This window comes from Sceloporus undulatus, chromosome 1, assembly GCF_019175285.1.
Source record: "Sceloporus undulatus isolate JIND9_A2432 ecotype Alabama chromosome 1, SceUnd_v1.1, whole genome shotgun sequence".
Lineage (NCBI taxonomy): Eukaryota > Metazoa > Chordata > Lepidosauria > Squamata > Phrynosomatidae > Sceloporus > Sceloporus undulatus.
Window position 1 is genome coordinate 20,800,791 of NC_056522.1, and position 128,034 is coordinate 20,928,824.

A 128,034-nucleotide genomic window follows, 5' to 3' on the forward strand; every position below is an offset into this window, starting at 1 on the left:
CTGACAAATGTAAACAAGCTCTATAATGACACTTGTTCTACATTCCTCAGCTGAAAATACAGATAACTGTCAGCTCTAACCAGAACTCAGATTCTTTGGCCTGTTACAGACAGGCCAAAATAAAGCTGCTTCGAGTCACTTTGGAGGTATGGTATTTCAATGATGCGTGAGTCCTAAGAGTCCAAAAGCCGCACCAAAGCCATGCTCCAGTCCTAAGGACTGGAATGCAGCTTTGGTGTGGCTTTTGGACTCTTAGGACTCACGCATCATTGAAATACCATACCTCCAAAGTGACTCGAAGCAGCTTTATTTTGGCCTGTCTGTAACAGGCCTTTGCCACAAACATTGAAAAACCACTTGTTTTCTGTAATAAAGCCATGTTATAGAAACCAAAACAGGTCCTTAGGACATATAAGACTATGTAATAATCTTCTCTCTTTTTCTTTTACGCATATATTTAGGAACAGTACTTTGCACTTCTGTCTAAGATTGTCAAGTTGGATCTGGGCCAGGACTCCTGTAACCTTAATCTTTAGGAGATCCTGAAGCAGGATGAGGAACTGTAAAGCCCCATCAACCTGGGTGAAGGTACCTGTCCTCTCCCACCTTCCAAGCTCCAACAATCAACTGCACCTCCCAATACAGCTATTGCTTCATTAGAGGGGAAGGAAACACACACACACAGGAATGCCCAGCTCTGTTCTTGTTGAATGCACACACCCCACCCCACCTCATCCTCCACTGACAAAAGAATAGCCAGCTGGGAGCTGCAGTTGACAGTTGGGGTTTGGATGATGAGGGAGGACAGGAACTCTAATCCTGCTTGATAGAGCTATAATATTTCCAATTTCTATGTATGGTTGTGAAAACCAGAATGTAAATAAAGCTGACAGGAAGAGAATTAATATATTTTAAATGTGGTGATGCAGAAGAATTCTACAGATACCCTAGACTGCTAAAAAGACAACTGAATTAGTCTTACTTCAAATGAAGCCCGAACAGTTATTAGAAGCCAGGATGACTAAACTGACGCTGTTGTAATTTGGATGTGTAAGACAACATGACTCACTGGAAAAAAGACAAGGCTTGGTAATGTAAAAGACAGTAGGAAATGAAGGAGACCACACTACAGGTGAACTGATTCAATCCAGGAAACCACAGCCTTGAGTGCGTAAGTACAGTCGGCCCTTCTTATACACGGATTTTTTATACACGGATTTAAGCATACACGGTTTGAAAATGTTCCAAAAAAGTATAAATTTACCTTGATGTTCCATTTTTTATTAGGGACACCATTTTGCTATGTCATTATACTTAATGGGACTTGAGCATACACGGATTTTGTTATACACGGGGGGATCTTGGAACCAAACCCCAGCGTGTAACAAGGATCCACTGTATTAAGCAGAGTAGCTGGTGACTTGGTATAGATCAGCCATTAAGGCCAGCCGAGGTGGAGTCAGGGTGTGGCGTCCACATGACACGTATCCCGACTCTGCCCCCAGGCCGGCCTGACTCTGCACACCGCACCGCACGGTGGGTGGCATCATGGTGCTCCTCTGGCACTGCATCTAGATGACACAGAGCCAAAGGAGTGCCAAAAAGCCATGGCTGCAGAAAGGCGAAATCAGGGCTACAGCATGAGGTTGTCATGGCACCAATTTGGCCTAAAAGGGGCAGGTGCAGGTCACCCCTTGGTCTCTTGAAGAACTCTCATAGAATTCCTGTAAGTTCCCATTTTCTAACAGGAAGTATATCTTTACACTCATCGTGTTCATGTCAAAGCCTCTCAGCATTTGAAAAAAGAGGTCTTCCTTTTTCTTGATAGGAGATGATACTAGCAGAATCGGCAGTTATACAGTGCTCCCGCATCATATGTGGGTGCCCTATACGCAGCTTTCAGCTTACGCTGAAAGTCGCATGACAAGGAGGAAATGGCGTGCAAACCCATGGCACGCATGTACTGCTGCACCCAAACCCCATCAGTTTCAATGGGGCTCAAGTATACAACGGCTTGAACTATTCTAACTTTAGCGCTCAGTTATGTATCATTACACTTTAGAATACACTGCTCCCTCGGGTTACGAAATTAATTCGTTCCGCGGCCGCTTTCGTAACCCGAAAAGCCTTCGTAAGCCGAATTGCCATAGGCGCTAATGGGGAAAAGCCGCGTTTCGTGCGAAAAAGCGCCGAAAAGCACCAAAAAATTTTTTCGTAACCCGAAATAAATTCGTAACCTGGAACAATTATTTCCAATGGGATTTTTTCGTATCCCGGAAATTTCGTAACCTGGGTATTTCGTATCCCGAGGTACCACTGTATTGTCTAGTTCTTTCAAAGTTGCCTTTCCCATTCCTATTCTTCTTCCGATTTCTTGACTGCAGTCTTCATTATTATTATTATTATTATTAACCTTTATTTATGAAGCGCTGTAAATTTACACAGCGCTGTTCTGATTAATGTTTTCCCACACACTGTTCCAAACTGATACAGTTTTCTGACTGAGGCCACAAAAGTGTATGCTAAAATTTTCTTTCTCCCTGTTAGTCTCAAGGATGGAGTCTTATTTGTGTCGATTTATGCTAAAACATTGCTATCTCTTTTAATGCCACCACTTACAAACAGTTACTGTTACTGGATTGGGAGAGGAAAAAAGCCCTCCCCATTCAGCTCATATGACATCATTGGGTCAGTTCTGGGAGAAAGGCGGCATACAAATGAAATGAAATCAAATAAATAAATAAAGCCATGAAAGCAAGACAATCTGACTTCTCTTTTGTCTTACGGGAGGCGTTTCCTCCCAGAAACTGCAAAAGTAGTCAAGGCTGACAACTTTTGTATTTACACAGACCAATTCTGTTGTCTGTAATGTGCAGGGGAAGGAAGAAAGTTAAGTGAAGCAATTTTTAATGGTGCAGCCACAACTTCTGTCCTTTATTACACAACATTCCAGAATCATTGCTTCAAGGAAGTGTCGCCTCATCAGCTATATTTTAAAGCCACTTCCTCTTGGGGCACGACAGGAGGAGCCTCCTAACCTCAACCTTTGCAATCGGGAGAAAAAGTCCCTTTCAAGAAAGAGGATCTTGGGAAAGAAAAAATCCAAAGGCTCTTTATTCAGTCAACCAAAACAGGACAAAAATATGCACAGAATGCCTCTACCTGGATCTGAATGTGAAAGTCAGAAAATGTCAGCACAAAGAATTTCATAGGTTAGGGTGAAAGAGAAGCATTCTGGGCAACTACCTTCACATTTGCTGTTCCTATACCTACAAAGCACAAAATGGTTCGAAATTGCTTCCTGAGTGAAAAAAAGGAAGAGGTCCTGTCTGATCTTGGAAGCTAAACAGGGACAGCCCTGGTTACTACTTGGATGGAAGTCTGCCAACGAAGACCCTGCGTTGTAGGCTATATAAGAAAACCCTATGAAATTCATGGGGTCGCCATAAGTCAACAGGCAACTTGAAGGCACAATGCACACATACCCTCACAAAACAGATCCTATAGTGATCCTATAGACCAGGGATTCTCAACCATGATTCCCTGGAAGCTATACAATGAATCTAAGTTGCTTTCTGTGTAAAATGGTCCTGTCAGGGTCAGCCCTGGTTACTACATGGATGAGGAACTGCCAATGAATGTCAGGTGATGCTGCAGGCTATACAGGGTGATTCAAAAATAATGGTGCAAAACTGCATAAAAACAGCTTTACTTCTGCACCATTCTTTCTGAATCACCTAGAGAAGCGACCTCTGAATATTTATTGCCTATGAAAACCCTGTGAACATAGGTAGTCATAGCTCGTGACTTGAAAGCACAATACACACATAAACACACAAGATAGCTCTTTAGCTGGTTATCCTATAGACCAAGGTTTCTCAGCCAGGGTCCCCTGAAAGATAAATATCCAGCAAGAGGTTGCTAGGGATTCCACACACAGATTGTGAGTGAAAACATAAAAATGTTTAGAGCTGTAGGGATAATAATCTTTATGCAGCAATTCCCAAAGACCTGCAAATTATTTCAAAAGTTCCTTCATGCTAAAGAAAATGCAGATGTACTATCAATATCTGCACATGTCCGAGAAGACCCAGCAACCCATATGATGACCCAACCAATGTGTACGCAGATGTATATCACCCCCCTGGAGAGAATACTTTGTTGTTGTTGTTACGTGTCTTTAACTCGTTCCGACTTATGGCAACCCTAAGGCAAACCTGATTTTGTTGGCAAGTTTCTTCAGAGGGGGTTTACCATTGCCATCCTCTGAGGTTGAGAGAGTGTGACTTGGCTAGGATCACCAAGTGGGATTCATGGCCAAGCAGGGATTTGAACCCCGTTTCCCAGAATCATAGTCCAACGCTCAAACCATTACAACACTCTGGCTCCCACCCCCAAGTATTGGTATCCTTTTATTACACAGCAGCCCATTAACTTTGAGAGCTTGGTGTAGTGCTTTGAGCAGTGGACTATGACCTTGGGCAAGTCACACTCTCTCAGCCTCAGGGGAGGGCAATGGCAAACCCCCTCTGAAGAAACCTTGCCAAGAAAACCCTGTTACAGGGTCGCCATACTGGGTGGCCTTGGCAAGTCACACTTTCTCAGCCTCAGTGGAAGGCAATGGCAAATCTTCTCTGAACAACTCTTGCCAAGAAACCCTCATGACAGGGTTTTCCTAGGGTTGCCATGAGTCCAAAACAACCTGAAGGCACACAAGAACAACAACAACAAGTTGCCATAAATCTGAAACAACTTGAAGGCCCATAATACACACGCACACACCATAAGGCTTATTATCCAAAGAAATCTTGTAGCACCTTTGAAATTAAAACTAAGGGCCAAAACACACTGCAGAAATAATTGGGTTTGACACCACTTTAACTGCCCTGGTTCAATGCTAGGGAATTCTGGGAACTGTAATTCTCATCCATTAGCTCAGTGGGTCTTATTTTGGAATAAATATTTAAGAGGATTGCTAAATAATATGAACGCAAAAGCGAACAAACACTCACATATTCCTATCTGATTTACACATTTTTAAAATAAGAGCAGCTGAAATTGCCTCACTTTGGGGCTACATTTCTGGGTTAGGTCCTAAACACACAGCAGAAATAATCCAGTTCAAGACCAACTGCCCTGGCAAAATTGTAGGGAATTTTGGCAACTGTAGTTTTGTGAGACATTTAGCCTTCTCTGTCAGTGTTGCAACAAACTACAACTCCCAGGATTCCCTAGCCCTGAGCCAGAGCAGTTAAAATGGTGTCAAGCTGGATTTTTGCAGTGTGGATGCTGCCCCAGTGGTGTTTGGAGCATGGAAGGCAACCCTGTGGAGAAAAGGAATAGTGAGGGAAGGCCTTTGAGGCGAGTTGTTTGCCTTTCCCTCAGAAGCAGCCTCCTTGGCTCTCCAGGGCATTGTCATAAACAAAGCACTCTCCTGTAGCCCTTTCCCTGACCAGGCGCCATTTTGTGAGCATCCCTGACTTTGGTCCAAAACACACTGCAGAAATAATCCAGTTTGAGACCACTTTAACCGCCCTGGTTCAATGCTAGGGGGTTCTGGGAATTGTAGTTTTGGCAAACATTTAGCCTTCTCTGTCAGAGAGAGCTCTGGTGCCACAATAAACTACAATTCTCATGATTCCTTAGCATTGAGCCTGGGCAGTTAAGATGGTCTCAAACTGGATTATTTCTGTAGTGTGTTTTGGGCCTCTCTCTTTCCCATTTCTATGGCTCGAAGGAAAACGTAGACATCGTTCTTGTTTTTGTGGTAGTGTGCCTAAAATTCAAGTCGTTTCTGACTTACGGCAACCCTATCCTGGGGCTTTCTTGGCAAGATTTGTTTAGAGAGGAGTTTGTGCCATTGCCTTTCCCTGAGGCTGAGAGACTGTGACTCACCCAAGTGGGTTTCCACAGTCGAGCCAGGATTCGAACCCTGGTCTCCAGAGTCATGGTAGTCCAACACCCAAACCACTACACTCACTCTTTCTTTAAAAAGGGATTTTTTAGGGCGAAGCACCATTTGAGTTGGGTGGGGACCCCCTTTTCATAGAATCACAGAGTTGGAAGAGACCACAAGGGCCATCCAATCCAAACTCCCTGCCATGCAGGAACTCAAAATGCACACGCAGAAAGTTGTTGTTGTTGTGTGCCTTCACACAACCCTGCTCCCATCCTCACACTCTCTCAGCCTCAGAGAATGGCAAGGTCAAACCCCCTCTGAAGAAAACCCCATAAGTTGGAAAACAACTTGAAAGCACCCAACAACAACAAAAGGCAGCCCTTTCTCAAGAATGGGTTTGCCCTTGCCATCCTCTGAGGCTGAGAGACTGTGAGGGAAGGAGCAAGGTAACCAGGCGTCTCCCTTTCCCAGGACTTGTCTTCCATTTCAACCCAATTCCAAAAGGTGCCCCATTTTGAGCATGCCTAAACAGCTTGAATTTACACTTCTTCTAGGAGAGTTTTAAGCTTTCCATTTGGCTCAGATCCTTCCTTTTTTTTTCCTGGAGGGCCCTCCATTTCATGGTGTCCTGTCCTCCTTTGAGGCGAGGACGACATTTGGTCACCCTGAGAAGGAGTCCCCTCCCAAAAAGGTGGAGAATTGGGGAAGGGGGTCCAGAAAAGGTGGGGAAAGGTGCACTTACCTTGGCCAGGTACTGTGGCAAAGAGCACATGTCCTCTATTTCAACCTTCTGGCTAGGAAGAATTCCAAAATGGGGGACATTCCCAAAGACCCAAAATGGAGGGCATTCCCAGGGTCCCAAAATGGGGGACATTCTCAAAATGGGGGGCATTCCCAAAAGCCCAAAATCAGGGACATTCTCAAAATGGAGGCCATTCCCAAAGTCCCCAAACGGGAGGCATTCCCAAACACCCCCCCATTTTGAGCACGACCAAAAGAAGCACGCATTTACCATTTCCATAAGAGCGTGTTTAGCTTTCCCTTTTGGCCAGGTCCTCCATTTCCCTGGAGGACATCTGGTCACCCTGGGGAGGAAGAGCCCCCCCCCCAAAAAAAAAAAGGGGGGGAATTGGGGGGGGTGTCCAGAACAAGCAGGCAAAGGCGCCCTTACCTTGTCCCAGTGCTGTGGCAAGGAGAACCGAGAAGAGCGTGGCCAGGAGCAAGGCAGCCCCCCGGGGCGACTCCATGGCAGGTAAAGGGAGAGCCAGGTAAAGAGGAGGCAGCAGGTGGAAGGAGATGGAGGAGGAGAAGAAGCCCAAGAGGAGCAAGCCTCCAGGTGTGTCCCTTGGTGCCTCTGCTGCGCCCTTTCTGCCTCCTCCTTCCCTAGTCTCTGGACTCTGGAGCTGCTCAACAGGTTCCGCAGGTAAGCCTCCTCCTGGCTCACCTGGCCGCGCCCTCCTTCCTTCCTTCTCAGGTTACAACAAGGCGAGGAGGAGGCTGCCCTTTCCCCGCTTTCTCTCTCCTCCTCCCGGCCTCCCAGCGCTTATAGCCGGCCTCAGAGTGAAACTGGGAGCGGCCCAAGAGGCGGAGCTGCTGAGCCTTGGGCGCCTCACCTGCCTGCCTGCCTGCCTTCTCACCTGCCCGCCCAGCTGGCCAAATAGGGCCCTTCCGGGGGAGAAAAGCCGCCCTTGCCTCTTGGGGCCACCAGCCTCCTGACTCCGGAGGGTTGCCAAGGTGTCTGTTTTTGTTTGTTTCTTTCCTTAACTTAGATTTTACTATATAGCATTTTAATCTTTTTAAACTTGATTTTAGCATTAAATTTGTAGAGGGTTTTTTTTTTGTAATTTCCTTTAATTTTCATTTTTTTAAAAAAATTCAATATTTCAACATTTTTTTCCACAATTATACTCAACAAACAAAACCATCACATATTCCAAACTAATAATAATAATAATAATAATAATAATAATAATAATAATAATTTATTTATAGCCCACCCAATCACAAGGAATCATCCAGGCGGGTTACAACAGTAAAAATAAAGATAATAAAATAAAATACAATAAATAAATAAATAAAATAAAATAAAATTAAAGAGAGCGAAGTGAGTACATTCACAGTTAGGCCTGATGGAAGTTGGGCCTCTCTTTTTCACTCCCTCCCAGGTCTGATGATGATGTCATGGAGGGAGGGCTCTTCTTCTTGAGGCAAGGATTTTATTTTAATTAATTTTAATTTAATTCTTCTCATTAAATTTAAGAGAAGAATTGGTGGACAGAGTGACATAAGTCACAGTAAATGGGGAGTAGAACTAGGTAGGGAAGGCCTGCCGGAAGAGATCCGTCTTAAGAGCCTTCTTAAAGGCTGTAAGAGTAGAAATGTCACGGATCTCCTTCGGCAGGTCATTCCATAGCTTCGGAGCTGCGATGGAAAAGGCCCTCTGGGTAAATGAGGTTAGCCTAGATTTTATTGGCTGAAGTAGATTCTTCCCCGAGGACCTTAGAGTGCGGGACGGACAGTATGGAAGTAGGCGATCTCTTAAGTATTCTGGACCCAAGCCATGTAGGGCTTTGAAGGTAATCACCAACACCTTGTACCTTGCCCGGAAACTAATTGGCAGCCAGTGAAGGGATTTCAAAACCGGTGTTATGTGATCGGTACGACGAGTACCTGTAATTAACCTGGCTGCCATATTTTGTACAAGTTGAAGTTTCTGAACTTGGCACAAGGGTAGCCCCATGTAGAGCGCATTACAGAAGTCCAATCGAGAGGTTGGATTATTTCGTGATTACACTCATCCTTCCATATTGGCAGCTTTGACACTTGCAGCTTTGATTGTTCACAGCTTTGATTAATATGTTCTCTCTAGCAATATCTAGGTCCTCCTCCAGTGCAACTCTATGGTCAACTTGAACTAAAAGTCACACTGGAGGACCTAGAGATTCCTAGAGAGAACACTCTACTAGGCCTTTGTAGCTCCTCCAGCACAGTTCTATGGCCAGTGTCTGTCGGACGTTGACCACAGAGTTGCACTAGAGCTTCCTAGAGAGGTGTCTTCTCAGCTAAAAATATGGCGTTTTTGCATATTCATGAGGGTCTTGTGCCCCTAACCCTAGTGAATATGGAGGAGCGAGTGTACTACTATATAAGTCTAGAAATATACCTGAGTCAACTTATCCTTGAGTCAATGTAAGTATAGTACTCCTGCATCATTCACGACTTTCAGCATATGCTGAAAGCCGCGCCGGAAGAAGCAATGGTGCACGGCAGAAGAAGTAATGGTTTGTGCAATGCACTGTGCTGTGAGCATGAGCTCCATTGTTTTTAATGGGGCTCCACCATATACAGTATTTCCCTTATGCAGGCGGCCCAGAATAGATCCCCCCACATAAGGGAAGGGCCCACTGTACTATATCTTAACTCTTATTTAAAAGAAAGAACTATCCCCTGGTGAAAGGCAAGAGTATAATCTGTCCTGGAAGCACCAATCGCCTCTACTTTCTCATCCATCCAGCCTTAAGAATGAGCACAAAGAGCAACTGTATGTCTGCTGGAATTTTGTAAGTTCTTTGACATGTTTTGTTTTGCTTCGTAATTTAGATCCTTTGCTATATGCTCCTAAGTTTTACCCTCAATTTATCCATGGGTCATATCAAAATCCATAATTTCAGCCCCAAAACTTGTCCTCGGCTTATACATGAGGTTGACTTATAGTTGAATATATACGGTATTTTGGTATGTTTTTAACTGTATGGCGTTTTTTAATGTTATATGTTGCCCTGAGCCCCAGCCTTGGAAGAAGGGCAGGATAATAATAATAATAATAATAATAATAATAATAATAATAATAAAAAATTTACAGCGCTTTATAAATAAAAGTTAATAATAATAATAATAATAATATAGTATACTAGACTTTGTGCAATTCACACACTCTCAGCCTCAGGGGAAGGCAAAAGCCAACCTCCTTCTCAACCCTGCAATCCAGGGTTCAATTCCCAGCTTTGCCATGAAACCCACAGGGTTATTTTGGGCAAATCACATCTCTCAATCCCAAATGAAGGCAATAGCAAACATCCTCTGAACAAATCTTGCCAAGATTGACTTGAAGACACACAACACACACACACACACACACAATTTCTCCTTAGCTCTTGTTTCTTAGGCCAGAGACAAAGAACAGGAAGGAATTCCTTTCACTCTTTCCTACAGTTCCACAAAAGAAAACACTGTAATTTCCTTCTTATCTCTACAACCTGATGATGACAAATACTTATTCTCGTCTAGATACATAAAAATTAGTGAGGCACCTATTACACTGAAAAATGTGATAAAATAAGAGTAGCACTAATAATGTATGATTTCATCATTGTGGATTGTCCCTCCCTTTATGCCACTCAACTATTTCACAGCACACCATGGAATGAAAATGATATTTCAAGCACATAAAACTCCTGGTAGGGAAGGATGTTCCCACAAGCATGATGACACAATTCTGTAAACGTATACAAAAACACACCCTTTTATTCAGATTAATTAATCCAAAATAGCTACCTCCCACGGAGTCAGCATTCACAAGCACTAACAGACTGGAATTGCTATTCTAGCCATAACTCTCATAACAGTGAAAAAGTGGATGAGAAAAATCAATTTTATTAAGGTGTATCCTACCAAATTACCCACATTTAACTTATTTTTTTTGAGAAATAGAACCTAAAGATACACCAGCAGATGCTACTTATCAACAGTCATTTCCTCTTTCCCCTTTTATCAGTTTGGTTTCGTTACTTTTTCTTCTCGTGTTATTTCTTGTTTGTACATGTAAGTATTGCTGTGTAAGAATGTGAAAGGTTAGAAAGAATTCTGGTGGTGCAGCAGAAGGTTAATTGTGTTGCTGAGAGAAAAGTAACAAAACCAATAAGCTTTTTAAAATATATATTTTATTGATTTTCAAATCTTTATAAAACAGTCAAATATTACAATGCAATTAAGGAAGTAATAATGGGAAAAGGGAAGTTACAAGAACAATAACCACAGGATGTGATGTTGCTCAATGATCATTCGTCTGCAGGGTTTCATGAACGCGACCCATCGAATGCATCAAGTTGTAAAGTGTCTTTCCAGAAGTTGTTGTGAGAGTCTGGAGGTTGGAGGTGGTGTGAAGGATCATCTACATAGTCAATGAAAAGCATCTAGTCCTCATAAAACGTGTCATGCTTTGAATGACCATTACAAAGTCTCATTGTGTTGGAAAGTTTTCCCAATAACCACACATTCCATACCTTTTCCCACCAACCTTCAATAGACAAATTCTCATGCTTCCAACATTTGGCCATTTCTAATCTTGCAGCGTGATTTAAAAAAAGTAATCAGCTTTCTATGTTTAAGTGTGGCATTTCTGTTGACAAATACTGAAAGTAGAATCAATGTAGGACAAAAATATAAAGCCCGGTGTGTGATACAGGAGATCTGATGCAGAACAAGGTGCCAGAACTCCTGTACCTTCTGGCATTCAACCCACTGTGAATATAGGAGCCTAGTTCCTTGCACCTTCTCCAGCTGCCTTTTGGGAGGCTCCGTATCATTTTTGACAACAGAATGGGAGTTAGGTGCTATCTATGTACAGTTTTTAGAAAGATTTCCTTTGTGAATTTAAATGGGGGCAAGGACCAAATACGTGTCCATGTTAATTCTAGAATTAATAACCTCAATTCCGATTGCCAGAACAAATGGACAGACTGACCCTTTCCATATGTGAATTCCAGCAAGTGCCTGTACTGTATATACATAAATAATAATAATAAAAGTTTTATTTTTATACCGCCCTTCTTGCAATCAGGGTGGTGTACAGCAATAAAAAACACATACACATAATCAAAAAACAATTACAGTTAAAATCACATTAAAACAGTTCTGGCCAGCTTGCCAGTGCTATCAGAGGGAGGGAAGGCTAACTGGAGCCTGTGTCCGGGAATGCTTTTCTGAACAAGAAGTTTTTTACTCCCGTCTTGAACTGGGCCAGGGAGGTAGCTGAGCGGAGCTCTCCGGGCAGCGAATTCCAGAGGGTCGGGGCCGAGGTGGTAAAGGTCCTCCTAGAAGTGGAGGCCAATCTTGCCCCTGGGACCTTCAATAGTTACTGCCCAGATGTTCTGAGTGTGCGGGGCGGATTGTATGGGGAGAGGCGGTCCTCTAGGTATCCTGGGCCCAAGCCATTTAGGGCTTTATAGGTTATAACCAACACCTTGTATTGCGCCCGGAAACGAATAGGCAGCCAGTGCAGATCTTTCAGCACTGGTGTAATATGACTGGCCCTGGATATGCCAGTGACCAGTCTGGCTGCCATATTCTGTACCAATTGTAGCTTCCGGGTTTGGTACAAGGGTTGCTCCATGTAGAGCGCGTTGCAGAAATCCAATCGAGAGGTTACCAGAGCATGTACTACCGTTTCAAGGTCCCTCTGGCCTAGGTAGGGACGCAGCTGGCGGATCAGCCGAAGCTGATAGCAGGTGCTCCTGACCGTCGCATCCACCTGAGATGTAAGGTGGAGCGACGAGTCAAGGAGCACCCCCAGACTGCGTACCGAGTCCTTCACGGGAAGCATGACCCCATTCAGGACAGGTGGAACCACCGCCATTCCTGGGCCAGGGGAACCTATCACGAGTACCTCCGTTTTCTCTGGATTCAAACTGAGTCGGTTTTCCCTCATCCAGCCCATTACTGACTCCAGACAGGCCACGAGAGGAGAGAGGCCATCCTCAGTCACTGCATCAGTCGGAGACATAGAGAAGATTATTTGGGTGTCATCAGCGTACTGATAACCCCGCGCTCCATGTCTCCGGATGATCTCTCCCAGCGGTTTCATGTAAATGTTGAAAAGCATGGGAGACAGAATGGCTCCTTGAGGGACCCCAGATGTAAGGGCCCTCCTATCGGAGCACACGTCTCCCAGCTGCACCATCTGGAACCTCCCAGAGAGGTAGGACCGGAACCACTGGAGCGCAGTGCCCCCGATTCCCACCTCTGCCAGGCCCTCCAGAAGGATACCATGGTCTATGGTATCGAAAGCCGCTGAGATGTCCAAGAGCACCAACAGGGACACGCTTCCCCTGTCAATGCCCAGACGGAGATCATCGACCAAGGCGACCATGGCCGTCTCAACCCCGTAACCCGCCCGAAAGCCGGTTTGAAATGGGTCCAGATAATCCGTTTCATCCAAGATCGATTGAAGCTGGATTGCAACCACCCTCTCGATCACCTTCCCCAAAAATGGCAGTAGCGAAACTGGCCGATAATTATTATGCATCAGGGGGTCGAGGGAGGGCTTTTTTAACAGCGGTTTTACAATGGCCAATTTTAAGCTGGATGGAAATTGCCCGTCCCTCAAAGATGTATTTATAATCCGGTGTAACAACGAGGTTACCACCGGTCCCCCGTGAGCCGCTAGCCATGAGGGACAGGGATCGAGAGAGCAGGTTGTCTTCCGAACGCTTCTAAGGATCTTGTCCACATCATCGGTATTAACCAACTCAAACTGATCCAGTTTAATGGAGTCCACGGAGGCTCTGGATGCCTCTACCCTTGGTTCTGCCCTAATGTCGGTGTTAAGACCTTCGCTTATCCGAGAGGTTTTATCCGCGAAGAAGTTGTTAAATTGGTCACAGCAGGCCTTAGAAGGTTCAAGGATCTGGTTCAGGGTAGAGGGAGCTGGGTTAGCTCCCTGACCACCCTGAACAACTCTGCTGGACGCGACTCCGCGGACGCGACACAAGCACCATAGAACAAATTCTTAGCTGCTCGTATCGCCTCTCCATAGTCCTCCAAAAGGTGGTCTAGGAGAGTCTTGTTGGCTAAGCGTAGGTGTTTCCGCCAGCGATGCTCTAGCTGTCGCAGAACCCGCTTCCTCGCCCGGAGATCTTCCGTATACCAGGGCTTACGTTTGGAAGCAGGCCTGAGAGGGCGCTTAGGAGCGATCCTGTGTATAGCCCTAGAGCAGGGGTAGGCAACCTGCGGCCCGTGGGCCAGATGCGGCCCGGCGAGGCCTTGGGACTGGCCCTAGCCTGGTCCTGCTGCCAATTGCCGCCGGGGCCTTTGGGGGGCAATTGTCTATAGAAGCCTCAGAAACATGCATTTATATTAACATTTTTTTAAAAATCAGCAAATTTTTTCACGTGTCCTCCATTTTTTTAAAAAAAGTGTCTTCCATTTGAAAATTTTGTCCTACATTTGTCCTGGTTTATTTATTTATTTAATTTTTTAAAAAATTATTTATTTTTTGGCTTCGGCCCCCCAGTTGTCTGAGGGACAGCAACCCGGCCCCTGGCTCAAAAAGGTTGCCTACCCCTGCCCTAGAGAGACCGGTATCCCAGATACCAGTCAGGGCATCAACAGAGTCACCGTCATCTCCAACCATGTACCCCTCTAAGGCTTCTTGGAACCTTCTGGGTTCCATCAGCCTTCGAGGGTGGACCATCCTAATAGGTCCACCACCCCCGGGAGGGATCTGGGTAGAAGCCTTGACTTTTGCCTCCACGAGGAAATGATCCGTCCATGACAGGGGGGAAATATTAGTTATTTCCGCCCACGGATTTTCCACATCCGTACAAAAGACCAAATCCAGTGTATTACCCTCAAAATGCGTTGGACCCGAGATCAGCTGGGACAGGCCCATGGCCGCCATGGTATCCATGAATTCCCGAGCCGCACCAGATGGAACATAGTTGGCCGCGAAGGGGATGTTGAAATCACCCAGGACAAGTAGCCTGGGTGTTTCCAGCATCAGCTCCGAGACCAACTGTGTCAGCTCGTTAAGGGAGTCTGTTAGCGCACGGGGTGGCCGATACACCAACAGGATCCTTAGACTGTCCCTAGCCCTCAGGGTCAAGTAAATACACTCGATAAAGGAAGTTTGACGGATGTGGTTCCTGGTGAGAGACAAGGTGTTCTTATGTACCAAGGCAACCCCCCCCCACCCACCTAACCTGGACTGGTCCTTCACCGAAAACCCGGCAGGGAGGGCCTGCGCCCACACGGCATCTCCCTCAGGCCCAAGCCAGGTTTCGGTAATGCAAGCCAGGTCGCAATTACTGTCCTCCAACAGATCGTGGATAACGTGGGTCTTGTTAATAGACCTGGCATTGCACAGGAACAGAGACAGGGTTTGTGGCACAGTTGGAGTGACCCTCAGGTCCTTTTGGTTAGGAGGGGGACAGGAAGGAGAGATAGATATGACGCATCGATCTCGCCTTCCTCTGTAATTCAAGTCCGCTCTCCTACCGCCATACCTCCCCCTGCCCCACACTACCTCAATGGGAGCTCCGCTTGCACAGTTATTACCCTCTCCCTCCCCAGCCGAAGCATTCCCCGCATCCATATCCTCCCCCTCCCCCTACCAAGCAACAGAAAGAACAGAGGTAAGGCACCGCAAACATCCTCTGTTCATAGGCTGGCATGGACACAACACAACCCTCCTGCCAAAGATGTGCAGTTGCGGAGCTGCGGAGTCCCAAATAAGCAGTCCGTGGGCGGCCTCCCCGGGCCGGTGCGCAGCTGTGCACCTCCGACAACCCGGGAAGAGCCACCCGGCAGCAAACGCAGCTCTCGGTGGAGTCCGGTGGCAAGGGGAGGCGTGACGGAGGAGGAGACCAGGCAAGCTGGCTTTAAGCGTGCCGCTGCCCCGACACGCCTCTCTCTCCGCCTTCCCCCCAGGTGTCCCAAATTTGGCTCACCAGAGCCGCCGCCGAGATGCAGGAGGAAAAGGGAGTCCCAAATAAGCAGTCCGTGGGCGGCCTCCCTGGGCCAGTGCGCAGCTGCGCACCTCCGACAACCCGGGAAGAGCCGCCCGGCAGCAAACGCAGCTCTCGGTGGAGTCCAGTGGCAAGGGAGGCGTGACCACATGCCACAATTCCCTTAGTCTGGGCTGTAGTTTCCCCCAGAAAGTCTCATATTGGGTGAGTGGTCATAAAAATTCCCCTGTTGAGCCTAAGCTCGACATGAAGAAGGTGAGTTGGTGCATTTGGAACCAGGTTGGGTCCCAAGATTGGAAGGACATCTTTAACATATCACGAGGTTTAGGTTTTCCATCTGCAAATAAATCAACAATATAATAAATGCCCCCCTGCTTCCATGTTTTATCAGGGAGGAACTGACCAGCTCTTGGAAAGATGGGTGTAAGAAAAACAGTTTCAAAGGGCAAGAATCAGAAGCAAGGACATGCCTCCATTTATGAGAGAATTATGAAGAAAGGAATTGGCAACTGCTTTGAGCTTGTGTTCTGTAGTCTGATTGTGGAGGAAAAAGTGTCATTTTTAATACTTTGTAGAAAAACTTTTTTTAACCATTATTTAATTATATTGATTTTGAATACAGGGATGGGTTTAACAGCGAATCTTTATTCAGTGACATTTGTTTATATGCTCCATATCTGCAGTTTGATTTTTTTAAAAAGTGTACAGAAATATATACTCGTATAGTATACAGTCCACATTTGCAGCTTTGACTTTTGTGGATTTGATTATTCACGGATTTGAGTAATCTGATCTCTCTAGGAGTCTTGGAGTATGATGTGAGAGCTGGACAGTTATGAAAGAAGATAGGAAGATAATCAGTTCATTTGCAATGTGGTGCTGGAGAAGAGCACTGAGATTCCCATAGACAGCCAGAAAACATACAGATGGGTTCTAGAGCAGATCAAGCCAGAAATCTCCCTGGAAGCCAAGATGACAAAACTCCCTGGAATTACTAGGGATTTCTTGAGAAAACACTTCTGAAGGCATTTTTAGATCCTCCAGTGTGACTGCATGGTCAGCTTCTGGCAGGTGTTGACCACTGAGTTGTGCTGGAGGACCTAGAAATTCCAAGAGAGGTGTTCTCTCATATTTAAAAAATGTGTTTTTTATTTGTGTTTTTTTCCACTTTCATGGGGGTCCTGTGCCCTTAACCCCAGTGAACGTGGAGGGCCATCTGTGGTCATGCAAAGTAGAGCTAACAAAAGTAGCCAGGTGCTCAGAATTTTTTTCTGAGTTCAGCAAGCTGTTTTCATACAAGGCCTAAGGGCATTCTTAACAGGAAAGAGAGGAGGAGTAAGAGGCAGAAAGAGAGATCCAGAAGATTAAAAACAGGGATGAGGTAAAGAAGCAGAAAAGTGAAACAAAAGGTGAGGGTGGATCCTGGGAGTGTAGAAATTACCAAGACAAGCAGCACATGATGTGTCTTTGCTAGACAGAGGAAACTGTTACTCATTGGTTTTCTATGTCGTTGCTGGTAGAAAGACCACTCGCCTTTTTATGACACATTTTCTCAGAGAGTTTGGTAATCTCTTTTTTGTACAGGACACAGTGCTTAGTTTCTTCATTACCTCTAGTGCTATGATCTAAATTGGCCAGCCTGATCTGAACAATGGTACATGAACAGACCCTAACTATGCTAAAGGTATATAAAGGCCAAAATCATGGATACATTAACTTGTTTCACTGATCAACTGAGAATCTAACCCCACTTCTGTTACTGATCATTTCCACCATTCACAAACTGTCAAATATGTCTTAGTTTAGGATTTTTTCAAAGCAGATATTCTGTAAATTGCAGAAGTCTGTTAACTTTAATTTCTGGCAACCTTATGCATGCTTATTTCTGTTGTGTACCTGCTTCAAGTCATTTCTGACTTATGGCAACATAAGACTAAATGTGGCTTAGTGGTGTAAGTGTTGGACTAGGGCCCTGGAGACCATGGTTCAAATCCCTGCTTGGCCAAGGAAACCCAGTGGTTGACTTTAGGCAAGTCAGATTCTCTCTGCCTCAGCCTGAATTGCCACAGACAGACCTGACTACATTTTGTTTGAAATACACCTTTAAAAAACAGCAACATCTTATTTCAAATATCTAGAAGATCTAAAGCAGGTGTAGGCAAAGTGTGGGTCTCCAAGGCAATTTTTGAGCCCTCCAGAGGCTGCCAGGACCATCAAAACATCCTCCCCCCAAAAAGCTCACTAAAACTGACCCTCCCCCATGTCTCCTAGAAGACAAGTTTATCACCTTGAGACTATTTTAAATCCAGGAAAGGTGGGTTGTAAAAAGGAAAGTTATGGTTTAGTTCCTGGTTGAAAAATAAAAGTTCTTTCTTATGCTTAACATAGCTTAGGGAACCATCAAAACATGAGAAAATTGATCCTCATAGCCCTAGAGAGAGAGGGGGAGCTATTTAGTATAAACTCTTTAAAAAGTTTTAAAATTGAGGTGCACAGTAGGAGAATTTTGTATCCCTCCATTATCCCATGGGAGGGCAGTTCAACCATGCCAACCCTTGTTTGCTACCCATATTATGAGGGGAACATCCCTAATTGAAAATAGCCTCTCCCCACTTTGCCTAAGTAGATTCCAAGATGCAGCCCTAGTCTGGAGATCTGGCAGCTCATGGGCCATAAGAACCAGTGGAAGCACCGCTACACCAGTGGAATAGTTGGTCTGCTGCTGCCATAAAAGATACACTAATAGACCATATTGCCAACCCAGCTGTTCTTCTGGCACAGATTTCCAAGTGCAACAGGAAAAACAAAGCACAGTTGGGTGTGGGACATGGCTGGCAGAGGTGCAACCATTTCACGATCTCCTCCATGCCAGATGCAGTTCCGGAAAGACTTTGATGCTGTCACATGATTTAGTTATTTATTTGGCTGCTAGGGAATGGGTGATAAACAGTGCTTCCTTCCTACATACCTGTAATAAGAACTGGCTACCATTGTAAGCATCATGAGTAAAGAGCCACTTCCTTTGTTATCAGAGCAGTCTTTGTATGGACAGGTTGCTTATCTGTAACTATAGTTCTTCAAGTGGTCATCTGTGAATTCACACAAATGGGTTTTTTCTGTGTAGGCGCAGGAAAACCCATTTGTGTGATTCACAGAGACCACGACGAAGAACTACTAATTCCTACGGTCTCAAAGGACATGGCCCCACTTCTCTGAGCTGTAAAGGGCATATCTGTCATGATACAAAAGCAAAAAGGGTGCTATCACCATCTTCTGTGAGGGAATCAGTGGGGAGTGGAAGTGGGGTAATGAACCCTGTTGCAAGGCCATCCTGTCAGACTTGGGCCGTGATAAACACAAGAGATGCTGGGGAAAGAGACAAAGAGACTAGTTGGCTGTGGAACATTCCTGCTACTTGGCTTTTTGTGCCTGGTCACAGTGATCCACTCTCATTCACTATGGATTTGCCACTAGATTCAAACTAGTGGATCTCCAGCATGCTTCAGTTCCACCTACATCCCCTGTGTTCCTGTTGTCTGTGACTGGGTTGCAGGGCAGTGTGGATTTGGATTCTGGGAGGTTGTTCTGCCATTTAAACCACATACCTTTTGGCCCAGGCATGTCAAAGTTGAGGGTGGCCATATGGGCCCCCCAATCCTTCCCTAATGTGCTCCAAGTCCTGTCTCCTGCTTCCCAACACCCTGCTTGTAACATAAGCTACTGGTTGCTTGTTGCTTATCAAAACAAAAAAATTCCCCTTTCAGATCAAGTCTTCAGCCTTCATCTCAAGGAGAACTGGAGTTTCTGCAGTTCTGTCCAAGAGCCATGTGGTGTGGCTTCTTCCTTTCACCTGTTAAGATTGTGAGGAGTAAAGCATGCCTAGAGGGATGCTTGGAGTCTGGCATTGCTAGCTTGCAGCTGAGGTAAGTGTTAATTGTGTGAGTGGTGGTTGGATGTGTGCAGTGCCTTGATCATCATGAGCACATGGGCTGCCTGTCTGTATGGCATGTGGGTGTTGTGCCCACTGTTCTCAACTGGTGCATGCTTCCACCAATAATATCATTCCAGTTGTCCCATCTGTTAGTGTTTCTTTTTGTAGAAATGTCTCCTTGAGAATTACCAAGTCAGACTCTCTCAAGCCTCAGAGGATGGCAATGGCAAGTTCCCCAATGAAAAAAAACTTGCCAAGAAAACTTGATGATAGAATCGCCTTAGGTTTGTACTGTAAGTCAGAAATGACTTGTAGGTACACAAGAAGAACTTTCAGATAACCAGTTTCTCATTAAGCCCCTGCAACCTTGATCCCTGCCTTGTATCTTATTCAGATAGTATGTGTGTGGTCGAGGGATAGTCTATTCTGAATCTAGATTTTATCATCCAACCACCCATTATGCATGATTCTGAATTCAAGATTCTAGATTAGTTGATGCTTTACTTACCTGCTTGTCACTTGTTTCAACCAGTCTGTAAAGATCCTCAAGATTTTATATTTCAAATTAGTGAAAGATAAGGCTATCAGTGGCTAGTACACATGACTAATCACCAGATGCATCTGAGGAAGTAGACTGAAGTCTATAAAAGTTCATGCTGCCAATTTCTCTCTTTCAGTTAATCTCAAAGGTGCTACAAGATCTCTTTACATAATGACTAATTACTGTTAACTTCTATCAGAGGCAATACATTTCTCAGGACCAGTTAATGGGAAATAAGAGAAGAATGGAGATGTTGATTACCAGCTACTCCTGAGTGTGAGTAGCTGGTAATATCGGAGGAACAGAAAGATAGATAGGCTTCAGTCTGACTTTTCTTATCTTTTAATCTGGATGCCACCTGTCCTCTTAGTATTGCCATGGACCTGCTGTTGCTTCATGGTACAGTTAAGTAGGAACTTTTCCTTCCCGTATTCTGTTGAAATGTTTAGAAGCAACTACATGTGCAAGACTACAGTTGTCTACCCATTCATCATAATACAGTTTGCCAGAACAACTTCCCTAAATCTGTGCATGGATATGAGCCAGAAAGGCCCATAAACACATATTCCCATGACAACTGTTTATGCATTATTTAATGATTTAGCATTGAAATGAAAAAACTAAGAAAACTAGTCTGTCTTTCTTCTTTTCATATTGTTAGGAAGAAGGAACCATCCAGAGTAATGTGTTGCATTTCAACACTTTAGATTAGCAAGTTGAAGCACAGCAACTACAGTGGTACCTCGGGATACGAAATACCCACGTTACGAAATTTCCGGGATACGAAAAAATCCCATAGGAAATAACTGTTCCGGGTTACGAATGTTTTTTCGGGTTACGAAAAAAATTTTGGTGCTTTTCGGCGCTATTTCACACGAAATCGCAGCTTTTCCCCATTAGCGCCTATGGCATTTCGGCTTACGAAGGCTTTTCGGGTTACGAAAGCGGCCGCAGAACGAATTAATTTCGTAACCCGAGGCACCACTGTAGCTCTGTTTACCTTCTGTGCATACAGGACTATTGTGGTATTAATCTTCTCTGTTTCCTTCTGTAAGAGACATTAAATTCCTTTGTAACCTGTCAAGACATGTACAACTACTGTTTCCTAATATGTCCATCTGAAAGGTTCATGGGGAGGACTTTGGCTACATTCTAAAAAGGGCGGAAAGAACATTTTAATTAAGATAAAACATTCCATAAAAGGGGCTGCAGAGGTCATACTTCTGTGTCAATCACTACCTTTAAAGTTGCATCTTCCCACAAAAACATACAGTTGTGCAGCTTTAATGCTATTATATGCAGCACATAAATGTAGGACCCATCTGTATATAGGTTTTCCATAGTCACCTGGGTTGGTATGTTAAGAAGCAGGATAAGGACCTCTTAATACAGATTCTAGTTTGCAAGTGGCCATCATGCTTTTTTAAAAACTGACTGATAGAGGCTTGTGAATTTTCCTTACAGAGGAAGAAGCCCTCATCCTTTAAGGGCTCCTTCTTTTCAATTAATTAAGGAGAGAAATCCCTTCCATGCATTAAGGAGAGAAAACTTAAATACCTTAAGAAATTGTTCCTAAAATAACCTCATAATCATGTTCAGTAAAGAAATAGAGACATCATGAGATAACTCATATCTTGATGGTTTACTACTTTGCGGCTGTTACTGAAAGATTTGTACAACGTTATTGTGCCAAAGCAAAGATTTATATCACCTCTTATATATTTATAATCATCTGGACAATTGCAGAAAATAACACTGAAATATAATAAATTTGTACTATAATTTACAAATGTGAGTGATACATTTCAACATAAATTTATACCATAAATACATGTACATACTTGAACAGCTTTGAACCAGCATTTTCATCCTACAGACATTCCTTGAGGATTATTGCAAACCACCATTTAGGAACATACACTGTTGGGTGGTACATGATCCCTCTCATTATCAGATTAAGGCACTACTGCCCCTATGCTGGAATTGCACAAGACCCAAGAAATAAAAACAATTTAAAAATGCCATAAGGCATCACTCACTATGCTGTTTATGTGGAAAGTCGTGTTGTGCATGAAAAGACAGAGCTCACAAAGTGACCTAGTCTGCTTGTCCCTCTTCACTGTACTGTGAAGCAGTTGTAGCTGTTTCAAAACATTTAATAATACAAGAGTGAAGGCCAGCTATGAAAATGATCTGTAAGGTAGAGCTGCTCAAGCAAATTGATGTGGCAGAAACACAATCTGTTTCTTCCCAGCGTGACAGGGATCGGTGCCATATTTGTCCTGATGGGCTGCAACTGTTTCTTTCTTTCCTGGAAATTTATCACAGACTAGCACTTGGAGTAGCACTACTATTCTCTGTATTAGTGCACTTTAGAATGAGAAGTCATGGAACTGGGCCTAATTGTATTGTCCCACAGATCTAGGGATCCAGGCATGAGTATGTCAAAACAACTACCATTCTAGAGACCCAGGTCAGACACACCTTTTATTTTATCTGTGCATTCTCAAAAGGCAAAGGGTCATTACCAGGCTGCCTGTTGGGGTAAATGTTTATCTCATGAGGCAACTCATTCTTCCCTAACTGAAGGGAAGTTTGATAACAGAGTTTTGACATTACAGTACCTACTCAACTATAAGTCAGCCTCATGTGTAAGTTGAGGGCAGGTTTGGGAGCCAAAATTAAGAATTTTAATATGACCCATGGAAACGCCGAGAGTAAAACTTAAGGGCACGTAACAAAGGATCTAAAGAATGAATCAAAGGCCAAAGAACCTAAAAATTTCAGCAAGCATAACTGTGCTCACCCTAAAGGTTGGATGGATGAGAGAGTAGAGGGCGGGCCAGTTCTTTCAGGACAGATTACATACACTCTTGTCTTTCACCAGGGGATGGTCCTTTTAAAATAATTGTTAAAGTACATTACTTAGAGTGACCCGTGCATAAGTTGACTTAGGTTTTTGAGGACCAAAATTTCTAGACTTATACATGAGTATATACAGTAAATTGTTCTTTTGGAACTATATTTTATTGAAACTATTTCAGTTAAATGCTCAGTTGCACCACTGCATAGCACATGTTACTGTACCAGCTAAGAATTCCCCACATGTATGTAGCGAGTTAAGACTTGATTCATATTTCAGAACAAGGTGAGAGAATCCTTTCAAAACAAAAAAATCCACGCCTTTCTGATTCACAAGAATAAGTGGGTTTACGACTGCAAGCTTAGTTTGTCTATCGGTCTGGAGAAACCGAAGCCTTACCTGTATAGAAGAGGAACTGCACTCCACATGATCACAAAAGAAAAGATGCTCCCTTGTTCTCTTATACGTTGGCAATGATCAGATCCTATCTGAGCTTGGAGGCTAAGCAGAGTTAGCGCTGGTTAGTATTTGGATAGGAGACCACCAATGAATATTAGGTGCTGTAGGCTATATTTCAGAGTAAGTAACTGACAAAACCACATCTAAGTATTCTTTGCCTAAGAAAATTCTATGAAATTCATGGGATCACCATAGGTCGACAGACAACTTGAAGGCACACACACACATGCACAGGGAGTAAATAAAACAAAAACCAGTTTCATTGCATACTTTAGGAGAGAAGCCACAGTAGCTCAGTGACAGAGCACTTTGCATGTGGAATATCCAAATGAAATCCCTAACATCTCCAGGAAAGATCTCTGAGATTCCAGAAAGCTGCTGCTAGTCACTGTAGGCCTGGATAGGTGGTAACTTGTAGCCTTCCGGATGTTGTTGGACTGCAACTGCTGTCATCCCTCACCACTGGCTATGCTTCCTCGGGTTGATGATATGTAATGTCCAACAACATCTGAAGGGTCACAAGTTGCCCAACCCAATGTAGACATTATTGAGTTAGATGGTATAGTGAAATAAGATCATTTTTTAAAACCATTCACTATGAAATATGAACTTCCACTGTGTCCTGTAACAGAGTAAATCTGATTCTCCAAATGTTCGCAGTACCTTTGGATGCCAGGAAAGTTCTTTTCACCATCCTAACTTATTTTGTAGCCATTATCCCAACCATTAAATGTCTTGCATTCTATAGAAATTTGGGAGAGATCGGACTCCGGTAGAATATGTAATGATAGTACGAAAAGCTCCAGGCCACAGCTACTACTGAGCCCGCTTGCTGAACTGGTTCTGTTGAGCAATGCGTAAAACAAATTCCACAAACCATTTTGCATTTGCCAAGAGCTGAATCAGCCAGGTCTGTGGCTTTAACTAGCGATAACTAGTAAGATAAGGGAGTGGCTTTTTTCAAACATAAGTGCATAGCTGATTAAAATGTGAATGTATTTATACTAGACCATTTATATACTCTGTGTGTAAAAGATTAGACAAAGGAGATATTGATTAAAAGTTTACAAAAGCCAAGTCTAAGAAAGAAAAAGACAAAACAAGTACAGTACTACTAAAACATTCTTCTCAATTCCCTTATGGATAAGAAACTAACAACCATTGGAACTATAATTATCCTGATATAATGTAGAAGAAGAAAACACCTGGAAATGTAATTAATAGTGGCATTTAAAGGAAATAGCACTGAATTCTTACTTTTAGAGCTGGGTTAGTTGATTGAATGAGTTTTAATGGACTGGCAAAACAATCATATCATTCTAGATAAGTAGATATGGTTGCTGTTTGTCACCAATTTGACTTCAATGTATGACGACTCTGAATGGGAGACCTCCAAGATCCTTGGTCTTCAGCTGCCTTGCTCTTCCAAACTCATGGTTATGGCTTCCTTGATTGAATACTGAATTAGTATTTGTGGATACAACACAAAGTCGGACTGAATCATGTCAATTAGGTCTCAAGGAAAACCTGTAAGTATTACCATATATGTGCCAACCACTGAGGCAGAGGAAGAAGAAACAGAGAGAGCTTTTCCTCCTCAATCTTTAATGAACACCAGTCTTTTATTACCCTTTAGTTCCTCCTTGCCTTATGTCTCTCCCTGTCCTTATCAATATCTTGGCACACCCTGGTCCTCTTCTCCATTTGCCTGTTGTCCTGATGGTGGCAACCTTGTGGTTTCCTGGCATCGGGGAGGCATAGACTTTAGGGCAGTTAACAACAACAACCTGTTATGTACTGTATACCATACAGTAAATCAAGAGCATCTCTTCTCGTCAGTCAAAAGGTATTCATTTATTCATTCATTTATTAATCAAAGTTCACTACAGTGGTACCCCGGGTTACGAAATTAATTCGTTCCGCGGTTAATTTCGTAACCCGAAATACCTTCGTAAGCCGAATTCCCATAGGCGCTAATGGAAAAATAGCTCTCTGCTGCCCTCCGGTGGCGGAAAATAGCGCCGCGGTTTTTTTCGTAACCCGAAGAAACCTTCGTAAGCCGAAGCAATAAATCCCTATGGGATTTTTTCGTATCCCGAAAAATTCGTAACCCGGCGCATTCGTATCCCGGGGTACCACTGTAATTCAGTGACGAAGGTTGGAGCACCAGTTGTTTTTGTTGCAACAAAAGTTGCAACACACCCTGCTCTGTGTACATACAGAGAGAGAGATAACATAGACAGGAGGCTCTTCCCACAGAGACGGGTATTGCACGCAGGCTTTGCATGGTGCTCATTGTAGTCTAGGAGAGTAAGCTCTTAGAAAATTTTGCCCAAAATGCAGCATCATGAGGCCCCACCTGTACTTGTGCCTGTCCTAGATGTCAGAGAACTAAGGCCCAAAACACACTGCAGAAATAATCCAGTTTGAAACCACTTTAACTGCCCTGGCTCAGTGCTAGGGAATCCTAGGAACTGTAGTTTGCTGTGGCACCAGAGCTCTCTGGCAGAGAAGGCTATATTTTTCACAAAACCCCATTTCCCAGAATTCCCTCTCATTGAACCAGGGCAGTTAAAACAGTCTCAAACTGGATTATTTCTGCAGTATGTTTTGGATCTAACACAGAAATAATTTAGGGCAAAATGTGTCCGCTTCCCAAAGTGAAGTAATTCAGCTGCTCTTGTTTTGAAAATGTGTAAATCAGATAGGAATATGTGAGCATTTGTTCACTTTTGCATTCATGTTATTTAACAATCCTCTTAAATACCTATTCCAAAATAAGACCCATTGAGCCAATGGGTGAGAGTTCCCTCAATAGGAGTACAATCTTAATTTCTCAGTTCAACACTCCTCTGGAAGCTCAATGTGCAAAGTGACTCCTCTGAAAAAATACTGAGGTTTTTTGGTAATATGGGAGGTCTATTAGGCTCAATCGGTAATGCAGCAGTTCTACATTAACGAATGCATAATGGAATATAGATGGGATGACTGGCAAATGCTTTTTTGTTCATATACCAGAACAGTGACTGAATGACACTCTAGTACCTTAAGAGAGAAGAGGCACAATGGCATCTTACCTTTGTCTTGCCCATAAAAAGCTGCCAAGTGGACTTTGCCTGCAGCCGTTGTGTTTTCTTTTACGCACCTGGCACTCTACCTTTTATTGCACTGGGTTTGATGAGAGGCAGTTTTTATAACTATTGAACACTGTAACAGCCATCTCACCCATTCTGCGGCAATCAAATGTTCGGTTCTCAGAAAGGGAGTGGAATGGGTGCTGAATAATGATTGTCAGTATATCTCACTTGTTTTGCCAGGACTCAATGTATATTACACAAGAAAGAAAAGATCTAGAAGTTTCAGATAACCCCCAATTTGGGACAACAAGCAAACTGAACATTAATATGAAAATGATCACAAAGTCTCTCATATGTAGGCCATTCTACCCATTTGGCATGTTGTATAATTTATTGTAAACATAGAAATTGAAGTGTTTCCAAAGGGACTTTAAAAAAAGAAGCATGGAGTAGTTTGAAACCCACTGGGTGACCTTGGGCAAGTCACATGCTCTCAGCCTCAGAGGAAGGCAATAGCAAATCTCCTCTGAACAAGTCTTGCCAAGAAAACTCCAGGATAAAGTTGCCTTAGGGTTGCCATTAGTCAGAAATAACTTGGAGGCACACAACAACACTTTTGAAGGAACTGAAAGAAGGCCATCAGCTTTTCTTGTGGTGATGATGCAATAGATTTTTTTGTCTAATTTTATTAAACACTGGACATAGAAATAATCCCAATAACTAGGAGAGTTAAGATGCTATTGACTTGTACACCAAAGAGCCTTTATGTATCTTATTGGCTATTGCCTATTAAAACCACTGCTCGAGTAGAGGCATCTCTTAGCAAATACATACTTTGGTTTGAGGGTTTGTTTACACAATGCTCAAGAGACCTGCTGAGAAAGTTTGTCACTCCTATGTTAAAGCTAGGAGTCCAGTCAAGAAAAGGCAGTCCAGCCCCTAGCTAAGGAACTATGAGATTGCTATGTGTAAAAGCTCCACCTTTTTAAATAATCACGCTTGGTTTCTGGGTGGAGACGTATCATGAGTCACAAAAGTCCAGCTGGATTTCCCAGGGGCATCACAGAGGAGGTAGTCTGCAGGAGCACCTATACATCTGTTTTACCCATTAACACCACATGCCCAGTAATTATTACGACCAGTTAAATGGGCCAAATAAACAAGGGTGATTTTCAAAATATACAGATCCCTGGATGTCTGCAACATACTACAGTGGGCCCTTGGTATACGCAGGGGATCCGTTCTGAAACCCCCCGTGTATACCAAAATACGCGTATCCTCAAGTCCCTTTTGTTCCCAATGGCTTGGGAACAAAAGTCCCTGGCCTCCCTTCCTCTCCTCCCTTCCCTCCCTTGCTTCCCTCCTCCCTGCCTCCCTCCCTTCCCTTCCTCTTACTTACCTTTTGGGCCTGGGAGGCCTCCGGGCACGGCGGCTTGGGCTCCTCGCCACCGCCGCAGGACAAGCTGGGTGGTGGTGGCGGCAGCAAAGGCCAAGCCTTGGCCTCCTCGCCGCCACCGTGGAAGGGCCCAATGGAGGTGCTGGAGGTCTCTTGGCCCCCAACAGCACCGCCACCGGGCCTTTCCCGCGGTGGCTGCAAGGAGGCAGAATCGCCATGACGGAGGCCTCCCAGGCCTCCAGCGCCGGCATCTGGTCCTTCCGCAGCGGCGAGGAGGCTGGATGCCAGCGCTAGAGGCCTTGAAGGCCTCTGGCTCTGCTGAGCTCCGCCGCACCTCCTCTTTGCTGGGTGACGGTGTGGAGGAGGCGCGGAGCTCAATCGTGCCAGAGGCCTTCAAGGCCTCTAGCGCCGGCATCCGGCCTCCTCACCGCTGCAGAAGGATCGGATGCCGGCGCTGGAGGCCTTGCACTGCCGTGCTCCGTGCCTCCTCCGCGCCATCACCTGGCGAAGAGGAGGTGCGGAGCATAGCAGCGCCGGAGGCCTTGAAGGCCTCCAGCGCCTGCACCTGGCCTCCTCGCCACCTCTGCAGAATGGACGGATGTCAGTGCTGGGGGCCTCTTGGCCTCCAACACCGACACCTGGCCCTTCTGCGGCGGCGGAGGCTCCAGGAGCCCGGGTGCCTGCACTGGAGGCCTTGAAGACCTCCAGCGTCACGACTTGGCCTCCTTGCTGCCGTCGCAGGAAAGGCCCGGTGGCGGGGCTGTTGGGGCCAAGAGGCCTCCAGCACTGCCATCGGTTACTTCCGCAGCGGCGGCGAGGAGGCCGAGGCTTGGCCTCCGCCTCTGCCGCCAGTTTTTCCCCGCGGTGGCAGCAGCAGCAAGGAGGCCAAGCAGCCCAGGCCAGAAAGGTAAGTAAGGGTGAGGGAAGGGAGGGAGGCAGGGAGGGAAGGGAGGAGGGAGGGAAGAGAGGAGGGGAGGAGAAGGAAGTAGTCCCAAATGGCTGTGCACGGACAACTTCCCAGTTTGCCATCTGCGGATGCTCAAATCCGTGGATGGCAAATCCGCCTATAAGGAGGGCCGACTGTATAATTAACAGTGTGAAAAGAATCACAGCAAATGCTCTGAAGATATTACACCAGTCCCTCCACATTCACTGGGGTTAGGGGCACAGGACTCCCGTGAATGTGGAAAAATAACAAATAACAAAAACACTCTTTTTATCTGAGACAACACCTCTCTAGGAATCTCTAGGTACTCCAGTGCAACTCTGTGATCAACATCTGCCAGACATTGACCGTAGGAGCTACAGATGCCTAGTGAAGTGTTCTCTCTAGGAATCTCTAGGTCCTTCAGTGTGACTTTTGGTTAAAGGTGACCATAGAGTTGCACTGGAGGACCTGGATATTCCTAGAGAGAACATAATAAAATCAGTGAATAATCAAAGCCGCAAAAGTCAAAGCCACAAATGTGAAGGGATGAGTATACTTTATTTAGCATATTTTATTTTATTGTTGTTATTACTACTAGGAATTTAGTATTGAACAGATGCAAGAGCAAGCATTTAAACCTTGCTCGGAATCTTGTCCCCTTGGCTAATGCGAACTGACAAATTTATAATCTCCTGGCTGTTTTTGCTTCTGCTCTTCCAAAGCCAGTAGCATTCCATTTATCCTACAAAACAAAGTATTAACACATACGAATATGAAAGAAGCATTTCCCATCTAGAGTTTATAGAATTTATCTCTAATATTCAATTTTTAGGCATTCCTTTAAAGCGTGTGGTGGCTTCCCAGCTCCAGGGATTTCTGGCTGAGGCCAATTATTTAGATCTGTTTTAATCTGGTTTCAGTCCTGGCCATGAGACAGGAACTGCTTTGGCCGTCTTGGTGGGAACTAGGCAGGGGAAGTGTCCTTGTTCGTTCTCCTGTACCTTTTGGAGGGTTTTAGTACCATTGACCATGGACCATCTTGCTGGGATGGGACTTGTGGCCACTGTTTTAGAGTGGCTTTGTTCAATCCTGGAAGAGAAGACCTAGAAGGTGGTGCTGAGAGACTCCTGCTTGATCTCTTGGCTGTGGGGCTCACTGATGAAACCCCTAGGAGAGGTTGTCTGGAGTTTAGGGGTTCAGTGCCATCAGTATGCAGCTAACACCCATCTCTACTACTCCTTTCCACAAGTCAAGGCAGTCAGCCAGTCGGAAGGCAGATCAGGGAACAGAGATTCAATATATACTGGATGGTGTTACACTCCTGGATTCAACCCTGAGCCTGCAAGCTCAGATTTCAGTAGTGGCTGGAAGTGTATTTGCACATTTAATGCTTGTGCACCAGCTGCACCCATTTCATGACACATCAGCCCTAGCCATGATGACACATGCCTTACTTACATCCTGGTTGGATTACCATAATTTGCTTTACATGTGGTGGCCTTTGAAGTGTGTTCAGAAGCATCAACTGGTAAAAGAGCTGTAGATAGATTACTAATCAAGGCCCCATTCCCACTTACATTTAAACTGGATTGCAATTCGCCTTTGCTCCATGTCGGTGAATTGATTCCAAAAGGTCCATTGTTCCCACTATGAAAGCAGATCTTTTCATTATCCCCTTGTAATCACTTCTTTTTTAGCACGATTGTCATCCCCATTAATTTGCACCGCTTAAAAATGCATGTCAATCATCTGCGCGTCATCGGTGACATAGGCAGCAGCCTGGCTTGGGAAATATATTTTTAAAAAAAATTGATAGAAGATTCGATTAATTGGTTTTGCAACTGCTTGCCTCATTGAGCTGCCGATCGCCTGGCTTGAGACCTGAGTAATTGCAAGTAGTTGCAAAATCAATTTATTGAATCTTCTATCAATTAAAAAAAATCTTGCACCCATAGGTCACATCACAAAGGCAGTGCTGGGAAAGGGGGGGGGGATGATGTATCTACCAAAATCTGAGGAGGGATGGTAAATGCCCCTCTGCATTAGTCTCTCCCCTCTAGGATGATGTGATTTAGATCCGTTGTTCCCACTTGTTGATCACACTTCAGAATTGATTTATTTCAAAAGAACCACCAAGGAACTGGTGTCAGGAAAGAGCGGGGGTTTTGCGTTTGCCTCACTTCATCACGATTGAAACTGATCACAGTAGGATCAGAACCAATTTCAAATGGGAATGGTCATATAATCCGATCAGCCATTTGCTTTAAATTGTAGTGGGAATTGTGGCCCAGGACTGGCTACAGGGAGCACACCACTCTCTTGTTGCACCAGGCCCACTGGCTGCTGGTCCATTTCTGAGCACAATTTAAAGGGCTGGTTTTGATCTATAAAGCCCTATACAGCTCAGTCCCAGGTTAACTGAAGGACCATATACTTCTTTATGAACCTGCCCATGCTTCAAGATCTGTTGGGGAGGCCCTTCTCATTGGCTGCCCCCAGGCACTGGAACTCCCTTCCCAGAGAAGTTGGACTAGCACCCTCCCTACTTTCTTTTTGAAGCTAAGTAAAGACTTTTCTGTTTCAACAGGTGTTTGATAATTGATTGTGAAAGGCCCTTCCTGTCAAAACAATATGCTGGATTTTTCTAATTGTTGGTGTATGTTTTAACTAGTTTTAATTTCTTTTGATCAGGTAATCTGTTTTTAACTTTTGCATTTTGTGAATTTATAACCTGTTGTAGAACTAGGGAAAAGCAGGATAAGGATGATAATAAGAATAAAATGTCTACACTGTATATGAATTTACACCATTGCCCATTTTCAGTGATAGCTAGTAGTATGTTTGCACAATTAAAACTAGTATGCCAGTAGTGCCCATTCCTGAAAATATTAGGTGTGGCCATGATAACACATGCCGTGCTTACAGCCTATCTGTCCTAGTGTAACACATTGAACATGAGGCTGCCTTTGCAAAGTATTCAGGAACTCTGGGTGGGCCATAGTGCCAGAGCTGGAAGAGCTGGTTATGGGGAGCATATTAGTCCCTGATTGAAACATTTTCTCTTTGCATGCCTTCAGAAAGACAATCAAGAAGGGGCCAACTGAGCATCCATGGGGCTACTGTCTTTCCAAGCACAATTCAAAGTGGAAGTTATGACCTATAAAGTCCTATACTATTGAGGCCCAGGCTCTGTGAAAGTCCATACCTCCCCATTTGAGGCTTCCTGATTTTTAGGATCTTAAAGAGCTTTCTCCTAAACTCGTCTTGTTAAGACAACACCAGCCATAGCCAAGGCTATGAAACTCCCAAGGGATGTTAAGCTGGCCCCTTCTTGGTCGTCTTTCTGAAGATATGCATATACCTTATTTAAACAGGCATTCAGGCTTTAACTGGTGGGGTAGGGTGTGCAATAGATGTGCTTTTTAAAAATATGTAATGTGTGCTTAATGTGTATTAACTGTTTTAAATTGTTGGATTGATAATGCTTTTAAAGTTTTTGAACCATACATTATTTTAATTTATATTGGTAGCTGCTTTGGGATCCATATTAGGAGAAAGGCAGGATATGAACCAAACAAATACTGTAATTCCTTAATTCCCTCTGCAACAAGACATTTGATATTGGTTTCAGGACTGTTTTTTTTTCCCCACATCGAGTTTATCATCCAGCCATTCAAAGGGATACAATAGCAAGGCTTCTTTCATAAGCTGGGACCACCTTATACAGCACGCCTGCGCCATACGCGGGCGTGCTTTACGCAGCTTGAGCATACGCGCTCAAGCCGCGGGGCGCACACGGGGCGGAGCGTCCCATTCACTTGCATGGGCACGCGCGCCCATTGCGCCCCACCGTGCACGAACCCCATTGTTTACAATGGGGCTTGAGCATAGGCAGAATTCGCCTTACGCACAGGGATCCGGAACGGATCCCCGCGTAAGGCGAGGGCCCACTGTATTTGGTTCCTATCCTGTATAAGTGAAGAACATAAGAACAGCAATGCCAAATCAAAATCAAAGGTTTAAATAGTTCAGCATTTTGTTTCCACAGAAACAAACTGCACTCATCCTTACATATTTGCGGCTTCGATATTTGTGGATCTGATTGTTCATGGATTTGATTAATATGTTAGCTCTAGGAATATCTAGGTCCTCCAGTGCAATTCTATGGTCAACTTTAACAAAAAGTTGTACTGAAAGACATAGACTCCTAGAGAGAATATGCTACTAGGCATTTGTAGCTCCTCCAGTGCAGTTCTATGGTCAGTGTCTGTTGGATGTTGACCACAGAGTTGCACTGGAGGACCTAGAGATTCCTCTCATGTAAAAACATGGTGTTTTTGTTATTTGCAGTTTTTCCATATTCACGTGGGTCTTGGGCCCCTAACCCTAGTCAATATGGAGGGACAAGTGTACTTGCTTATAGGAATCCTAGAAGCAGGAGGTAAATGAAAATGCACTCTCTTCATCACATTTCCCATCATCTGACACACAGATACAAACAGCTTCTATTACTGAAGATGATAGTGATGGCCAGTTAGTTAGTGATGGCCCTAGCCTCTATGAATTTAATTACCTATTCCCCACGTTAAAGTTGTTCAAGTTGGTACCCATCACTACAGATATGCTCATTATTACAGACTGGATGGTACAATAGTCTAAAAGAACAGATAACTAAGATTACTGCACTATACTCTTATAGTTCTGCTATTCCACTTTTACTTCTTTGACTGCTTCCTGTTGCATTATGGGAGGTTCAGTTTAGGGAGGGGCATTTAGAATTCTCAGCCAGAGAGCTCTTAGGCCTCGCTGAACTACAAGCCCCAGAATGCACCAGGAGGCAGCCAGAGCAATAAAAGTGGAATAGCAGCACTATAGGTGTGTAGTGTGGTAATCTACTAAATTTGTTCTTGCTCTCTTTTGTGTTTTGCTCCTCAGGGCCAAACTAGATGTGTGGAAGTGTATTAAATGTATGCAAATATGAAGTAGGGTTAATTTTTACTGACTGCAGTCTTATCCAGTTGTACTCTGATGTTTTCAGAGCTGTTATTAAATAGCTTACTTAAACAGCTCTAAAAGCTGTTTTCTCTCGGATGGCTTCCTTCTAGCATTAGAGCTATGCGGGGAGCAAACAGAACAAAGCATGCACACATGCAATTTGACTCTCAGAATGTAAGCCATTATTTCAAACTACCATAACTAGGGCTTTGACAGAAAGGCAGTAGATTAATGTATCAATAAAAGTATGCATTTGCTCATTGTCCTTTCCTTTCCCCAAGAAATGTAGTATGTCCCATATGCCGTTATACTATATTACCCTCATAAAAAACTTACAAAGTAGATGAAATTGAGAGAATGGTACAGTTGTGTAGCAGTCTACTGAGCCACACAACCTTACAATTCCAGGCCTTCATTGCTAACACTGCCCACCGACCCATGCTTTCAATTTAGTATGAACAACTTACAGTACTGGATACATTTTCAAGCAAAGGCTGTTAACTTATTTTCAGAAGCATTTGCTCAAATGACCACATCTAAAAGATTATTTTAACAATACATGGCAGTGTGTTCAGGATTATTTTGCAAACAAACTAAATATCTATCCACAGAAAACTGTCCAAAATAGGATATTCTGATTTGATTGCATGGGATATCTTAGAAAATGATGAGGTAAAGAAAGCAGCACACCAGCTATAAAATCCAATTTTAACTTGACTTATAACAAACTGTACCAGAAATGGTTTTGAACATTTCAAAGACAAAGAGGAGAGCAAATCTTTTCACTGCAACAAGAATCAGAGCCAGTGTATTGCTTGCTCCCAAAGAAGACTTTCTCTTGGTCTCAAACTTATTGCAGCTGCTTTATCAATAATTAATCCCAACAGAGGTTGAATCAGAAAGAAGCAGTTGAGTGCAAACTGTGGAATTTGCTTTCTTGCTGGAAAGGTTAAAGACAAGTTAGGCTCTAGATAAGTCCATGGTGAATGCCAAATGCAAAGACAACTGGTTCCCATGTTGTTTCTGTATATACATACAGCATAAGATGTCCCCCTAGTGGAGCTCACACTCTTTTGTCTGGGCCACTAAACTTTACTGTTTTACATGTAATGGCTTTTTCCTTTGGCTGACTAGCAAAGCACCTCTTTCATTCCTGTGTGCATTTTCTACTACAATACTTTTGCTAAAGGAGTTTTGTTGATATTGTGTTATATGCCTCTTTTTTCTTTACCTTATGTCTTGTTCCCAAAAATAGTATTTGTGAGCAACTAAGCAGATTTACTTGTGACTTGAAATAATCTGGTGAGACCCACTTTAGGTTCCAGTGAAATGGAGCAGGTGATGTAACCAGGGAACAGGACTTTTCTCTAGAAGACCTATATGTATTGCAATGCCCTCCCTAGATCTGTATGCTTTGGGTCTTTCATGAATATTATGTCTGGGTAGAAATTGTTTTGTTTGCTAGGCCATTAAATTGTATATACACTCACATATACTTGTGCTTTCACAATGTGCATTTTACTATGTTTATTATTCATTTAATAAATAGGTTAACTTGCTACTGCTGTTTCATGTTGTTGATCTCGCACCACTGGATTTTAGAAGTATTTGAATGGCTCCCATTGTTTTTGAGATGGAAAAATATTAGTGTAGTTTTTGGATGATATAATCATTTAATTTTGTTTTCTTTGGCAAATTATAATAAGATTTTAAACATGTGCATATCCATTTAAATGCAACTTCCTAAGTCCGCCAAGCTTTCCTTAACTTTCCTCTTTTAAAAACTTCATATTAAATTCTTCTGACCAAATATTTTACATCTTTTCTGAAATACTAAACTGTCAGCATAATAGAAGCGCTTAATTTTAGATACAAAAAGCATAAAAGAAAATGTACATAAAGTAACAATGACAAGTTGATAGTATGCTGGCAACAGCCACAGTGATAAAGTTAATAAACCTTTCAACCAACCTTGCATTTAATGCTAGGCGAGTACAACTTTTGGTGAATCCAGTAGAGAAATGACGATCTTCACAAATGGAAATAACTGATACATCAATATATATCTATCATGTTAAAAAAAACTTCTAAAGTTAAAATGTAAAGATATGGAGACATTCTTGTGCCTAAAAGACTGTCAATAATTCAGTAACTTGCCCAGAGACAAAAGATAGCTGCATTATTCTAAAGGTCATTTTTCAGCTTTAGGCAGTCACAACCAGAGTGATTTCATTTCATTTATATATCCATGGAAAAAAAACCCAGCATTGACAGGAAGTGGAATTGTAACTGAGTTCAATTTATTAATACATCTATAAATGCATAGATGTTACAACATGCATGCTTTAAAAACATGCCTAGAAAGACCCAAGCTGGAAATAAATGCATGCAACATAGTTAAGACAAGCAACCTGATTTCACCAATTTCCAGTATAATAATCTGAAGTACTGAAAGCTGACCAAGTAGCTATTTGGTTGGCCAATAAAGGTATCACTGGATTTTTGTTTGTACAAGTAGATATATGTACAATATCCTTCCATGGCGGAAGCAGCATGTAAAAGATGTTAGTAAATAATGTTTCACGAAGCAATTTTTCATTTACCTTAAAGAGATATAAAAAGGCCATAGAAGGCCCACCAATTCAAACGCAAATTGCACATGAAAATAGTGGATTGTGTCCACCGGTTTTATGGCATTGCATGCAGTTAATGTAAGTAGTCAGACAGTACCTTGCTACATAATAGTGCTACAGTGCTCATGACTTGACTGTGCTTTCATTCTTCTTCCTTGGCTGAAATGTCACTAATCCTCTTTTGCCCTCTAGAGTAATTCAAGACAACAGTGGTATTGCTTTTGGCTGAGAGATTTAGACATCCTCAAGATTCAGTCTACAAATAAAAGGAGACCGGAAAGAGCCCAAATAGAGATGTCCATTATGCTCATGTGCTTCACTTATGTACGTTGCCACCATTCCATTTGGATCGTGGAAGCTTCTTCTGTAGGATCCAGTATCACTTAGTTCTACAACAAGGCTATACTTCGGCACAAATTTTATCACAGTTTCTTGATTAAGCAGCTGAAACACAAAAATATCATTTTATAGACAAATGTCTTTTAGTTATAAGCATTACAAACATACTGATTGGACTGATTTCTTTTTTCTTTTCTTTTTTAAAGAACAATGATGTAAAAAGTCCTCTCTTCAGATATGGATAAACTGCAACTTGTTACAGTGTGCTGCATGCCATCATCAAATGGATCATTGAAGACTATGGCTGGTGTCAGAGACCACAAGCTACTTAGATCACATAATACTAAGGGAGCAGTATGTGTAAAATACAATCAAATATTACTACCATGATTATTACATTGAAATGCATCACACTGGATTGCTTTTGCTAGAGATGCAGCAGTTATCTGGCCAAGGTCTCACTTAATGAAATATTCACAAAAATATGTTTTGAACATTACTAGTATTGACTATAACTTCTCGTGCTCTAAAAAGTGTACCCTATATGTTAATGCTTTCAAAAATCTTTACACCATTTCAACAAGCACATTATAGTTACATATATAATTTACTTATTGGCTTAAAAAATAGTAGTACAGTGGGCCCTCCCCATACGCAAGGATCTGTTCTGGACCACCACCACCTGCATATGGGAAAAAATGTGTAAGCTCAAACCCCATTAGTTTGAATGGGTGAGCATTCCCATGTTCGGTGCGGCATGCACCATTCATTCCCCAGCAGCTTGACCTTCTGCATAAGGTTAAAGCCGCGTATAGTGCGCCCATGTATGGCATGGGCATGCTGTATTGGTGAGGGCAGCAAGAATATTTGTTAGACTAGAAAGAAGAATGTAAAACATCTGTCCCAAGTATCTTTCCTTGCCAGCCTTCAGCAAAAGGCCTGAAAGAAAGGCTTCATATATCAATCCCCCTGTACCCTCAGAGTCTCTAACAGTCATTGCCTCTGACAGTTCTAAGGGCTCCAAACAGTTGACATTATCTCCCAAAGCAAACCAGCAGAAATACCTGCTGGACTATGTAGAAGACTGAACAACATCTGCTCCCCAAGTTTTCCCTTTATTATCTCCATATTGGGGGAGGGAGGAGACTAGTAACACATACCGTATATACTCATGTGTATGTCTAAAAATTTTAGTCAAAAACTGACCCAAAAAATCTGAGTTGACTTCATGGATGAGTCAATGTAAGTACTGCACTTTAACTCTCATTTTAAAAAGGAACTATCTCCTGGTGAAAGGCAAGGGTATAATCTATCCTGAGAGCAATGAGCCCTCATCCATCCATCCTTTACAGTGAGCACAAACAGTTACAGTATGCTGGAATTTTGTAAGTTCTCTGGCGTTGTTTTCCTTTGATTTATCCTTTAGGTCCTTTGTTATAAGCCCCCAAGTTTTACCTTCAACTTACCCATGGATCATATCAAAAACTAATTTTAGCTCCGAAACTTGCACTCGACTTACACATATGATCAACTTACAGTTTAGTGTATATGGTACCAATACTGCTGATAGTAACAAATACTCTGGTTCTGTTATTGTAAAGATAGGAACTGCTTGATAAATCATATTTTATTTGCGTGAGCCAGTTTAAGAACAATTATGGTTGAAGAATAGATTAATAAAAAAATAAATATGAACTCTAAAGATATGGTTGCCGTTGGGGGGCCAAGCGGAGGACCATTCTACACAAAAGCAATCTTGATTTGAAGAGTGGAATTTCCTTAATTAAAAAATTGGAGCACATTCTAGCATGAAAACCATAAAGAATGAACACAACATTTATTTTTAAGTTGATTTGTTTTTACCTTAAATATTATTCTTTTAATCCATGGCTTTTCAGATAAGAAATCCATCATAGAAAATCCAGGATTGGCTCGAATAGCTGACATAGCCACCCAATAACCTCCAGAGCTACTTAAACGTATGTTGTCTGGAAAGCCAGGCATATTTTCTACAAACATATCTTCTCCACCTTTCATTAGGCCAGACACGTAATATCTAAAAAATTGAAACACATATCTTATACACCACAACAAAATTCAAGAACTGTAAAAAATGAAGTCTGCTACTTACTAGGGAGTAAAATTGCAAGGCAAGTCATTAGATCAGAAGTGGCAGAATACATCATAGTGACTAAATACTACTGTTTATTTAAAAAGCATGACTATTACAAAGGACTGTTATATATGAAACCAGATCCCTAGTCACCATTCCACATACGTCAGCAAATCTTGCAACAAGCATATTTTTAAAAAACGTAATTATATTTAGTGCATGTGGCTAATTCCAACCATGCAAGTCTATTTCATATGCAGTAACCCAAGCCAGCACCTGTTTACCTTCGTATCCTTGCCATGGTTGTTTCAGCCACCAACACAAAGTCTTCAGAAGGTGAAAGCTGCACTCCATTTGCAAATCTGAGTCCTCCCATCAAGACTTTCACTTCCTTGGTTACTGTGTCATATTCAAGTAACCTAAAAATATAAGAATTAAATCAACATAAATGATGACGGTCACAAGATTGTCATGCCATTTTCCATTGTCTACAGTCCCTAACTATAAAAAAATTCAGAGAGCAGCAACTATTGGGCATTATATTGTCTATTTACAAAGAGAAGGGACACACAATTCAGAAGCTAAGCAACTCTGCAGCAACTGAGGAGCATGGCCCAGTTGTTTAGGTGTCAATAACTGCTATGTTTCTTAAACTGTATTCCCAATTTAAAAAGTGGGAAAGGATGTTAAATGTACTCAGACTTTTGTGCCATCTTGAACAAGTTCTTTTTGGCATATACATTTGTACACTTGAAACCATTTAATCATATGCAAATAAAACAAATCTTTATGATGCCATAAAACTCTGTTGCTTTCACTACTAGAAGAAGAATACAATCCTCCCCCTCCCCACTACAAGCCTCTGGAAATGTTCTTCTGCCAGGAGCAAATTATTATTATTTTCATCTTCAGACTTATATTGACAATGTGAACTCACAGTCTTCTCATATTTTAGGCTTGCTACTGAAATACCTGTAAATTTGTAGCACTGCCTATTTTGCAACTGGTCTCTAAAACCTTTTCTACCAATATATAAATGGCTTTACTTACCGTCCATCATCTGAAGCCTCCATAATTAATAAGGAGTAGTCTTTTCTGTGCCATTTACTACTAGAGTCAGTAAAGTAGATTTTCCTGCCATCCCGAGTCAGTGTAAGGTCATTCACAAAAGACATGTTCTTCCCCTCAATTGGAGTCTTTGAAGACACAAGCGGTATCACTGCACCTGGTCAAAGAGAGAGACAATTTTAACTCCTGTAAAACTCTGAGGAAGTGGTGTAATGGTTTGAATGTTGGACTAGGACATTGGGAGGCCAGGGTTCAAATTCCCACTCAGCCATGAAAACCCACTGGGTGACTCTGGACAAGTCACACCCTCTCAGCCTGAGAAGAAGGCAACAGTAACCCTCCCTCTGAACAAATTCTGCCAAAAAAAGAACCCTACCCCTGTGATAGTGTCACAATAACTCAGAAATGAAGGTACACCACCACAACTTAAAAACTACGGCAGACGCAGTCACTTGTATCTTTCCAACCATGAGAAAAATCACCTCTGCTTATGTATTAAATGGCAGAAACAGCAGAAAAACAATTTTATCACTATGCATTTCAAAAGCATTTTTTAAATATTTGGACTAATAAAAAGAAATATGTGTGTGTATATGACAGTTTCGTTCTTAAATGAACAGTCTACATGTTAAAGTCTATGTTATCTGTTCATGTTTTTAAAAGTATACAGTATAAGGATCCACTATGCTCAGCCAGCTTCACGTATCTGTTGCAATGTTCTCTGAATCTTTCCCAGCATGAAGGAAACAGAAAGGCTAGCCTTTTTCCAAGGAACTCAAAGCAGTATTTTGCTAACATTTATACTACTTAGGTGATGACAATTAAATTGCTTTTATCTATTAAAAACTAGGAAATGAAGTGTTTTGAGAAACAGCACTCAACAATATTATTTTAGACTGCAATTTAGGTCTGTTTTTCCTCTGCTTGCTCTGGGAATGGGACATAACAAAAACAAGGCAGAAAACAAAGCAGCACAAAATGAGAAGAGGGAGTAAGACCTCAAAATGAAGCTTAAAAATCTGATATTGTAGTCTTCTTCCAGAGTAACATGATCCTGTGTTAGCTTATTCACTTGTATTACTAAAGTAACCTAGAGCATGTTGTATAAAATGTGTTATATTTCACACATTCTAGTTCTGCTCTCTTATTTTCTTCAAGGGGTAGCCCTCAACAAAACCTTGAATTATACTCTAACACTATCTCTGTGTACATATGGGAGTAAGTTTACATAGCTTTCGTGCCACAATAAAAAATATTTTACACCTTCTATAGGGTTGAGTATCTTGTGTACATCAAGTGGCAACATTTCAGTTAAATTCATTTCAGTTCAAGGTTGCTACACAACAAAATGTGGAGAATTCAAAACTGACTCAATACCTCTGCAAGGCACTACAGCAAAGAACAAAACCTTTACCATGAAGCTTTTATAGGAGGTATATTTTTATGTTCCGATGCTGTGCCAAAAAGAAAGGAAACTGTCAACAAAAGCTTCAGTGAAACCAACTTTAAAAAGATAGCTTGTAAGGGTGACATATTCAGATCTGCATAATCAGTTAAGTGATCAGATTAAAGACCTCTATTTATACATTAACAGTATAAATTCTGCTTTAATAGCTTATGCAAGCTGCCTCTGCCCAATTCCACATTTGCAGTGTGTGCACAGGTGCCGAGTGGGCTGCAGTGGGAAGGAATTGTGTGTAATTATTTCTCTGTTGATTGTAGAGATTTCTACTGCAGAACATTCAGTCTGCAGAATTTGCAGAAAAAAACAAAATATTGTACAGTGACACTCTCATTAGTAATCTTGGCATTTTAAATTGAACTGGACTGAATGGTGGTAAAAACAAAAGTTATATTGATGACTAGCAGAACTGAGAACATTGCTCAGGATCTCTTAGAGTAAGAGTTAAGTGACTGAAGTGATTAATACTAAGGAGACACATCATTTGCATGAGTTATCATCCAAGCTATTGTTAAGCAATTTGAGCCACATAAAATTAGGCAGAATTCCCATTAAATATATATCCAGTTACTTTAGAAGATTCAGGTTGGACAGCATTTTAGGAGGAAAGAATGACACTGGAAACATAGTATCTAAAATATATTACTAAAACATATTAGTATTTTTCTGTTTTTATAACTTTTTTCAGACTTCAGTGCTTCAAGTGTTGCAGTGTCATTTTATAGACATGAATCCTTAGAATGTTCATATGATCTTTTGACTTTTTTATCATCAATTTTTGTAAATGAGATCATAGTGAACATGTTTTGAATACGCTGCTCAGTGAAAAAGGTAAAATTAGTTTTAATTCCTATTCAGTTTCCCCAAAAATAGACACCCCACTCAAATAACATGAGATCCAACAAAAAGCGAAACAAGGCAGAGAGCAAAAAACCAAAGCAGATTATCAGAGATGCTAACAACTTACTGGGTAGGAACAACAAGAAAGAAGTCATACCTGAGACAGGATTAATTTCAAAGAGTCCATAGTAAGCGTCTGCCACAAAAAGTGTATTCTTTGGTCCTACACGGATTCCAAGAGGTCTCCCACATGCAGGCTCATCTTCTCTGCTACCTTTTAAAACACATATACTATAGGTTCATAAACAGTAATGTATAAAAGAAAGTTCTATTTTTCAAACAAATCTAGTCTAGAATTTAATCTATAGAAAGACAATTTAAAACAAATATTGTGAAGAACATTCTATACCAGTCTGCTTTTGTAACACTCATGCCATAGAGTTAGAAGGGATCTCAAGGGCCATTCAGTTCAACCCTGAGTGTGCAGAAATACACAACTAAAACACTCCCAAAATATGCCCATCCAACCTCTGTGTAAAGATTTTCAAAGAAGGAGAGACCACCATTCAACCATTAGGAATTTTAGACAAATTCCAAGGCAAATATGTAACTCCATCACAGCAAAAGCAAATAATCTGTGTCCAGTTCTGGGCACAATTCAAAAAGGATGTTGACAAATTGGATCATGTACAAAGGGGGGCTGCCAAAATGGTGAAACCATGCCCTATGAGGAACAACTTAGGGAGCTGGGTATGTTTAGCCTGGAAAAGAGACAGTTAAGGAGTGATATGATAGCCCTGTTAAAGTATTTGAAGGGGTGTCACATTGGGGATGGAGCAAGCTTGTTTTCTGCTGCTCCAGAGAACAGGACCTGGAACAATGGATGCAAACTATAGGAAAAGAGATTCCACCTTAACATTAGGAGGAACTTCCTGACAGTAAGAGTTGTTTGACAGTGGAATATACTCCTTCAAAGTGTGGTGGAGTATCCTTTTTTGGAGGTCTTTAAACAGAGGCGGGATGGCCATCTGTTAGGGATGCTTTGATTGTGAGTTCTTGCATGGCAGGGGTTTGGACTGGATGGCCCTTGTGGTCTCTTCCAACTCTTATGATTCTATGATCTTAAAGACTAAGATTGTGGTATCAGCTTCTGTTACTAAACACCATTTGTTTTAGAACATCTAGTTATTCTCTTTTCGTGCTGAATTCTGATTTACACTCATGTTTTTGGTGCTGTTTTTAAAACAAACTCCCATCCCCAAGGCAAAATGAATTTACAGCCATAGAACTAGTAAATGCTTTAAACTCATGAGTATATAGGGCCCTCTAACGATAGTGCGAGCAACACAACAAAATCGAAAGCAAAAAAATGACACTATCTTCAATTATTTATTAATATGAGCAGCACCTTTCTCTCTGCTCAGGTCCTCCAGTTGACATTAACCCCTAACAATAAGTCACCTTTTACTGACATCTACTGGGCAAAGGCCTATTAGCTACATGTACTGGTTTTCTGCTTCTGTATTGAAGACAGAGAGGAACGAGTCCTGTAATGGGTGTATATTTAGCTTTACAAATGGTAAGACTGCTTTATTGGTTGCCATGAGTCCCAGGGCAGCCTATATCTCGAGCCTGAAATTTTCTGTACTGCTGAAGATTTCCAACTTGACAAGTGAAAAGTGCTGTCACAAAGCAAATGTGTTGTCCCTCTCTTATGTTCCTTGATTTGTGTTTGAACACTGCGTTTAGTGGTCCCTATGTAGACTTGCCCACAGCTGCATGGTATATGGTAAACTCCTGCAGCTGTGAGAGGGTGTCTCCTGTCCTTCATAGGGACCTAAGTCTACATAGGAACCACTAAACTCAGTGTTCAAACATGAATCAAGGAACATGAGACACTGCAGACTGGGTCAGCCAGAAAAATCAGCAGTAGCAGAACACATTATAAACCATCCTGGGCATAAAATGCTGTTTGAAAACATTGAAATTCTGGACCATGCCAACAACTATCAGGTCAGAATGCACAGGGAAGCCATTAAAATCCACAAGCACCTGGACAACTTCAACAGGAAGGAAGAAGCCTTTAAAGTTAGCAAAGTTTGGCTACCAGTCCTGAAAAACACGAAAATCAAGACCCAGAAAATGCAAATGACAACCACCCAGGGTCAGGGGTTTTCCCAGCAGACAGTGGATCTCTAATTAAACAGACACAATTCCTCTTTACATATCCTCCCACCCTGAGGCCTTGCCATTCAACAACAGAACAATTGATTAACATGGAAACTACTCCTTCCAACCCAGGGTCACACAGTATACAGATACCCACTCATTTCCATGGTAGCATTCTCTCAGGAAAAAACTCTTCTAGAATATGGCCACGTGGCCCAAAAAACCCATAAAAAACTATGGATGCCGGCCATGAAAGCCTTCGACTTCACAATGTTTCTTTTTAAGGTATTTCAAATTTGATTAAAGGAGTTGAGAAACTTTCCTGTTCCATCAGTAGCCACATGTTTGGGAGAGCATCAGTTTACTAAGTACTTGGTGCATTCTTGCTTCCATCAGCAGCACCTAAGCATCCCACTACCCTATTCACTCTTCACTAACCCTTGTACCACTACAGGATCAAAGCTCTGTCCTCCCTTGGGCTCTCTCTGCCTCCATTTCAAGCTCAGACAGGTAATTTTAAAGCAAAGTCCTTTGTGAGTAATTTGAGCTACACCTGAGCCAGACAAACCCACCTGGCAAGAAATTTAATGAGGCATTAAGATCAGACTGGCAAGAAATACTAACACTTGCTTAATGGAAAATGTGTAGTTTCCTAACCAGAAGTGTTATTAGTATATTCTTAGTATATTCTTATATAATGTTTTATATAATGTAATTGTAAATTTCTGACAATGTTTTTATTGTAAATTGTATGTTGTTGGATTGCAAAATCCACCATTGTAACCCGCCTTGATCTCTGGAAAGGCAGGCTAGAAATAAAGCTTTTATTTTTATTTATTTATTTTATTAGTACACAAAGATATTCTATTCTTAACTATAATCTATTCAACTGTTTGCAGAGCTTGTATACTAAACTTCTATAAGGCCTCATATGCCAAAAGTGGATTTCCACTTCTACAGAAAAACACTATACTTATTTTTTCCATATTGAAAAATATCACTAGTACACGTTCAAACAAGTTAGGTACTACATATATAGGTGAGACCAATATATAGTGTGTGTGTGTTACAGAGAGACATCAGTGTATAATTGTGATCACAATAACAGCAATAAATAAGTGGTGTTGACTTACTACAAGGACCATGGCCAAGTCGGGCTAATGTGTGTATTTCCCCATTTTCAATCTTCAGAATTTTTCCATCAGCAGTACCAGTGAACAGTATTTCTAAGAGAAAAAATTGGCAAGGTGAGAAAAATTCAGGATGTTGAGAGTATTAACTCGTGAATCCAATTTTGGGAGAAAGGCAGGATATAAATCACATAAACAAACAAATAAAATGTAACAGCCTTCCACAAAACCTATGAAGTGTATATGTCATGTTAAAACAAAAGCTGTCCTCAGATATTCAGACTAGAAGATAGCCACTGGTCAAAGCTACATGGGCATTCCCTAGTTTACATCTAACTCAAGTCAGCGGTCAGAACAGGTTTCTCTGAGTGGTCACTTACTGTTCTTGCTCCAATGATAGCCAACATACAGCGAATACTATCCTAAATACCCTAAACTGTCATCGTCCAGCCTGGAGGGAGTGAGGGGGTGGGCCCAACGCCATCGGGACTGCCCTCAAGAGAAAGAGCCCTCCCTCTATGGCAACTGCTATCGTCCAGCCTGGAGGGAGTGAGGGAGCAGGAAGGGGATAATTTTGAAATTTTTATTGTATTCTGTATGTATTTTTATTACTGTAACCCACCTGGATTTCTTGGGATTGGGAGGGCTATAAAAATAAATAATTTATTATTATTATTATTGGCACCAGATCCTGTCTGATTTGGAAGCTAAGTCTTGCTGCTGATCTGATGTTGATGGAAATTGATGAATATATTTGTTACAAGAAAAAAGTTAGTGAAAGAATGGAACAATTGCAAATTGTAAATTAGCTGTGTTGGCTAGAATGAACTGATGCTTTGAAGGCACTTGTTCTTATGGTATTAACCATTAGGGAAAGCATACTTCCAAAGAATCACACTTTTCTGCCCATGGAAGGTTGGTATATTTATTTTATTTTATTTTGCACTGCGTTCACCATGCATAATGGATCATAGAATTAAATGCTATGAGAGCATCTATTTAATAATAATAATAATAATAATAATAATAATAGTATTTATTTATAACCCGCCTCTCCCTGTGTTGGATCAAGGTGGGAACAGCATATAAATGAGAAAACAGTAAAATCAAAGGCACAGAAACGGTAGATAAAAGTGCACTAGACTCCAGATTCCCACTCCCCCCCCCCCTAAAATTAACAGTAAAAGCAATTCCCAAACAATGGGCAATAAAATCAGTAAAGAACGAATCAGTCCGAAGAGAATAATTTAAGCAAGTGGGGAGTGAGATTAGGGGATCAATTTGGGAAGGCCCGCTGGAAGAGATCCGTTTTTATTGCATTTTTATATCTGTTTTTTTTTTCCAAGCTGTGGATGCTTGAATCCATTGATAAAGAATGTATAGATATGGAGGTCAAATTGTACACTGTGTTGGACAAGAAGAACTGGATTTACATTTCTGCTCATTTGTGAGGCTCATGGGGTCAGTTATTATCTCTCAAGCCTGATTTTGTTCCCAGGATCGTTGCAATGATAAAGTGAGTCCACCCCATGAAAGTACTTTTTAGCATCTTGGAGGAAGGGCAAGATATAACTAGATGGGAGACCACTGATGAATACCAAGTGCTATAGACTGTATTTCAGAGGAAGTATACACAGCAGAATCAATATTCTATCTCAATAAAGCAAGCTACATTCACAGACAATGGCAAATTCTCTATTAACTATACATTATATGTTAAGTGTCGATCTTTTCTGTACTAAATATTTAATCTGTCATTGCACTATTACATTAATTATTTGAGAAACCCGCTGTATCATGATTTGGATGAGGATTATAATAGCATTTTATTGAATTTTATTGGTAATAAACAGGAGCTACGGAGTGTTTATAGTAATACTAAATCACTTGCGGAAAGCAAGACAGATCTCCCTGATTTGCTACCCTCCAAATATTTTGGACTCCCATCAGTCCCAGTAAACAGTGATGATGGGGATCGTAGTTTAAAAATTCTGGAGAGCACTAAGTCAATGAAGCAACCTTAAAAAAAAAAAAAAACCAGAAGGCTACTTTTGTGTACTCAAGAACTTACACTGGACTCAAAATTAAAGCATTAAGATGCAAATGCAGAATCCTTTACATGCAGCGTGGAGAAGGCATTTCTGGAAAGTCCTTAACTGTGGAGCAACTCTTAAACAAACACCATAAATCTCCACCAGTTGCATGTGCTTACCGCCAATATTTGCAATTGACTCTGGACCAACGAGTTGATTTTCAAATAGCCTTTCTGCTTGTCGGAGTTTGAAGTTTGGTTCTAATGGGCCAGTGAGAACAGGGGGTTCTTTGAAGCTAGAAGAAAAAGAGGAAATCCCATCAATAGTCTTCTAAGTCTAACAGTCAAGTGCTCTTGAGTAATATGGAACAATTTCTTCAGTAACAAAGTATGTAAGCATTATCATATATACTGGTCTATTAGTAAAAACATTTATGCAAAAAAAACCCTAATCCTAAAAAACCTGGGTCGACTTATACACAGGTCAATACAGTAATGGTGATTAAAAAAATGGCAGAAGTGGCTGTTTGAGATTTCCAGGCAATGGCAGTTAGAGCAACATTTCAAGGCTCACCTCCACATCCAACAGACAGACCCACAGAGACGAGAATCCCTACTGGTGTAGGGTTGCCATTCATCAGGACCTCCAAACCGGGACAAATGTAGGACAAAATGTTCAAATGTAGGACACTTTTTTGTGTCCTACATTTGAATAGGAGCCTCCAAGGCTTTCCCTCTGGGCCTGGGCCCTGCCCTCACCAGAGGCGGAGCCCAAGCAGAGAGGGACTCCTCCCCTTCAGGGAGGCTTTCCCTGCAGGCCTGGGCCCAAGCGGCAAGGGAAAGCCTCCCTCAGCTTGCTATATCTTGCCAGGGAGCAGGGGCAATCCCGGGGGCGAGGCCAAACTGGGCCGTGACCGTGCGGCCCCACCCCAAACCGGGAAAGTCCCGCCCCCAGGCAGGATATGGCAAGCCTATACTGGTGCAACTTGAAGGGCTATGGCTAGGTTTGTGACCATACTTTCTGAGGATACCTTACGGGATCCAGATCTGGAGCGGGTACTTGGGAACCTGGTAAGGGCAGCCTGAGAGGCTTTGGTGGGGTGCAGGGGCAAGGCAACCCCAGACCAAGCCTCTTTGGTGCCTGAGCCACTCACTCTGTTGCCAGGAAACATAGCAAGCCCATCTATCCTGTGCGGTCCTTCTGCTTGGCAGTCCTCAGTGGGGATGGGACAAAGCGGCCTCAGACGACACCCTCCGGAGGACAAGTATGCTGGCTGGAGGCTTCCAGGTGTCCTCCGGGTCCTCCAGAGCTGTTTCTTTCCATCCCCACCAAGGGCCACCAAGCAGGACTCCCGCACGGGATGGATGGGCTCACCACACTCCTCCAGGGACCCCCGCAACAGAGCCACTTCCCTCAGGCCCACCGTCTGCCTCCTGGCCTCAGAGCAGAACCAAGCAGCAAGGTGGAGGAAGCCTGGCAGGAAGGACAGCTGGGGGTCTCCCATCAAGGAAACAAGGGCACGAGCCCAGCCTGGCCAAGCTGGTAGGGAAGGCGGCCGCTGAAGATGATGGTGCTGCTGTCCCTGGAGCAGAGCCTCCTTCACCAGTGAAGTGGAGGCAAGGAGGACTGCCAGGAACAGCCAAGCACCAGCTTGGGCCCCTGCCTAAGGGTGGCCAAACTACAGCCTAGAGGGTAGCAGGAGAGGATGGTGCAGGAGGGAAGGATTCCCACCCTCCATCACTTGCCTGGCTCTATTTCTTTTTTTCTTTAAAAAAGAAAGAAAGAAAAAGATTCCCCAGCAGCAAAATGGCTCAGGCACCGAAGAGGCTTGGTCTGGGGTTGCCTTGCCCCCACACCCCACCAAGGTCTCCCAGGCTGCCCTCGCCTGGCTCCCAAGCACCTTCTCCAGGTCCCGATCCCACGACACATCCTTTGACAGTACAGCCGCAAACTGAGCCACAGATCTCCGCAGCCTCAATAGCCGCCCAGAAGACCACACCCCAGCAGGAAGAATGGAAGAGAAAATGGCAAGGAGACAGAGTGGAAGGTGGGAGGTCTGTAGAAGCCATCCTCAACTTATCCACGGGTCATTACAAATTCCCTAATGTTGGCTCCATAATCTGTCCTCAGCTTGAGGTCAATTTACAATCGAGTAGATATGTAATATCTTTTCAGAACACCATAACTAATTTTTCTAGGTGCCACTTGTTTAATCTAGTGCCTTCTACACACAGCGACAGCTGTATCAACTCAGAGATAAAGCACATTACATGGATTAACAATTTGGAAGCTAGTTTGCATAAACTGTTTGGCAGCCATTAATAACCAGAGCTTGGGAAAGTTCATTTTTGAACCACAAATCCCAGAATCCCCCAGATAGCATTATCACTGGGCACTGTAGTTCAAAAGGTAACTTCTCCAAGCACAAATAATGATAAAATGATTTAGGAAGATGCAGTGGTTAAATGCCAGTACTGCAGCCACAAGGCTGTGAGTTCAATCCCAGGTAGGGCTTCAAGGTCCACTCAGCCTTCCATCCTTTCATAGGTTGGTAAAATGAGTACCCAGCTTGTTGGGGGCAATTGGCTTACATATTGTCAACCACTTAGAAAGTGATAGTTCACTGGCAGGCGGTATAGAAATGTAATTGATATTGTTATTCCCTGGTGTATGGAACTGTTCCAGTTAATCCAAGTATAAACCATCTACCATAACCACATAAACAGTCTGAGTCACATCTCAACAAGACAACCTTTCTGCAATAAGTTAAAACACAATTTCAACCAAGGCCCAAGTTCTATAAACATTCAACCAAACCATGGAACCCAAATCAACTTAAACTAGCATGTCACAAAGTAATAGGAGAAAAGAAAAAAGCGGAAAGAATAGGCTACAGCCAACTAATCCAAGAGAGACTGAGTATCCAGATCTGTAAATGATTGCATGTTTCAAATTAGCCCAACATGTTTCAACCAAGAAATACTGGTGATCTAGCACTCTTCTTGGACTGCTAAAAACCAAGGAGGGGAGACAATACATTTGCAATAATAATTATAGGCATGTGTGTGGTATGTGTGGATACATGCCTCATATCACTATTACATATAAAAATACATCAATTAAGAAATAGTATATTTAAAAGGTAAAACTGAATACAGTTGACACCCTACATTCGCTTGTTTCCTTTCACAGATTTGATGATTCATGGATTTGATTAATATATCTTCTCTGGGAATTTCTAGGTCCCCCAGAGAGATTCTATGGTCAACTTCCAGCAGAAGTTGAACTCAGTCATGCTAGCAAACCTAGAGATTCCTAGAGAAGTGTTCATTTTGTTTTTTAAAAAATAGCATTTGTGATTTTAATTCTTATTGTTATTTATTTATATTTTATGAAGTTTTCACACTTTTGCATGGGTCAGTCAAGCGCTAACTCCTGAAATGTAAGGGTTGTCTGTGCCTATAATACTTACAAAGCAAAATGAAAATCAGTTACAGAGATTTCAAAAATGTATTTCCCACATGTCTGCCAACTAGAGTTCCCAGAGCAACAGGCAAAGCATTATAGCTCTGGCATTTTTTCTCTCCAGTGTGTACCAAGGCCAAACTAATAGTAATAACCTGGCAGGAGGGAGGTATCTTAGGGAATATGTAAACACCTGAACTCTAAAGTAGATTGTTGACTGCAGCTCTGCATTTAGAAAAGCTGGAAAAATAGCTCAAGCAGAATCACATCTGCAGATGCATAGGTATCTAAGACCATAAAGTTAGTGAGTTAGTGACTGAGCTAGAATATAAATATGAGCCTAGGGCTATGTAGAGATATGAAAGCAAGGGTGGGGGAAAGGAGACTGGGGGGGAACTTAGCCCAGAAGACTTTTCATTAATTTTTCCAATGAGAAAAAATAGAAATCAAGTACTACCATGAGATAAATTTACACCTTTTCAGTCAAAATAATACTATGTTTATTATGTATGAGGAGGCATGAGGGACTGTCACAAGAGTGAAGTGCATTACAATTACCAGTTCCAGTCATAAGTTGACCCTTGGCCAGGGGTAGGCAACCCTTTTGAGCCGGGGGCCGGGTTGCTGTCCCTCAGACAACTGGGGGGCCGAAGCCAAAAAATAAATAATTAAATATTTTTTAAATAAATAAATAAACCAGGACAAATGTAGGACAAATTTTTCAAATGGAGGGCACTTTTTAAATAAAAAATGGAGGACACGCGAAAAAAATTGCTGATTTTTTAAAAAATGTTAAGATAAATGCATGTTTCTGAGGCTTCTACAGACGATTGCTCCACCATGCCCCTCGCGCGAGACGCCAAAGGCCCCGGTGGCAATCGGCGGCAGGACTGGGCTGGGGCCGGTCCCAAGGCCTCGCTGGGCCGCATCCGGCCCGCGGGCCGCAGGTTGCCTACCCCTGCCCTTGGCACTGAATCAGAAGTTGACTTCAAATCTATGAAGGAACATATAATTTCCACAACAGAGGCCATGAGTATTTTTCATCCAGATGATAAAGCCATCATAAAATAGTCTGATGCTAAGGCGTGGTATAGACCGCCCCTTTGGGGCAGTCTGCAGCCACCCCTTTTTTCGCTGGGCTGGGGGCAGGGCAGCCTCACCGGCACTTTTTGGGACCATGGAAAGCAGCACAGAGGTGTCCTTGGGGCTTCATGCCCCAGGACACCCTGACAGGTGCAGCCATGATAGAAAGGGGCCGCCTGGCCCCATTCTCCCATGGCTTCGTTCCCGCAGCTCTCTGGTTGCCTAGAGCAGCTCCTTTGTTGCAGTGCCGCAACCAGGAAGTGGCGCCGTCATGACGCCACTTCCTGTGCGTCATGTTTGGGTACTAAGCGGCACCACTGGCGTCATGGTGCCCCCCGTGTGGACGGGAGGCCACCATAATGCCACTGCCACCATGGACTAGGGTTAGGGAGCGTGCGGATGGTGCACGCTCCCTAACCCTAGTATCCCCGCCGCCACGCCCCATTTTGCATGTCTGTATTGGGCTAAATTATTTCTAAAGCTCACTTATGATACAGAGCATAAACGACTGGTGCCCAAAATTGGGGGTAATGCCACCATTGGGGTGGGGGAAAAGATCCAGGAGGGCAGTGAGGAAAATGGGGGCAGTAGGAGGCCGTTTAGCCAAAGTACTGGTGTGCAAGAAAGACAAGGGGAACCAGCAGCCTTTAGGGTTATGGTGGGGATCTCTGATGTCACTAGGGGGATTTGGTGGTTCAGACCACATCAAGTGACACCCAAGAGAGGGGTGTCACCCACTGAGGTAGTACACCCCAGGGAGGTGTGGCTGCATTCTGGGTCCATGGTCATGCAGGACTTGGAAGGCCAGGGGGGCTGCTGAGAGTGCTGAGCACACCTCATCTCGCTGCTGTGGCGCCAGAGGCCCTGCTCCCAGAAGCCCCACCTCCACACACTGAGTGACACCAGGTGACACCAGAATTGGGGATGACAGGTTAGAGCATGTGGCAGCGGTAGCAAAAAGGAGATTTCGCATTTGCTTAAGCTTTGCCAGGACTTGGCTGACAGGTGGCAGCTGTGGGAGCACTCTAATATGGAAGAACACACCACATCTAAAATGGCAGCATTTACTTGTTTTACTTCACCAATCTTCTTTGCAGATTCTCTAGTCCAGAAGAAGTACAGTAGTGACATTTATTTTTATGCCTAAGAGAATCTGCATCCCTTTAACAACAATACTGTATAACAAAGCGTTCAATGAAATACATAAATACAGAAGCTAAATCCTAAGTTCTAACATCATATGTAAGTACTCACCTAATAGGCTGAGGCTCAATTGGACAATCCAGAAGAAGTATTGCTCCAAATAAAGGAATAATTAGTGATACAGCTAGAGTCATAAAAGTCACACGGAACACTTTGTTGCTGTAAGTACTGCAACAAAAAATAAAAACCAAAATTAGAATTTCAGTGTATCAATAACAGCAAATCTTACAATAAAACTGCTCATCCATATCAGGATAAAGTTACACTAGCCTATGAATGTATGACAGCTACATGGTGCAAATAGTTACTAGGATAAATGTACAATAGTTGTATATACACAAATATGCATCTATGTACAAGCTTTTGCAGAAGAATATAGATTTTTTCATATATGAACAGTGATATTATTTGTAGACTTGAGCCTACTTTTTCAGATGAATAAGGACCTCCATGCATCTGTGGAAGTAGGCTCAACTCTACAAAAGCTCATGCTACCAGCTTCTTTCTTTCAATTGTCTCAAAGATGCTACAAGATCCCTTTTCATATAAAATAAGTTATTCTGCATTCACTGTGTGGCTCCTCTGCTGCTGTTTATTGGAAAAGCAATTTCTATGCAGGCATATATCTGCTTTAAAAAGATGAAGGATAAGTAAGTAAAAGAAGCACTGAAGTTCTGAGGATGAAGCCAGATTAAACTTTCCTTTCTTAGGGTAAAGGTTGCATTTCTGACCCTTACCAATCCTTTTAATTACCAACAATGAATGACTGACGAAAGGAAAAGGAGGCAAAGAAAACAAACAAATCGAACTTGATCTTCATCTTCTACGATATTTATTTTTCAACTGACCACACAGAAATATTATTTCACTGCCTTTGACAATATTCCACACCAATAAGCCAAAATCTTAATTGAAAGCAGTGGATTTCCCCCTTAGGAAATAAAAGTCTTCTAAAAAAATCTCCTTCCTAGTTATTTAAGAGACTTAATGGCCTTAGGAACTGGCAACATTTGAACAGTTTTTAAGTGCAGTGAAGAAATCATATCACAGACAAAAAGATGCAGTTGTTCCAAGACATTATAATAGTATCCCTGCTTTTTCAGTAATGTGTCTGATTTCAGTAATGTGTCTGATCTGAAGACCACCAACAGAATGGACTTGGAGAGGCCAATTCAGGCAGAAGGATGAAAATGGAGCATTACAAATGCATCCACAAGTTTGGCCCATTCACACTCAAAGAACAATACTAACCAGCACCACAAGAACACTAAATGATTCATAACATTTCTCTTGAGAGCTATTTCTGTGCTTGGTGCTCAGGTGTGCTTGGCTGGGCTGCAAATATCATTAGGCAGCTTTCTCCAAGCCTCCCTCAGTCTCATCTTAAGCTTTCAACCCGTCATTAAAATGCTGCATTGAGAGAGCACAGGAAATATAGAATTACAACTGCATGCTCAGGAGCCAATGTAACAGGTTTATTAAATTCTGCATTTTAAATCTTTTCAAAGTATTGCCTTCACAACATGGAGTCTCCAATAACTACTACTACTTTTTTTCTTTTTTTACCAAAAAAAAAAAAAAAAGGTTAGCATGCAGCCCTAAAGTTGGTATTGTAAGCTCTCTTGCTTGAGAATAAGACCTGTGGACTCTAGTTAAATACACCAAATAGGACAAAACTTTTAGGTTAATAACTTACTGGCTGCAATAATTCCCTTTGGACAAGAGAAACAAAGAAGTGTGAAAAATGCCTTAATATGGACCAAGAAATGCTTAAGCTTTTAAATCAAATATAACCTTCAGACTTTGAATGTTGCTTTAAAATACTGCTGCTTAAATAGGCCTCATCTGGTAAAAGCAAATTAATTGGGAGGATAGAGTTCCCTGGAATGATCACATTTCCGAAATTGTAGTTTTGATTAAAAAAAAAAAAAACAACCTCTTTCCTCTCATATTGGAAATCCCCAAATCCCTTTATTTTGGTGACTAAATTTGGCATTTTCTACAGTGGATCAAAACCTCATTAGCCATGTCAACCATACAACATCAGCTGTTGGTTATGTCATTGTTGTGTGCATTCAAGTCGTTTCTGACTTATGGTGACCCTAAGGCAAACCTAACATGGGACTTTCTTGGCAAGAGCTGTTCAGTAGAGGTTTGCCATTGCCTTCCCCTGAGGCTGAGAGACTGTGACTTGCCCAAAGTCACCCAGTGGGTTTCATGGCTAAGTGGGGAATCGAACCCTAGTCTCAAGAGTCATAGTCCTTCTAATCCAACATTCAAACCACTATGCCACACTGGCTTCTAATAGATTGTTTATTCACTATCAAAATCCCAGCATGACTAAAAACCATGTCTCCAGAACCTTAAGGACTAGCCAGCCTATATTGGCAATGACAAAAAATTTTGACTCAATATAAACTAGCTGGATTCTAGTGCAAACATCTCCTTCACTCCTGCTTGACTCCTCTCACTGACTCTGAAATTTATTAGACTCTTTTTGCCTTCACAGCCATCTCTCCTTGATTTACTCCACACCTTACAATCCAGAATCAAAAGCAAGAATGCCAAGTTTTATGAACAGTAAAGTATACTAAATGCAGCTTCTTGTACTAACAGTAAGTAGCATTTAATACTGAAATTGTGTAACAGCCCAGAGGGAAATGTCTTGTTCTCAAAGCTGCACCTTCATTGCAATTTCTGCAATAAGAAAAGGCATTCTGAAGTTTAAGTCACATTTTAGCTGTTCATAAACATCTATTAAAAGTAGTTTTAAGATCTTTCCTAGCTAAGTATTTGACCAACGATGTCTTCAAGAGTCTGCACAACCTCCCATGTTTATTCAGAAGTAAAACCCATCAGTCAGGAGGACGTCTTGTTGGTGTTGTGTGCCTTCACATCATTTCTGACTATCATGGGGTTTTCTTGGCAAGATTTGTTCAGAGGAGTTTTGCCACTGGCTTCTCCAGAGGATGAGAACTTGTGACATGCCCAAAGTCACCCAGTGGATTTCATGGCCAAACTGGAAATTGAACCCTGGTCTCCAGAGTCCTAGTCAGGAGGACTTACCATATATACTCGTCTGTAAGTCTAAAAATGTATGCCCAAATACTGACCCAAAATCCCAGGTCAACTTATTTATGGGTCAGTATGATAATGTGAGAGAAGCTCTTGCAGATTTCCCCATGCGGTGGAAGATAGTTTCTTTTTCTCTTAAGCCAAGCAGAAAGAGTCCTGAGTGATTAATTGCTTTTAAATAAATAAACAGAGACCCTCTCCTGCCCACAATGGCTGGCTGAAACCAACATTGAAACAAACGGCCTCAGTCAGAATCTCTCTTTCTGAAGGCACACATACACACACTGAAGGAGCCTCCAAGATTTACCCTTGACTTATCCACGGGTCATGGCAAAATGCATGATTTTGGCCCCCAAAACTGTTCTCGACTTCTACATGAGGTTGACTAATAATTGAGTATATAGGATATTCTTAAATAAATGAGCACACACCCCACACCTACCTAAGGCTGGGGAACTCTTTTGTCATAAAGATTCCTGAACTCTCCCTTCCTAACCTCTTACCTAGTTTACTTGCACTATCGGGCTGCACTGCTTCTTTTTAGTGGTGAAACCCTGTTTCAACACCAGGACACTGACCACACCTCCCTCCTCCATGCACAACCAACTACTACACATCTACAACTGAGAAACGGTGCATTCTGGCCAATCTGTTGCAATTTTATTACTATATTTTTATTGACTTTGTTGTAAAATCATTGTTTCTGTTTGCACAGCACCAAGGTTTCCGACACTTACAGACTCCAATAATATTTTTTAAAAGCCACATTAGATTATACACACAGAGAGAGAGAGAGAGAGAGAAAGCCAGTGTGGCTAATGGTTTGAGTGTTAAGACTAGGACTCTAGGGTTTGATTCCATGTTTGGTCATAAAACCCATTGGGTGCTTTGGGCAAGTCATATTCTCTCAGCCTGAGGGGAAAGCAATGGCAAACCCTATCTGCATAAACTTGCCAAGAAAACCCCATGGCAGATTGAACTTAGGGCCGCCATAGGTGGGAAATAACTTGGAGGCACACAACAACAACAGCTAACAAAAACAATGCATATAAAGGGATGCACTAGGGAGAAATGCAAACAGGCACTAATGAAATGCCAGATACACTTTGTTGTTGTTGTCGCATGCCTTCAAGTCATTTCTGACTTATGGCAACCCTAAGGCAAACTTATCATAGGGTTTTCCTGGCAAGATTTGTTCAGCAGAGGTTTGCCATTGCCTTCCTTATTTCATATTTTTCCTTGCAGCCTGGAGAGAGCAAATAGTTGTTATTATGTCTGTTATTACAGTTGAGAAAAAATTATAATAAATCAGAGAGGCCTTTGAGACAGGTTTGAGCCCAGGAACCTCTCGTTGGTTCATCCTTTCCCTTTGCCTGTCCGGTTTAACCAAGAGGAACCCCCTTTAGGCATGTTAGTCCTCAAGATAAGTCCTTCCCCAGAGGGGCGGTTGGGGGGGAAATAGAGGGAAGAAGCTGCACTGACCTAAGCAAGTTCCCTCAGCCCAGCCTCACCTGAGCAGACAACAGGGAAGCCTCTCTCTGGGGCCTAAATACCCTCAATGCACCATATGATCCGGCCTGGTCTTGGAGGCTTTGCAATGGCAGCCCTGGTTAATACTTGGATGGGAAGCTGCCAGCAAAGAGCAGGGGCTGTAGGCTGTATTTCAGAGGAAGGAACTGGCAAGACCATCTCTGGGGATTCCTTGTCTGAGAAAAACCCTGCAAAATTCATGGGGTCACCATTAAGTCAACAGGCAACTTGAAAGTGCAATACACACAACATACCCACATACAGTATATTCAGTGGTCCCTCCACATTCGCTAGGGTTAGGGGCGAAGGGCCTCCGTGAATGTGGGAAAACCACAAATAAAAAGCCACTATCCTTGTTACCTGCGAGGACATCTCTCTAGGAATCTCCAGGTCCTCCAGTGCAACTCTATGGTCAGCATCTGCCAAAAGTTGACCATAGAGTCATGCTGGAAGACCTGCAGATGCCCAGAGAAGTGTTTTCTCTAGGAACTTATAGGTTCTCCAGCACAACTCTATGGTCAGCATCTGGCAGAGTTTCACTGGAGGAGGTATAATAGATATTCCTACAGAGAAAATATTGGTCAAAACTGTGAATAATCAAGTCCGGAAAAGTCAAAACCACAAACGCGGAGGGCCAACTGTACACACAATCCACAAGGCAGACCTTTAGCTGGTGACCCTACAGACCAGGGCTTCTCAACCAGGGTCCCCTGGAAGCCAAGCAATGCATCTAAGTGGCTTGCTGAGTAAAAAGGGGAACCTGTCTGATCTTGGATGCTAAGCAGGGCCAGCCCTGGCTAGTACTTGGATGGAAGTCTGCCAACGAAGACCCAGCATTGTAGGCTATATAGGAAAACCCTATGAAATTCATGGGGTCGCCATAAGTCAACAGGCAACTTGAAGGCACAATGCACACATACCCTCACAAAACAGATCCTATAGTGATCCTATAGACCAGGGATTCTCAACCATGATCCCCTGGAAGCCATGATACAATGGCTCTCAGTTGCTTTCTGCTTAAAATGGTCAGGGTCAGCCCTGGCTGCTGCTACATGGATGAGGAACTGCCAATGAATGCCAGGTGCTGCTGCTGCTGCAGGAGATACAAAGGGCGAGTCAAATGGTGCAAAACTGCATAAAATCAGGGGGGGTTGCCATTAGCCGGCAGGTAACCTTAAGACAGACACAGGCCGCATCCACACTGGAGAAATAGCCCGGTTTGGTACCGCTTTAACTCTTGGCTCAGGCATGCAATTCTGGAGTTGGACGCTTGTTGGGGGCCTTTGCTCCCGCCTCCTGGGTGTCCCAACAACTCCAACTCCCAGAATTCCGATAGCAAGGACAGACAAAGAGTTAAAGCGGTACCAAACCGGGCTATTTCTCCAGTGTGTTCAAGAAAGGAAGGGAGGGCTCCACCTGCCGCTTTTGCTCTCCTGCGCAGTGTTGTCCTCGGTGACCACTTGCGGGCGCAGAGGGCGGCGCTGCCGCAGGCCTTCCGCCTCATTCATCTTCCCTTGGCCCCTTCTCGGCGCGACGAGGGACAACAACCGCGACCGCCCTACGCCGCAGCAATAGCAGCGCCACAGAGAGAGCAGGCCTCCCGCCGCCACCGCCTCCCACGAGGCCCCGCCCACTCCCCGTGGCCCCGCCCACTCCATGCGTCCAGCCAATGGCCGCCACGCCGCAGCCCCTGCCCCTCCTTTGTAACCGCCCCCCAACGGTCGCCCAACGGTCGCTCCTAAGCCCCGCCCCCAGCTCCTCGGCGGGCCAATCGCAGCTCGGAGAGTCAGAAACCCGCCCCGCCCCCAGACTCCACAAAGCAGCCAAGGCCCCATGGCTAGTGTCTCTCAGTCCTAGGCCTCTGCTCTGTTTGTTAATAGGGCAGTCTTATGCCCTTCCTTACTTCGCAAAATAAAAGTCCCTCCATTGTATTCTCCACTAGTCCTTGCCTGCCCCGCCCTCTACGTCTTCTTCCCCATTCACTCTTTCTATGAACGGCTCCCTGTTTTCCCTTCTAGTTTGACAGAGAAGTCTCCCTCATAGCTAGCATTTCCCTCATAGGCTCCCCCCGTTTTATTAATAGGCGCCTCTTCCTATTTGGCAGAATAAGCTCCCTCATAGCCAGTATTTTCCAGTCGTAGGTTCCCTCCTTTTTATTCATAGGCCCCTCTTCTCCCCTTCCTATTTGACAGAAGAGTCTCCCCTCTCCTTAGCATTTCCTGTCATAGGTCCCCCCCTTTTATTATTCATAGGCTCCTCTTTTCCTCTTCCTACTTGACAGAATAAGCTCCCTCACAGCTAGTATTCCCCTGTCATAGGTTCCCCTTTTTATTAAAGGCACTTCTCCCTGTCGAATAGACAGATAGTCTCTCCTCTCCTTAGTATTTTCCTGCCATACGTTCCCCCCTTATTAATAGGCCCCCGTTCTCTCCTTCCTACTTGACAGACGACTCCCCCTCCTTAGTATTTTCCTGTCACGGGCTTCTCCCTTTGTATTAATAGCTCCTCCTCCTCCCCACTTGACAGACTAGTACTCTTCCTTATCCCACCCCGCCCCTTTATATAGCTCCGACTCGTCCAAAGGCCACGCCCCATAGGGCTACCTGTCCAATAACCGCGCGTTCTTTGTTTGGGGGCGGGGCCGAGAGAACATGCCACGCCCTCTTGCGGAAGAGAAGGAAGCAGGCGCAGCGCGTGGTTTTGCTGGGAGGAAGAAGCTGGAGCTTGAGGCGCTCCATTTGGAATGAACCCAAATAGAAAGGGAAGGTTTTAATGGACGCTTTGAGTCCCCTGTTAGGCGGAAAAGGGGGTAGAGTATAAGTAAAGAATAAACGCCACAGGATGGTTAAGCACAAGCCGGAAAGGCGAGGGCGGTCTTGAGTGCTCAATGCGATGCTCATCCTGAGGGCTGGGAGCTGCCCAATTAACTTCTACACACAAGGCAGCCTGGAGCAGTAGCTTGAAGGCTGGACTACATCTCTGGAGACCAGGGTTCAGTTCTGAAACCCATTGGCTGATCTTGGCCAAGTCACACTCTCTCAGCCTCAGGGGAAGCAATGGCAAACCTCCTCTGAACAAATCTTGCCCAGAAAACTCCTTGATAGGGTCACTTTGGGGTTGCCATGAGTCAGAAGTGATTTGAAGGCACACAAGAAGAAGAAGCTGGAGAAGAGTCCTAAAAGTAGGGTGGAAGGACAAACAGTTGGATCCTAGAACAGGCCTGAGCTCTCCCTGGATTTAGCCAAGATGACTAAATTGTGATGCTGCAGCAGCCAAGAAAGCCAATGCAATTCTACATTGCATCAGTAGTATATGTACGGTGTACATTAGGGAAGTAATATAGCACCACTCTGTTTTGGTCTGGCCCCACCTGGAATATTGTGTCCAGTTCTGGGCTCCACAATTCCAAAAGGACATTGAGAAACTGGAGCCATGTGTCCAAAGGAGGGCAACTAAAATGGTGAAAGGTCTGAAAACCTTGCCCTATGAGGAACGACTTAGGGAGCTGGGGTTGTTTAGCCTGGAGAAAAGAAGGTTAAGAGGTGATATGATAGTTCTGTTTAAATATTTGAAGGGATGTCATATTGAGGGAGCAAGCTTCTTTTCTGCTGCTCCAGAGCACAGGACCCGGAGCAATGGATGCAAGCTCCAGGAAAAGAGATTCCAGCTCAACATTAGGAGGAACTTCCTGAGAGTAAGGGCTGTTCGACAGAGGAACACACTCCTTCCTCGGAGAGTGGTGTAGGCAAGAAATCAGGAGAAAACTAGCATTGGGAAGGGCAGTTACTAAAGAACTAGACAAGGTCTCAAAGTGCAAAGATATCAAACTGAACACCAAAATTAGGACTGTCCAGGCCACTGTGTTTCCCATTACCTTGTATGGATGTGTGAGCTGGACAGTGGATAAAACTGGTGGAAAGAAAGTAAAGCTCATCTGAGAGGCAGTGCTGGAGAAGAGAGAAAGTCAGCATGGGATAGTGGTTTAAGTACTGGACTGCAACTCTCAAGCAAGTCACACTCTCTCAGCCTCAGGGGAAGGCAGTGGCAAACCTCCTCTGAACAAATCTTGCCAAGAAAACCCCATGATAGTGTTATCTTAGGGTCAACATAGGTCAGAAACATTTTGAAGGCGCACAACAAGAAGCTGGAAGAGTGCTAAGAGTAATGTGGATGACCAAAAACCCAAACAGTTGGATCCTAGGATAGAATAGGCCTGAGCTCTTCCTAGAAGCCAAGATGACTAAAGTTGCCATATTTCAGCTGCATCGTGAGAAGAGATGATTCACTGGGGGAAAAATAATGCTAGGAAAGGTGGAGGACAGTAGAGGGAAAAACTACATACCAGATGTATAGACTCAATCAAGGAGGCCATAGACATGAGCCTGCAGGACCTGCGCAGGGCAGTTCAGGACATTCACAGGGCTGCCATGAGTCAAGGCTAACAAGCACAGTTATTAACAACAAGACCCCGAGGGAGCCTTTTGGGCTAAACGTTGTGTATAAATATTCTAAATAAACTGGCATCATTCTGGAGAACTGGAGCCAACTGTGCTTGAAATGGAACAACATATGAGCTTCCAAATGTTCCCCACTCCTGATTTATGGAATGACTGGTAATCAACAGCTTCTTTATCTAATAGGGATGCAGAATTCCTTCTACACTGATTCATAAGTCTGTTTCCTCAGAACTGAGCACTACTGAGTCACTGAGCACAGGTCTATCATCCTCTGTTATAAAGCAGAATTTCCAAACACAGGATCCACAGATTTTGGACTACCGCTCCCAACTGTTGCTTATCCTAGATGTCAGTGTTGGTGAGTGCAGTCTTTGTCTGGCCACTTCAGCTTTGGCAATCTGTGTTCTTGACATGCCACTTTTTGCCAGTGGATCTACAAGACACCAGTTGGATCTCCTAGAAAGTGGCACCACACTGGGAACCCCAGGCCATTGTGAGATATTAAAAATACCTGCTTTCAATTACACAGAACACCACTGTCACCACTGCAAAAGGTGCCCAAGGGGGTCCACCATGATATTTTTGCTTAAAGCTTCTTCAAGCTGGATCCCTCTCTACTCAAACACAACAACACACTGGTGCTCAGGGTTTTTTTTGGTAATTCATAGTACTTATTTATTGTGCCTATTTTTCTAAGGTTTATATATTTAATGTGGATGGCACTTTATACATTTTGTTTAAAGGCTCATAAGCCACTTTGAATGTTTTGCTTAAAATTAATAAATGCACATAGATTTCAGTTTCCTTGGGAAGCTGCAGGTTATGTTGTTCTGTGCCTTCATGGTCATTTCTGACTTATGGAGATGCTAAAGTGAACGTATTACAGGGTTTTCCTGGCAAGATTTATTCTGAGTGGGTTTGCCTCTTCTGGGGTTTCACCCAATGTGGGCTGCACCCCCTTGTTACACCAATGACTATATTTACTCTTATACAATGGGATGCTGAAAAATTCTCGGCTTGGCCAAGGAGGGAATAACCAAGAGCTACGAAACATACATGCTATTCCATATATTGCTCACAAAGTTCAACACACTTGGCATGTGATTTCTCAAATTACTTTAACCTTTCCAAAAATATTCTTTTGTCTGGTCACTGAAATACTGCTCTGCTGCTATCACCTCTGAATCATTTCAAAAACTCCTTTCTTTCAAACTCTTTGTAAGGTTTGGACATAGGAAATAGTCATATGGAGCAAAATGTGGTGAGCAGATTTGGAAATAGGAAATAGACACACGGAGCAAGGTCTGGCAGATGGTCTATGCACTCAAACCCCAAATTCTTTAAAACATCCAATGTCTTGCCAGCCCTGTGAGTAGGTGAGTTGTCCTACAAGACACCACCTTTCCCCACTATTTTTCCTTCAGCGCCTCCTTTAATCAGCACAACAAGTTAGTGACATATTCTGTATTAACAGTTTTGCACGTCTGAAGACAATCAGTCATCAAAATACCTTATTCCAAAAAACTTCTGCCATGCATGGCAGGGAGTTGGACTGGAACTGGATGGCCCTTGTAGTCTCTTCCAACTATGATTCTATGACCTTTCCTGCTGACTTTTAAGTCTTCAGTTGATTCTTCAGCTGTGGAGAACATGAGTGTTGCCACTGCAAGAAATGTTGTTTGGTCTCTGGATCATAGTGATGTAACCATGTTTCATAAACAGTGGTGAGTTGGTGCAAAAAATTACCACTAGATCACTCAAAATGCTGCAAAATGAACTTGGAGGTATCCACTTCATTTCTACTCAGCAAACATTTTGGCATCCACTTGACTGACAGCTTCTGCACAGCTGTCATGAATTATAAATTCAGTGCATTTCTGGGATATCGCTAATGTCTCAGCAATTGTTTTAGCTGAGATTCTGCTGATCTGCCAAAATCAAGTCAACATGCTCAACAATTTCATGAACTAACACTGTTAAAGGCCTCCCAGACCTTGTTACATCTTTGGTCTCAAAATCTCTATGCTGAAAGTTGGCACACCACTTCTTTACAGCTGAGTATGATGGGCACTTGTCATTCGTTTTCATCATACAGTCAAGGATTTCCTTTGGGCCTTCCCCTCAGGAACAGGAATCGCATGATGGCCTGAAGTTCAATAATCAAAAGTTCCACATTTTTCTTTGACATTATATCAGTAATCTGAAAAAATTCAGAAATTAGAGCTACAATCCTGGAGTTGAGCAGTTTACAATTCAAAAGAACACTATTTCAAGCTAGACTGAAAAAAATTACACTAAGGTTTTGGGAAGTGGGTAAGGTTTCAGCACTCCTTGTATTAAACCTGGCTGCACACTAGGGATAGAAACATTAATCTTAATATTATTTCTGTATTGACTGGCAGCGGTTTTTCACAACCCTATGCCAGTATATTCTTAAGTACTGTAAATTCCAATGTATTGTAAGGTGACTACTCCTAAGAATACGTGCACAGGACTGCCAGCCGTGTGCAATTTTTATAGCTCTTTGTGGATTGCTCCTCTGCTCACCCACAAATTAATATTCACAATAAGTACAAACACCTCATTTTTAAGCTGCAGGCAAAGATTAGTTTAATGAAGGCCAGAGTCAGTTCTCCTTAAAAAGTGCTATCTGGGAGCCACTAGATGGCAATAACTCTCTGTGTTGGTAAAATAATTATTGGAGGTGCCCATTCAGCAGTTTGTTTTCACTATATAAAACAAGATGGTAGGAATTATCCCAGCCGTTAATCTACTGTTGTAGAATAAATGAAAGAGAGCTGCAGAAAATTTCTCATAGTTGGCACAGAACTGTACAGGGACCTTCTCTGCTCAATACATTTTTATGGATTTTGTCAAAATCCTCACAATACAAGAACCGTAAGTATACAAGCTCCTGCTCAAGAGCAAAAAATGTATAGCTTAGTTTTAAATAGCCCTTCCTTGTACACATATTGCTGTCACTTAGAATATGTGTCCAGCTAACCATGGTTTATTGACTGCCCTCAAGTCTACCTTGATTCATGGCAACCCTGTGCTTGAGACATCTCCAAGAGCCCCTATCTTCAACTGCTTTGCTTCAGTCTTGTACAGTATATTCTTGCCAATAGCTTTCCTAATTGAGTCACACTTTTACCATATATCATTGTCTAACAATATGATTAGATCTTGCAGTTGTTCCCATCACCTCTTGACACCATCACAAATTGTGAATTGTTATGGGGATGAGAGATGGCCAACAAATGGCAGGTGCTGTGTAGGCTGTATTTCAGAGGAGGGAACTGACAAAACCACTTAATGCTAGGAAAGGTAGGGGGCAATAGAAAGAGAGGAAGACCACATACTAGATGGATAGACTCAACCAAGGAAGCCACAGCCCTTGATCTGCAGGACCTGAGCAGAGCAACTAAGAACAATGGGTCTTGGAGGTGACTGACACACTGGGTCACCAGGCACTTAACAACCAATGAACAACAATTACATTCATGGGGGCACCATAAGTCAACAGGTGACTTGAAGGCACACAGATGCACACACATATGGAAACTGCAGTCCATCAACACCTGGAGGACCAGAGTTGCCCATCCCTAGTTTATAGATACACAACAAGTGTGGGGATCATGCAGGCCTCCAGATGTTATTGGACTGACAGTTCCAGTTGCCTTAGCCACCACAGCTAAAGGTGAAGAATGCTGGGAACTGAAGTCCAACATCTGCAGGATCACCTGATTCCCCCTGCAAGTGTAAAAAAGCAGGACCCACACCAAAATAAACTATACAAGTTTGAATTAAATACTGAATTTAGAATATTGTTTGTGAATAACTGCATGTGTTCAGATTTGCTACATATTTTGAAACAGGCAACATATATGTGCACGTGTATAAAAAGATACATGTGCTTATCTTTGTTAAAGAAATATATCTATGCCAATTATCTCTAATAGAAAATCACTTCCAAGTAAAAGAAAGTGATTTCGTCTCAGGTCTTCTGGGTTTGCACCTGCACTGCAGAAATAACCCAGTTTGAGACAGCTTTAATTGCCCTGGCTCAGGGAATCCTGAGAATTGTAGTTTCTTGGGACACCAGAGCTCTGACAGAGAAGGCTAAATGTCTCACAAAACTACAGTTCCCAGAATTCTCTAGCACCTAGCTAGGGAAGTTAAAGCAGTATCAAACTGGATTACATATTTCTGCAGTGTGTTTTGGACCATAATTAGCCTTCTCTGTCAGAGAGCTCTGGTGCCACAACAAACTGCAATTCCCAGAATTCCATAGCAATGAGCAATTTAAGTTAAAGTGGTATGAAACTGAATTATTTCTGCGGTGCAGATGCAGCCTTGGTGTACTTCTCTCATCAAACAGATACAGTATCCCAACATACCTACTCCTGTTTAAGGCATCATGGTTGGACTGATGAGGGTATCCTGATTACTGTCACAATCTACATATATGACTTCATATTTCTTCATTTCATATTGCAAGATGTTCCTCCTCACACACCCTTCCACACATTACTAGTTTTTTACATGCTATAAATGGGAAAGGGGGTGTTACACAGAAAATCTACACAACTAGATTACTGTGAGTTGGGCCAATGTGATCACCCAACATAATGAATATAATCTTGATACCATGATGCTTACATAGATGTTTGAGTGTATAAAAATTTTTCCCATTGTTACATTGCTGGGTTAATTTGAGAACAACTTTTCAGATTTAAAACAAATGAAAATTGCAGTACAATAAACAACAAAATAAGGCTCCCTTATACAAAGCTTTGACTATTACACCTTATTTCAAAAATAATTGAATTAAAAACATGATTTGGCTTTCCAATACAGTACTTAAAAATTAGAAGAATGTTTTCTCTTAGTTATTTCAATACAGAAAACACCATACTTGTAATTACAATATTTAGAATCTCTTGAAGTAATGAAAAATATTCAAGCACTGAAAAATCCAACCTATCTGAATAGCTACGAAATGAATGTTCCTATGATAATATGTTTGCTTTCAGAATGGAGGTAAAATATCTTGGTATTGGTTACTCCTCCCTTATTCAGAAATAGAAAGTTTTGAGGAGTGCTCTCTAGGACCTAGACAAGCAAATCTTCATACAAAACCAAAAGGGAAGAAAAATGGTAAGCAGAAAGAAGAAGATAATTTGTTATGTCAATACATGACAGAAATTATTCAGCAAAAAAAATTATCAGCATGGAAGGAAGTCCTCTTTCCACTACTGAAAATGAATATGCTAAGTACCAACATTCCTTTCTCCAGCAGTGGAGAGAGGGTATGCTGACATGAGACATATTAGAGCTTCCTATAAACCATGAGGGAGGTCTGCTGGTGCCTGCAGAATATATATGTTCAGCTCCAAACTGACCAAAATACATGGCAACTAAAGCAGTGGTCCCCAAACTATGGCCTTTAAGAGATTTTGGACTTCAGCTCCCAGAATCCTCAGCTATGTTGGCCAATAGTCTGGGATTCTGAGAGCTGAAGTCCAAAATCCCTTGAAGACAACAGTTTGGGGACCACTGAACTCAGCAGAAACAAACACATCCAACTTGTAATGCCTCAAAAAAGTGGAAACCGAGTTCCACCTAGCAGCCCTATACAAATGTCTACCAACAAGGTATTTGTAACCAAATTCTAGCAGAATGAGAAATAACCTTTTGAAACAAGAGAGCTCCGGACACTTCACAATATAAGCTTTATCTATCTACTTGAGCATCAGAATACACATTTTATGTCCCATAATGGTAGTCTGGAATGAAGGTCTTCAGCAACAGTCAAGGTGGCTTGCTTTGCCAACTCTAGGAGAATGCAAGTTAATCTGAGGTCTTCAGCAACAACCAGTTCTCATCCCCCAGATTCCATAGACATTCAACTATGTGAGGATGGCAGCCCCACTGACCACCATCTATGGTTACCTGAATCTTGTGCATCTTCCAAAAATAGATTCCTCTTCTTGACTTCTGAACCAAGCCCACCACCTTAGAGACCAAATCATTGACATGCACACATGAGTTTGAGATGTTTCATCAGCGTGGTCTAGTGCTTCTATGGAAGACGAGCCACTGCAGTTGTCTGGCATGGAACTGAGCCCTAAGCCCAGTGTATTTTCAAAATCATTGGGGTCTGCAACCATGTCCAAAGGACGATATCTGGGGTTGCTGATGAAATAACAGTTGACCACTTACAAAATACTCTGAATTCTGGTCCACAGGAAGAAAAACTAGCCTAGATTACATGTGAGTATCTTGTGTCAAGATACTGCAAGTCTTCTGAAAAGCAAAGATGACTTCCCAAAATTTGCAAGAAAACCAGGTTGTGCAAGAGACATTAGCGTCATCTGTATATATCATAGACTGTGTTGGGAAAAAATATCTTATTAAACAGATCATCTAGATAAGGGCAGACGAGAAGATGAGATTTCATCCAATGGGCCACAAGAGGAAACATCCTTTTGGACACTCAGTAAAAATGCAGTAGAACTTGAGCATAATGTGGCTGCAAACTCTTGCTGAATAATAATCACACTGAGGTACAAAAAATGTGGTGGAGAGTTTGTCCACCACCATCACAGGAGAAAATGCAAGCTGCTCTTATGCAGATTTATTCACTGCCAAACTGTCTGAAAATATCACCTCCTTCCAAGACTCTTTTTGAGACAGGTGGCAGTGGTACAGAATAATTAGATTGACCCTGAATTTACAGCAGCCTGTTACACATTCCCCATTAACCCTGAACTTGGACCTGGTCATGGCTTGCCTGTGCTTAAAGCTGTATGTGTGTGAAAGAGAGAATAATAACATTACTTGGTAAGAAATTCCTCCCTGCTGAAAAGACAACCAAGATGTGATGACTGAATAGTGTGCCACTACAGAGGTAAAACTCTTGAAGGTGTGCTTCAAAATATGGAGGGATAAAAAAAATTCCCTGACACTATAAAAAAAGAGATAGTAGGAGCCCTGGTGGTGCAGTAGTTAAATGCCAGTACTGCAGCCACAAGGTTGTGAGTTCAATCCCAAGCAGGGTTCCAGAGTCCACTCTGCCTTCCATCCTTTTGTAGGTCAGTAAAATGAGTACCCAGCTTGTTGCGGGCAATTGGCTTACACATTGTAAACTGCTTAGGGAGTGTTAATTTACTGATAAGCAGTATAGAAATGCACTTGCTATTGCAATAGAAGAAGAAAAAGGAGGAAAAGAATTAGGTTTGCATTATTTAAGTTGCTCCCCACTAAAGGGCATTCCTCAAAGCTTTCTTTTTCTTGTCATTAGGTTGAGAGGCAAGCACAACTCACATTCTCCCTCCACTGCATTTCTCTGATACAAAATTTGAAAAGATGCATTATATTTTCTAAGGCACAGATATGAAGATAAAACTCATGCCTGCTGTTTACAGTTTCCCCACAGTGCTGTTTTAACAACGTATTTTAAAAAATGTTAGAGAAAGAAAGTCTTCAAACTTTCAAGAGCTAAACTATGTCTGGACCAGTTTCAAAGATTGGTAAGACATAGAAAAGTGGAGTGATGTACACACAAGAGTCATACTTGTGATATACAGTATTGTTAAGGAGGAAAGATCTTCTCATGCTCACTTGAATTAAGCAGAATTCCTCCAATGAGTATAAGGAGATATGGCGATTTGGCGATTCCTTTTGTTATTCTGGGAACTAATTTCCACAGCTTCCCATCAAAATGTAGGATGCTTAGCTTTGTAATTCTCAAATGCATCCAGTATTTCTGCAATGACACTTGGGTCATCCAATGTGGTGATATCTCCCATATCATTAACACCACCTGTTACTATTCTTCGGAGCAACCGTCTCATGATTTTTCCAGAACGTGTTTTGGGGAGACGTTTCACTACCTGTTTGAAAAAGAAAAACAGTGTAGTGAATCAATGTAGTGAATTATTGCAAAAATTATTATTACTTTAAATCAAGTTAGACTCATTCAGCTTTGAAATATTAATGTGGTTCAAACACTATACAAAGCCTCCCTCCTTTCTTCCTCCTGGGAAACAGAGTAACTAAACAAGTAACCCCCCAAATGCTTTGATTTTCCCCTTCCACTACAATTGGAGGATTCTAGCTGCGTGGTCTACTCTAAGCAATAGGCACTGATGGGTTAAAAAAATAAGAGAAATAAAACTTTATTGTAAACAAGAATGATTACCTTGCATAAACTATCAAGACACTTCTCCAAGGGTAAAATAAGCAGATTCAATCATGCCATTTTATTTATGAGATTTGGCCATTCTGAAAATAAACATATGTCCCCAATTCATCTAAACTAAATTGCTTCCTATTCTACTTGCACACAGTGGCAATTGCCTGGTCTCCATGCCATCACAGCTAGGAAGAGGACTTTCCAGGCTGTACCCATTCTCATTAAATTAGAATAAAGACTTGCAAAAAGAACAAGAGTTCTTGACAGTTTTGTTTTAATAGCATGTTTCAAAGCTTGGTGTTTTTTTTACTCTTGTGACACATGCCATCCTGAATAATTGTGTTGTACTGATACTGAGAAAGCCATGTCCTTGCAATGTCTACCACTTTCACAGACATGTTGCAGAAGAACAAGGCTAATGGCAATGGACCACTATCACAGGGTTTAAAGTTACTGTTTGCATCAAATAAGTTTCCTGTTGTGTCTCTGAATACAAGAACCTACTGTTTTTTCAGACTTAGTTTGCTGTGTACAGTAGTGGCACTCAAACTTTTTATCCTTGGGACCCCACTTTACATCTACACACAGACGTCACATCCCCTCTACACAACATAGTGTATGAATAAAAACGTTTTGTTTAGTGTGCCTATTTTCATTTGCACATTCATGCATATTCATATTTGGAAATTTTATAAGGAAATCATTTAAATTAGAAAAGTTTTATTTAAGTAAATTTAATATTCAGCTCAATGCATGTGTAAATTTTACATATAAAAAAGCTTTGGAGGCAGTGCAGGGGGTAAGATCAGAACCTCCAGTCTCAGGCTCCTCTTGAGCAACTCACACACACACACACACACCCATCCATTCCATTCCTGCCCCAGTTATCTACTCCCCTAACCAAACAGAGGTGCTCTGTCCACTGAGCACGTTCAACATTCATTTTGCAGAAGGGGAGACTCTCAATTTGCTTATTTTATGGGATGAGAACAGTGGTATCCAATCCCAGGTACATTAATTCTTGCATTTCTCCTTTGATTGCTTTTGGCAGCTCTCATTTCAGTCCCTATAAGCATTTACAACTAGCTTTTAAGTCTGAACAGGGAAATTATATACCCAAAAAATGACAGATCTCTCTCTGCTTTTTATATCTATGTGTCTCTTTTTCCAGCTTCCTTTTTCAGGCACTCCATTCCATTCTCTTCCCAGATTTTTTATGGTTATCTCCCTCTTCACAATCAACATTCCACGCCCAATGAGCATACTCAGTCCTCGCTGGGCTAGGAGGGGATGGGAATCACAATCTTTGCCAACCCCCCTAAAGATTTCTGCAAGCAAGTCTGGAACTACTGTAATAGTACACAAATCCCTGTTGATGCTCCTCAGCGATTAATAGTGATATTGCCTCCAATACTCTCAGTAATATAAAGCCATCATTAGTGAACAGCCTTAGTTTTCAAAATTTTAGTAACATGGGTATTTATATGAAATTGTTGTTGTTGTTGTTGTGTACCTTCAAGTCGTTTCCGACTTATGACAATCCTAAGGTTCTATCATGGGTTTTCTTGGCAAGATTTGTTCAGAGGAGGTTTGCCATTGCCTTCTCCTGAGGCTGAGAGCACGTGATCATGCTTGGGGAAAAGCACTCAGGACCAGCAATAGGAAACCAGGCTCAAGGAATGCAATACTGCAACAGAAACAGTTACTACAGAATTAATAATGGGAGGTAATGCAGAAGTATAGTGATATTATGAGGACATATTTTAGGAGGTAGTCATCTAATCCAGCTCAAGGGCTATCTGGCTTCTCACAGTCAGGAAAAATACTGTTTAATCCTCCCTAAAATTAAGACAAAGATATTCCGAGGAACATGAGCTGAGTTATGCCTCTTTTAAGATATGGACTCCAAAGCAAAAACATTTTTGCCAAAATGAAGATCTCTAACACTGAGCAGTTTGTATTAGTCAATAATAGACCTCTCCAAATGTGTCCCTGTTTCACTAAGGACAGAAAGAAAGAAAGAAAGATGCACTAGATCTATATATCCAATCAAGGGACATGTATGAACTACTTTAGGGATTGTCCCCACTCTAATCTAAGATGCTCAATTGCTAACTGTCCATTCCCTGTAGTTTGAAGAATGTGACAATATTAAAGGCAATGATTATACAACTATTTACTATCATCCTGAAGAACTTACCAGGACATGATCAGGCACAGCATATTTGGCTATCTTAGAGGCAACTATTTCTCTTAGCTCTTTGGTAACAACTTCTGGATGTGCTGTGTGCTCTTTTAGCACAATGAAAGCAAATGCAACTGGAAGAAAGGCCAAAACACATTTACTATACATTAAAGGACTTTTCAACATATGAGACAGCCCTTTTCACTACAAGAGAGAACATAGGAATAACAATCTAGTAGTCAGCATAGAAGATGACAATGGTCCAGTCCAGACCAGCGCTTTGCACTGGCCTGGACACTTAGGAGAGTTGCTGGGGGTGGAGCATCCGCACGCTCCATAACCCTACTATGTAGTGGCGGCGTCATCATGGTGGCCTCCCATTTACATGGGGGCAGCCATGATGCTGGCACCGCCACTGAACGTCCAAATGTGTCGCACAGCAAGTGGCGTCATGACAGCACCACTTCCTGGTTGGCCGCGGGAACAAAGCCATGAGAGAAGCCCCAAGGACACCCCTTTTCGGGACCACAGAGAAGTGGCATTTTGCTGCTTCTCCGTGGTCCCGAAAAGTGCTGGGTCGGGGCCTCTGGGCTGCCGGTGAGGCTGCCCTGCCCCCAATCCAGCAAGAAAAAGGGCAGGTGCATGCCGCCCCAATGGGGCATGTACCGCACCAATGTGTCTAAAAGAATTTGGTTCTAAGGATATTTTCTCAAAGGAATGCTAGGAAATGCTACTACAAACATTATTTCGTTCAGGGTAGCTTTTCATTGTGGTTTTTAAATTCAACTTTATATTCACCACTTCAGTTGTGAAAGCATTCTTATAGTGCAATTTTATGCATTTCTACTAGGGAGTTTATCACACAGGGGACAACTGGAGGTATAATTAGTGATTTACATGTGATAATCCTGCAATTGCGCTAATGGTTTTCACACGATGTCAAGATGAAACGTGATTAAAGTGCCATTATCCTGTGAATAACCAGGCAAGAAACAACAGCAAACCATTCACATTCCTGTGAATGACTTTTTGCTGTTTATTGCCTGGTTATTCCCTAGTTATTCATGGGATAATGGTTCTTGTGTTAATCTCATTTTAATTGCATTCTATTGTCTCTCGACACCCCTCAATTTTAGCTAAATTTTTATGGAAAGATGTCTTTCAGGATCCCTGAACACACCTTTTATCTATAACTTTCAGGGCCTTACCTGGGTTATTGCCTGTATTTATCGTTGATTTGGTGTATTGTTTGTCATCATGTTTTGTTTTAGAATGCATTAATAAAATTTTAATTTTAAAAAATTGCATTTTATTGTCAATTGTGCAATTTTCACAGGTTACTTACTGTAGTGTAACTTTAACAATAATTACTAATTAATAATTTAATAATTGTAATAATAATTGTAATAATTCTAATAATACCCTAATTTCCTTCCGTGTGATAAACTCCTAATAAGGAAGTCATACTGAGTTAAATGCAAATTATTACCAGGCTAATGTGCATACAACTACAGGGGTAAAATTACACTTCCACTGAACAAAATTATTTTACATCTGTTTCCTCATATAGAAAAAGCAAATGAAATATCTGGAGTCTGCAGGATGTTTACTTCTTGTGCACGAATACTCAGACCATTGCTGCCTTCGTGTGGTAGGTCCTTCCTGTTGCAGTTCTGCTTCTCAAAATAGCAGTTAACCTTATTGGAATTAAATGGACTTGGAATTTATAAGTTGGTCCTGTTAATGCCCTATCTTTGATCCTATTTCTAAACATTCTTTAAAGGAAAAGCATTTAATAGAATAAAATATATTACTGGATTGAAATAATGAAAACAACCACCCAATTGTGATTCTGCAGATCCTATCATTATTTTCTTCTTTAACCATATATTTTCATGCCTGGATTTTAAAAAAGCGATGATTAAATCTAGGAATTTGAATAAAAGCTTTATAATATTACATCCACTTACCCTCTCCTTTGATATCATGGGGATAACTAATCACAGCTGTTTCAGGCACGGCAGGATGTTCATCCTTTTTACAACAAATTAATTTAAAAGTATAGTAAACAAAGTTGATCATTTAAATGGTGTTATTACTTAATTTCTCATAGAAATGTAAATTCATGGCTCTTAGTTGGGCTCTTAATTTGTCCATACTTTCTTTTGCATTGTTTGTTATCTGCCTTAAGCACTAGTTTTTAGTAGAAAGGCAGGATACAATATTCAGTAAATAAACAGACTGCAGATATTTGACTATAAGTCAACCTTATATATAAGTCAAGGGCCAAAGTTTTGGATTTTGATATGACCTATGTATAAGCTAAGTGTAAAACTGTGAAACAAAGGATGTGAAGGAAAGGAAAATGATGCCAAACAATTTATAAAATTCTGGCAGGCATAACAATTTCTGCGCACCCTAAAGGCTGGATGACTGAGAGAGTAGCTGTCAGTGCTTCTTTTAGGTCGTCTTGGAACACATTAAACTCTTGCCTTTTGCCACTCTACTCAGAGAAAGGGGTAGTTCTTTTTTTATATAAGAGTTAAAGTAGAGTACTAACACTGATCCATAGATAGGTAGACCCAGGTTTTTGGGGTCAATTTTTTTGACTAAACTTTCTAGACATGCATGAGTATATGCAGTACGCTTACTTAATATTGTACCTCTCTTTAAAACCTGTATAAGTAATGCCAAAAAGCTGGTTCATACCTAACAAAATATGTGAACAGTATCCACTGTAAGCATTATATCTGAGTTTACACTGAGTGAGAAAATATCACTTGTAGTGGCTAATTGCCAACAGCTCATTCACACACACAAGTCATCCCTTAATCATAACAAAATCAAATTCAACACAGAGAAATGTAAGGTACAGCACTTAGGGCGGAAAAATGAAAAGCACAGATATAAGATGGGGGACACCTGGCTGAATGAAACTACGTGTGAAAGGGATCTAGGAGTCCAAGCAGACCACAAGTTGAACATGAGTCAACAGTGTGATGTGGCATCTAACAAGGCCAATGCGATTTTAGGCTGCATCAATAGAAGTATAGTGTCTAGATCCAGGGAAGTAATAGTGCTACTCTATTCTGCTCTGGTCAGGCCCCACCTGGAATATTGTGTCCAGTTCTGGGCACCACAATTAAAAAAGGACACTGAGAAACTGGAGAGCATCCAAAGGAGAGTGACTAAAATGGTGAAAGGTCTGGAAACCATGCCCTATGAGGAACGACTTAGGGAGTTGGGGATGTTTATCCTGGAGAAGAGAAGGTTAAGAGGTGATATGATAGCCCTGTTTAAATATTTGAAGGGATGTCATATTGAGGAGGGAGCAAGCTTGTTTTCTGCTGCTCCAGAGACTAGGACCCGGAGCAATGGATGCAAGCTGCAGGAAAAGAGATTCCACCTGAACATTAGGAGGAACTTCCTGACAGTAAGGGCTGTTCGTCAGTGGAACAAACTCCCTCGAAGTGTAGTGGAGTCTCCTTCCTTAGAGGTCTTCAGAGGCTGGATGGCCATCTGTCGGGGATGCTTTGATTGTGATTTCCTGCATGGCAAGGGGTTGGACTGGATGGCCCTTGCGGTCTCTTCCAACTCTACGATTCTATGATTCTATGATTCTATAATGCCACAATGATAGCATAAATGAATGTCCACAGGTGAGCCAGCCCTGAAACCAAAACCTTATGCAATAGTGTTATCCCTTGATAAACTATAATGTCTGATTAGTTTAGATGATTGAATTATTGGTGCTCAACAATTACCATGGCATCTTCAATCTCAGCAGTTCCAAGTCTGTGTCCGCTGATGTTTAAGACATCATCCATTCGCCCTGTTATCTGATAATAGCCTTCTTTGGTTCTGTAAGCACTATCCCCTGTGAAATAATAACCTACAGTGACAAAACAGGCATACTGTCAGTACATGCTGGCACAAACATTTGTTAAGATCACAATGCTTTTAAATAACTTTGTCAGTTACTCCTGGGATGGTTCCAGGACTCCTGTGTATGTATTGCAGACAGTTAATTATCACAATGGAAAGATGACTTCCCACAATATGTGTTTTAAAATACATATACCAAATAGCATGTAAGCATGCACGCAAATTTATTGAGTAATACATGCATGTTATATGTATATATAAACGGGCAAATGTAGGAATTGTAATCCCACCTCGATTATTATTATTATTATTATTATTATTATTATTAGGAAACTATGGTCCAAAAACATGAACTCTGGAAGTGGGACTCGGGTGTCTTTGTTTTCTACCACATCACAGCTCTCTTCCAAATAGGACAAGTTATTGACAATTCTTCTGTTACACTTCTGTGCCATTACTAAAGATGGACATAGAAAGTAATGCCTGCATTGCTAGCAAAAAAGAAAAGCTATGGAAGGATATTAGCAGAAATTAGCAGAAATAAACAGGATAATTAGAGAGGCAACTTATTTTGGAAATGTTCAACCAGCAGGGAGAAATGTTTGCCCCGTCCCAGAGTTTTTTAAATGGAGATTTTGGAAAAAATTTAAAAATATGTAATGTTAGCATCTTTCACAGACTGAAAGTCACTGTTACACATAATGCTGTATGGCATAAATCACATTTGGTATATTAAAAGTGACATTTATTCAGAAAATAATGTGAAGTTACTTTTTAATTTTTTTTCTTACAAAAGGTCCTAAACTGTAAGGAACCTAATTGGTTTTGTCAGTGGAATCAAGCAAAGAAACAAACAAACAAACCTAATAAGTACAGTTTTTCAAAAATAAAAAAATAAAGCTGCAGGAAAAGAAACAAGAAACATTGGGTTTCCCCCAAATTTTTCCATATTCCCCACTCCCTGGATTTTACTTCTCTAGGGAAAATTAATTGTAGATACAAGAAGGCAATTTTGACAATGCTCCAAGCATTGCCCTAACCTGGTCTATGGATACTGAGCAACTGTCTGTCTATATCATGCTTTTCTAATGCAGTTTCCTTGCCTGAATCTCATGCTGAAAAAACACATTCAACAAAAGGCATATTTTTACAAATGTCTCCCTCAAGAAGAGAATGAAAGTGCTACGATGGCATGTAGAGAGGCAGAGAGAAAGGTACTCTCCCACTTCGTTTTGGCTTTCTTTTCTCATGTGAGAAGGCTTCCAGTTATGAGATCATTGTGGGCTAATATCAGTTCTAGATCTCAGCATTTTTCCAGGTCATCACTAATTTTATCTGCTGCACCAGCATATTGACTATAGTACCAGCAGAATTTTATTTATGTTTTGCAGCCTTGTGTCAGCCTAATATAATATTCTATTTTCTATCAGCTTTTTTCTAGAATTCAATCTGATATTAAATGCACAGAAATATTTCAGTATGTTCACTTTTCTCCACATTGTCTTTATATAAATCTTTGCTTTTATATAAGCATAACTGGTACTGAATACAGGATTCAGCTTCTCGTAGTACAAAACTCCCTGGTGCAGAACTTTAATGTTTTTACATGCAGAGAAAGCACACCATGTTGTTGATGTAGAAAGAAGAAGAAAACCCTGCAATTCATGCAGATGAATGCTGTGCACTTGTTACACCAACATTTCTTTTTATCATTCTTACCTGGGTAAGTTTTAAAATAAGCTTCTATAAATCTCTGATGGTCTCCATAGATTGTACGTGCCATCCCAGGCCAGGGCTGTGCAATGCAAAGGGCACCAGAGACATCACCACCTTCTAAAATATTTCCCTGAAGGAAGGGAGTGCAAGCCAAAAAAGGGAGTATTATCAGGACAATGAAACTGAAATCTCCGAGAACCTGGAGAAAAGGCCTAACTGTACTTTTACATTCACATCTGGGACTCTGACACATATGTGCAGTATCTACACTAGGACCACCAAGAAAGAAAATGTCAATCTTCAACCTAGATCAAAATGCTTGCCAAGGGTGACATATGGTGAACCCAGAACGCAGAGTATGTATATAAGCAAAACAATTGTTTGTGTGTATTGCAAGATGATAGATATCACTAAGGCCTAAATACCATAAAGGCACCAGATCCCATCTGATCTTGGAAATTAAGAAGGGTCAGATCTGATTAGTACTTGGATGGAAGACTACCAACGAATACTGAGAGGAAGGAACTGACAAAACTACCATTGAGTATGCCTTGCCTAAGAAACCCTCTGAAATTTGTGGAGTCGCCATAAGTCAACAAGTGACTTGAAGGCACATACACATATAGATATGACTTCTTGGAACCCCAAGAAATGTAACTTCTTCCCCATCTTCTTTCTTCCACACCACACTCCCATTACCAAGGACTTTATTTTATAGCATAAGGGGCTGTAAAGAGCTGATTTTACCCAAGTTCTTCTGGTGATATTGAAGGAATGCTCATCATTTTGAATTAGTTGTTCTAGCTCTGGTAGTTAAAATATCTTATGATTTCCATCAGTTAGGTAACAGCCAGTGTGATTCAAGTGTTGGCCTCAACCCTAAAACAAACCCATAATGAAATTCCAGCTCAGCTGCTGGGTAACCTTAGGTAAGCCACCTTTTCTCAAGTATTCATCTTAAAATGAGAATTAAAAAAAATGTTTGAAGTTAAAAATATAAAGTATGAGTATCTGGATCTCTTTCCTCTTCACATTCATCTCCCTCTCAACTGGGCACATTGATTCCAAATGCTCCAGGAACCTCTAGCTATTTTCTAGAGCAGCTATAGGCCATTTATGCCACAGCTTCCTTAAAAAAGTACAGTTGGCCCTCTATATCCAATGAGTCTTTATCCACAGATTCAACCATCTACGGTTTGAAAATATTCAAAACAATATGGGCCTGAAACAGACAAGCCAAAAGTGCCAGCCTTGGGAGCATGGAGTTTATACAATGCATGCCTTGAAAGCGGCTGGAAGCTGCACAGACAACGGCAACCTGGAAGAGCTAGCACAAAAAGGTGTAGTGAAAAGTGGCCGGGTTCAAGAAACAGGCCAATGCGGTTGCCATAGTCCCAGCGCAATCAGGTTGGGAGTCGCCTGTGGCAGCTCCTTTTGCCCTGTCTGCATGGCCCCATAAATTCCAAAAAGGAAACCTTGATTTTACAATTTATGTAAGAGACACCATTTTACTATGCCACTGTATTCAATGGGACTTGGTCATCCATGGGTATCCACAGGAGTCCTGGAACCATCCCTAGCCGATACCAAGGGGCCACTGTATAGTCAAGTCTGCCATCAATCTGACTCACAGGAAATTTTAGTTTATTATGATCCCTCTAAACTTTTTGGTTCCAAACTCCTATGGAGCAGTTGCATGGAAATCTTGGAAAAATATATTTAAAATTTATTAAATTTTAAAATTGGTATTTCAAAATATTTAAGATGGGATATTTGGCTATAGCCTTAGCACTTGGCCCTAATACATAAACTCAGACTCATCTTATTTACTGCATATTTCTCTGCATTTTCACCTTCTCATCCATCAGTACTGGGTTAATCCCATAGAAGGGCCTCATTGCTATAGCTGGAATTATCTCAGCTTCTTTTTCTGAAGGCCGAGGTGCAATGCAAATCCCACCAGTTTCTGGAAAAATAATGAGGAAAGAAAGTCAGCTGAAATCCATGCATTCTCTACTCTTCTCTAATTGAAAAAAGGCAAAAAATGTAACTACATTTAACAAAAACAGATCTATCATTCATTGTAATGGAAATACCTCCACCCCCCAAATTGAAAGGTTTTGCTAACAATTCACATGAAAAGGAGATCATTCATTAAGGTCTAATCATTTTCTTATGTTTTTCATTTAGGATCCCCATCACTCTGGACTGCCAGGGTACATTAGGTATTCCAGGTGCCCAGAATCCTGAATGGGCATACTTCTTAAAGCATAACTTTACTGAGATTAGACAGAGAGAGAGAGAGAGGTTTATCACTATTCTTCCAAACAAATAGTTGGGATGGGGCATGATTTGGGTACACAAGAAATCTGGCTTTTAATCTTGACTGGTGATTGCCCATCCCTGTGCTACTAGTTTGGGTGGCTAAGAGCAAAGACAAACTTAACTATTAGAGTAGGGATGGACAATCGGCAGTCAGGGTTAAAACAGATTTCTTATTTACCCAAATCATGCTCCTTCCCCATTGCTAACTGGCATTATAAGACTGCCAAATCATCCACACTGGAAAGAAAAACATGTTTGAGCATGTGAAGGTGACAATCACATTCCACAGCAGGGAAGAGGAATACCGCTCGCTGAAATGATGCATTTCAACTCCCAACATTCTTCACCACTGGCTACACTGGCCAGGACTGATGGGAGTTTTGGTTTAGCAACATCCAAAGGGCTTCATGATTTGTGCCTGTGTCCTAGAGCTTCCTTTCAATACTAACACAACATTTTGGATATCCCCCCCCCATCCTCAGCCATTATCATGGTAATACCATGCATTATTGGAACTATTAGTCAACACCTTTACCATACCAATTTACCCTCTATTGTTGATTCTACACTTCATGAAACAAAACAAAAATCCCTATGCTAGACTAATATGGGCTCAGGTTCTTAGCTCCCATCTAAAAATACAGAGAAGCTCCTTGTTCTGTTCTTCTACTCCGTGAGCTGGGCAGCTGACTAGAAAATTATATTCAACCCAATTTTATGTACTTAGCAAGTGATTTCAACAGCAATGATAGAAGTGCAAGGACATTATGGAATGTGCTTCCTTGGGCTGTTTTCACAGCACTTCAAATGGTTTGCCGAAAAGCGGTTTATGAGACTAAAATGCTATTATTGTATAGGATTAGATCCTCCCACCCATTATGGGCATTCTGCGATTATTTTCAATTCAGGACTGAGCCTCTTAATCATTCTTTCCTCATTTCTATCAGGATAAATGTTAAATCAGATCAGAGATTTCAACCTTAATCAGATCTTTTATAGCCTAACACTAGCAAATATACAAAAAGAAGCAACAGTAATAAAATCAAAGAAATATTGGTCCTCACAGTAATAAAAGCCACACACATCAGTTGGCATAAATATATGCAATTCCCCCAATTGTAGTAATTTACACCAAATGAAGATCTCCTACTAAATGTCTATAATTTATTAGTACTCTTATCTCAGGATTTTGCCTCTTGCTTGCCCTCTGAAGGCTGGAGAAATAGAAAGAAGCGCTGCCCTAGTTGGCACAAAACAGCAATCCTCCATCTTTTTTTCATTTATAGAGATCAGGGATCAAACATAGCTTATACACTAATGGGAAAGTTCTTTGAGAAGTCTAAAAGGTAATGGATGGCTGTGTGCCCTAATTACAAATCACAAAAAATCTTAAAGCCATTGTTACTGCTTATATTATATACAGTACTTTTAAGGCATTAACCTCTTTATCTTATTTGTCCTTATCAAAGTCTGGGGAAGTAGAAGCCTCTGCTCCTGCCAAAGGACAAGAAACAGGAATACTTCATGTGTCAGAATATGGAAACAGGTTATGAATACATGAACACCAAATATGAGAAGGGTATCAAATGTGCCCACACTTAAAGACAGTAGATGCAATTTGCAAATTGCTCCCAAGTATCAGTCCTTGTCATACATTTTCTTAAAAAATGTAATCACTTCAACCGCATCTTAACGCAATTGTGCCAAATTCAGAAGTACCTTGGGTAACTTAATCTTTCAGTACTGGTTTCATGCAAACCCCCAAATGTGCTTATATTCTTATTTTGCTCAGCTGGCAACTGCCTGCTGAAGCTGCTCTTTATTTTAGAGAAATGGTGCCAAACCACAGAGCCCACCATTATTTCAAAACATGTAGAAAGGACATGAAAGAGAAAGCTCCTTTCCAGTTTAAAAAAAAAAAGACAAGAAGTCTCCATTATTGTTCAGAAACAGTACAAGGTGGAATACCACCTTGTACATTTTGCCATTTTCTTTACACTACTGTTTAATATGTCATTGGTGCAGCCTCTCTAAAGTATCAGTTTCACTGGAAATGTTTCTGGGTCTTTGGGTAAGACTGGGGTTCAGATGAACACACAGGCAACAAAACACAATACAGTTGCAGAAAAGAGATCACAACTTCATTATTTATAGATGTATAAATTTGGCCTAGCATGCAACGTGGATCCAGTCATCCAACAGCCTGCCTGGAATCCAATGAACAACCAAGCCCCATTCCTGACCACCTGCTGAGGGGAAACCACAGTATCCACCTGGATGTAGGCCATTGTGCAGTAGCTCTACCAACTGGGAGTAAGACAGGTGAGCAGCCCCTGAGCTGGGTTGGATTCAATTAGCCTATATTCTCAATGTTTAAGAGGATCCCTGGAAAGAGAAAAATGGCAAGAACACATGTCCCATCTCCCCCAAACTGGATCCAAGCCCATGCCACATTGCTAGAAATGCGACAAGATAAGCAGAAAAACACTTCTAACTGAATAAAAGTTATTTACTGGTACAAATGTCAAATTCCCGTCGCAGGGTGGAATGGCAAAGTCCAGATGAAGACTCCCCAAGCAGACCTGGGTGAAAAAGGAGGATCTGCCTTCATAACAAGCTAGGGAAAGCCTGCCCTCCTAACAAGTAAGATCATTTAAAAAAAAACAGCAGACAGTACAGCACATTATGAAAAGCACTTAGAATACTTAGTGGTGGTTTTGCCAGTTCCTTTCTCTGAAATATAGGCTGATGTAGGCTATTACTCCACCTCATTTCTCCTATTTGTTTTTTAACACATCTTTGTTTGTTGAAGAAACCTGTGGGTTGTAGCACTGCCAGTCACAGTAAATAATGTTTGGCTAGATGGGCAACCAGTCTTACTGCAACCTTTGAAATTATGGAAATTAATATTGCATTTGAGAATACTAAATGAGATTCACTGGGACACAGGGTCTGGAAACTGTACTGTCACACAAGAGCCTGATCATATTTTCCAAATATATTAATAGTTAAGGTCTGTACTATGAGCTCTCTGTCTGTACTATACCTGGCTCTCACCCTCCACCCCACTGATATACTCTCTCCCATAATCTCCCTCTCACTTATCCACTCACCCCAATGCTTTCAAATGGATTCGTAAAGCCTGATTTGCTAATCTTTATGCCTGTTCAAGTTGATTATCTTGTGGCACACTGCTGCTTAAGAGAGCAATGCTCCAGAAAGGATAAACAGCAATTAATGAGCTATTTTTAAATTGATTGTGAGATGTGCAATTGAGGTAACACTATAGAAAATTAACACACACTGCATATCCTCATAAACTCTATATGTGAATTATTGTTTTAAGGAGCATTTATATCCACAGGAAACAATAGATCTCTCATAAATGTGTGGATTCACATTGTATACACTGAGTAATCAGCTTTTGAGACATTTATGGCTTTTCAGCAGCAATCATTATAGGGAGAAATCATTCTGTTTCAAATAATTAGTTTATGAGACTGGCTAGACCAATATTATTTTAGAAATTGAATTTGAAGCAAAAGATTACAATGCAGCCTCAGAAATAAACAGGGCTGCTCTTAGGATATAAACTTTGTAGTGTCACTCAAGCTGGAGGAGTGTTATTTCAGGTATGGGGAAGGGGGGGGACTTCCTTTCCTTTCTATGAAACTGCATATTTCCCCTGCTATATTAGGTAGCACATTTTAATCACTTTTATAGCAATTGTATACCCTTCTTCAGCCAAAAAGGGCTTCCAGTGAATCTTATGAAGATGATTAATGACACTATTCCTACTATCAAGATTTCGTTCTTAAAAGGAAAAAGTCAATGGGGGGGGCACAAACATAAAAAGAGAAGAGAAAGGGGGGGGGAGGAGGAGGGAAAACCAAGTCAGGCACTGTTCCTTTTAAGAACCTGCTGTTTTAATAGCTAGGTATATAGTGTGCGGGAGAACATTCTGAAGTGTGGGAAATATATTTTTCCTTTCACTTCTTCTGAAAGTTCACTGCATAGTAGAGAAAGAAAATTTCTTTAACCCCATGGCATACATCCCTCAGTCTTAACCATTCACTCACCTTGCAGCTTGAGTTTCTCTCTCACACCATCCAGTTTCTTTCTTCTCCATCCCAACCCTTCCCCTTCCAATTGAAAATTAAGATGTGACATTTAAAATAAATGTCTGAAGGTGGCATTGGTGACAGGAGTGGGAAAAGCAGTGTTGGGAGCTGGGGTGGCAGGGTGCAAACTCCGAGAAAAATTCCAGAGTTTAAAAATTCTGCAGAAAGGAAGGATACACCAAATTTGGGACAGATAGAGCCATGCATTGTGTGGCCTTATTGCCACAAATTCAGGAGGAGGGCAGATTTTAAGCAGTGTAGACAAGACCAGAAGCCTTGAGATGGGGGTCAAGGAATGGGAAAAGAAATAAAGACACCATATTTTTCTTCATCCCTTAAGGCTGTGCTAGGGGATTGCAAGCTACAAATCTCAGTATTTTATAGCTACACTGTGGTGTGCCAGAAGGACACAGTGAAACTGGACAGACCCCCATCTCCCATCTTCCTAATGGTTATTATAAGCTAAACAGGTTGATAGTCTTTCTTCCTCCTCCCTTCACTTTCTTTCTTTGGAAGGAGCATACTTTCAACTGATAATAGCATTCAGATACAGGAGGCAACAAAGCAAAAATGCCAGCAAGAAGAGGTTTGGTTATTGGAAAGAACATTACAGGCAGCAGCACAGGAATTTTAAGTTTACTTCTAGCAGAGAGTCAGCATGGTGCAGTGGTTTCAGCATTGGACTCTGACTCAAAACCAAGGTTTGAATCCCTGCTCAGCCACTGAAACCAACTGGGTGATCTTGGGCAAAATACTCCCTCAGCCTCAGAGGAAGGCAAAAGCAAACCCCACCGAAAAAATCTTGCCAAGAAAACCCCATGATATCTCCATAAGTCAAAATGGACCTGACGGTACACAACAACAACACTTTACTTCTATTCTATAGCAAAACCAGAAACTGAATGCTTAATATTTTGAATTCTGTACTATACCCTTTGTCTCAAAACACCATAAACACATTGTAATAGAACATGTTTCCCAGAAGTCCTGTCCCTCAAAAATCTTTCCCATTCAGCTACATTTCCTAGAATCATTGTTTTGAAAATGACAATTCAATAACTTTGAAAATCATTTAATGATTTAAATCTACAGCATACGCAAAGATAGTATATGCTGAAAACATAAACCATAATCTAGATGTTTTCAAGAAGACATAATTGTGTACTTGTCTGAAGTGATTGCTCTTTTTGGAAAAACAACTGATGTAACATGTTCAGTATTGTTAGCAAATATAATGGCTGTAATCAGGTTGCCACTTAAGACAATAGCCAGATAACACAAAGTACTCCTTTGCTTTTTTGTGAATATTCATTTACTGTATTGTCATTATTTTACCTGTTTGCCACCATGTGTCCACAACAGTACACCTTCCATCTCCTACCACATCGTAGAACCACTGCCATGCTTCATGGTTTATTGGTTCTCCCACTAAAATTCAAAACAATGTTTAAAAACTGTGACTTCTAGTGAAAATAGTTTATCTTTGATCAATAAATTTAATTATCTATGGAATGACTGAAGGAATTGGACAGCTTACGACTAGAACAGGGATAGGTAAAGTGCGGCCCATGAATGTGGCCTCAGGGACTTTGTTCCAGCCCCCCCCCCCCCCCCAAAAAAAGCCCTCATGCTCCCCCCCTCCCCCGGAGTTAAAATTTTTACACAAATTTTATATATATATTTTAAAAAAAACCTCAATAACATTTGCCCAAAAATGCTCTCTTGTAGGTGTATGGAGCATTTGTATCACATTTGTGGCCCACTTTAGGCCAATGTAGGCCGTAAAAGAGCCCTTTTTTGAAACAGAAAGCATCTTCGACTGCATGATAAAAAACGTCCTCTCTGAACATATTGAGAAATGAAACAGGATGAAATAAAAATACAGCCACATTTAGATCAGTAATGGGCATGCCCAGAGGAATGAAAGGGCATGGTTCTCTTGAGCTTGGGCATACAATACCCATCACTGTACCAGAATTAGGAGTAGGGTTACAGTCACCACTGTTGAGGGGGACTGTTTTTGAGAAGAATGGAGCAGTGTTTTGATCACTAAAACAGTGATTATAATAATAAATAATAAAAAAGATTTATTTATAGCCCACCCAATCACAAAGAATCCGGGCGGGTTACAACAATAAAATACATCAATTACAATGAAGTTAAAAATCAAACCCTAGACCTACCGCCCCCCATACCCAGTACTAAAACAGAATTAAACAATAATAGTATAAAAACATTAAAAACATTAAAAGCATTTAAAAAAGGCAGAAACATAGGCGGGGAAGAATAGACAAATGAGGGGACAATATCTCTATATCTGGGGAGGGTAACTAAGTTGGAAAGGCCTGCCGGAAGAGATCCGTCTTGAGTGCTTTCTTAAAAGCTGTCAGAGTGGAAATGTGACAGATCTCCTCTGGCAGGTCATTCCATAGTTTAGGAGCAGTAGTAGAGAAGGCCCTCTGGGAAACTGATGTTAATCTAGATTTTGGCTGTAGTAGATTTCTTCCAGAGGACCTTAGAGTGCGGGGTGGACAATAGGGAAGAAGGTGTTCCCTCAAGTACTCTGGGTCCAAGCCATGTAGGGCTTTAAAGGTGATCACCAACATCTTGTACTTTGCCCGGAAACTAATAGGCAGCCAGTGCAGGGACTTCAAGACCGGTGTTATATGGTCATTCTTAGAAGCTCCCGTGATCAATCTGGCTGCCATATTTTGTACCAACTGAAGTTTCTGAACTTAGCACAAGGGTAACCCCAAGTAGAGTGCATTACAGAAGTCCAATCAAGAGGTTACCAGTGCATGTACTACTGTTTCCAGGTCCCTCGGCTCCAGGAAGGGGCGCAGTTGGCGTATCAGACGGAGCTGATAGCAGGCGCTCTTGACTGTCGCATCCACCTGAGCTGTCAGTTGGACCGACAAGTCAAGGAGCACCCCCAAGCTGCGAACAGAATCCTTCAGGGGAAGTGTGACCCCATCCAGAACTGGCTGACACAACTCCATTCCTGGATTCGGGGTTGCTATAGCGAGTACCTCCGTCTTACCTGGATTCAGCTTGAGTCAGTTTTCCCTCATCCAGTCCATTACTGCCCCAAGACAGGCATTCAGAGGAGAGATGCCATCCTTAGTCACTGCTTCAGTCCAAGACATAGAGAAATATATTTGGGTGTCATCAGCGTACTGATAAAACCCCGCCCCATGTCTCCAGATGATCGCACCCAGCGGCTTCATGTAAATGTTAAACAGCATTGGGGACAGAATCGCGCCTTGAGGGACGCCCAATTCGAGCTCCTTCTTGGCTGAACAACTGTCTCCAAGCGACACCATCTGGAACCTCCCCGAGAGGTAGGACCGGAACCACTGCAATGCAGTGCCTCCAATACCCAACTGCCTCAGGCGTTCCAGAAGGATACCGTGGTCAATGGTACTGAAGGCTGCTGAGAGGTTCAAGAGCACCAGCAGGGTCACACTGCCCCTGTCGATGCCCAGATGGAGATCATCGACTAAGGCGACCATGGCAGTCTCAACTCCATATCCCGTCTTGAATCAGGTTTGAAATGGATCCAGAAAATCCGTTTCCTCCAAGACTGCTTGTAGTTGATTGGTGACTGCTCTCTTGATCACCTTGCTCAAAAATGAGACTGGTCTGTAGTTATTTCTATCCAGGGGGTCCAGGGATTGCTTTTTTAAGAGTGGTCTAACTACTGTCTCCTTGAGACAGGGAGGCAGAGAGCCTTCCCTGAAGGATGCATTAATTATGTTTTTCAGCATCACCATGATTTTTCTCCCCCCCTGGATAGCCAGCCAGGTTGGGCAAGGGTCAAGAGGGCAAGTCGTCTTTTTCAAACTACTAAGAAGCTTGTCCACATCCTCAGTACTTACCGACTCAAATTGATCCAGTCTAACAGTAATGGTGGAGGCACTGGATGCCTCTCTAGTTGTCTCTGTGCTCAAATTGGCATCCAAATCAGCTCTTATCCGAGAGATTTTATCTGCAAAATGATCATTAAAAGCGTCGCAGCAGGCTTCAGAAGAATCTAATAAAGGGTTCTGGGTAGGAGGTAGTTGGGTTAGGTTCCTCGCTATCCTGAACAGCTCAGCAGGACAAGATTTTGCAGACACGATAGATGCAGAATTGAAGGATTTCTTAGCTGCATCTATCGCCACTTGATAGGACCCAAGAAAGGTCAAATGAAGTGTCTTATCGGATACGAGTTGAGTTCTCTGCCACTGGCGCTCTAGTCGTTGTCCAGCCCGCTTCATTTGTCTAAGATCTTCCGTATACCAAAGGTTACGATTTTGAGCGGGTTGGAAAGGATGCTTGGGAGTGATCATGTCAATCGCTCTGGTAAAGTTGTTATTCCACATATTAACCAGAGTTTCGACAGAGTCGCCAGCACTGCCAACCATAATACCCTCTAGGGCTTCTTGGAACCTAGCGGGTTCCATCAGCCTTCGAGGGCGGACCATTCTAATCGGTCTTCCACCCCCGGAGAGAGGGATAGTGGCCTTGAGTCCAACCTTAACCAGAAAATGATCCGTCCACGACAAAGCAGAGATACTAATTAGCTCCGCCCACAGATATGCCTGTTCCATGCAGAAGACCACATCGAGGGCATGACCTGCACAGTGTGTAGGCTCGGAGACTATCTGGGAGAGGCCCACGTTTGTTATGGAAAGCATGAACTCCCGAGCTGCGCCAGTAAGGTTGGTCAACCCAGTCTCAAGGGGGATGTTGAGGTCATCCAGGACCAGCAGCCTAGGCGACTCCAACACCAGCTCCGAGACTAGTTGCGTCAGCTCGGCTAGGGAGTCTGTTAGGTTACGGGGTGGACGATAAACCAACAGAATCCCCAGACTCTCCCTGGTCTTCAAGCTAAGGTAAATGCACTCGATGTGGTCTAATGCCCAATTAAGCCCAAACATATACCCTCAGAAAGATTTTTGGCCAATTTTTTACTTTAAGTAGTGGTTTGCAGACCCTGAGGTAGTGAGGTCTGCATGGGAACTTGCAAGGCTTCATACAGTCCAAAGGCCACACAATTTCCACCACTGGTTTACACACAAGACTAGGAAAGTCTCAAGAAGAGCAACTGTCAACCACAATATATGGTTTAAGAGATGGCAGAATTTAAGAAAAACTTGCAAGTTTTCAAGGAAAATGTGTATAGCATCTCTTGAAGATCCCTTCTTGCTATAAAGAGCAAGAGTGTTTGGTGTCATAATTTTTAGTCATTAACCAAAATTCTTCAGGTTTCTTCCCCCACAATCCTTTTGCTTCAGAACAGACCTGTGGAAATTCTGTATTCAAAGAAAATCAACTGAACAATGAACTTCAAATGGAGAAATAACTTAACCTGCGCATCCTCACCTGATCCAAGGATAGTTAAAGAAGATCTGTCATATTTCTTCACATATTCATCTCCATACTTCAGCAGCAAACGTAAGGCAGTAGGGGCACAATAAAACTGATTTATTTTTAATCTTTCCACAGTTTCCCAATAGCGACCTGTAAAATTTGAAACAGTTATCTCAAGCTAGTGGTGTAAATTCCATAAGCACGACTAGCTCTAAGAGTCTTATCACATGAAAAAAAAAAGCCCAAATGGATTGGGAGCGCAGCAGCTTTCTCCTTGCCTCTACACATGCTGTCATAGCACATCTGTTCTCCTTCCTGAGCAAGACAGTAATAAAGCTGTGCTTTTTGCCAGAGTTTTCCAGCATGACAAAAGACATGCTTTTACAACTGTCTCCATCAGGATGAGAAAGGAAGTACTTCACTGGCAAGCAAAGAGGAACACAGAAAGCTGCTACTCTGCCAATCTATTTCAGCTTTCTTTTCTCACATTATAAGGCTCTAAATCTTTCCAGCTCAATCAAAACAGGAAAATAGAGTTAAATAGTTAGCATGATCTGAAATGTATTCCTTTGTTCCCTGTCCATACTGACCCCTTTGTTGTACAAAACTGACACTCCAGTCCTAAACATTTCTATACCAGCCATGTGCAGTGTATGAAATAAACTGGTGCAGCAATCTTAATTTAAAAAGTAAGACTAAATTTGACTTGGAATCTACCCAGATTAACAATAATATTGCAATTACTATCAACTATTTTGTGTCACCAAGATTTTCATCCTTAGTCACGCAGAATGATGGGCCCATTGGCAAACTACAACGTCAACAAAACTGTTCTGCACAGCCAAAGGAAAGCCAGAGATAGACACTAGGGACCATGCACTACATGCTCTTGCTTTAATTAGCATGCTTGTGAATACTATGTGGATGGAACATTATAACAAACTTTTTATCTCACCTTCATTATCTTCTTAAGTTCCCAATTGTACAATGCTCTTTCCTTTAAGGTTCAATTGGCACCAACATTGCTTTCATTCTGGCACCAAGTTAAAATTTGGCTTTTTATTAAAACCTTTGGAACGTACAGTTCTTTTGTTTGCTTCCACTTTCACTGCAATGGCACCATCTTGTAGAATCCTAGGTTCTGCAGTTTATTATTGTTGTTATTGTTTGCCTCCATGTTTTGACTTATGGCAGCCCTAAGGTGACCCTATTATGGGGTCTTATTGGCAAGTTTCTTTGGGGGAGGGGCGTTGCCATTGCCATCCTGAGACTGAGAGAGTGTGATTTGTTTGAGGTCACCAAGTAGGCTTACATGTTGCAGCTGGGACTCAAACCAGGATTTGCAATTTAGATAGGGATATTTAGAATTCTCTGTCAGAGAGCTCTAGTGCTTCACCAAACCATATATCCCAAGATTCCATAGGATATGGTAGTTATGGTGTAACTGCAATGCTATAATTATATAGTTTTAAAGGGCCCTTAATGATTTCGTTAATATCTGTTTTAACTCTTTAAATTATTCAGTCATTTAACATATTCTCAAAATGCTAAAACTACTGTTATTGTTTTTCATTTTAAATTGTTTAAACTGATTTTATGGCAAGCCACTGCTTATGATATGGAGTGGGATACAAATATTGTAATAAATAAATAAAATATATATTTGTTAAAATAACTGTATGTTATTGTTCCTACTTGGCATTTAGTTTTAACTTATATTTTCTGTTTTTATTTCCTGAGAAGGGATACTTTAGAGAAGATCCTGACATGGGATTAGAGTTCAGAAGAGGTTTTGTAAATTAGGAGGCCCCTTGTCCTTTATCCGTATGATTGACAGCAACTCTCTAGGTTTCCAGGCAGGAATCTTTTTCCAGCTCTATCTGAAAACATAGCTTGAGATCTTTAGCAAGCAAAAATGCTCTACCAATAAACTACAGCCATTCCCTACACTCAGTAGCATTTTTACATATTATATTTGCAATTTTATTAGGTCACCTGGATCAGGATAAACAGGAGTACTTTCAAACAGAACTGTGGTGCATCCATTGCAGAGTGGTCCATATACTACATAGCTGTGTCCTGTGATCCAACCAATATCAGCCACACAACCAAAAATATCATCTTGCTTGAGGTCAAATACATGCTGTAAAAAGAACAATAAGGTGACTAAAGTTTTACACATTTTCTCCTTGCAGATTGTTGTTATCACTAACCTTCAGCAGTCAGATACTGTGTGATGCACCCCCATGTGGTGAAGAAAAGACATAACCTCACATTTCAGATTTCAAGGGCTGCAGCCACACTGCAGAAATAATCCAGTTTGACATCACTTTAACTGTCATGGCTCAGTGCTATGAAATTCTGCAAATTGTAGTTTCTTGTGGCACCTCTTCTCTGGTGCCCCAACAAACTACAATTCCCAGAATTCCATAGCAGTTAATGTGATGTCAAACTGAATTATTTCTGCAGTGTGGATGCAGCCAAGGTCTACTCTGGTGCCACAACAAACTACAATTCCCAGAATTTCATAGCAGTTAAAGTGATGTCAAACTGAATTATTTCTGTGGTGTGGATGCAGCCAAGGTCTCTAATTCATGGTTTCACATGAAGCATGAGAAAAATATATCTAATCAATAACTACAGAAGAATTACAGGACTTCTGCCAGCTGTCGGTTCTTTACAGAACACAGTCATTTCAAGGATTATTCTTTCTTCACTGAGTTGCAGGAAATGCCCAAAAGGGGTATGGGAGATAAATGCAATTATATGCCTTGTTAACTAATCCAGTTTTAGAAAGACCAGCATCCTAAAATTCAATACAGGTCCCTGCTAGACCAATTTCAATTAATAGCTATTACTACACATAAAAAGTTATGAGAAATAATCCAATTCAAAGCCACTGTAACTGTCCAGGCTCAATGCTAATTCTGGGAATTGTAGTTTTTTTGAGACATATAGCCTTATCTGTCAGAAATTTGTTGCCACAGTAAACTACAACTCCCAGGATTCCTTAGCACTGAGCCCGAGCAGTTAAAGAATTCTCAAACTGGATTATTTCTGCTGTGTGTTTTGGACCATAGGGGTGAAACAGACGGCCTCTTTGTGGGGGGGGGGGGGGGTGTCACTTAGACAATACACACCCCGAAGCCGGCAAGAAGCCACTGTGAAACCGCCCACTCGACTGCACAACAGGGAACTTTGTGGCGCAGCATTTATCCTGCAAAACGCCAGATCAGGGCTGCAGCATGTGGTTGCTGCAGCCCCGATCCAGTGATCAAAGGTGGCCCTTTAGGCCATCTGTTTCAGCCCTTAGTGTTAACAGATGCAGCACAAATCCAACACCTTGTTAGCTTGTTTCAAACAAACCACAGTTTAAAAGATTGGTTGCAGATGAGGGTTTGAATGTACCACCAAACTGCAGTTAACAAAAAATAGAAATGATATATTCACAACTCTTCATGGAAGTGCTGGAAGGATAAGAAAAGGGAATGGAAAGTGAGTTTCACCTTCTTTGAACTGTCTAACTATGTTGTTCTGTGATGGAGAGGGGAAGGCTTTTCCTAATTTTCCATCAGTTCTTTCTTCCTCCTAACTTTGGCCCTATACAGACTGGCCTGAAAGGGCAGCCTGTGGGCATCACATCCAGATGATGCACGCCCTACTCCACTCCAAGATGCCATGATTCCGTGTGCTGCTCGAGACGGCGCGGGGCATCTTAGCGTGCCTCCGGCGCTGTATCCAGATAATGCAGCGCCGAAGGTGCGCCACACAGCCGTGGCATGGCTTTGAGGGCAGAAAAAGGAGCTGCTTTTTGTGGCTCCTTTTTGCCCCCCTCGCAAGGTCACTGCGGTGTGAGGTTGCCACATCCAGGAAAGGGGTGGTGTCCTGCTGCCCCTTAGGGGCGGTCTGTAAAGTCTGTCTGACCATCTAATGGTCACAGGAGTGAAAAATTATTGGAACAAATTTGGAACAAACACACATGAGTATATATTAAAATGTATAGGTGGCTCTCTCAGTATTCAAAGGGTCTAATCCATAAAGTAAGGAATTAAAGTGAATACATTTTTAATTTTCTAAAATGCTGCCTAATTTAAACAAACCAAGATTCACCAAAGAGCTTACAAAACAGGTTCCAGAACTCTGGGTTAATACCCATTGAAAAGTGCAACTCCTGGCAAGAAAACCAACAAAATCTTTCCATGGATTACAGTTGTTATTGGCTAAAGGCATATTTTTACAGTAAAAGGATGACAAACATGGTCCTGAATCTTACTGTAGATTGACCAAATTAACTGTTGAATAATGTGTCAACATGTGTGTAAATTTGATTAATGGGATGAATCTAGTCAAGATTCAGACCATACTTTAGTCTCTCCATACATCTTAACATAGAAGTTTATCACACGGGGGAAATCCCATACAAAAAGGTAGAAAAAAACCGCAAAAGTAGGTTGATTTTGACACGTCATTGTTAAATTTGTGTTAACCCAAGTGGAAAGTAAACAAAACTCACTCCTTTTTACTTTCAGGACTTTACGAAAGTAAAAAGGAATGGCTTTTGTCTACTTTCCCTCCACTCTCCGCCAGGTTAACATTAGTTTAACAATGATGCCATGTGAAAATCAACCTGCTTTTGCAGTTTTTTTCCAATTTAAACTCCCATTTTTGCACGGGATTTCCCCCCACGTGATCGACTCCATAGCAGGAGGGAGAAAGTGCAGACCACAAGTTTAATTTGGCTCCCAGATTTTCTAAATTATTCCTAAACCCCATGCCCCTTAAATTTTGTAAAAATTAATTTTAAAAACTAGTTTTTACTGAAAAATATGTAGGGACCATGAAAGGCAATTTCACCAGGTTTGGGGGAGTGGTGGCCTGTTTTAAACCAGTGTGTCTTTTGTTAAACACAGAAGTGACTTCTAGTCACTTGGGGAAAAGGCTTATACTGTACTGGGCCAGTAACAGGTCAATGGGGCTCCCAAAACATGGCAAAATTATCCTTCAAATCCCTAAAAAGTGCTGGGGATTTTTTATGAAACATGTTCAAAATGGTAAATACGGTATTTTACACTTCTTCACAGTTACTGCAGCTATGTTTAAAAACAAAAGATGTGCTTTTCCCAGATACAATTGCTCATATACCTTGTGCGTTATGGCAGCATAAAGCAGATAGCCTGCTTGGGTGTGAACAATTCCCTTAGGCTTCCCTGTGCTTCCTGAAGTATAAAGCATAAATAGCATATCTTCACTGTCCATGATTTCAGGGGGACAAATGGAAGACACTTTAGCCATTTCCTAAAAAATTAAAATGAAAGATTTCACAAAAAATGTAACAATGCTCTGGCTTGACAAAGTTGTCCTTTGGTTTCTTCAATTAGTTTCATATTTCTGTGCAGAAACAGTTACAAAATCAAGTTTGCTATGTTAACCTCTGAAGTAAAATCCAGATAATAAGCAGCCATGCCATCTTGTGCATAGTATAAATTCTGGTACATAAATTGCCCATGCATTCTTCTTTATGATTTTCCTCAGTGCAACACAGTGCCACCTTTAAAACATCATCCCAAACCCTAGGAATAAAAAACAAAAAGCAAAACAAAACAGTAATAATTGTGGTAGAGCTAGAGCTACAGGAAATATATCTGAGTTCTCTTGATTTATCATACCCTATTTCATCATGGAAAACATTAAATCTATAGAAATACAGTCAAATACAGTCAAATGCTTACTACAGCAAAGTCACTTAAAAGGTCTGTTCAAAGGAACCAGATGTTTATGCTTGGCAAGGATGGCTTGTACATCAGACTGGGCCAAAGGCACTTAGTGGACGATCTTCGCCTGAGCATTGACAGGGAGAAGTGTGTCCCTGCTGGTGCTTTTGGACCTCTCAGTGGCATTTGAGACCACTGACCATGGTATCCCTCTGGAACACCTAGGGCATTGATGGCGAACCTTTTTTGGTTCGCATGCTGGGGGTGGGGCTTCTACCCCCTAGGGTGGGGGCCGCGTGCCAGGAGGTGGGACTTCCGCCCCCAGAGGTGGGGCTTCCAGGGCGGGACTTCTCTCCCACCCTTTACCCGGCCTCCAGCTGTCTGACAGATAGCTGGGAGTCAGGAAGGGCCAATGGGGGCACAGAGAAGCCAGCACGGGGCCTTTTCTCCATCCCCTCCGGGCCCTTTCAGGCCCATAGCTCTGCAGCCATGGGTCTGGAAGGGTCAGTCAGGGTGCAGAGAAGCCGGCACGGGGCCGTTGCTCCTCCCCATGGACCTTTCCCTGCCAGCTGGAGGCCAGGAAAGGTCTTTGGGGAGGAGCAAGTGGCACACACCGATGGCTCCTCCTCCCCCCGCCCTTTTCCCGGCGTCCACTTGAGAGGCAGGTGAAAGCCGGGAGAGGGCTAGGAGGAGGAGCCAGGGGCATGTGGTGCCATTTTCTGGCTTCCAGCTGTCTCAGAGAGACAGTTGGAAGCCAGGAAAAGGCAGGGAGGAGGAAGAACAGGCATGTGTGTGCCTGTTTCTCCTCCCTCTCCCATATGTGGCAAAATGGCGTCACGTGCCACCCTTGGTACATGTGCCATAGGTTCACCACCATGGATCTAGGGGATTTGGGAATTGGAGGCACTGTGCTTCAGTAGTTCTGGTCCTATCTCTCAGGCAGGTTACGAATAGTGGTGGCTTGAGGATATCTGCTCCTCAAAAAAGGAGCTATGATGTGGCATACCACAGGGTGACATCCTATCCCCAATGCTATTCAACATTCACATGAAACCACTGGGAGAAATCATCTGGAGCAGTGGTCCCCAGACTGGGCTCTTTAAACGATTTTGGACTTCAGCTCCCAGAATCCCAGACTATTGGCCAACATGGCGGAGGCTTATGGGAGGTGAAGTCCAAAATCTCTTAAAGGGCATATTTTGGGGACCATTGATCTAGAGGCATGAGGCGTGGTGCTATCAATAAGCGAATGACAATGCCTTCAAATACAGCTTCAGATAAGAATAATGTATCTCCTCTGACTGAAAGCCTGGAGGAGGTAATGGGCTGGATGAGGAATAACAAAGTGAAATTGAATCCAGACAAGACAGAGATGCTTAATGTCAAAGGTTCTAACCTGGGTTTGGAGGTATGTCAACCAGTCCTGAGTGGAGTTAAACTCCCCCTGAAAAGCTGTATTCATAGCTTGGAGGTGCTGTTGCATCCTTTGCGCCAAATGACAGCTCAGATAGATGCAACAACCAGGAGTGGTTACCATCAGCTTTGGCTGATACACCAACTTAGAGCAGGAGGACTTCAAGATGATAGTGCACATGCTGGTAACATCAAAGCTGGACTTTTGTAATACACTGTACATTGGGCTACCTCTGTACCAAGTTCAGAAACTTCAGTTAGTTCAAAACATGGCAGCCAAATAGATTACTGAGACATCCAAGATTATACTGATACTACACCGATCTGAAAATCATTCCATTGGCTGCCAATTAGTTTCCAGGCAAAGTACAAAGTGTTGGTTATTAGTTTTTTTGTGGGTTTTTCGGGCTATGTGGCCATGTTCTAAAATAGTTTATTCCTGATGTTTGGTTATTACCTTTAAAGCCCTACATGGTTTGGATCCAGGTTACCTACAAGATCTCCTCCTCCTGTATGATCCAACCCGTACACTCAGGTTCTCTGGTGGGCATTTACTCCAGTCAGTCAAGACTAGGTTGACAACTTTCAGCCAGAGGACTTTTTTTTAGCCACCCCTAGAGTGTGGAATGAGCTGCTGGAAAAGATTCGACAGCTGAATACGCTGTCCAAATTCAAAACAGCATTTTCTTCCCGCCAGTCTACACCAGTCTCTTCCCGTAGGCTTATCCAGATAATTTTAAATTGTAAATTAAGATATTGAATTTTAAATGCAGACTGGTTTAAAATGCGTATGTCTTATTTGTCCTTTTAAACTGTTGCATGTTTTAATTAATGTGTTTTAACTGATGTTGTTAATTGTTAATTTGTTGTTGTTCTTTGCCTGCATGTAACAAATTACTACTACAGTGAGCCCTTGCTTTACGTGGGGGATCCATTCTGCCCCTCACCCCACGTAAAGCAAAAAAATGTTTATGCTTGAGCCCCATTATATCCAATGGAGCTCATGCTTGCTGCGCAGCCATATGTACCCCCCACGGCTGCACACGCCATTCACAAGCCCCATTGGATATAATGGGGCTCGTGCTCGCTGCGTGGCAATGCGCGCACGCCAGGCATTCACCTGTTTCCCAGGCAGCTTCAACGTATGCTGAAAGCCGCCTATAAGGAGCCCACGTATGGCACGGGCTCACTGTACTACTATTTACATTCTGATCATGAGCCATCAGTGATGCTTGGTGTTATCTTATGGAACTGCAAAACAGGTGGTTTAATCTTAAAACACTCCACTGCTGACATTACTGTTAAATAAATGACATGGCTGCTACATGAAAATACACAGAGTCCTCAAATGCCAACATCTGATAAATCATAATTTCATTTTGAGGTGACTACAAGTCTCTGATAGCAACATTCTTTTTGTTTGTTCCTTCTTCAAAATCACTTTTTAATAGTTCTTACTGGAGTACAGAATATGAGGACATTTGTAGGAAGAAACTCAGCACAAAACATTATGGACAAGTTCAAATGTCACAATAAACCACAAAAAAGGAGAGGCAAAGGTAGGACTAGTTAGCTTAGAGGACAGAATTGCATATTGTGGGGGAAATAGAGTCTCCCAGCCTCCTGTTTTCTTCATAAAAGAGGAAAAGAGGCAATTCTAGACGAGAATAGTGGCTGTTACCTTCCACCTTCCACCACTTATTAATTCTTCCCTACAAATGCACTTCATGCCATTTTAATTGATTCCCCCGTCCAAATTCAAACATCTTACAGAAGATTCTGTATAGAACTATATTGTCCACTGAAATACGATAATACAATGCCCTATAGGAATACCTGATTAAAAGAAGTACACTGAACACCATGAACATACTTCTTCAAGGAGAACATCATGACTTCTCATGTGGATTTTGCTGGTAGTTCTTTGAGCCACAAAGACACGCTTGATGCTTGGACATTTCTTCACAGCTTCATCCACTGTTTTCTTCAGTTCTATGATTCGTCCTCCCCTGAGACCCTGGTTACAGGTGATGACTGCTTTGCATTCAGCTAGCAAGAGAAGACATTTATGGACTTAACAGCTGTATGTATACTGTTCTGAGTCACAATGCAACAAGCACTTAATGTAGCAAACTGATAAAGACAGCTGTATGATATTTAGAGTAGCAGCAGCAACAAAAACAAGCAAAGAGCCTTAATATAAAACTAGAAATGTACCCCTACTTTTCCCATACAATTTGTATCATAGTACACTAAGTTTTGCTTCTGACCTAATCATGAAGATGGGAGAAGTAGTAAACACAGTGACGGAGACCCATTCCACATTTATAAACTATGCAGAGACTTTTATTGTATGGCCATTTGTAAACCCTGCAATAACAACATATATTAAATATAGAAGTGTATGCTATTTTGTCAAGATGAAAACTGCAGAATGCCATGTTGTAAAGAGGGTACAAGCTTGTCAGTTTACAAATAGATGTACAGTGGATCCTTGTTATATGCTGGGGTTTGGTTCCAAGATCTCCCGTGTATAACAAAATCCATGTATGCTCAAGTCCCATTACATATAATGGCATAGCAAAATGGTGTCCCTTATAAAAAATGGAAAATCAAGGTAAATTTATACTTTTTTGTAACATTTTTAAACCGTATATGCTTAAATCCGTGTATAAGAAGGGCCGACTGTACTACTTGATATACTTGTCCCACATTCTTGCTCACAGGATGTAATCAGGGCATTTTAGTAATTCACATGAATTCCTGCCAACACTGAAATTACCATGAAATATCCATGAAGAAATTGATTAAAATTAATCTAGAAATCCTGCTTTCAAATACACACAAACAAGAAACCTCTGGATGGGCACAAGTATGCAAAAATAAACTAATAGAACACATACTACTTTTATCTCAGAAACAGGATCATAGATAGGCTAGTGAGAGAAAGCTATCAACATTGTTTACTAGACATGGCTTACTATGGGCACAACATAGCTCCATGTTACTCAAAGGAATACACTGAGTACGTATTATATTCCCTTTCCCAGAATCTGAAAATTACTCACAGTCATTGATCCGCCCTGCTAAGGATTCTGCACTGAAGCCAGCAAAGACAACTGTGTGGACAACACCAATTCTGGCACAAGCCAACATTGCAGCCACTGCCAGTGGAGAAACTGGCATATAGATAGCGACTCGATCTCCTTTTTTAATTCCATTTTTCTTTAAGGTGTTGGCAAGGCGGCAAGTCATGTCCAGAAGTTCCCTGCAGAAGACAAAAGAGCTCCTACATTATTTTGAATACATCACATTGTCAAATACATATGTTTCTTTTGCAGAAGACTTAGAGCCTTATAGCATGAGAAAACAAAGCAGAAATGGACCCAGAGAGTAGCAGCTTTCTTCGTGCCTTACCAAATGATGTCACATCACTTCAGTTCTCTTCCTGTGGGAGACAGTTGTAAATGCGTGCCTTTTTTCTAGCTGGAAAAATCTGTTCCACAAAAGACATGCTTTTACAACCATCGACATCAGGAAGAGAGCTGAAGTGCTACAACATCTTGGGGTATGGAGCGGAGAATGCTGCTACTCTCCAGATCTGTTTCAATGTTGTTTTCTCATGGGATAAGGCTCTTAGATCTGCTCCAGACAAGGAAAAAAGTTTCTGGAAGTCCCAGGATTTCCTCATGTACAAGCCAATTTTATTTTGGAGATCTAAAAACTGTTTCTCTATCCCAAACTTTTCCAGGGTCATCTCATCAACATTATCAAGAACTTTTCATTCCCATTCCCCAGGTCAGTTTAAAATAACCCACTATTTTCCAAATTCAAATATACCTCTCCTTTGCTATTTATTTGTATTGTCCCCAAACTGTATAAGATGGCTGCCACCAAGGAATCCAGCAATTTTTTTCAGGGCCCATTTTCAACAGAGATCAAGAGAGGGAAAGAGGAATGCTTGCAATAAAAGAAAATGATCCTGATGTTTAACTAGTGTAATATTGTCAAGGTACTTAAACACTATTATAACTCCCAAATAATAATTTAAAAGAGTTCAGTGGAAATTGGTGAGGGTCAATTTCTGAAATGTTGGTGAGTCTAGATGTGATGTGGTCAGTGTGAGCGGGAGGAGGAAGGACACAAGAGAGGGAAAAGTGAGGGAAACTTGGGATATTTCAAGAAAGAGTGTAGATACAAACCATGAATATGCAGGTAAAATCAAAACAAAAAGGACTGGAAAATCTTGATACTTCCAGGGACTTATTTTCTTCCTGGATAAGCCCTTAACCATATATACACACACACACACACATACACACAGAGACTACTCCAGAGGTATAAGTGCACTGATAAGTGGTATAGAAATGTGTTTGCTCTTGCTCTTGCTAAATCAGTTCAACTTATGATGATATGATAAACAAACAAAATGAATGAGAGACATCAAGAGCCCAAGTCTTCAAATAAATAACTCATGCTTGTTTTAGTATTTGCCATAAACTGTCTCTATGTTATATGCAATATTAAAAGTTAACAGCAACAATTTATATAATTGTATGCAGATTGGTATGCTTAAAGGCACCAGATCCTGTCTGATCTAGGAGGCTAAGCAGGGTTAGGCCTGGTTAGTATTTGAATGAGATATTGCTAACAAATACCAGGTACAGTAGGCTGTAATTTAGAGGAGGGAACTGACAAAACCACCTCTGAATATTCCTTCCCTATGAAAACCCTACAAAATTCATGGAATCAACATGCAACCTGAAGGCACATATGCATGCACACAAACTGGCAGAAAACAGTATCAGTTTGTTGGATATCAACATTTTGAAATATCAAAATCAAAGGAAATAACTGGCATTTGTCAACCTTCCTAGCATTAAAGAGAAACTTGCAAAAGGAATGCATTTAAGTATATTTCAAAACTACTGTATATGTGTTGTGTGCCTTCAAATCATTTCCGATTTATGAAGACCTTAAGATAAACCTATTATGTGGTTTTCTTGGCAAGATCTATTCAGAGATTTGCCATTGCCTCCCTCTGAGGTTGAAAGAATAGGACTTGCCCAAGATCAAGCAGTGGGTTTCATGAGCAAGTGAGTTTCTTCAGATGAGGTTTGCCACTGCCTTCCTCTGAGGCTGAGAGAGTGTGACATGCCCAATGTCAACCAGTGGATTTCATGGCTGAACGGGGATTGAACCCTGGTCTCCAGAGTCCTAGTCCAACGTTCAAACCACTACACCACACTAATGGGTATACTCACCTATAAGTCCACCTCATTTATAAAACTAGGGCAGGTTTTGGGACCAAAATTATGGATTTTACTATAACTCATGGATAAATAGAGGGTAAAACTTAGAGCATGCAACAGAGAGCTGCTCTGTCCAAGGGAAAGTGATGGTTGAGTGTAAAAATGCACACTCTTATCTGTGGGCTTGCCATCTGTGGATTTGAGCTTCTGCAGACAGCTAGACCTGTTGCTCTAAAAAGAGGTACATGTGATCTGCTGCACTTGAGGTCCCGCATTTTTCTTTATCTGCAGGGGTGGTGGTGGTCTGGAACGGACCCCGCCCCCCCCACTGATACAAAGGGATAACTGTATTTAGGAAGAGCTAAACAAAAAGAAGAAAAGGGTCTATTTGAGGAGTTACAATAAGAAGGCGGGGTAAATGTTGTACAAATGCAGACAGGGAAAGGAGTATGATGAGAAAAGGGGGGGGGGGGAAGAAGAGCAAGGAAAGCCACCTGCTTCTATTAGGGTCCCAGCACAAACACAGTGACAAGAAGCAGAGGCGGGAAGCCTCTCTTAGCATGGAAGCAGGGTTCCCACCCCATTACCCTTTTTTGTCCACACCGGAGAAAGAAAAGCAGCTCTCCCTCCTTTCCTACCTTCTTTATTGGTCTGAGCTGCATTCAGCAACAATGTGGGGGAGCCTGAAGAGTGACTGCACTAGCCATTTTTAATAGGCACTTACTGTATAAGGTTCTCTGCAGAGAGACTGTGGTGGCCATTTTTAATAGAGGCTAACAGTATAAACATCTGCAGAGGGACTGCCAAGCCTCAGGAAGCTTATATACAGTATATATTAAGTACAAAATGTAAACAACCAAGGTCAATGAATTATTAGGAACAAGTAACAAAATGACTACGTATAATGTTGTCATTTTTATTATTGTTATACAGTAGCTGGGACTATGAATGAGGGGGAAGGAAAGCTGCAGAGACTAAGGCACAGTACAGGCCACCCCAAAACGGCAGTCTGCAGGAGCCCATTTTAACTCTAAAGGGTCGCTGCAGCCGCTAGACCGCGTGACATCCCTCCAGAGTAAAAAGAACCCAATTTCCAGAAAGCCTGCTAATGGCAAAAATATTTATTTTTCCATCCCTACAAATGTTTAGAAGTTCTTGCATAACATTTCCACTCTTTCTCCCATACCAGTGAGCAACACTATCAAGTCCAAACATCCACTACTCAACATCTCTTTTAAAAAGCTGAAACCCCTTTATGGTAATGGTTCTTACACAGTGTTATCAACATGCAGATACTTTTGCTTACATACTTCATCTATTACTTGCCGAAATCTCTAGTCTTAAATTTAAACTAGAAGAAAAGTACATTTTGTTCTGCAAAGCAATCAGGTTGGTTCTTTGCAAGTGATATAGTATTTTAGATGCAATACATTTCTGCTCAGCAAAGCAGAGGTAAGACAATTAGAATGCTGTCTGTTTTGGGTTTGAACTGCAGGCAGTAATCTGTGAACTCAACTTCTCATCAAGAATGCCAGCTCTTGTTTTAATCAAAGAACAGAACTTGAAATTAATGTGATCAATAGAATTTTGCAGGGAATTTAAGAATGATGCTGATGTCACTTCATAGGAGACTGCACACATGTTGTGCAGGTCTTTAGCCTATGCACACCACCTTTAAGCAAAGAGAGATAATATGGCAACCTAATATGGCACTCCAAAGCATAACTTCACTCCCTTCATTTACCCTCCTCTCCACCAACATAAATGAGGGGTTAAGTACAGTTTACTGTATCTCAGGTCTACATATCTCAAATATATCTTCACATGCAACTCTTTTACTTCCATGTTTGAATTACCAATTACATTTCCCCATCAAGCTGCCAAAGTCATGAAAGATATGTTAGCAGAACAAAGAGGCAAAGACAGCATTCTACAACATGTGTGTGTATGTGTGTGTTGTTTGTTTTTGTTTGTTATGAGCCTTATAGTTTCAATTTGCTAATTGGGTTGTATATGCTAGCTATATAGCCTAGTTATAGTCAGCTGAAAATATTATGGCAGAATTGAGCAATCAAATGAGACATCAAAGCCATGAGTACCATTTTTTTTAAAAAATCTACATTTTTAAAAAATGCACATGTGTGCAAATATACACACATTCAAAGGGGCAGATCAAGTCCGTAGCTGTTCACACTTCAAACTTCCAATCAGTACAGAACATTCTGATCATACATTATGTTTGTAGCTAACAAATTTTTTCTTTTAACTCACAGTTTACGGCTATAAATATTCAAAAGCATTTTAACATTAATTTATTCTCCCTTTACTTCAAAAATATATAGGTCAATACCTGAGTCCTAACAAAGAGCCACCATGTTGTGGTGGTTTGAGTGCTGGACTACAACTCTGGAGAGCAGGAGTGAAATCCCCACTCAGCCATAGAAACCCATTGGGTTACCTTGGGCAAGTCACACTCCATCCGCTTCAGAGGGAGTCCAAGGCAAGCCCCCTCTGGATAAATATTGCCAAAAACACCCTGTGATATACCAACTTTAAGGCGACCCTAATTCAGAAGCAATTTGAAGGCACACAACAACAACAAAGACAAGAAAAATCTGTAACTTTGGACTGTAGATTCATCTTGGTAATATCATGAGAAGGCATGAATCATTAGAAAAGACAATGATACTGGGAAAGATAGAGGGCAGTAGAAAGAGAGGAAGACCACAGTGTGGCCAGATGGTTAGACTCAATCAGGGAGGACAGGGGCTTGAGCCTACAGACTGAAGCAAAGCAGTCCAGGACAGGGAATCTTGGAGAAGGTCATCCACAGGGTCGCCATGAGTCAAAGTCAACTCAAGGGCAATTAACAACAACAAACATAAGATGCTTCCATAACTGAATAGAGCCAAATATGGAAAACAGGATGATAGGAAACAGTTTCTAGTCTAGACTTTGTTCTCTCTAAAATATATTAGTTGTCTATGCATAGGAATGCTTTTTATGGGAGAAATTACAGTGTGAATCTGCACTATCAATCATAAACGATACAGTGCAGAACAAACACAAGTTTAAGACATCATGTGCACTTTGTAAAATAGTCAGTGGGAGATGTGAAACAAAAACTCAAAACATAACTTAAAACAATGGTGTCAAGTTCTAATTTATGGTGCACTCAACTAAGTATAGTAGTGCTTAGATGAGAAATGATGCAGTAGTGAGAATAAAAACCTTATCGCACGAGAAAAAAAAATGCTGACACACAACAAGAGAGAAGCGGCTTTCTGCTTACCTATCCACATGCCTTTGAAGCACTTCTGTTCTCTTCCCAAGCGACATGATCATAAAAGTGCGCCTTTGTTTCACTGGAAAAACCCACTTGGCAAAAGGCATACTTTTACTATTGTCTCCCTCTGGAAGGAGAACAGAAATGCTATGATATCCAGCAGAGGAGTAAGCAGAAAGCCTCTTCTCTCTCACTGCATGTTGATTTTCTTTTGTCATGCAATAAGGCTCTGAAGGTCGTGGTGCCTCAAGTGGTTAAGACGATGACCCTGTTGATTGCCACACCAGCAGGCTGGCAGTTAGAGGCCCAGGTGGCGCATGATGGGGTGAGCTCCCATCACTAGTCCCAGCTTCTGCCAACCTAGCAGTTTAAAAGCACGCAAATACAAGTAGATAAATAGGTACCACTTTGGTGGTAAGGTAAACAGCATTCTGTGCAATCATGCTGGCTACACGATCACAGAATAGTCTGACAACGCAGGCTCTTCAGTTTAGTAATGGAGGTGAGCACACACACACAACTTGACAACCTTGTCAATGGGGAATGCCTTTAGCTTTACCTTTAAGGCTCTAAATAATTAAGCACAACACTGCAGTAATTAATCACAACGTTTACTAAAAAAACACACACTGCAAATCCAGAATCATAGGACTTTATCACATGGGAAAAACTGGGAGGAAATTGAGGGATTAAACAGCAATTATCCGGTGCAAAATGCAATACACACATCTCTTAAAAGGGCAATAAAGAGGCAATAAACAGCAACAAATCATTTTCGGGATTTCCTTGTGAATGATTTGTTGCTGTTTATTAACTCTTTATTGCCTCTTTATTACCTGCTTAATAGCGACACGTGAAACTCTTAAGTGCGATATCACGTTTTGCATGGGATAATCGCTGCTGAAGCCCCTGATTTTGCCCAATTTCCCCTGTGTGATAAAGTCCATAATAAAGTTAACCACAAGAGATGTTGAGGTGCCAATTGAGCTAATCTGCCACACCAATTGTTGTTGTGTGCCTTCAAGTCATTTCTAACTTATGGCCAACCTAAGGCAAACTTATCACAGGGGTTTCTGGGCTGAAAGTGTATGACTTGCCAAAAGTCGCCCACTGGGTTTTCATGGGTGAATAGAGAATCAAACCCTGATCGCCAGAGTTCATCCTATGCTCAAACCACTATACCACACTGGCCATTGCATCAATTAAGCTCCCTAAAAAGAGAATAAAATGTTTCAAGTTGCAGCAAAAGGAAACTGATTACAAAATGCAGCCAGTAAATTATATTAAGCAACATATTTCATGAAAGGAAGGGTGGCATAGCCACTTAACCAATAATTGCAATATTTCTATTGCCATAGGCAAATTTGCAAAGATTCCCCATCCTGCAGCCCTCCCTGGGTTGGGTAACATCAGGGACTGTAGCTGGGGAGTACTTCCTAATGCCCCTAGTCACCAGCCCAAGTGCCAAGGGCACTCTGGCTGGGAACCAAGCTTTGCTACTACTGCCCCTTCACCATGTAGGGAAATGTCACTCACACAAGTATAGATTCAGCTGAGAGCACAAGTATAGATTCAGCAAGAGCAGTAAAACGGACAGCCAGGTCTGTAAGTGCTACCTAAACTTTAATCAGAATTCACATGGGAGCACCTGCCAATGCCAATTAAGGGCCCATTCCCACTGGAGGAATAATCCGCATCCTGATTTGGCTCTGCCCCACTATATTAATCGATTCCAAAAGCCCCCTCATTACCACCATGAAAATGGAGCCTGTTTGGAATCGATTTTTGGGAGGGCACGCTTGTCGTTCCCATTGAGGCTGGGAAAGACAAGCAGCCCTTCACCCCTTCACCCAGTGCCCCCTGGAAATGTTTGGAAGGTCTTTCCCTTCTCTCTCCCTTTTTCTCTTGCTTCCCTTCCATCTCCTCCCTGCGTTACTTCTTTCCTTCCTTCTTTCTCCCTCCCTCCCTCCCCTCCTCCTCCTCCTCCTTCTTCTTCTTCCTACTTTCCTCACAGATTCCCTCTTGGAGGAGAAAGTGCAGCAGTTGGAGTCCAGAGTAGCTACACTTCAGCATATTAGGGAGCAGGAGGATTTCCTGGACAGAACAGAACTAACAATCCTGGATGAATACCATGCAGAGGAAGATGCTAGAGCCGAGGAGGTCACTTCACATACACAGGAGGACGATAGCTGGAGGAATGTCACACAAAGAAGTAGGCCAAGAAGGGATTGTTCGGGGAGCTTGCAGCTAGAGAATCGATTCAAAGCTCTTTCCCTTATCAAGGAGGATGAAGAAGAGCAGCATGGACAGACTTCAGGGACAGAGCAGGCAAGCCTGAGCGTCCCACCCATGGGAACAGCTGCTGCTAAATCTCGTAGGAGGCGTGTGGTCGTAGTGGGGGACTCCTTGCTGAGGGGTACAGAAGCAGTGATTTGTAGGCCTGACAAGATGTCTCAAGAGGTGTGTTGTCTCCCAGGGGCAAAGATCCGTGATGTGACTGAGAGGCTGACAAGACTGGTCTCTTCTGCCAGTTGAAGGGCACGGTCCAGGAAGGGAGAGGAAAATAGCGGATGTGAACAACTGGCTTCGCAGATGGTGCCGCCAAGAACAATTTGGATTCTTTGATCATGGGCTGCGGTTCCATGAGGAGGGACTTCTTGCAACGGACGGGTTGCATCTCACACCAGTTGGAAGAAATGTTTTTGCCAACAGTCTCAAGAACTTGATCAGGAGGGCTTTAAACTGAGTTTCGTGGGGAAGGGAGACAATATTAAGGAAGGCGAAAGGGCTGGAGAAAATAGTCAAACAGACATAGAGGAAACAAGAAAAAAAGTGCAAGGATCCAACAGTGGGAGGCAAATAAACTTGCACAAGCAAAAAGTAAATGGGACCCGTGGTCTGTGATGCCTCTACACTAATGCACAGAGCATGGGAAATAAGCAAGATGAACCTGAACTCCTAGTACAGCAAAGCAAATACGATATAATAGGCATCACTGAAACCTGGTGGGACGAGTCTCATGATTGGAATGTGGAAATAGAGGGGTATAACCTTTTTAAGAGAAATAGGCCAAACAGGAAAGGAGGAGGAATAGCACTATATGTCAGAGATATTTACACCAGTGAAGAGATCCAGGACATCAATCATGGAAGCCAGGTGGAGAGCATCTGGATAAGAATCAAAGGGGAGGGAAACAACAAGGATGTTATGTAGGGAGTCTACTACAGACCCCCAAGTCAGACGGAGGAATTGGATGATGCCTTTCTAGAACAGATGAGATGTAGTAGTGATGGGCGACTTCAACTACCCTGATATTTGTTGGAAGTCAAACTCAGCCAGATCCTCAAGGTCTAGCAAATTCCTCACTTGCCTGAAAGACTATTTCATGGTCCAAAAGGTGGAAGAGGCAACAAGGGGGTCAGCTATTTTGGATCTGATCCTAACCAACAAGGATGACTTGGTTAATGAAGTGCAAGTGGTGGGATCCTTAGGTGGAAGTGACCATGTTCTCCTGGAGTTTGTTATACAATGGAGAGGAGAAGCCAGGCATAGTCAAACACGCATTCTAGACTTTAGGAGAGTGGATTTCAGTAAACTTAGAGAAGTATTGAGGGTGATCCCATGGTCAGAAATACTAAAAGAGAAGGGAGTTCAGACCGGATGGGAGTTTCTCAAAAGAGAGATACTGAAGGCACAATTTCAACAGTTCCAGTGAGAAAGAAAAATGGGAGGTGTCTCAAGAAACCAGGATGGATGACTAAGGAACTTTCAACCAAGCTAAGTTTGAAACAGAACATGTATAAGAAATGGAAAAGGGGGGAAATCACAAAAAAGGAATTCAAAGAAATAGCAGGCATGTGCAGGGGTAAAGTCAGAAAAGCTAAAGCGCAGAATGAACTCAGGCTTGCTAGAGAGGTTAAGAACAACAAAAAGGGCTTTTTTGGATATGTCCACAGCAAAAGGAAGAAGAAGGAAACGATAGGGCCACTGCGTGGAGAAGATGGCAAAATGCTAACAGAAGACAGAGAAAGGGCAGAATTACTCAACACCTTCTTTGCCTCAGTCTTCTCAGAAAAGGCAAAGGGTGCTCAACCTGAAGATAATGGAGCAGAGGACAGAACAGGGGAATTTCAGCACAGAATAAGTAAAGAGATAGTAGAGGAATACCTTGTTAATCTAAATGAATATGTCTCCAGGACCAGATGAACTCCATCCAAGAGTATTAAAAGAACTGGCAAATGTAATATCGGAGCCATTGGCAATCATATTTAAGAACTCCTGGAGAACAGGAGAAGTCCCAGCAGACTGGAGGAGGGCAAACGTTGTCCCCATCTTCAAAAAGGGGAAAAAAGAGGATCCCAACAATTATCGTCCAGTTAGTCTGACATCAATACCAGGAAAGATTCTAGAGCAGATCATTAAACAGAGAGTCTGTGAACATCTAGAAAGCAATGCCATAATCACAAAAAGTCAACATGGGTTTCAGAGAAACAAGTCATGCCAGACAAATCTGATCTCTTTCTTTGATAAAATTACCAGCTTGGTAGATGAAGGGAATGCTGTGGATATAGTATATCTTGATTTCAGTAAGGCTTTTGACAAGGTTTCCCATGATATTCTTGCAAACAAGCTTGTAAAATGTGGGCTAGACAAAGGAACTGTTAAATGGATCTGTAATTGGTTGACCGGCCGAACCCAAAGGGTGCTCAACAATGGCTCTTTTTCCTCCTGGAGGGAAGTGACCAGTGGGGTCCCACAGGGCTCTGTCCTGGGCCCAGTGTTATTCAACATCTTTATCAATGACCTGGATGACAGAATTGGGAGCACACTTATCAAATTTGCAGATGACACCAAATTAGGAGGAATAGTTAATACTCCAGAGGACAGGACCAACATTCAAAATGATCTGAATAGACTAGAAAGCTGGGCCAAAGCTAACAAAATGAAATTCAACACAGAGAAATGTAAGGTACTGCACTTAGGGCAGAAAAATGAAATGCACAGATATAGGATGGGAGACACATTGCTGAATGAAAGTACATGTGAAAGAGATCTAGGAGTCCAAGTAGACCATAAGTTGAACATGAGTCAACAGTGTGATGCAGCAGCTAAAAAGGCCAATGCAATTCTAGGCTGCATCAATAAAAGTATAGTGTCTAGATCAAGAGAAGTAATAGTGCCACTGTATTCTGCTCTGGTCAGGCCCCACCTGGAATATTGTGTCCAGTTCTGGGCACCACAATTCAAAAAGGACATTGAGAAACTGGAGCGTGTCCAGAGGAGGGCAACTAAAATGGTGAAAGGTCTGGAAACCTTGCCCAATGAGGAACGACTCAGGGAGCTGGAGATGTTTAGCCTGGAGAAGAGAAGGTTAAGAGGTGATATGATAGCCCTGTTTAAATATTTGAAAGGATGTCACATTAAGGAGGGAGCAAGCTTGTTTTCTGCTGCTCCAGAGAACAGGACCCGGAACAATGGATGCAAGCTACAGGAAAAGAGATTCCACCTCAACATTAGGAAGAACTTCCTGACAGTAAGGGCTGTTCGACAGTGGAACAAACTCCCCCGGAGTGTAGTGGAGTCTCCTTCCTTGGAGGTCTTTAAGCAGAGGCTAGATGGCCATCTGTTGAGGATGCTTTGATTTGGATTTCCTGCATGGCAGGGGGTTGGACTGGATGGCCCTTGTGGTCTCTTCCAATTCTATGATTCTATGATTCCCCAGGGCTGGCGGTGCTTCCGGCGCTGCTGCTGGGCTGCCACTGCTCACTCCATGCTGGCCCACACAACAGCAGTGCCGGCAGCCGCACCAGCCCTGGGGAAGCCACGGAGGCCCAGCAGCAGCACCGGCTGCCCCATTAGCCCTGGGAGAAGTGCCGGTGCGGCAGCAGGAAGGAAAGGTAGGAAGGAAGGGAGCCGGGAAGAGGAAAAGGAGGATCCTTATTTAAGTTTTGGGTCCTTATTTTTTCCTTAAAAAAGTAATCGCAAAATCGGTAGAACAGCCTAGCACAGTGATGGTGAACCTTTTAGAGGCCGAGTGCCCAAACTGCAACCCAAACCCCACTTATTTACTGCAAAGTGCCGTGTCCCTCTGGCTTTCTAGTAGCAAACTCTGTGCTGGGGCAACGGCACATGTGCCCACAGAGGGGGCTCTGAGTGCCACCTCTGGCACGCGTGCCATAGGTTCGCCATCACTGGCCTAGCAGCTACTCGCCTTTGCAAGTAGCTTCTTTGCCTATCTATCGATTTTGCGATTAGTTTTAATTTCTTTTAAAAAAAGGACCCAAAACGGCAGCACTGGGGGTGTGTGTCACATCTGGGGATGGATGACACACACATATACCCCTCTGCCATTCTGAAAGAATTGATCCCAATCTGACACTCCCACATGTTGGACGCGGATTGGGATCGATTCTTACCAAAAGAACCGTGTAAGAACAGCTAACAAAATACCACAGGATTTTAGTGTTTACCCTGTTTTTTCCTCACTAGAATCAATCAGATGAAGATCTGAATCAATAAATCGATGTAGGATGCAAAGCTTATGGTAGTGGGAATGGACCCAAAGAGAAGTTAATTCTGTGCATCCGCCACCTGAAATATAGAAAACTGCAGGGCACACACAGGCCTCATCTCAGAGTATTAATAATAAACTCAGGGGGTAAAAGGGCACAGAAGATTCTCTTCCATCTTGTTTTTCAAATTTCATTTCACTTTTGAAAACAATCTGTAAAAAGACTTAAAATATGTTAAAGCTCAATAAAGGTGAAAGGTAATGGGACTCACTGAAGTTTATTGGACATGCCATTTTCCATCACCATACACATTCAATAAGAACTCAGTTTCAGCTGGCTCTTATACCCAGTCTTACAGTCAAATACTCCCTAGAAATTGATTCAGCAAGCTTAGGAACAGATCAGAAGATGAAATCCTCTCTCTATGGACGATGTCTTACAATAAAATATCATATAGCAGCTCGTATACATGTTGAAATGAGAGTTGTCCGAGTGAAAACTGGAGCTGACTCCTGTTCCTTTAATGGCTGTGAAATAGTGGGAATTTTAGCAGGTGTTGCTTGTTGTCTGGTTGTATGACAAGCAGCACCTGTTGAAATTTGCTCTTCCATACAGCCATTAAAAACACAGTTGCCTTCTCCACACTCTCTCATTTCCCAAATTAAATAGGAAGAAAGCATTTTTTACTATTCAAATATATTGACATAGCTAATAAGAGAAGATAATAATCCAAGTTACCATATTCTGACTATTTATATCTTACTTTGTTGTCATGGTAGATGTACCCAAGAAACACACACACATATTTTACATGACTAATCACTGGTTCTTTCTATGACAAGGGCTAAACCTGGCTTGCTAGCAACAGTTGATATGGACAAAACTCTTTAAAGTAGTCAATGCATTTCTGCATTGGTTAATCAGATAAGAGACAGTGTCTATTAATAACTTAGTTATGAATAGCAGAAATATTAGAACTGCTTGCTATAAACAGTGCCTTGTTCTTGATCAGGGCGCACTAAATCTTCAGTCCTGATGGCCACGTCTGGTCAGAGACTAAATATACATATGCACACACATACACACATATATAATTTTAGCAATTTGGCAGTCAGCCCTTAAGTAGCACTTATAGTAAATACCCTGTTCTTTAAATATCTTTAAAATTTAACGAGAAGAATATTAAAGCTGCAGTGCCTCTCTTATTTTCAGTCACTGACAAATACTTTACAACTATTTCTTCAATAAGTAAGTTTTTGATCTCTGGTTCAGGAATATTTATCTTCAGTTCTCTTCACTACAGGCCATTGTTATAGGCAGGACTTTAATCACGGGGGTCATGTGTAGCACAGGTGAGGTGCTTCAAATCAAAAAGGAATCAGTGGGGAAGGGCTGAAGTTCACTAGCCAAATTCGTATTGTGCGAAAGGCACAAATCTGTTCAGCATGCTGCATAAGACACATTCACATGCGAAATGGGAGGAAGGTAACATACCTATAGGTGACTTTCTCTTCAGTGCCAGGTTCATCTTTTTCCCAGATTAAAGCTACTCTGTCTGGGGAATGTTGTGCATGGCGGTCCAAGCAATTCACTGGACAGAAATAAATTGTAAAGAAAATGAATGTTAGTGCTTTTTTGATGTAAGCATCAAAGCTGTGTATCATATTGAACTATCAAGATATGATACTGTAAAAAATCATAAAACAATTATAGGCTAAAGTCAATGGTAACACATAGGTATCAGCACATAATTACTAACAGGAAACAGTAGAGGTGATGGAAGACAGGATAGGCAGGGCAATCCAATACAGGTATCCATGAGTGAAAGTAACTTATTAAAAAGTTGCATCTTCTAAAGGCAACTATGTCCATTTTTTGTGGGTTTTTCGGGCTGTGAGGCCATGTTCCAGAAGAATTTATTCCACAAAAAAACTATGGATGCTTGCTGTGAAAGCCTTTGACTTCACATTGCAACTATGTTCGTTTTTTGCAATAGAAATAATTGACCTGCGGCACTTTAAAGACAAATAGATCCATAATGCCATATTTTATGAGCTGGTGGACACAGCCTTGTAATTCCCAGAGGAATAACCATATTAATCAGTTTGTTTTTGTCCTGTGCCACCTTAATAATAACAAATATATTCTGACATATGCTTCTATGGGTATAGCTTCCTGCATGATTTCTATCCAGAATTTTAGCTACATACAATCATATCTGTTCAACTTGTAAACCTAAAATGTCATATGCAAACAGGATTAGACTAAGAGGAAGAAGGTGTGAAAAATGAAGAAAGGTATATCAACTATTTGAGATATGCAGATGACACCATACTACTAGTAAATAGCAAGGACCTGGAATGATTACTGAGGAAAATCAAGGAGGAAAGTGCGAAGATAGGTGAACATAAAGAAAACGATAATAATAACTATTATTTATACAAATTTAGTGTACAGTCACTAATCAGAATGGAGACTGCAGTCAAGAAATCAGAAAAGTAAGACTTAAAAGGGCAGCTATGAAACAGCTAGATCTTGAAGTGCAAGGACATTTCACTGAATACTAAAGTTTCTTCATGCCATTGCATTTCCCATCACTATGTATAGATGTGAGAGCCAGAGGGTGAGGAAAGCTGATAGGAAGAAAATAAACTCATTTAAGATGTGGTGCTGGAGAAGAGTTCAGTCATTTCTTTGAATACCATGGGCTGCTAAAAAGACAAATCAATGGGTCTTAGAGCTAATCAAGCCTGCTCTTTCCCAAGAAGCCAAAATGACTGAACTGAGGCTCTCATACTTTGGTCATATCATGAGAAGGCATGGCTCACTAGAAAAGACATTAATGCTAGATAAGCTAGAGGTCAGCAGGGAAAGCAGAAGAACACATTACAGACAGATAGATTCAATGAAGGAAGCCGCAGCTGGAAGAAATGAACAGGGCTTTTGATGATAAGGTGTTTTGGAGATGTTTTATTCATAGGGTCACCACTGAGCCCTGGTGACACAATGGTTAAATGCCTGAACTGCAGGCACTCACAAACCTCAAGGTTGCAAGTTCAATACTAACCAAGGGCTAAAGCTAAACTCAAGCTTGCATCCTTCCGAGGTCACTAAAATGAGTACCCAGCTTGTTGGGGGCAATTAGCTTACACCTTGTAAACCGCTTAAGGAATGCGTAAGTGCACTGATAAGCAGTATAGAAATGTACTTGCTATTGCTATTGCCATAAGTCAAGGCCAACTTAAAGGCAATAAATAACCAAATATATTCTGTGCATGTCTGTTCACCTTTGATTAAGTGATTTCCAAAGCATTAATATTTAATATCCATATATTAGCATATTTAAAGGAAAGTTATGCTGCTCATGTTTAACCTTTTTCTTTTATTCATTCTTTACTTTGCAATCTGTAATTTTCTTCAATAAAGCTGGATAATTTTCTCCCAAAAATTACAAATCTTAAACTGATTTAAAAGTGATGCATCTGAAGAAGTATACCTAAGCCTATGAAAGCTCGTGCTGCCAACTTCTTTCTTTCAGTTATTCTAAAGGGGCTACAAGATCTCTCTACATACTGATTTAAGTAAAGCTTGCTAAAATCAGTGGAATTTTCCAAGTAAGCATGCACAACTGTGATACAAGTGAATCCAACACAAAATGGAACAATTTGCATTATTAACAAACATGTGCATTATAAGTTTCATTCAAATAAATGGAATTTGGCAGCAGTTCTAATGTTAAACTATGCCACATAGAAGCTGTTAAGAATTAGTGAACACTAGTCAATGATCAATCTGAAATGGCTTTCACTGCATTTGTTTCAATGCAGTCATTCATGAGAACTCATATATGTGCAAGAATGTAAGGCACTTACACTGTAGAACATTAACTTGTAAAATGCCTCATTTGAGGACTATTTTGCAGCTTCTGTTTGACCTAAAAAATGTCACCTCTGATTTCTCCAGGGGCTTTCTTTGCTATCAGCCATTTGTCATGTTTAAACCTGAACACTGAGGCATCACAAGTAATTCTTGTAAATATAAACCTATATCCAGGAGGTGATAGGCGTGCCTGCTCTTTATTTTCCCATTAGTTCTATCAAGCTGTATTCTACATGATTTATACAGGAATGATTAAGGCTATACTAGTACTGTAACTGCTTGAGATTATAGCCTTAACCATTCCTATATAAATCATGCTAGAATACTGCTTGATAGAACTAATGGGAAAATAAAGAGCAGGCATGCCTATCACCTCCTGGATATGACTTTATATTTACAAGAATTACCTATGATGCCCCAGTGCTCAGTTGAATCATCACAAATGGCTGACGGTGAAGAAGGCCCTGGAGAAATCAGAGGTGACATTTTCTAGGTCATACAGAAGCTGAAAAATATTCCGCAAATGAGGCATTTTACATGTTAATATTCTACGCTAGGGGCAAATGTCCGAATGGCTTCCCTGATATGTTCTGCCCTGGACCTGCTGCAAGCCCCACTGCTACCTGTTTCTCTGCAGGGACATCAAGTAGATGCCTACAAGCATCTCTGCATCCAGATGTTACTTTGGTCCGCTGCCGCTGCCTGGCAAACACCATCATTTATCTCAATGTCTGGGCCTGTTCCCAGCCCAGACACAAAGCGTTTTCCCTCCTCAGTGCTGCTGTGATCTAATTGCCTCGTTTCTGACCTCAGAGCAAGCAACTATACACTAGTTGAAGTGGGGCCAAACAGGGAAAAACTTTCCTGTAATAGTTCTAGCCCAGTTTCCTGGCACAGTTATTGAGGTAGAGGCGCCTGCTAGGCAGCAATCTTGTCCTCTGGAAATTATGCGATTAGAAGTTATTAATTTCTCTCTGTGTGTGTATGTGTCTTCAAGTTCCTGTCGATTTATGGTAACCTCATGGATTTCATAGTGTTTTTGCATGCAAGGAATACTCGGAGGTGGTTCTGCCAGTTTACTTCTTCTGAAATATAGCCTACAGAATGTAGTATTCATTGGCAGTTTCCCATCCAAGTACTAACCAGGGCTGACCCTGCTTAACTTCCAAGATCAGATGAGATTTGGATGAACTTCTGATTGGGGCATATAAAAACTTTTGCTCCAACAGCAAACTGTTAAGGAAAAACATACAATACTGTGGGAGAACACATTGAATTTTAAAAAGAAATCACTTTTCACTCAGTGCATAAAACACAAATCTAAATTGAGCAATTAGATTCTGATTTATTCAGAGGAAAAAAATTGTACACAGTAAAATCAATCCCAACTGTGAACATAAAAGTCAATGAGTTCTTTGCTCTTTCTTCTCATTCATGATTTTATCAAAACATGAGACTTTCCTTCTGACTGCCATCTGATCCACAGTCTGCCTGTAGATTCAGGCTATTCCTAGATTTTGTCTTGATTAACAAAAGAGAACTGAATCCAGATTCACACAAGTATCTTTGTCACACTCCCTGAAATTCCATCTCACACTGCCTGGGGATGCAGGCATCCCAGGTCAAGAAAATCAGATTTAGATCAATACAGGCCACAACAGACCACAGTTTCACTCAGAAACCTTGCCTGACAGATTTTGATTTTTAATTCGAAGTGCCAAGGATGTTTGATTCCAGGATATCCTGCATTTAAAAAGTGCCTTTTTTTAGTGGTTTGAGCACCCTGGAGACCAGGGTTCAAATCCCTGCTGGCCATGGAAAAACCAACTGGGTGGGCTATGGTGAGTCACACATTCTCAGCCGGAGAAAACCCATGATACCCCTTAGAGCTGCCATAAATCAGAAATGACTTAAAGGCACACACACAACAACAAACAGCCACTCCAACTTGTGGGCCCCAAAGTCCAGCTCCACAATTGCAGCTTTCAATAGACTCCGGATTATTTGTGCACAACATCTGAATACAGGGTGACCAAACATCCTCCTTTTCCAGGACATGTCCTACATTTCAGCCTTCTGTCCAGGAAGAATTCCAAAATGTCCTCCATTTGAGCATGGTTAAGAAGCACATCAAATAGCACCACGTCTGCTGTTCCCTTTTGAGAAATCTGTCTACTTAGCAGCCTGTCTTCATTACAAATAGGGGGATAGGATGCAAACACTGAAAGGGTTGTTTCCTTAATTTCAACACAATGGAAAAATGAAAGGAACAATAGAAATATCATTCAGTCAAGGGTTTGTTGCTAGTAAACTACTATTTTATGCATTTGCCTTGCTCAGAGGTCTATACTTTTTTAAGTTCTATAAGTTTTAAAGTTTTTAAAGAAGTGTCCTGGGAGTGTTATACTGTATTATTTTTAAAGTGTATGGTTTGTAAGTGCTTTTATCTTTTTAAAAACTGTATTCTGTTTTAAAACAAATGATGTTTTAAGATTGTAACAGTTTAATTCTAGTTTAATTGGCAGTTTTTAAAGTTTTTAATTGTACTGTTTTTAGACTGTAAGCCGCTTTGACTCCCAATCTGGGGGGGGGGGAAGCAGGGTACAAATAAAAAGGAGTATTTTGCAAGCCAACAAAAGCATTTTAAGAAAGGTAAATTTGGCCCGGTACAGGTGGGCCACAAGCGCCGTATCGGCGTCAAAATTAGGATTGCAGAGCACGCGGCAACCACATGCTCTGCAACCCTAATACATATGGATGGCGTCATCTTTACTTGGTGCCGTTCATACGTGACGCGTGTGCAGATAATGCATTCTCTGAAGATGCCAGCCACAGATGCTGATGAAACGTCGGGAATAAACTCTTCTAGAACATGGCCACAAGACCCGAAAAACTCACAAAAAATTAATTTATATGAGTGTTTTTTAGCCTTTACTTTGTAACCTCCTATGTTTTGCAGTGCCTTGTCCTTCTTTGTGGTTATGACATTTTGGTCATCCTGCCTGAACAAATCTGGAAGGCTGATAGAATAATGACAGTGTCGCCTGTGCATGTGTGGAGTTCATGCTCCCTTTTCCCATCCCCTTTTTATCATTCCCACAAGCATTAGGCTTTCAAAAAAGCAGGAATTTCTCAGTCTGTGAGTGACTTCCTGGCAATGGCTTAATTGGAGTGGAATTCACACTAATTCTCCTTTCACTTTTGAAATGGAGAGAAAAAACAAGTAGTTGTGGCATAATGGCCTCTAGGAGGCCAAGGTTCGAATGCTGACTGCGCCACGGAACCCCATTGGGTGACATTGGGCAAGTCACACTCTCTCAGCCTCAGGGGGAAACAATGGCTAACCTCGTCAGAACAAATCTTGCCAAGGACTGCCATGATAAGTTTGCCTTAGGGTCTATCAGTCGGAAACGACTCGAAGGCACACAACAACAAAAAAGAAGCATGAACTGACATTTATATTTGAGTGTTTGGGGTTTTTTACCTATTAATGTAGTTATGTCCTTCATTTCTTCTTTGAATGCCCTACATTTTGCAGTACCTAGTACTCCTTGGCGGTGAGGACATTGGGTCACCTAATCCAGGTCCTCATTTTCCAGGACCTGTCCTACACTTCAACATTCTGTCCAGGAGGAATGAATTCCATGATGCCCTACATTTTGAGCATGAATCTACATTTCTGCGTTTTTGAGCTTTTCATATGGCTGTGTCCTCCATGTTTCCCTTCACATTGTCCTACGTTTTGCAGTGCCTTGCCTTCCTTTGTGGTTAGCCATCTGGCCACCTTAACCCAGGCCCTCACTTTCCAGGACCTGTCCTACATTTCAACCTTCAATCCCAAAACGTCCTCTGTTTTGTGATCAATCATGACTAACAAGCATGAATTTACATTTCTGTGAGAGTGTTGTTGACCTTTTTTATGGGGTTGTGTCTTTCTTGGTGGTGAGGACATCTGGTCACTGTAATCCAGGTCCTCATTTTCTAGAGTCTGTCCTACATTTCAATCCAGGAGGAATTCCACAATGTCCACCATTCTGAGCATGACTAAGAAGCATGAATTTACATTTCTTTGAGAATGTTTTTGAGCTACTTATGTGGTCATAGCCTCCATATTTTTCCCTTGCGTGTCCTACATTTTGCAGTGCCTTGTTCTCCTGTGAGGTTAGGACATCTGGAGACCCCAACCTGGGTCCTCATTCTCCTGTCCTCCCTTTCAACCTTTCATCCAGGAGCAGGTGCAAAAACGTCCTCCATTTTGTGAGGCCAACTAAGAGCCATGAATTTACATTTCTATGAGAGTGCTTTTGAGTTTAATGTGGTCACGTCCTACATTTTGCAGTGCTTGGTCCTCCTTTGAGGTATAAGGACATCCGTTCAGCCTAACACATGTCCTCCTTTCCCAGGACCTGTCCTCCATTTCAACCTTCCTTCCAGGGGTTCCAAAACGTCCTTCATTTTGTGAAGTGGACTAAGAAGCATGAATTTACATTTCTGTGAGCGTGTGTTTTTGCCCTTTTTTGTGTGGCCGTGTCCTCCTTGGCAATGAGGACACCTGGGCCACGTCCTCCCTATCTCCCCTCGAAACGCCCTACATTTTACGGCGCCTGGTCCTCCTTTGAGGTATCAGGACACCTGGGTCACTCGATCCGGGGTCCTCACTTTCCAGGACCTATCCTACATTTTGACCTTCAATTCCAAAGACGTCCTCCATTTCCTAAGCACCACTAAGAAGCATGGATTTACAACTTCTACGAGTGCGTTAAGAGTTTTATGTGGCCAGGTCCTCCATATTTCCCAACCACGTCCTACATTCTGCAGTGCGTTGCCCTCCTTTGAGGCATAAGGACGTAGGGGTCGCCCTAACCCGGGTCCTCCATTTCAACCTTCCTTCCATTTTTTGTGAGGACGACTATACAAAATCGACACGCATTTACACGTCGCTTGTGGATTGTGAGGGGAGGGCTTGCTTTCAGCTCCTTCTTAGACGCGAGCGGTGCCTCTGCCCTCGACGAAGCCGCGCTCTCTCCGCCTCAGAGTCAGGCGCCTTACCCGCCACGTTCAAGCGGCCCCCGAGGAACCACCGGGCGGTTCCCCGGGCGAAGTCCCACTGGCAGTCGGTGTGGTGCGGGGCCTCCCAGAGGAGCTCCTCGCGGGCCAGGCTCCCCCAGAAGAGCCCCGGGTCTCTCCCGGCCCTCTCCCGCATTCCCCCCGGGCTTAACTCCCTCCTCAGGGAAGACGACGACGAGGAGAAGGAGGCCCTGAAGGAGCCCCAGAGGCGGCGCCATGATATTAGCCTCCGCTCTTGCCGCCTCAGGCAGAAGAAGAGCCTCGTCGTCGGCGCCGCCATCAATAAGGCCGAGAAGGAAGGAGCAAACAAGGAACGAGAAGAAGAAGCCCTTCCTTCCAGCCCCCTTCCCGCCCTTTTCTCCTCCCTTCATTTCTTCATAACTTGGCCCACAAACAACAACCACCTCATATGTATATATAGAGATAGATATTAAGGCTGCAACCACATTGGGGACATAATCCAGTTTGAGACTGCTTTAACTCTTTGTCTGTCTCTTTGTTATGGAATTCTGGGAGTTGGAGTTTGTTGTGGGGCCCAGAGCGCCCCACAACAAACTCCAACTCCCAGAATTCCATAGCAAAGAGACAGACAAAGTTACATTATGGGCTTACATTATGGCTGAGCCAGGATTCGAACCCTGGTCTCGAGAGTCATAGTAATAAGATACAGCTATATATAGGCAAGGGTGCATCCTATCACCTTGTTTCACTTATATGCTGGAAACATCATAAGAAAGGCAGACTTAGAAAAAGGAGGAGTGAAGATATATGAGGAAGCAACATTAGCAACCCTAAGGTATATGCAGACGACATTAGCAAGAAGACGTTCAGGAATCGGGACAATTAATACAGAAGGCCAAAGGTGAAAGCTCCAAGGCAAGTCCGATGCCGAACATGAAGAAAAACAAATATAATGGCCACAGAAGAAATACACAGATTCAATCCAGACGACAAGGAGATTGAAATAGTGAAGGAATTCCCATATCTAGGATCACACGTTGACCAGAATGGAGATGGCTGTCAAGAAATAAGAAGACTAGGAATGGGAAGGGCAGCTATGAAAGAACTGGAAAAGATACTGAAGAGCAAGACATACAACTGAGCGCTAAAGTCAGAATCGTTTAAGCCATTGTATGGGTGCTAGAGCTGGATAGTAAAAGAAGCAGACAGAAAGAAAATCAACTCATTCGAAAAGTGGTGCTTAGGATCGCCAAGAAGACAAACAAATGGGTTCTTGAACAGATCAGACCAGGGCTCTCCTTGGAAGCAAAGATGGTCAAGCTGAGACTATCCTACTTTGATGAGAAGATACAGATCACTAGAAAAAACAATAATGCTAGGAAAGGTAGAGGGTAGAAGAAAGATAGGAAGACCACAAACCAGATGGATAGACTCAATTGGGGATTGTGGGTAAGGGCTTGCAGAATCTGGGCAAGAATGCAGTAGAAGATAGGGATTCTTGGAGATGTCTCATCCACGGGGTCACACTGGCGGGTTATAGACCGCCGCTTTGAGGCGGTCTCCCGCCAGCGCCATTTGCTCCGTGAGGGAGCCGCAGCAGCCACACCGCGCGGCTCCCGCGCAGAGCAAAAAAGAAGCTCCATTTTGGAGCTTCTTTTTGCAGTGCCTCTTTGATGTCGCGAGGCACCTGGGGCGGACTCGCGATGTCATAGACGCCACGCGACGTCCGGACGCACAGCGTCCGATACGTAAAGATGGCGGCGCCCATATAAACAGGGCGCCGCCATCTTGTACGTATTCTATACGTACTAGGGTTAGGGGGGTGCAGAAGCACCACCCCTTCCTAACCCTAGTACGTATAGAATACGTACTAAATGGCGGTGTGTAACCCGCCCATGAGTCAGAACTCAAGGGCAGCTAACAACAACAATATGGGTTTACTATGCATCCAATGTGAACATAAAACAACAAATGCACAGAACAACAAATGTCAGTCAATAAGTTACCAAGATACATCTTTTAGTTCTGAACAGAATCAGTGCAATACCAGGCCTAAAATATGGAGACAACACCTTTCTGAATTTTCAAGGCTGAGATGCTGTAGTAGAGGAAGTGCACCTTCAAACCTTTAAAATCTTTATTCCACATCTTTATAGATGGAATTTCCCTTTAAACTGATCATCACAAAGAACAACCATGCCATGATTGTGACTACTGGTCATTCTTGTGGCATTCCTGTTCCGACAGAACTGCAGGAAGAGCTATGAGAGGAAGACCTCCACCTTCTGCAGAAATACAGATCAACAGACATCAGAATGGAAAGTCATTAAACAAAGGAAAGATAAGAAGAATAACAGTGCTCCAGCAAAATAGCAAAAGACCTGAAGCTGCTTATCAGGAACAGTTTAAACAGTATTAACCTGCTGATCCAGAGGAACACACTTTGACACACGCTGAGATAGAAGAGAGAGACGCCATTTTGAAGAATTCTCATTGAAGAAGGACAACTAGCTCACTATTATGCAGACAGTGCACTGCATGGAATATAACACACATCTTATTTTGAGGACGGTGGAAACTGAATCTTGAACAAACTCTTCACATCTCAGGGCAATTACTCATTATGGCGAACATGAATATATGTTGGTTTTCACTCCAACTCATGCTGCTTGTCAAACAGAAGAAGCTATTAACCAGCAGTTCTGAAATGCAACAACCCTGAGCAATTCTGATTATCCAGAGGAAATAAAATTACTCTGCAACTTCATGCTCATTAACACTACAGTATTTGAGAATACGTGTGTTAAAACTGAACAATCTAATAGAGATCGATCTGCAAAATTTTATAACTGGATGATAGAGGACACTCATGGATGAGGTCTTAATCATAAAGTGGGATGAGAATCAGAAACGAAAATGAACATTTCAGAATCTGATAGGTTGAAAATATGGACTTTACTTCAATTTAAATCAAAATCAGCCCTTCTAAAAGAATGCACATGATATCTCACTTCTCTACCCCAACATTAAACTCAGCCTGGTACTACCTACAGAACAAGTTCACTTTCTGGACACCACAGCACAGCTGCAAGATGGATAACTAAACACCACACTATATTGCAAACCTACGGACCGCTACATGGAGTTACATGCTTCCAGTGTCTGTCATGAACATACCACCAGATCCATAGTCTACAGCAGTGGTTCTCAACCTTCCTAATTCTTCAACCTTTTAATACAGTTCCTCATGTTGTAGCGACTCCCAACCATAAAATTATTTTTGTTGCTACAAAACTTCATAACTTCCGATGGTGTTAGACGACCCCTGTGAAATAATTGTTCAACCCCCAAAGGGGTTACGACCCACAGGTTGAGAACTTCTGGTCTACAGCCAAGCCCTCTGATGTAATTGCATCTGCTCAGACTCACGTGACAGGGATGCCAAACTCAAGAAATTACAAGCATTCCTCAAGTAAAAAAAACAAATAAGGCAAGACTTGTACCCATAACTTATATATTAGAACAGATTAAAGAGAGAAAAAGACGGAATCCCACTAGTGGTCACACACAGCTCCCAACTGGGACCTTTCAGGCGCATCATCAATGAAGTACAACCCATTATTTATTATTATTATTATTATACTTTATTTATACTGTATAGCATTGTAGATTTATACAGTGCAGTACATACAAACAATAAAATGGGTAAAGTAAACCTGCCAATCTAAGAAACACAATAGCATAATACATATAAATAATACATAACAATACAGGAAAGAGTTCAATAAAACAACAAATAATTCTGGACAATAATGCTGCTCTTTCAAGGGCTCTTGGTGGCAGACCTTTACTCGCCTACAGACAGCCTCTAAACCTCAAACAGGTACTCACCGACTGGAAGACACATGACACAGATGAGGACACGGTACTAAGCTTTGCCACAAACCAAGATGCTGACTCTGCCCACACATTTATCCAGGAAATGTCATCACAAGACCTAATGGCATCACCCACAATATTAGGTTGACCTTCACGTGCTCATCCTCCAATGTGATATATGCCATGCTATGTCATCAATGCCCATCAACACTCTACATAGGGCAAACTGGCCAGTCCCTGTGCCAGAGAATAAATGGACATAAATCAGACATTATGAATGAGAATACACAAAAACTGGTGGCAGAACATTTCAATCTTCCTGGGCATTTAATCTCAGACTTCAGAACAGTGGTGCTTGAACAAAAGAACTACAAAGGTACAGTGCTACCTCGGGTTACGAAATTAATTCGTTCCGCCGCGGCGTTTGTAACCCGATACATTTCGCAACCCGAAAAGGCTTTTCCAAAGCGCGGCTAGCGGCTGGAAAGCCGCTAGCCGCGCTTCGCATTTGAATTTTGCGCCGATATTTTTTTTCGTAACCCGAAAAAAATATCGTAACCCGGAACAGTTTTTTCCAATCTAAGTTTTTCGTATCCTGGAAATTTCGTAACGCGATCAATTCGTATCCCGGGGTACCACTGTAGATTGGAAAGAGACAGCAGAATTGGAATTCATTTATAAACTACAGTCCCTCAGCAATGGATTGAACAGGGACAATGGCTTCCTGACTCATGACACACATTTCATCACTATCTGACCCCATCTTCAGGGGGGTGTCCATCACTCATTTATTCTCCCAACCTACAGGCTAGTTTCCAAGGCCAAACTGGTCTTGCCTCTTAATTTCCATCCACACTGGCCAGTTCACTTTGTTCACTAACAACCATCGTTAAAACTGTCATTTCCGTAGCCAAAGAATTTAAAATTTGAATTTACATTCTCACATACCAATGGTATATATACACATCTGTTCTTGGTTTCCACTCCACTAAATGCATCTGAGGAAGTAGACTGAAGTCTATGAAAGCTTATGCTGCCAACTTCATTCTTTCAGTTAGTGTCAAAGGTGCTAGAAGATCTCTCTTCATTCTGATTCTACAGACTAACACGGCTATATCTTTGAAAGTCTCACTGCTCTACAGTTAGCAAGGGCAACCAAAAAAAGTGCATTAAAGTGTTGAAGAAGATGCAGTTGTAAAGAGGTCTACATACATATGTGGTTGGAATGTCCCAAAATAACTTCATTTGGCTATATGATAGCTGATATAATTTCCAAGATTAAAAAACAAAAAATAAAATTTTGTCCTGGTCCATTATTGCTTTGAACAAAACACTGAATCATAAAGAACTACAGTGGTACCCCGGGTTACGAAATTAATTCGTTCCGTGGCGCCCTTCGTAACCCGAAATCTTTCGCAACCCGAAAAAGCCATAGGCGCTAGCGCTGGAAGCCGCAATTTCGTGCGAAAAAGCACCGAAAAGCACCAAAAAATTTTTTCGTAAGCCGAAAAAAAAAACGTAACCCGGAACAGTTTTTTCCTATGGAATTTTTTCGTATCCCGGAAATTTCGTAACGCGGTGCTTTCGTATCCCGGGGTACCACTGTACTTACCTTTTTATTAGCTGCCACAAGGTTAGAAATTGCAGAGAACTGAAAAACCTTTCATTAGAAAACTGGTAGAAGAGAGTGTGGGACAAATGGTTAATAGAAACATGTATGGACACATGAGAGAGTCAAAAGGAACAAGCACTATTTGCTGAGAAATTGTTTTTCTTTAATATATTAATGACAACTCAGAATGACTAAAAAAAACCCAGTGCATCACTTGTTACTGTGGGAAAATGTCTTTTAAGATGACCAATCTGTAGACTGACTAACAAGGAATCAAGTACTCGCCCAGTTTACACCTTTTAAAAAAATAATAATGCATTGTCAATCTGTTAATTAGTTGATGAATTTTAACTTTGTTGTTGACTCTTGATGAATTTTAGCATTAATAATTTGTACATTTGATTTAACCTTTCAAGTAAACAAAGTATACAACCTTCAGTCACATAACTAAACACATGTTACTTGCAAGGGATCTTTGCTTTCTTTATTATACTTTAAAAATCAAGCCAGGGGTCCACCACATGTGGAAAAGCAAAGACAAACAGAACAATAAGAATAACAGTCTTAAAATCCCTCTTTTTAAACCACAAGGCTATACAGTAAGAGGTTATGAAAAATAGACTCTTTTTTTTCACTTTCACTTAATCAATTAGTACTGAGAGACAACCTGTTTTTGAGATCAAAGGACTATCCCTGCAGAACATCATCTGCTGAGTCTATGCGCTACAAAAGCCTGTGTTCATGTTGTAAGACAAAACAAAAGGAAAACAGAATAATTTGTTAATGTGTCCTTGACCTTAGATAATTCTCAAACATCATGTAAGTTTTTCCAAAAGCAAAGGAGAGCAAATTCTGCCTAACTAGTTCTCTGCAGATAATTCATCTAGATTTTTCCAGCCTTTGGCTATTTCTTGACTAGCCAATGTTAATAAAAGTAACATTAAGTCTCTGTAACATGTTTTTATTATCACCAAGAAACAACAATAAGAGTATTCAAAACTACCAATTTATAAAGGATCATTTAACACAGCACCGGCTTTTTGTTTCAATACAATACTTGCTTATTCTTCAGACTTATTTCCTGGTTTGGCCTCTAATCCTTGTTGCCATATAGCAAAATATCCCTACAAACCATCTCAACAAAGAACATTGCAATGACAACACCTTGACAAAATGCAGGCCGCTGACTAACATTATATATATATATATATATATATATATATATATATATATATATATATAT

The 128,034-nt window shown here is 41.9% G+C and overlaps 3 protein-coding genes across 8 annotated transcripts in view; all 3 read right to left on the reverse strand.

Moving 5' to 3' along the window:
- EPCAM (epithelial cell adhesion molecule) overlaps positions 1–7,456 on the reverse strand; it is a 16,609-nt gene extending 9,153 nt beyond the window's left edge. The window contains exon 1 of the mRNA XM_042466622.1: positions 7,071–7,456. Coding sequence (XP_042322556.1) covers positions 7,071–7,146 — 76 coding nt within the window. The 5' untranslated portion in view covers positions 7,147–7,456. The remainder of the gene's footprint in view (positions 1–7,070) is intronic.
- Positions 7,457–36,110: 28,654 nt separating this feature from the next.
- Positions 36,111–59,593, reverse strand: LOC121930379 (adipocyte plasma membrane associated protein). The gene is made up of 9 exons (XM_042466611.1): positions 59,392–59,593; positions 53,422–53,538; positions 47,799–47,914; positions 45,590–45,682; positions 42,445–42,561; positions 39,968–40,142; positions 39,202–39,336; positions 38,668–38,860; positions 36,111–36,909 (listed from the first exon to the last, which is right to left on the reverse strand). The coding sequence occupies exons 1-9, from the start codon at positions 59,481–59,483 to the stop codon at positions 36,700–36,702; spliced, it is 1,248 nt and encodes a 415-aa protein (XP_042322545.1). The 5' UTR covers positions 59,484–59,593; the 3' UTR covers positions 36,111–36,699.
- Positions 59,594–67,027: 7,434 nt separating this feature from the next.
- Positions 67,028–121,633, reverse strand: ACSS1 (acyl-CoA synthetase short chain family member 1). Of its 6 annotated transcripts, none has more exons than XM_042445351.1 (14): positions 121,322–121,633; positions 113,888–113,984; positions 100,412–100,611; positions 99,217–99,392; positions 95,362–95,514; positions 92,215–92,362; positions 90,232–90,369; positions 86,200–86,292; positions 80,272–80,384; positions 78,422–78,548; positions 76,582–76,709; positions 74,788–74,851; positions 72,833–72,951; positions 67,028–70,330 (listed from the first exon to the last, which is right to left on the reverse strand). In XM_042445351.1, exons 1-14 carry the CDS (start codon positions 121,617–121,619, stop codon positions 70,154–70,156), a joined length of 2,031 nt encoding a protein of 676 aa, XP_042301285.1. In that variant the 5' UTR covers positions 121,620–121,633; the 3' UTR covers positions 67,028–70,153. The 6 variants fall into 6 exon arrangements, 5 of the variants coding, with proteins under 5 accessions (XP_042301285.1, XP_042301290.1, XP_042301287.1 ...); XM_042445356.1 differs by lacking the exon at positions 121,322–121,633 and adding an exon at positions 119,757–121,207; XM_042445353.1 differs by lacking the exon at positions 95,362–95,514.
- Positions 121,634–128,034: the final 6,401 nt, after the last annotated feature.

Coding starts and splice junctions, on each gene's coding strand:
- ACSS1 (XM_042445351.1), bottom strand. CDS start 121,619: ATGGCGGCGCCGACGACGAGGCTCTTCTTCTGCCTGAGGCGGCAAGAG. Junction 86,293..90,231: donor TTTAACTATCCTTGGATCAG/GTGAGGATGCGC, acceptor TTTGAATTTTAG/TGGGAGAACCAATAAACCAT. Junction 74,852..76,581: donor CTGAGATTGAAGATGCCATG/GTAATTGTTGAG, acceptor TGTTGTAAAAAG/GATGAACATCCTGCCGTGCC.
- LOC121930379 (XM_042466611.1), bottom strand. CDS start 59,483: ATGAATGAGGCGGAAGGCCTGCGGCAGCGCCGCCCTCTGCGCCCGCAA. Junction 53,539..59,391: donor CAGGAGAGCAAAAGCGGCAG/GTGGAGCCCTCC, acceptor TTTTTGTTGCAG/TACTTACAGCAACAAAGTGT. Junction 39,337..39,967: donor GAGGCTTCAGATGATGGACG/GTAAGTAAAGCC, acceptor TTATATTTTTAG/GTTACTTGAATATGACACAG.